General features: G+C 45.6%; 5 protein-coding genes across 12 annotated transcripts; 4 read left to right on the top strand and 1 right to left on the bottom strand.

Moving 5' to 3' along the window:
• The first annotated feature begins 2,547 nt into the window (after positions 1–2,547).
• Positions 2,548–14,758, top strand: PHB1 (prohibitin 1). Of its 2 annotated transcripts, none has more exons than XM_083583539.1 (7): positions 2,548–2,671; positions 3,646–3,779; positions 6,244–6,405; positions 8,353–8,495; positions 9,694–9,810; positions 12,291–12,386; positions 13,722–14,758. In XM_083583539.1, exons 2-7 carry the CDS (start codon positions 3,692–3,694, stop codon positions 13,932–13,934), a joined length of 819 nt encoding a protein of 272 aa, XP_083439665.1. In that variant the 5' UTR covers positions 2,548–2,671; positions 3,646–3,691; the 3' UTR covers positions 13,935–14,758. The 2 variants fall into 2 exon arrangements, with proteins under 2 accessions (XP_083439665.1, XP_083439666.1); XM_083583540.1 differs by having other exon boundaries at positions 2,662–2,849.
• Positions 14,759–20,172: 5,414 nt separating this feature from the next.
• On the top strand, positions 20,173–52,535 carry ZNF652 (zinc finger protein 652). Of its 2 annotated transcripts, XM_083583020.1 has the most exons (6): positions 20,173–20,604; positions 36,147–37,269; positions 43,841–43,988; positions 46,044–46,159; positions 47,129–47,273; positions 49,733–52,535. In XM_083583020.1, exons 2-6 carry the CDS (start codon positions 36,367–36,369, stop codon positions 50,251–50,253), a joined length of 1,833 nt encoding a protein of 610 aa, XP_083439146.1. In that variant the 5' UTR covers positions 20,173–20,604; positions 36,147–36,366; the 3' UTR covers positions 50,254–52,535. The 2 variants fall into 2 exon arrangements, with proteins under 2 accessions (XP_083439146.1, XP_083439147.1); XM_083583021.1 differs by lacking the exon at positions 20,173–20,604 and having other exon boundaries at positions 34,494–37,269.
• An 8,691-nt stretch (positions 52,536–61,226) lies between these two features.
• Positions 61,227–83,356, top strand: PHOSPHO1 (phosphoethanolamine/phosphocholine phosphatase 1). Of its 4 annotated transcripts, none has more exons than XM_083583544.1 (3): positions 61,227–61,369; positions 78,334–78,471; positions 80,288–83,356. In XM_083583544.1, exons 2-3 carry the CDS (start codon positions 78,427–78,429, stop codon positions 81,047–81,049), a joined length of 807 nt encoding a protein of 268 aa, XP_083439670.1. In that variant the 5' UTR covers positions 61,227–61,369; positions 78,334–78,426; the 3' UTR covers positions 81,050–83,356. The 4 variants fall into 4 exon arrangements, with proteins under 4 accessions (XP_083439670.1, XP_083439672.1, XP_083439669.1 ...); XM_083583543.1 differs by lacking the exon at positions 61,227–61,369 and adding an exon at positions 62,361–62,692; XM_083583545.1 differs by lacking the exon at positions 61,227–61,369 and adding an exon at positions 78,776–78,871.
• A 3,834-nt stretch (positions 83,357–87,190) lies between these two features.
• Positions 87,191–108,582, bottom strand: ABI3 (ABI family member 3). Of its 2 annotated transcripts, XM_083583491.1 has the most exons (8): positions 108,178–108,582; positions 103,884–104,051; positions 97,744–97,920; positions 92,398–92,483; positions 91,434–91,523; positions 89,833–90,005; positions 88,958–89,086; positions 87,191–87,431 (listed from the first exon to the last, which is right to left on the bottom strand). In XM_083583491.1, the coding sequence occupies exons 1-8, from the start codon at positions 108,292–108,294 to the stop codon at positions 87,268–87,270; spliced, it is 1,104 nt and encodes a 367-aa protein (XP_083439617.1). In that variant the 5' UTR covers positions 108,295–108,582; the 3' UTR covers positions 87,191–87,267. The 2 variants fall into 2 exon arrangements, with proteins under 2 accessions (XP_083439617.1, XP_083439616.1); XM_083583490.1 differs by lacking the exon at positions 97,744–97,920 and having other exon boundaries at positions 108,178–108,425.
• On the top strand, positions 105,832–126,239 carry GNGT2 (G protein subunit gamma transducin 2). 2 transcript variants are annotated; one of them, XM_083583717.1, is made up of 4 exons: positions 105,832–105,867; positions 113,630–113,792; positions 124,027–124,116; positions 125,815–126,239. In XM_083583717.1, exons 1-4 carry the CDS (start codon positions 105,845–105,847, stop codon positions 125,938–125,940), a joined length of 402 nt encoding a protein of 133 aa, XP_083439843.1. In that variant the 5' UTR covers positions 105,832–105,844; the 3' UTR covers positions 125,941–126,239. The 2 variants fall into 2 exon arrangements, with proteins under 2 accessions (XP_083439843.1, XP_083439844.1); XM_083583718.1 differs by lacking the exons at positions 105,832–105,867; positions 113,630–113,792 and adding an exon at positions 122,731–123,048.
• Positions 126,240–141,724: the final 15,485 nt, after the last annotated feature.

Genomic DNA, 141,724 nt, shown 5'->3' with positions numbered 1-141,724 from the left:
GAGCTCCTTTTGTGCTTGATCACTGCAAGAAATTTTCCACTGCTGACTTTGAAAACCAAATCTGGGATTCAGGCCTGTCTTAAAGGAAGCCCTTTTCACCTGCAACACATCACCTGCGTCAGAGCGTTTTCTTTTGCCATGAACACCTCTGTGTTCTTGGACCGTACCCAAACTTGTGCCCTCCAGATGTTTCAGATGACAACTCCCATCATCCCTGACTATTGGCCGTGCTGGCTGGCTAGGGCTGGTGGGAGTTGGGCTCCCAAACATCTGTAGGGCACCAGGTTCTGGAAAGCTACCCTAAGCATATTGCTAAGAATTCAGGTTGTGTTATTCTAACCTGATGGATACAAGAGACGCTGTTACTAAGTTATGGGAAACAGCGCCACCTACTGTTGGAACAACAGCATTACAGTTAAGATTCTGCATTGCATCACCTCCTTGGCAGTACAGTGGTACCTCGGGTTACATACGCTTCAGATTACATACGCTTCAGGTTGCAGACTCCGCTAACCCAGAAATGGTACCTCGGGTTAAGAACTTTGCTTCAGGATGAGAACAGAAATCGTGCTCTGGCGGCACGGCAGCAGCAGGAGGCCCCATTAGCTAAAGTGGTGCTTCAGATTAAGGACAGTTTCAGGTTAAGAACAGACCTCCGGAACGAATTAAGTTCTTAACCTGAGGTACCACTGTAATAGGGGGCCTCTGCGAAGCAAAGGGAAGGGAGGTCCCTTTCCCACATCAGTGATGGTGGCAACATCAGAGATGGCGGGAGGCTGCCAGTAGCTTTAATGGTTGACAATGACATGGGTGTGTTTGGTTGCTCTCCTCTAATAGCAGAAAAGTACTACAATGGCTCCACGTCATTGGGTGCATCGGCCTGGGTTTGTAGGTTGCCCATCTGTTAACCCCAGTTCAAGTCCACGCCGGCTGGCTACAGACCCCTGGAGACCCCCACACATAGCTGTCAATGCTTCCCTTTTTTTAAGGGAAATTCCCTTATTCCGAATAGGATTCCTTGCAAGAAAAGGGAAAAGTTGACAGCTATGCCCCCACAGGGCAGCCCCCACCATTTCCTCGCTAGGGGAGGGGAGAGACCAGCAGTCTTCCTATCCACTAAAAGGCTGCTGTAGAGGCAACATTGGGCAGAGGCAACAGATCTTTCGTAGTTATCGGATCTGTTCTGTTCTTGTTTTTAGTATGTATTTTGTGTTCTCCTTTTGTATTGTTATGCTACGAACCGCCCTGTGATCTTCAGGTGAAGGGGGTCACGAAGAGTCGGACTAAACGACTAAACAACAACATAATGATGGTAGTTGCGTGTGGGTTTTTTCTGAAGAATGGAAGTCCTTTTCGGACTATTTAAGAAAATATTATATAGTTTGATGTACCGTATTTTTCGCTCTATTGGACGCAGTTTTTCCCCTTCAGAAATTGAGGGGAAATGTGTGTGCATCCTATGGAGCGAATGCAGGCTTGTTCCATATGGCTTCTTTAGCCCTGCGCAGCCTCTCCCGGCAAGGAGAGGTTGCGCAGGGCTAAAGAGGAAGCCCAAGCAGCCAGTGGGATCCATCCCGCTGGCTGCCTTGGCTTGTTCCACAGCCGTGCGCAACCCCTCCGACAGGGAGAGGCTGCACAGGGCTATGGCTTCTTTAGCTCCACGCAGCCTCTCCTGGCAGGGAGAGATTGCGCGGGGCTAAAGAGGAAGCCAAAGCAGCGAGCAGGATCCATCCATCCAGCAGGGAGAGGTTGTGCGCAGCCTGTATGCTGCTGGAGATTTTTTTATTGATTTCCCCGTCTAAAAACTAGGTGCGCCCTATGGTCCGGTGCGCCCTATGGTGCGAAAAATACGGTACTTGCGAGCAGGATTTGAATTTTGAATTTTGAATTATGAAGGAATTAGAGTGTTGGTATAAGAAATGGAATGCAATGAGCAGGAGAGGAAAACAGTGGAAAATGGGGCAGGAAGTTGAGCAAGTACATAAGTGTGTGATAAGTGTGATAAGTGAAAAGAAAAGAACGATATTGATATCGCCGGTAACAATATCGTCTTTAACGGTATCGGTATCGCCCGTAACGATAACAGTAATGATATCGTCAGTACCGATAACGATATCCATATGAGAGACCGCCAGTAACGATAACGATATCTTTATCGTTATCGGCGATAACGATATTGATATCGTCGGTAACGATATCGTTATCATCAATATCGATAACGTAATGACGTTATCTCATATGAGTATATGAGAATGACAGGTGTCCAGCAATGGGTGGGGTGGGGTGAAGAAGCTCCAAGGGGGCGCTTGTTTCCCCCTCCCTTCCCGCACTGGCACCGCTGCCTCCTGCCCTTGGTGCTTACAGGTGGGAACGAGCACCAAATACGGCGGACAACAAGTCCCAGGATCCCCTTGCGCTGCCCCAAAGGCGAAAGAAGGAGGCGGTGGTGCCGCGGTGCCCTTCGGGATCTGTAGTTCTCACGCCTTCCAAGGGCGAACAGCGCAGCGGGTGGGCTGGGGAACTACCGATCCCGTCGGGCGTCGCGGCCCTTTTAGGCGGGAGCCAATCGCTGGACGCTCCGCGGTCGCGCGGATTGCGCGTCATGCCTCGAGCGACAAGGACCAGGTGGCTCGGCTGGGCATTCACGCGGAGGTCAGCGCTGCGCTGCGAGGTGAGAGTGGAGCGCGGGAGGCGAAGGGCCTTGGCTGCTGCGCCCTTCGCGCCCCGGGAGGCTTGGCAAACGGTGCTTGGCACGCCAGCGGCTGCAGAAAAGGAAGAGAAAGGGAGGGGAAGATAGGGAAACGGAGGTGGGAGAGCGTGGAGGTTAATTAGTGGCAGAAAGTAACGAGGTAAAGTAGGAAAGGGAGAAAGGTGCTGAGGATATTATTATTATTATTATTATTTTATATCTATACCGCCCTTCACCCGAAGATCACAGGGCGGTTTACAATAGGAAAACACGAAAATATATAGCATAATTTTAATAATTCACACACACCCTCCCCAAACACACACAGTTAAAAAGGCCCTAGGTTGTTTAATTAGGCCTGGGAGAAGAGGAATGCTTTTGCCTAGAGTTAAGTGGAAGGCGGCGATTCCCCTGCCCTCCATCTTTTTGGGGTTTTGAGCAGGAAAAGGAAGTGCAGTATCTGTCATAGAATTGTAGAGCTTCATTCAGTCCAACCCCTGCAGTGCAGGAATCTTTTGCTTAACGTGGGTCCTGAACCCCCAACCCTGAGATTAAGGAGTCTCGTGCTGCAGCAGCAGAGCTCTCAAAATTGGTAAAATTAAAAAGTAAGCAGCGGTAGAATATAGTGATGGTGAGAGAGGGTGGGGATTGGGGGGAGAAGGAGGCGGGTAATGCAAGGCTGGGAAAGGCAGTGGTCCCTAAGAAGGGGGAAATATGGGGTTGAGGTGAGAGACGAGTGTAGAAAAAGCACAGGAAGCTTCTGTTCAAACTGTGTTCCAGATGCCTTGGAGTGCATTGCAAGCTGGGGGGGGCTGGGGGGCTTAGAATCCTAGGATTGGAGAGATGGAAGGTACCCTGGTGGTGAAGTCCAACCCCCTGCAATGGTATCTTTTGGGAAGCTGTTTCGCTGACTGAGTTGTCTAATGCTGCTGCATCTTTCCTTTATGTTTGAGTAGGTGTGACTTTTTCGGCAACGCAGGAGACTGATTTGAGCTGACACCGATGGCTACCAAGATCTTTGAGACAATCGGTAAACTTGGCCTGGGGCTGGCAGTTGCCGGCGGAGTCGTCAACTCTGCTCTTTATAACGGTGAGGAGGCCTTTCCTTCCATAACACTGAGCTGTTGCATGACTATTTTTGTTTATCTGGAATTCTTCAGCCCAAAACAAACCACACCCTCTCATGATTTTCCTGTGGAATAAGATGGGAGTCTACAGGATCCTATCCTTTCCCACAGGCTATGTAGCAGTGATTTTTATAGAAAATACAAGGGTCTGGATCCTCACCTGCAGTCGGAAAATAAAAACAAGGCACAGCAGTGAATATACAGATACGGTATTTCTCCTGAATATCGTCTACAGCTGTGGTAGCTAAAATGGCGCCCTCCAGTTATTGTTGGATTCTGGCTCCCGTCAGCCCCAGCCGACAGAGGGAATGGCGAGGGCTGATGGAGTTGTAGTCCAGAAAGATCTAGAAAGGAACCACCACATTGGCTACCCCTGGTTTACTGGTGCGATAGGAGACAATCCCAAATGCTTTGGCTGCAACAAGCCTAATTCCCTATCTTTCTTGTGGATCACTTGCGCTTTGGTAGCCGTTGAGTTCATCCAACTTAGGGCAGTGCTGTTTGCTTCACCTGGTTCTGTAATTTTGTAGTGGGGAGAAGGAGGAATGTGCTTATTTAGTCTTATTTACTAATGGCAAACTCATTCTCTGAGCACCAGCCCTTATCTTGCCAAAGTGGCACGTTCCGCACACAAGGGTGGCTTGGAGAAACGCCAAGGCCTGCAGAAGTACAAAAATATATTTGGGGACTGAGCGTGCTCAGTGTGCATAGAACATTGATGGCTTGGTGAATGGAATGACATACCTTGGAAGGGGGCATGACTGGTGGAACTCTAAATCAGGGTGGATAAAAATTTTTCTTTTTAAAAAAAAATTAAAATTTGATTTTTAAAAATTTAAATAAGATTTTTTTTATTTAAATAAGATTTTTAAAATAAAATGCTTTTGGAGGAAAAATCTTTCTAAAAATAGTTTTCTATTTAAGTTACATTACAGTCCTAAGGCTATTCATGAGGAAATAAGGATTCCTTTTAAGTTTTTCATGTGTGCTAAAACTCAGCCTAAGGTTGTTGTTTTTTAAAAAACCACATCAGTTAACAAACATGGATACATATGCTACAATGTTATTGTTTTAGTTAAATAAATTGTTACTAATGATTATTTTTCTCCTTCCAATAAAGTACAGCAGAAAATTTGTCCATATATAGTTAACATTAAACCTCACAATAATTTCATAATTATCTGTCTATGTATTTCTAATAGTATAACTAGGTCAGTAATTTTTGATATACCGTATTTTTCGCTCTATAAGACGCACCAGACCATAAGACGCACCTAGGTTTTGGAAGAGGAAAACAAGAAAAAAAATATTCTGAATTTCAGATGCCAGAACAACAAGAGGGATCGCTGCGTAGTGAAAGCAGCGATCCGTCTTGCTGTTCTGGCTTCTGGGATAGCTGCGCAGCCTGCATTCGCTCCATAGGACGCACACACATTTCACCTTACTTTTTAGGAGGGAAAAAGTGAGTCTTATAGAGCAAAAAATACGGTAACTGTAAAGACTACTCTGAAAATTTATTACTCCAAAAATGAAACCTTCATCTGGTTGTAAATATTAAGATTATACCAGCAAGAATGAGTCTTTCTGTTAAAAAATAATAATGATTTAAATCAAGTCTTACTGACTAGTGATTTAAATCGTGATTTACATCGATTTGATTTAAATCAAATCCCTGCTCTAAATCAAGCACTCCACAAAACAACTTGTTACAGGACCTGTTTGGCCCATTTGTAATGTTTGTGTGTGTATTTTTATTAAATTTCTGAAATTTTACACATAAAATTCCAATACCTTTAAAAAAGAAATTTCTTTTCTATTTTTGCCTTCCCAACCCGTTTTCCATGATGTTTTCCTTTTCACCCCCTTTGCTGCACCCTCTCCGCACTCTTTTTATCATATTCCTCCTAGCACAATAGTTTCTAATCCTTTCTTTTGCTCATAACTCAAAACCTGTTTGCGGATTCTTCATGTTGTAAAATTTCTTCAAATAATCCGAAAAGGGCTTCCATTCTTCAGGCCCATTTGTATTCTTTAATACAGTGTCCCTTTAAGAATGCAGCGGTGAGGTGGAAGAAAAAGAAAGGCCAGACCACGAAGGGAGTAGGACAAATGGGGGATAGTGGGGATGTATTGGTAAGTGTTCAGGGATTTGAACATGTGCTGTTCAACTGATTTTTCTTAATGGTTTTTAAAAATGGTTTTTCAGGAGTGTGGATGGCGCAAATGTAAAATTTACATTTCTTGATCTTTTGCCTCTGGCCCCACTCACCTTTGTCATGTGGCCCCCTCCCCCAAAAAAAGTTGTCCGGAAGAACATGTAAATGATCCAGGTTTACCTAGAATCTGGGCGTAGGAATCGTCACATAATCATTCAATAGATCTTCTTTGTGTTTTGAGTGCAATGTTGCTGAGCTGTTTCTTCTCTAGTTGACGCAGGCCACAGGGCTGTCATCTTTGACCGATTCCGAGGCGTCCAGGACATAGTGGTGGGAGAAGGGACCCATTTTCTCATTCCCTGGGTGCAGAAGCCGATCATCTTTGACTGCCGCTCACGCCCACGTAACGTTCCTGTAATCACTGGCAGCAAAGGTGAGCAGTGGGTGGGTGCAGTTTTTTATCCTCTGGACTCGGGAGTCGGAAGTTGGGTCTGGGTAACGGGAAACTAAACACCAAGGCGAGCCGTCCTAACTACATACCAGCTTCTGACCCCAAATGCATCATTTTTTTAGCAGCAGCTATAAAGGCTGCTTTAAAATTGAGAAAGAAGCACATCCATTTGAACGTGTCCTTTTTCATAATGTTGCATGTAGTCATAGCAAGGGGTGTGTGGGGTGTTAGAGGAGGGGTAATACCTCTGGTGGGACGCGGTTGGTGCTGTGGTCTAAACGACTGAGCCTAGGGCTTGCTGATCGGAAGATTGGCAGTTCGAATCCCCACAACAGGGTGAGTTCCCGTTGCTCGGTCCAAGCTTCTGCCAACCTAGCAGTTTGAAAGCACGTCAAAGTGCAAGTAGATAAATAGGTATCGCTCTGGCGGGAAGGTAAACAGCATTTCCATGCACTGCTCTGGTTCGCCAGAAGCGGCTTAGTCATGCTGGCCACATGAACCGGAAGCTGTACGCTGGCTCCCTCGGCCAATAAAGCGAGATGAGCACCGCAACCCCAGAGTTGGCCACGACTAGACCTAATGGTCAGGAGTCCCTTTACCTTTACCTAATACCTCTGGTAGAGGACATGTCATATTCCTCCTGGGGTGGTTTGTCCACCTTTGGTCCCCACCTTGCACCCAGCTCTCACCCAGGACTCCTAGAAGATCCCAACATGCAATAGCAGCCACACCCCGAGAATGGCTTTGACTGGCTAGCTGAACCAGGTGAGGGTGGTCGGTGGGTCTCAAACCCTTGGGTAGCTAAGCACTTCCCCTGCATGCGAAGACAAGCTCCGGCAGATTGAGTGAACAAAACCAATACAGTGGTACCTCGGGTTAAGTACTTAATTCGTTCCGGAGGTCTGTTCTTAACCTGAAACTGTTCTTAACCTGAAGCACCACTTTAGCTAATGGGGCCTCCTGCTGCTGCCGCGCCGGCGAAGCACAATTTCTGTTCTCATCCTGAAGCAAAGTTCTTAACCTGAAGCACTATTTCCGGGTTAGCGGAGTCTGTAACCTGAAGCGTATGTAACCTGAGGTACCACTGTAGTGGATCCAACAATCAAGAAGGCAGTTCCTGCACATGCTGTAGAAGGAAGTGAGGGACAGATGGGGCATATCAACCTGGGTGGGCAGCCCATCTAGGAAAAGGAAAACTTTGATCTTAAACCACCGCTGCCTTTGAGGGACATCTTCAGGAGAAGAAAAGCCTAAGGAGCAAACCCTATACAAATTTGGAGTCCCTAAGATGGTTGAATGGCACCTTGTACTGCTCCTTCCGGCAGCAACTGCAGCCAAGCTGGTGCCAAACATATTGTTCTGCTTTCCTTTGGACCACATCAGCGGGGCGTCTGGGCAGCCCAGGAACTCTGTACGCAGTGCCCTGGCTTGTACACCAGGGAGCTCACTTTGGTGCTGCTGACACAGCTGTTCGACTTTACCCACCAGAGGCGTGCTCCATTGTCTCTCAAGACAGACGGATGCCGACAACAACAGTCACAGCCATCTCAGTGCTGCTGCTTATGTATCCAAAGTGGGGGTGGCATTAGCAAGTTTGTGGGAAGCCCCAAGGTTTGCAGACGTACATAAAACCTTTAGAATCCTCTCTTCCCAAGAGCTCACTGAGCAGTGAGTGTTCTGAGCAGGATATTGGACTCTGACCAGCTGTTGCTTTGGGGAGGGGGCAGGAACTGAGAACTGGGAGTGGGGGACGGAGTTTGGAATCCTCGATGCCAGCAACATTTTGTTGCGGGTCCCACCTGCAAACCCCTAAAGTAGTAGTGGTGGAATTTGTGTCGCCGCCGCCAATCCAACTTAACATTTTGACCTTTAGCACTTGCTGAGACTTCTTCCTGCTCTGACCCTCTCCCTGCTTCCCTCCCCCGGTAGATCTACAGAACGTGAACATCACACTAAGGATCTTGTTCAGGCCGGTGACCATGCAGCTTCCCCGGATTTTCACCACGATCGGCGAGGATTACGATGAGCGAGTGCTGCCTTCCATCACAACTGAGATCCTCAAATCCGTGGTGGTAAGGGCCAAGGAACAGCTGGTGATATTCCTCTTTTCATTGGAAGCCATTAATACTGGAGCCCTAAATGGCAGGGGTGGGGAACCTTGGACTGCAGCTCCCATCATCCTTGACTGTTGATTATGCTGGCAGGGGCTTATGGGAGTTGGAGTCCCACAACAGCTGGAGGGCTTCAGCTGCCCCTCCCCTATCTTTGGGCCTTGCGTTCCTCTTTTCTCATCCTCTTAAGGAAGGAAAAGGGGAGCAGTTGTAGTACAAAGCCAAAGGAGAGATCTTAAGGGGTACATGGAGACCAGCAGCACACCTTGGGTCACAGAGTTTTCTATTAGGATTGATCCTTTTGAATACTAACCAAGGGCCAAGCTAGATGTGAGAGGGTTAAACTACCCAGGTATAGGGCGGTATATAAATTCTAATAATAATAATTAAAATAATAAATGGTAGGTGTGGCTGGCCTGATCCAGACCCTGATGTGGGCAGAGGGGCTTTTACCCTGTGCCACTGCTGCAGTTCTGATCTAGATCACCTCTTCCCACTGCTTTTCTTTTTAATAATTTTCAATAGCATAAACAGTGTCATGTCTAGCTCAGTGCTAACTAAAGTGGTAAAGGGATGCGGGTGGCGCTGCGGTCTAAACCGCTGAGTCTCTTGGGCTTGCCTATCGGAAGGTCAGTGGTTCAAATCCCTGTGGCAGAGTGAGAGCCCATTGTGCTGTCCCAGCTCCTGCCCACCTAGCAGTTTGATAGCACACCAGTGCAAGTAGATAAACAGGTACCACTGCAGCGGGAAGGTAAACGGCATTTCCATGCACTCTGGCTTCCTTCAGGGTGTCCCGTTGAGCCAGAAGTTGTTTAGTCATGCTGGCCACATGACCCAGAAAGCTGTCTGTGGACAAACGCCGGCTCCCTAGGCCTGAAAGCGAGATGAGTGCTGCAACACCGTAGTCTATACTTAACCATCCAGGGGTCCTTTACCCCCCCCTTTTTTTTTTACCTTAACTAAAGTGGTATTGAATAATGTCTCAGAGTAATGGAGGGAAAGAGCAGGGAAGGTGGGATCAGAGGATGCTGACTTGGCAATCCACATCCAGCAGCGTCCCTTGCAAGCTCCTTAGGGTTATGTTGTAACAAGGGCTCGCAGCTTTAACGAAAGCTCTTTGGTTTACTTCTGCATTTATCATTGCTTGTCTCCTTTTTAGGCTCGCTTTGATGCTGGCGAGTTGATCACGCAGAGAGAACTCGTTTCCAGGCAAGTGAGCGAAGACCTCACAGAAAGAGCAGCAACTTTTGGCCTCATCCTAGATGACGTTTCCTTGGTAAGAGCTACCTTCTAGTTTGGTTTACAGCAGGGAAAGGAAGCTTGTGGCCCTCTAGACCTCGCTGAATTCCAGCTCCTATCATCCCCAGCCAGCATGGCCAGTAGTCCCTGGTTGTACTCCAGCAAATTCTGGAGCAGGCATAGGCAAACTCGGCCCTCTAGATGTTTTGGGACTACAACTCCCATCATCCCTAGCTAACAGGACCAGTGGCCAGGGATGATGGGAGTTGTAGTCCCAAAACATCTGGAGGGCCGAGTTTGCCTATGCCTGTTCTGGAGGATCACAGGTTTCCCACTCTTTAGGGACTGGACCCTTCAAATTCCATTCTCTGCACCACAAAATCTGCAGCGATAAAACGTTCAGGGTAGAGCAAGCAGAAGATTTGGATCGGGGGAATATTTACTGCTGAAAAAAATATGTGTTTATTCAGAAGCTGTTAGGTTTGTGTCTTATTTTCTCCAGAGTTAAATAGGTTAGTGATTTTGTTTTTCACCTGCCGGACATGCAAACCTTAAGGCCATGGTTAGCTCTTCCAATACCGCAAACCAATAGTAAGGTCTCGATTGCGAATTTGGTCAGCTACTGCAGCCGGTTTGCATAATTCAGGCTGAGGTTGTGTTTTGATCCTTAAAGTGGGCCTATGGGCCTTCAGATGTTGTTGGACTGCAATTCCCATCATACCCAACCATTTGCAGTGCTGCTAGCGGCTGATGGGAGTAGGAGTCTTAACTATCTGACAGGTCACGGGTTCCCCATCAAAGGGATGCTCAAAGTACAATTGGGAGAAGTAAGCAAGCTTGGGGGCTCCCTCTGCTGGATGCAGTGAGAGGTTTGGGAGGCTATCGAGGTTCCAACAAAAGCAACACAAACTTCTCAAGCCCCTCGGTGGCGTCTCTGTCAAAACTCCAAAGCTGTTACCACCAAATGCTTAGGAACCTTGACAATTGAGAGCCAGGAGATAGATAGATAGATAGATAGATAGATAGATAGATAGATAGATAGATATGTGTGTGTGTGTGTGTGTGTGTGTGTGTGTGTGTGTGTGTGTGTTTTCCATCTCTGCTTCCAGCAATGTGGAGGAAGGCCAACATTTCACCAGTAGTTCTTAGAAGTCTAGATTCTAGAACAGAGCTTTCATAACTGTGTCGCAACACGTTGGTGTGTCAGCTGCGGTGTGTAGGTGTGTCACGCGAACGCACCCCATACTCCTCCCGGGGCTGGAAAGGGGTTAGTTTAACCTCCTGTTTGCTAGTAAAACTGAATTACTGTGTCATGAAACGATGCATGTCTAAAAAGTGTGCCACCAACATGAAAAGTTTGGAAAGCTCTGTTCTAGAATATGGTATACTCTATTTCTCTGGCTTTGCAGTGCTGTTTGCCTGTAAGAATGCAAGAACCCAGCCAGCCACCAACAACAGAGATGCGGTAGTCCTATGATTCCAAGAAAAGGAGAAGAGGGGAAAGTTGTGAATAATGTACTCAAGAGCTTTTCAATAAATTTTTATTTTATTTGTATGCCACTTTCCCACTAAAATATAATGCTCAAAACCACTTACAACAAAGAAACAGGTGTGCATTTCTAACAAATGCAGTTTTTTGCAAAGCAAAAAAAAGAAGTAACAAATTTCATAATAGCACAGCAAAACAAAAATATAACAACATACAAACCCCCACCCCCGTATTTCAATACTATAAATTTAACAAGATTGCTTAAACAACATGCAACATCCTATAGCAAGTAGAGCAGGGAGAAACACACACAGAATCCAACAGGAAAAAATGCTCGATTGAACTGAATTTTGAGTTTTGGCTTTGCATCGCAGTCATTGATAAGGCTGATGAAGTTGATGGGTCCAGCAACACCTAGATTGCCCATTCCTACTTTGGAACAGCCTCCTAATCCCAGTACCCTCATATAGCTAACTGAAAGTGCATAGAACTGAAATAATCACATATTCTTCCCCTAATTTACTTCCCTACCCCCTTCATCACCCCACCTTCCTCTGTTGTTTTCCTTATGTTGTTTGCCTCTGTGTTTTTTTCATTCTTTTCTAGACTGTAAGTCCTTTGGGGCAGCAGAGACCTGTCAAACCTGTTTGTAAAGTATCAAGTCTGTAGATGTTGCTAACCTAATCAATTAAAAAAACCAGCAGCCAATGCAGTACACATGTTAAGCCAGTGGTGCTTAAATGAAACCTACATATAAGCTGTGGACCTTACCTCCTTTTGGGACTGATCATGTTTCTCCAGATTTGGTGCCTACTTTACCATCTTTTCAGCACCGGGTTAAGGCATATTTTTATTTACCCAGTCATTTTTAATTTCTATAATCCCTTGGCCGTCTTTGTAATTACTTTGTGTTATATTATGTTTCAATTAAGCCTCTGTCCTCTTGTACATCTCCTGCCCTGGGAATCTGGAAGTAAGACAATAAAGAAATGTTTTTTTGAGCACGTGCGTTTATTCTTCCCTCTTAGACACACCTGACATTCGGAAAGGAGTTCACGGAGGCAGTAGAAATGAAGCAAGTCGCACAGCAAGAAGCAGAGCGAGCCAGATTCATCGTGGAAAAGGTGAGGACGTTGAGCTTGCCAGCTGGCCTCAACATCTGTCGTTGTTTCTTGCCAATGCAACAACCGAGGTGGGGTTTTTTCACCTCAGTGTTCCACTTGCTTCATGTTCTGCAGAACCCATCCCTTCCAATGCACTGTTTCTTGTGCTGCAAATGCTTTAGAGCAGCTTTGAGGAATCTGTGGCCCTCCAGATGTTGTTGGACTACAAATGCCATCAAGCCTGGCCATTGTCTAGAGCTAAGTTGGGAGTGAAAAGGATTTGGAGGGCTGCAGGTTCCCCAACGCTACATAAGAGACATCAGAATCCTCTGGGATCAGACCAGAGGCATCCTATTTTCTGCAGTACCAGCCAGATGTTCTCTCGGAAACCTACAAGCAGGAGAAGAAAGCAGCCGCCATATCCTGTTTTTGCTCCTCAGCGAGTGGAACTGCCTCTTGAAATCTTGAGGTTGCTTGACCCATAGTCACTGTAACAGACTTAAGAGTACGATCCTAAGCATGTTTACTCAAAACTAAGTCCTACTGAACTCAATTGAGCTTGGATTGAAGCCTTGGAAGACTCCATGAATTTGTCTTAACTCATTTTTTGAAGCCACCTAAACTGGCCCTTTTCATTTATCTCGTTGACAGGGACGCGGGTGGCGCTGTGGGTTAAACCACAGAGCCTAAGACTTGCCGATCAGAAGGTCGGCGGTTCAAATCCCTGCGACGGGGTGAGCTCCCGTTGCTCAGTCCCAGCTCCTGCCAACCTAGCAGTTCAAAAGCACGTCAAAGTGCAAGTAGATAAATAGGTACCGCTCCGGCGGGAAGGTAAACAGTGTTTCCGTGCGCTGCTCTGGTTCGCCAGAAGTGGCTTAGTCATGCTGGCCACATGACCTGGAAGCTGTACGCCGGCTCCCTCGGCCAATAAAGCGAGATGAGCACCGCAACCCCAGAGTCGGCCACGACTGGACCTAATGGTCAGGGGTCCCCTTTACCTTTAAACTGGCCCTTTTCAGTTATCTCATTGACTGTCCTGTAAAATAGTCTGGGCTGTGAAAGATGGTGACTTGCTTGCCGCTGCCTAGCCTAGGTCAGCAATTGGAGCCTGGTCTTTCTGGCGCTCCTATGGCTACTGAGCATGCTGAGCCATCACTGAGTGTATCTGTGCATGCAAGTCTGCAGATAACTGCTGCTACTCTCATTTTCTCGGGTGCCTGTTTTTGGTTGCAGTTCTGTCGGCATGCACCACCTGAGTTCATTATTATTGGGGGCACATGACCTGTTTATCAGCACTACCTTTGACCAAAGTTCACTGTCTGTATCTGCTCTCCGCCCCCCCCATCCCCTTCACAGGCAGAGCAGCAAAAGAAAGCCGCTATAATCTCAGCTGAGGGGGATTCGAAGGCAGCTGAGCTCATCGCCACGTCACTGTCTTCAGTGGGCGACGGCCTCATTGAGCTGCGCAAACTTGAGGCAGCCGAAGACATCGCTTACCAGCTCTCGCGCTCCCGCAACATCACCTACCTGCCCTCAGGACAGTCAGTGTTGCTCCAGCTACCACAATGAGTGTCCTGATTCTCCCCATCCCCATGTTATTTTTCTACTATTCCCTTGAAACTTAACAGATGAGTCAAAAGTATATAATCACTGAGATTTCCCCATCTGGGGGTTGACAGATAGCAGGAAATCAAATGGATTTAAAATCCCTCGATCTAATTAAGGCAATCTTCCTTTCCCACTCTAGAATATAATTTTTAGCAGATCAGTGCTTGGAATAAAAGCTGTAAAGGAGTGGGGGGGGGGTGTTTGTTTTTGTCCACTGGGAAAGCCTTTTGTTTTGGTAAGACCTTGCCATAGCAGCCTGCGGTCTGTGTAATCAGAACTAGGCCAACTTTGATTTGCTGCTGTTTATGGAAAAGAGGTGTGGTTTTTTTCTTGCCCCACCTTTTTTCCTGCCTGATCTGGTGTAATACAGGTAGCATATCAGCTCCTCTTCCTGGTTATCTTCTAACATATGTTCAATGTCTGGTTCTGCAGTAATGCTTCAGACTGCAACAGCGCAGATCTAAAACACCTGATATAGTTTCAGTTCTGTATAGATCTGAGATTATAATGTTCCCATATTTGGAATTACAGTTCCTGGGGACAGCTCTCTCTCTTCTCTGTAGCTTGTATCTGACCTTGTGCAGAAAAAGGCTGACTTTTTAGGCAGCAAGCATCTATTCCACATGTCTCAAGGCCCAGCTTTAAGAGGGGTACTTATTCCACTGATAGGCTGCATTCATGAGTGTGTTATTGGAGCTCTTTTAATTGAAAGATGTTCACTTTAACAGTGAAACTGCAAAATATGAAATTGTACTAACGAACCTTCAATAAATGAACAAATAAAATGACGCTTCTTAACTGTGTGGTTTGTATTTAGCATGTTGACAGTGTTACCAAAATTTATGGTTTTGTTTGCTTTTCACAATTTGCATTTTCCATCAGAGGTGGGGAGGAAAATCTAGTGAAAAAATGTTGTGTGTGGATGGCAGATTGGGACTACAACTCCCATTAACCCTCAGCCAGGATGGTCAGTGATTCGGGATGGTGGCAGTTGTAGTCCAACAACATTTGGAAGGTACCGTGTTGACTGTTTTGCACTCAAGTAGTCCCAGGAAAGCGTCTAAAATCTTACAGCTGGTTCTGCCAGTGTTTAAGGTGAGCAAAAAACCAGGATTGCTACCCCACCCCACCCCCCGCTGCCCAGTTACTGAATTTAGTGTTCATTTGAATGTTAAAGGGCAGGACCTGCATTTGAATTGTGTGATTGACACATGCCTGGGACATAGCGAATCAGATTCTGGGAAAGATGCCTATCAAATTAATGCTTGGTTTCTAAATGTGTTTCGTTCATGGGCCTCATATTTCCACAGAAGCAGGTTTCTTTAAATTATATCCAACTGCGTTCTCAGAGTAAACCCCTTGAAATATTTGGGCCTATGTTAGTCCTCTTCATTTCAGTGAGTCTACTCTGAGGAGAACTAACATTGGATGCATATGTTAAGACCACTGGAAGAAAAAGATGTCCTGCCCAATGTTTTTTGAGACATGGCTAGGCAATAAATTGAGAAGCATGTATAGTATTAAGAACAAGGGCAGTAAGGTAATTGAAGCTAGGTGCTGTTCACCGGCAGAGTCAACAGATGATTCCTGCCACAGGCCAATGTTACATACTGGGCTGGCACTCAGAGCAGCATGTAGCAGCTGGGTCTAGCCACTCTAAATTTCCCACAATGCCCTGGGCCTAGCATTGCTCTGGGGCATTGTGGGAAATTAATGTGATGGCTAGAGTTAGCTGTCCAGCCCTGCTTTGCCACCGCAGCCAGGGCTCACTGACGGAAGAGATGACTCACCAAAACACATTTTGCCTAAGGCCCCCCTCAAATCTGCCTTGTAAGTTGAAACGTATGTTCAAAGTGTTGCATGGTCAATTTTGCAGTGCTTGTTTTCACAAGGCTGCTTTTGGCTGCCTACAGTGCCCCCACCTTTGATCTCAATTTTCACATGAAAGGACATGTCACCTGGGCAGAGAAAGAAAGGGAAACTGCATAACAAACCCACACCTGTTCGCATACTGCAGCCATTTGCCAACACACAGAGCGACACACCTGCCCCTCAGCTGCAGATCTTAATCGGGACCGTGATTTCCCTGTTGGCACTGGAGGCTGAAGATGCCTAATCTGCTTTCCACATAGATGCTCCCTAGCCTTCGGAATATTTCTCATGGCATTTTTCTCCCCAGGCATCCTGGCTGCAGTCCCAACAGATAATCTACCTTCCATATCCTCCCTGCGGTTTCACTTGGCAGCCGCTCCAAGCTTCAGTTCTTGCCGTACGTTGCCACATATACTTGTCTTCCAAGAAACAACGATCCCACTCTCATGCCAATGCGCAGGTGGTGTGAGAGTGTTTCTTCACCTGCAAATGTAGAAGCTGCGAGGCAGTTTGGAATGTGCTTTTGGATGCAGCGGGTGGAGAACGTCTGCGTGCCAACCTCACCATGATCTGCTCTCTGGGGAACACAGAAAGCAGTCGTATACCAGGTCAGATATTCTTTTACCATCTAGTCCAGGGTTGTCCAGGCATAGCTGACATGGTGCTCTCCAGGGGTATTGGATTATAACTCCCGCCAGTCCCATCCAGAATTGCCTATGGCAGGCATGTCCAAAGTCCGCTTCGGGGGCCTAATCCGGCCCGCTGGTCGGTTTAATCCAGCCCCTGTGGCAGTTTATTTCCTGGGGTAAAATCCTAAAAAAACCTCAACAGCTTCAATCCTAAAAGAAGCTCAAAGAAGCTCAACAACTCCACCCCTAAAAAACCTTTAAAAAGCTCAGCAATTTCAATCCTAAAAAAAGCCCAACAACTTTGGGGTAAAATCATAGAAACAGCGCAACAACTTCAATCCTTAAAAAAGGTCAACAACTTTGGTTGGTCCTTTGGTCAGCTCCCACGGCCCTTCACTTCATCAAATCTGGCCCTCTTTGAAAAAAGTTTGGACACCACTGGCCTATGGTCAGAGAAGATGGGAGTCATCTTTCAACAAAATCCCCAGGGCTACCCCGATCTACTCTGTATAGCACTGGCTCTCCAGGGTTTGTGGCAGGTATCCCAAGTAAGAATACAAAAAGATAGTACTTAATTATTGTTGACAGTATTCAATACCAATATGGGGGCCAGGAGAGAGCAAAAGGGATTATATGAGAGGTAAACATTTCCAAAATATTTTTGCTGTATTGTTTATATTCCACTTTTCCTCCAAGGAGCTCAAGGTGGTATATGTGGTTCTCCCCTCTCCTAACAACCAGTTCTATTTTTCTAGAAAAAAGGTGCCAGAACTCTCTTATAATGGCAACAGCATCTACCTGGAAGGTGCCGGAACTGAGTTCTGGCAAGTTCTGGCTGAAAAAAAGCCGTGAGATAATTCAGTCGACGGTGATTGGCTCAAAGTTACCCAAAGAGCTTCATAAATGAAAGGGGATTTGTACACCAATCTCTTAAATCCTAATCTGACACACTAACCACGACACCATACTGACTATGAATACATCCATCAATGCTCGGGAAGGGACAGCACAACCCCTTTTCCCACAGCCTGCCCTGACCCATTTGTCTTTTTTATATTTGTGTTATTAGTCATTGAAGTTTGTTCACTAAAAAGATGAAGCTGGCGATGATAATGATTATATAAAACCTTGCTTAAATATCAAACAAGTATATACAAATATCTTTGTTATGCCATATGTAGGTCAACACCAAGTCTACTCAGTCAAAAGGTTTCCACATATGGAATTCAGCCAGCAAGGGCTGTGCACATGCATAATCTGCCACTGAAGATATCTTAAATCAAAGCTGTAATGATGGTTCCTGATGGAGCAGTTTTTGTCTATTGTTGGATGCCCCTGTACCTGTTTGTTCCTGAGGATGTTTTGGTCTACATTTGAGGACTTGGCCTTTTAAAAGAAATGCACTGATTTGGGTAACACCTTGGCATGATAGTTCTTGAGACACACCCAGTCACTGTTCGTGGAAAGAATAATAAAAAGGGGGAGAATAAAAGACAGACTAGAAAAACATCAACCACCACCCAACTACCTTCAATAAAGCATCGTTCGTATGCTGCATACATTTCTACCTTCTAATTTTCAAAGCTGCTTTCCCCTTGGTTTCTTGGTCCGCCAACCCTAACAATCCTGGTATTTATGTTGGGATAGACTAAAACAGGCATAGGCAAACTCGGCCCTCCAGATGTTTTGGGACTACAACTCCCATCATCCCTGACCACTGGTCCTGTTAGTAGGGATGATGGGAGTTGTAGTCCCAAAACATCTGGAGGGCCGAGTTTGCCTATGCCTGGACTAAAATGAATGACAAGAATGCCCACTAGAAACAACGGCAGCTTTTTCTTATGGGAGCTTAGGATGCTGCCTTGCACTGAGTAGAAGATAGTGGTCTATCTAGCTAACAGTCATCTATGCTCACCAGCAGTGATTATTAAGAATTGCAGACAGGATTATTTCCCTAGTTACCCGGCAGTGCTGGAGACTGAACCTGAGTTTTTTTTCTGCACACAAACCAAGCGCTCTACTTCCGTGGAGCAGTCATATAAAAAAGGTCATTTGGAGAGCTCATTATTTCCTAAGGGCCTTCGGATAGCTCCCATTGTTTCCAGTGGCAATGGGCATTCTCGTCATTAATTTCCAAAGTGTAAATTGGATTTGTTTTCCCCTCATGGATAGCAACCACTGCTGCTTTTCTGGCTTCATTGTGATATAAGTAAAAAAAAACTGGTCCTTTTCCCTTATGGGGTACCCAAGAGCCCATATAGAGTCTTTTTGTAGGTTCTCTATCGGTATGAGAAAATAAGAGAGACCAACCAGAGAATATTGAGAAGCAAAGCAGCTAGTAAGCCTGATCTTTATTGACTGTTGCAACAGGGTGCTCCCCCACATGTAGGAGAGAGGAGGAGGACCTTGAACAATGGCACACTAGCCATTTTGAAATTCCCTGCCCTGGAGCTCAAGACCACCCCTCCATACATCATACCTACATCACAGAAAAGGCGGTCTACAACAGAAATTTGAATGTTGTTGTTTTTCCTGTCTGCCAGGTTATCTGATAATGCCTTATCTGATTGCCTTTTCTGGTAGTCTGGCCATGTCTTTGAGATAAAAAGGTAAAGGGACCCCTAACCATTAGGTCCAGTCGTGGCCAACTCTGGGGTTGCGGAGCTCATCTCGCTTTATTGGCCGAGGGAGCTGGCGGACAGTTTCCGGGTCATGTGGCCAGCATGACTAAGCCGCTTCTGGTGAACCAGAGCAGCACATGGAAACGCCGTATACCTTCCCGCCAGAGTGGTACCTATTTATCTACTTGCACTTTGATGTGCTTTTGAACTGCTAGGTTGGCAGGAGCAGGGACCAACCTTGGCTCTGTGGTTTAACCCACAGCACCACCCGCGTCTCATTCTTTTAGATGGTAATTACTTAATTCCTGAGACAATGGGAAGGTTATTTCACCTCCTCCCTCCTTGCACCCACCCTCACAAAGATTAACTGAAGAGCGTGCATTCTCAGTGCCGGACTCCGTGCCTTCCCACACTTTCCAACCACCATCAGCAGCTGTAGTATTTATTAAAACCTTCCACAGAAATACTGGGTTTTTTAATTCTTTTAATAAAAAATTAATAAAAATAAAAAACCCCGATCGGTCTTAATGCACACAAACAAACAGACAGACAGACAGACAGACAGAGAGAGAGAGACGAAGGATAAACATGGAAATGGCGGGATATTATAATTGCTATTAACATATATATTTCAGTGAAACTAGCAGAAATTCGTAGCTGCCGCTGGTCACGCATGCGCGGATGGCTCCCTCCTTCCCTCCCGCACCGTTTTGTTGTGTTGGCCCTCGGCCCCGCCCCTTCCTCCCGTCTCACCTGAGGCGGTGAGAGCAGAGCGCGCGAGCGCGGAGACGTTGATTCCTACCACGCACGCGCCGCCGTCCGAGCCAGCCAGCCAGCCAGCGTTCGAGGGTGGAGGGAAAGGAACAGAACGGCCGCGCTTCAGAGAAAGTGGCGCTCGCGCCTATTGCGCGCGCAGGTTACGAGCTGGGCGGGGCGGCGAACGGAGTAAAGGGGGAGGGGGAGGAAGAGGGAAGCCGCCGCGCGTTCTCGCGCGAAGTCCTCCTCAGGCGACGACAGCGACGACGCAAGCGCAGTCGCTGTCTTCCTTTACGACGAGCCAGCCAGCCAGTCAAGCCAGCCAGCGACGCTGAAGGAAAAGCGAAGAGAGAGAGAGAGCGCGCGCGGGGCGGAGGAGGAGGAGGGGGGGGGGGTGTTGCGAGTGGAGCGGGCGGTGCAGTCGCGAGGCTGAGTGTCTGACTGACTTTGGTTGGCTACGGCGGCGGCCACGTAGCGCTGCGGCGGCGGCGGCCGCCGAGGGGAGGGCGAGCGACAGGGAGAGCGTCAGTGGGAGCAGCCGCTGGAGCGGCGGGGCCTAGGCCTGGTCCTGAGGCGGCGGCGGACGAGGAGGGGGCTCGAGCCCGGGGGGAGGGCAGGAAGGAAAGAGGGCCCTGGCCGCCCCTACCTTCCCCCCTCCCCTGCCTAGGCATGGACCGCGGCGGCGGCGGAGGAGGAGGCGGAGCGGCGACGGAGGAGCAGCGCCGGTGGCAGCCCCGGAGAGTCCCGGCCTGGGTGAGTCCGTGCAGGAAAAGCGGCCCTCCGGCTGGGGAAAGGGCAGGCCGAGCTCCTCCTGCTCAGCTCCACAGCCTCCTTCTTTTTTGCTTAATTGTTGGTAACGTGCCTCCCGCTTCGAAGTGCCAACGAGGCCCGGCTGGGGAGCGTCAGGGAGGGGCGAGCGTGCACCTGAGCATGTGCAGAGTGCTCTTGCTTGCTTGGGATCTGGACAGTTGAGATAGTGTCATGGGGGGTTGGGGTCGGAGGGTTTGGCTGCCGGGAGCGTTTCTTCCTTAAAACTGGCAATCTTTTTGGACCACGGAGGATAAATGGGGAGAGATCTCGTGGGCCGAGTTTTTTTTTTGGGGGGGGGGGAGCTCAGTTGGTCGAAGGGTTGAAAGTTGAAGGCTGTGTGTGGGTTTTGGAAAGTTGAGGTGGAAGGTGCTTCTTCAGCAGAGAAGTTGGCATAGAGGGGAACATTTAGTTTGGCATCACTTTAAAGGTTTGGCGTGGTTGGAGGAGGAAGTTGTGCCGTCTCCTGAGACAACTCTGATGCTGGGAATATCTCCGTTTAATGCGGATCTTGGGAATTGGGGGAAGGGAAGCAGTGTTAAGAGACTCCTTGCACCCTCGGGTGACATTAGGTCCGCGAAATAGTAGAAAAGTTAAAAAAAGAAAAAGTTCCACTACTGAAGTAGAAATGTTATCATTTCCCAACACACAGTTTTCCTTCTCTTCCAAACCACTGCTATTTGAAGTTTGATATTTGATATGATTAAAATCAGGGCTGTAAAAATCCCAGATTTCCGATGACCAACCTCCTCATCTGCAAATAAGCTACAGGTGTCTAATGTTTGTAAATTGACTTAACTTCAACCTGTGCATGGTTGGAGCAGGCAGATCAATGTGTTATGTCACACTATTTTCATAAAAGCTTACCTTGGAGTATATGTTTGGATGGTGTACCTCTATGCAACCTGAATCTAACTCCTAGAAAGTCTGGAAATTAATTAGTTAAGTCCTATTTAAAATCTCATTTTGTAGAAAAAGAAAGTTACACATTTGTTTCAAACATCATTGTTTAAATACTCCCTACTCTTAAAATGCTCCTCTGGTGATAGATTGGAGAACTGTTAGGCTGCTATACAGCAGACTTTTGGAGAGTGTTACTATTGCTCTTTCTCACAAGGATACCAGTGGGAGAACTCAGGTGATTTGTGGTGGAGAGCACCATGATGGATCCTGGAGTAAAGCAGGAGAGACAAATGGAATAGTTTTGTTCAGGTGAAATAGGATTCATAAGAAAATAGATGCAAATCTACTCTCCTTCAAATTGTGCCTGATGTGAGAATTAGGTATGTTCATGTAAGCTAGTCTCTGGGTGTCAGTAGGGGTTGCTGAACTGGGGTGGTGGAGTTATTCTGTACTCCAGATAGAAGTTTGTGCAGCTAGGAAAACAATTGGAGCTATTTGCATGATGGATGGGGTTTACAGCTTTTGGCATGATGAAGATGGAGAAAGGATCTACTCAAAACCTTCTGGAGTGATGCAGTTAAATGTATGCCCTGCAGAGATTGTTGCACCAACTGAAACTAGGAAGAGATGTGATCAAAATCTGAACCCCTTCTTCTTGTGCCCCCTCCACATGGCTCCCTGTTTGTGGAATGCTGTCACCGGGGAGGCTCGCCTGGGGTCTTTATTACATATCTTTAGGTGCCAGGCAAAAGTATTTCTTTATAATCAGGTTTTTGGCTGATTGAACATTCTATGTAGCCTTTTAAATTGGTTTGTGTTAGTGTTTGTTCTGTATTTTATGTTATCATTTTGTATTTGTATGTTGTGAAGCACCCTGTGATCTTCAGATGAAGGGAAGTATACAAATAATAATAATAATAATAATAATAATAATAATAATAATAATAATGGTGGTGATGATGATGATGATGATGATGATGTTGCTCCTAAACAAGTTGTGGGCCGTATCATAGAACTGAATCATAGAATTGTAGTGTTGGAAGGGACCTAGTACAACTCCCTGCAATGTAGGAATATTCAGCTTCCTTGTGTGGGGATCGAACCTGCAACCTTGTCATTTTCAGCACCACACTATTCAGGCTAGATATATATTGGGAAGCCTTAGCATCAAGTTTGTTTTGCTAGGTGTAACTGGCTAATGGTAGCAGCTGGCAACAAGGGTTAATGAGGGAAAGAGGAGGGTGGAGAGTTATGTATGTGCATACAGGGTTGCATGACAACCCAACTCATGTGGGCATGCTCTTACTGCCCTTTACCCCCTACTCTTTATGCAGTATATGGTCACCTAGCAAATAGAATCTATTATGCTATCCCAGTTCAGATCCTTCAGCTAAATATCCATTTTACAGCACTTTAAATGTATGGAAAAAATCAGTACAACTTAACTGGAAGGTGCAGGGATCACTGGATCTTGACTGTTTTCACACCCGAATACTGCATCCTGTAGAATTCTATCAGTTATATTTTTTCTGCACAATCAGAATTAATTTCAAAAACAAAATGCTTTTTCTGTGCAGCCTAAGCAGAAGCAGTTAGCAATGTTATAGTTAATAGTTGCCGCTTGTATTCACTTACCCCTGTCCACTCCCGTGCTCACAGTTGTGATTAATATTCTTCCGTTATGAATGGTCTCTGTCACCATTAAGGAAAAAAGGTAGGAAGAGTCCAGCATATATGTAGACTGTCCCTGGATCAAGGGACTTTTCTTATTTAAGTTCTCAAAGCTTTTAACCTTGCTCAAGGTTGTCATCTGAACTAGCCAGATGCTTAACTGAGAATCAATCGCAGTCAGTCCATCCTTTGAAAATTAAGACTTTAGAGTTATCTTGCCCCCAGACGGCAAGTAGACATTCAGTTTTGGTGATTGTAACCTTGGTTTAAAGAGTCATTTGGAACCTAGCTTATATATGAGAGTTTCTAACACTGGTAGGTAGTGTGCTGCCTTGGGAGAAATGGAAGTACAGTGGTACCTCTGGTTACAAACACTTCAAGTTACAGACTCCGCTAATCCGAAAGAAAGGCTGCACTTGCTGTAATACCTTGTGATCTAAAATAATCCTACGAAAGTTTGAGTGTACATTGGTTCTTTGAGGGTGACTTGTATTTACTGAAATGCCTTCTGTAAAGGTGTGCGGGGTTTAAAAATAATAATAGCCTAATTTGCCTAGGAAATTTTTGCAAATTTGTATTGCAAATAGAATTTGCTATTTTAGCCTTTTTTATTAAAAAAAACCAGCACTTTGAGGAACCAAAGCTAAATCTTTGAAACAGCCACGCTTGCCTAATATTGTATTTGCAGTTGACATCCATTCACTGATACTAATTAACTTATGAAATGGAAACTTTTCCACCAAAAAATAAAGTGCTGGGAAGATTTCCTTTCCACATCACTGCTGCCTTAGCAGAAGCATGCATGAGCTGGGGTGAAATAGGATTGTACTTGGTAGATGTGGCTACTTCAATCAGGACAGGTAGGGATGGGATGAAAAACTGTTTTTTCTAGTGTTTAGATCTGGAATATGGTGGGATTTCTTGATGGTGCAAGTGCTTGGGAGGCTGTATATGTGCTTGTGTTATTAGGCATGCTGATAACACTCAGACACTCCTAGGGTAACAAATAGTACAGTGTGCATGCCCGGGGTTGTTTTCAACAGGACTGTGTTCAACTTTGGGTCCTGGGGAAGTTTTGGCGGTGTCCATATTCAGACTGTAGTGATTTGAGATAATGTTTTCCATTAATTCTGTTATAGTGTTGTATTTGCGCTTCATTTTAGTTTCTGTTGAGGTACATGGATTGCATAAAACAGAGGTTTAAAATGAGATACAGGGGATGGTTCTGTGTATTAAATTTCTGTGATATGCTGAGTGTCATTCCTCTTGTCTTCTCTTCTCTTCTCTCCTCCCTCCCTAGGGTGTCCTTAATTGTTCCAGGACTGGCTGTGGTGTATATGTGATTATTGCAAGAATTGAATAGCAGCTTGTGTTGATTTGTGACTGGCCTGTCATTTGACGTGTCCTCTGCATTCACTCTGGCGATACTATTTACAGCCAACATTATGCTAGCGTTTGTTGACTCCTGTGCAAAATTAATGTGCACTACATTATGATGAGTTCATCTTGATAGCATGGGACGGAATTGTAGAAGTCAAAGTAGCTTATAAAAGCAATGGATACGCTGCAGCATGCAGTTATACGCATGCAGATTTTTTTGACTTTAACTGTGCATTGTTTTGCATCTCATGTCTCTAACCTAGAGAAACATGGGATCAGCAGAAGGCACAGAATAGTTACTATTCTTATTTATTTATTTATTTATTTAGAATATCTATATCCCACCTTTCCAGCTGAATATTGCTGAAGGTGCCTAACATTCAAAATAAAAATGATGATAGCTACAATTCTGTGATTCTGTGTTGCTGTTGAGTTAATCCGTCCCTTGTCTTCTTTTCTGCAGCAGACCCAAGGTTTACATGATTAGTAAAAGAGACAAGGATCTTGTGAACTGGCTCAAAATCATGCTAGCACCTTGAGGAATCTCATTCTCTATTCCATTAGTCCTTCCTTTCATTATTTACTGGTGCCAGTTAAGACGGTCCTTTTTAACTTACAGGTAGGGTGATAATGATACTTCACAAACTTTTTTTAAACTCCAGTTGTCACAGGGCTGAAGCTTATCAATTATTTTACTGTGCAATCACTTCTAGATGTTTTATGGAAAGTGATTCATAAACAGAATCAAAATGTGGTTTATTTGCAGCTGACATAAATACTATAAATTATTGATAGTGTATATTTTTTTAGTTTGGAGATTAAACAATTAGGGACTGGCAAAAACTTTTCTTGCCTTTGCATCATCTCCTCCCACTTCCCCTCTTTCTAGTGTGCTCAACAACGGCAATTCTTAAAAAACCTCAACAACTTTGATCGGCCCTCATGCACGTTCACTTCATCAAATCTGGCCCTCGTTGAAAAAAGTTTGGGCACTCCTGTCCTATGCGATCCACACATTCATAAGCTTATATCAGGATGGATTAAAAATAGATTTTTGTTAATAATAATAATAATAATAATAATAATAATAATAATATCAATGGTAGTTTTGTAACTATCAAATAGTGGCAAGTTAAAATGAAATCTGAACTGTTTACAAGCAGATGCTTAAGTCTATAGTTTATATTTTATTTATTTAATCATGACTGTTAACAGATTAAATGAAACCAGTTTTCTGTGCATAAAAAGAACTCTGGGGAAGGAGATCTCATTTATGAGGTAGATCATTATATATAGCACCCTAAATAATATGTTACCTGTTATTGTTGTATTTGTGTTGGGTCCAAGTTATTGCAAAGCGTTAGGGTCCATGAGGTGCCATGGTATAAGCTACCTGGTTCGCCTTCAAAGCCCATATGGGCAGTCTGGGTACTCCTGTAATATTTCAATGGTTGTAATCCTTGTATGACCACACTTAAAATACTGTGAATAGTTTGGGTTCCCAGTCTTCATGAGGATATTGTAGAGCTGGAAAGGGTTCAAGAAAGGGAAATCAAAATTATCAATGGGCTGGAACATTTTCTCGATGAAGGAAGGATGCAACTGCAGGGCATGAAAAGAGGTTTATAAAATTTTGTGTAATCTGAAGAAAAGTTTGTAACTGTCTCATTACCAGAACTTGGATGGTCATGATATTCAAGGAAATTAATTGACGGCTTTATGGAATTTCTTAAGTTTAGGATACTTTACTACAGAGCTTTCCAAACTTTTCATGTTGGTGACACACTTTTTAGACATGCATCATTTCACGACACAGTAATTCAGTTTTACTAGCAAACCAGAGGTTAAACTAACCACTTTCTAGCCCTGGGAGGAGCGCAGGGAGCGTTCGCGCAACATACCTCCACACTGCAGCCAACACATTAACGTGTCATGACACACAGTTTGGAAAGCTCTGCTTTACTAGATGGTTTGATCGTATGATCTTGTAAAGGCTCTTACATGCGATCAGGGCTTCTCATTGTGTAAGGTCCTGTTGAATTTTAGGCTGTCTTTTAGCTGGTATAGTATCAGTTGTTGGCATCCATGCTGGTTTGGAAAATCTGTGCATTTGAAAATGAGAAACATGCTCTTGATGATTTAAACAACCTATCATTTGTCGTGCACTCAAGCACATTCACCTTTCTTTTCAACCCCTATCAGACTTCCAGTTTTGCCTGGCATCTCCACCCTGTTCTTCTACTGCCCACTTTAGATAAAGGTAAAGGGACCCCTGACCATTAGGTCCAGTCGTGACTGACTCTGGGGTTGCGGTGCTCATCTCGCTTTGTTAGCCAAGGGAGCCGGCATACAGCTTCCGGTTCATGTGGCCAGCATGACTAAACCGCTTCTGGCGAACCAGAGCCGCACACGGAAACGCTGTTTACCTTCCCACCAGAGCGATACCTATTTATCTACTTGCACTTTGACGTGCTTTCAAACTGCTAGGTTGGCAGGAGCAGGGACCGAGCAACGGGAGCTCACCTTGTCACGGGGATTCAAACAGCTGACCTTCTGATTGGCAAGTCCTAGGCTCTGTGGTTTAACCCACAGCACCACCCGCGTCCCTTTACATGTATGGTTATGACCCTATTCTTTTCCAGGTGTTCCTTTGTATGCTTTTTCTCACTGCATTTGTGTGCATGTAGCAATTCATGTTATACTTAGATGGGGCAGAAGAATCAATTCATTTCTCAGTTGGGGTGAAAACAAATAGTCATCCTAGCAGATGTCAGTTAAGTGTTGAACTAATTGTTGAAGTGCTGACACTTATTTTTGAAACACACACAACATATTTTCAACACAGAAAATAACTTCTCCTCTTCCCAATTTACAAATAGACTGTAAGTAGAAATTTGTGGTTCCTTGGGAAAATCACCTGAAAAAATAATAACTTTGAAATTGCTTGATTTGTCTGGTATTGTGTTACAAATTTTTATCAAGCAATGCATTTTTAGAAATGGGGAAAAAAATCAATAGAATATTATATGACATTAGGAAAAAGCTGGACTTTGCAGCCTGTTCAAATTATACATACACAGCAATTATTATTTTCCATAATTTTCTTTCTGTTAGCCATGGAGAGGTAAAAAGGTGAAACCGCACATCCAGCCACTAGAAACCTCATTCAGCCATCCTTCTGGCTTCTACAATGTCAGCCATATTTCAAGCATATTTATGCAACCCCAAGGGCTCAGAACTTGTTTTTTTCATGAAAAATGAGATTCTCAAGAAACTGAACTCTTATGCCTGGAAAGATGGTTCATGGAAACATGATAACAGCTTAGTAAAATGTTCTGTGTGCTAACAATTCTTTTAAGGTTCAGACTGAAGCCTCTCTCAGGCTTTCCTGCTCAGTATGGGAAGGTTAGGAGTGGAGCAGGCAATAATGGATTGGAGGTGAGCTTGCCACTCCCCCTACACATGTCATCCCTGTACATGTTCGTTTCAATGCACGAATAGGATTTCAGGTTTCTGTGTTACTTTGGTCTATTGATTCATCACTGTAGATGGATTTTGCATCTTTTTGAACTTTAGTTCAAAACTGACTTACTGAAATTTGTCATGTCTTCAGTACATTCAGATTCATATACTACCTTTTTCATCTATTATTCCAATGTGGCATTCCATGCTTTTATAGTGAGGAACACAGTGCTATTAGGGTAGAAGATTGAAAGCTTTCACTTTTGGTTTTGAATAAATCAGTTTCCTGATACACAAGCTTTCATTTTTCTTCCTTCATGTGTGGAAAAGGGAGAGAGAGAGCACATGTGGCAGATCAACACAGCTCATTCTTATAACGCTGAACGATTAATTAATGAACAGTGACTGAGATTTGTTTCCTTTAATTTCCTTTAATGTTTACTTGGGCTGTGTACACACCATACATTTGAAGCACAGTCAGAGCACATTCCCACCCCCACCCCCCATGCTAAAAAAATATCCTGGAAGTTTGGTCTTCACGGAGCTACAGTTCCTCAGCACCTGCAAAACTACAGTTCCCATGGTTCTTTGAGTGAGTGTGTATGCAGCCTTGGTCAGGAATGTCAGTCTTTGTCTTAAGGTGTTTTGTTAATTAAAAAAAAAGTTTATAATAAAAAGCGTAACTATAGTCAGTAGGAATTGTTTCTTCGCAACCTGTTTTCTGTCCCTGTTCTACTCTAATCTTTTGTATAAAGCATTTGCTGAGGTCTGGTTTAAATGTTTTATCACCCACCTGATAGATTTTTATTAGGATATTGTGGGTCCTTCATGGAACAGTATATAAGACTTGTTTTAAATATTCCTTTTCTATACAGTTGCTTTAATATGACTGTCATTGCACCCTCCGTTTTAGCAGGAAAATCACGGGCCTGCTCTGCTTGGCACAGCTGTAGAACTTTCAAATGCATTAGGGGGAATATATTAAAACCAGTTTTTTAAATGATTGTATCACTTTGAGCTATTTCATGTGTTAGATCTGTAATTCGTTCTTTAAAAATATTTTGATGCGTGACTGGAAATGAATTTGTAAAATAGTGGAACTGGGTTTGGTTTGGTGTGACATGAACTTAGCTTACATAGATTCTTCATCTTAGATTTTTCATGAGGTATACACAACTTGATTGCAATAAGAATGGGAAGGAGACCATACAGATGAGCAGTACCTGGGTGATGACTTGGTCCCATCTCCCATCTCATCCAGTTTTGCCTCATCTTCTATTTTCTTTGTTGCCTGCATCCTGCCTTTCACTGTTCCTTGTTCTCTATTCTCTTATCTTAAGTGTCTGACTCTTTCTGCTTTTCTCTTCAGTCGACTTCTGCTATTACTTTCTTCAAGGAACAGGGGGAGTGGTATTCTTGTGACAGTGACTGCTATTGTACCAATTCTTACCATTGTCTGAGACCTCAGTGCCCCTTTATTTGCATACATTGTTTGCTAGGCATGCAAGGAGTGGATAGCTGGGAACTGGTGCAATGGCTGACAGTTGTTACAATCATTTTCCCTTTTCTTCAAAAGCAGAGTACTGTACTGTTTTATTCCTTTCTGCAGTTCTCAGAGTGAAGGGTACTTGGGGAGCTTCCAAATGAAAGGGTGATGGTTCCCCAAACACCTTTTATTACCTTCCCTGCCACTTAACTTCAACTTGGATTTGCTCCTGCCCATCAAATGGCAGGGAATGTGTATGGAAATGTGTCTAAATATGTGGCAGAAGCAGCTATTTGGGGGTAAGTGAGAGCCTCTGCTAACTTTCACAGCTGACTTTCCTAGAGAATTATTTCTGGCTTCTATCCCCTGCTTTCTTTCCCTCTCGTCTGTTAGGCACCTCCTCTATACCTTTACATCAGGCCCTTGCCTTCTTTCTGTTTTACCCTATTCAGGTGTAACTGTTCCTTGTAGCTACATTAGCAATGCATCCTTGAAATGTGCATTGAAATACAGTGGTACCTTGGTTCTCAAATTTAATCTGTTCCAGGAGTCCATTCCAAAACATTCCAAAACCAAAACATTCCAAAACCAAGGTATGCTTTCCCATAGAAAGTAATGCAAAATGGATTAATCTGTTCCAGGATGTTGAAAAACTACCCCTAAAACACTTCTCCCCACCGCCTCAATCAGCACAATCTTTCAATCTCCCTCTCTCGATCTCTCTCTCGTCAAAGCAGCTAGGCTGTGGAGCGCTGCCAGGACACTTCTTCCCACTGCCCCAGTCAGCGCGATCTTTCGATCTATCTCTTGTCAAAGCGACTGGGCTGCTGGGATGCTTCTCCTCACCTACCCAATCAGTGCGATCTCTCTAGAAACAGAAGTGCAACACTATAAACAGAAGCTCAGGACACATTCGACTTCCCAAAAAAATTTGAGAACCGGAGCGCTCACTTCCAGGTTTGCGACGTTTGGGTTCTAACTTGTTCGTGAACTAGGCTGTTCGAGAACCAAGGTACCACTGTATATCTGAGAGAGACTGCATCTGTGTGAGTGAATGTTGGTCTCAGCTTCCTTTCCCTTTGCTTCAACTTCTTTTAAGTCTCTCCTTCCTACAGGTTTATTACTTTTTTTCTGAAATATATCCTAGGTCAGAAGTGGGGAACCTCCAGTCTGCAGATCAAAAGTTGCCTTTCAGGTCTCTCTGTCTAGCCCTTGGGACTCCACTTAGGCCTAGCCATACTCTGCACCATCCATGAGTGCTTCTGGTCCATTCCACCACTAGCATGTAGTCTCATAAGATTGCTCACAATGTGATGTAATCTGCACCCAGTCCTAGGCATTTCAAGCATTAACACCCCCCGCAATGGTTCTAATTGCAACTTTTAGTTGTTGAAGCTTCAGGGTTTTGGATAAGCAAACAAAGCATGTTCTGTTGACTAGTGGCGTCACAGCCTCCCTTCTTTTTGCCTTAAAAGATAGTTTCTTACTTGTATTCTGCAGGAAGTATTTGGAGTTCAGCAGACATTCACCCAAGCACAAACAGGTTCTCCAAATGCTGTAGTGCAGACAACAGAAAAATAATTACAGAAGATGCTGCACTGTTTAATGTGTCATCTGCTTTATGCTTATCTTCACAACAGTCATGTGAAATAAACCGTTGTTCAAGTTTTTCTTGTGAGAAATTGTGGACCAAAGTATGAACAGTGTTAAATTCATGTTCACAGTTAATGTATCTGTATTTTTTGTTAAATAGTAGTGATGTGTGTATATTCAGGGTCAGCTGCTATTGCACATCAGAAACCTGGGAGAGGCAATTTTCATTGGGAACTTAATGTGAAGGGAAAGTTGTATCCTGCAGTCCTGATCTCTCCCTCCTTAGTCCTCTCCCTACAGCTCCTTGTGTGGCTCTTATTAAACCCTAAAACAACCCAGATATGTTAAATGTGATCAGAGGATGTTCTTGGTGGTCATATGCTAGTTGTGGAGTACTTTCCCCAGAGAAATTTGTCTGGCACCTATATTATTGTTCACTGGGCACCAGGCTAAGACTTTTGTTTATTTTCCCAAGCCTTTTAGTTTCATTTTTAATCCTCCTTTACTGTTTTATGCTACTTTTATGATTTCGTGACTTTTTGCTTATTGTACAGTGTTAGAAACTGAGATATGAAAGTTAGGAGCTACATGGCACCTTAAACCTAGGTTATGGGTGCCACAACGGAATGTTGAGGCACACTTTTTAATAATAATAATACAAAGTTGAAAATGAATGAACTGCCCCTAAAATCTTATGTTCATTTTTCACATGGTCTAGTCCTCATCTGAAGACTGCAAAAAATAAAGCCATGCTTTCCCTGCCCTCCCCTCAAAACACTGCCTTTCTGTGAGGCCAGCTTCGAGGCAGAACCTATCTGCTTGCCTTATGCTGCAGTGATTTCTTGGAAGTCGAGCAAGCAGGAATTTCTCCTCCCATGCCGTCAGCAGCGGCAGTTTTAATCTGAAATCTTAGTCACAGTACTGTGCCCAGAGCTCAGAAGTTGCTCGAGTTAATGAAATTCCCAGTGGCAAAATGCACCTAGAACAATGGGAGCATCGAACGCTGTTACTTTATGTTTGTATTTCCCTTTTCAGTTGTTTTGTTCTTTTCTGTAAGCCATCCTGGAATATAATTGAAAGGTGGTATAAAAATGTTTTATTTTTATATGGTTGGAACAGGGTAAAGAGAATGTTGAAAACGTAACAGTTGACTTCAGGAATTTGTTTGCTGTTAGATCCATTCAGCAGTCCTCTCTCCCCCTCCCCCTACCCAGTCTAGTGCTGCAGTTTTAGGGCAACAGGCAGTTGCTTGGTTGTCTTGCTAAACCAGTTTCTTTAGGGGGGAAAATCACAAATGGAAACTACTGGTAGAACATAGTTTCTAGACCATGGGTAGGCAAACTAAGGCCCCGGGGGCCAAATCTGGCCCAATCACCTTCTAAATCCGGCCCACGGACGGTCCGGGAATCAGAGTGTTTTTACATGAGTAGAATGTGTCCTTTTATTTAAAATGCATCTCTGGGTTATTTGTGGGGCATAGGAATTCATTCAGTTCCCCCCCCAATATAGACCGGCCCCCCACAAAGACTGAGCAACAGTTGACTGGCACCCTGCTGAAAAAGTTTGCTGACCCCAGAAATAATGTATGCCTATGCTATTTGCATAATTAATCTATGGGTTTTTATTTGGACACACAAAGTACATGCAACTGTGAAGCTGTATAGAAACTGACCTGGAAGGGAGCAATTGATCACAGTGTATTGTAGTACGGTTTGCTGTCAAAAGGCAAAAACCTAAGCTGTTTGTGCATTTACATGCTGTCAAGAAAGTTACTTGGTATGTAAGAGTCTTTTTAATGTTTCAGCTTTTGAAGGGAAGGCATGGCAGTAGCAAACTGGAGCTGTTTTTTTTTTTTTTGGTGCACGCTGGCCAGAACACCCCCCCCCCCCCACTGGCAGGTGGACAATTCATTTTTATTGGTTCTGCCATTTGAGTTCTTGCTTTGCTGTGCTTCTCTGCAGCATGGAAAAAGTGACTGCACCTAAAAGACACTGTAGGAGGCATGTCCTTAGGGACTATATGTATTCTGAAAACTACTGTATTTTTTGCTCTATAAGACTCACTTTTTCCTTCCTAAAAAGTAAGGGGAAATGTGTGTGCGTCTTATGGAGTGAATGCAGGCTGCGCAGCTATCCCAGAAGCCAGAACAGCAAGAGGGATTGCTGCTTTCACTGCGCAGCGATCCCTCTTGCTGTTCTGGCTTCTGAGATTCAGAATATTTTTTTCTTGTTTTCCTCCTCCAAAAACTTGGTGCGTCTTATAGAGCGAAAAATACAGTATGTAGCAAGTGTGCATCTTCAACCTTTGAAATAGTTATGTAACTGCTGAAAGCAGATCATTCGAACATGTGTCTGGTATATATGCCTTATTCCACACTTATAAATCCATTGTCTTAGACACCTTGCTACACAAAAAAAACTACTACTTTTCATCAAACCCAGGCAAGACACCCTAGTTCTAGAATACATGTGTGTGACCAGTAGTGGATTAAATACAGATGGAAGAATTTAAACTAAATTCAGATAAGATAGCTGATGATAACTCAGTAGACTGGTTGAAGAAATGCCTTTTTTGAATAGGGTCAACTTTGCTGTAAAGACCAAGTTTGTAACTTACGTTTGTTGCTGGACTCAGTGTTGCTCCTTAATTCCTAGCTGATGGCTACGACCTGGAGTGCCTTTTATCGGCTTTGGCTGATATACTGACTATGGCTGTTGCTGGAAAATAGAAACCTGACCATGGTTATCCATAACATTGGTTGCCTCCAAGAATATTGTGTTCTACATGGAGCTGCCTTTGACAATGACTTGAAAACATCTAGTGCAGAATGCAGAAGCCTCTATGTGTGGTCTGATATTGACCCGTTTTGAAGTATCCATTCATTCCAGGTTCAGTTCAGAAGAGCTTATTCTTGCTGTTAGAGCCCTAAACAGATTGGTCCTAACAATCTTAGGAAATGTGTTCCAGCATGAGCTGACTCCGCAGCAGGGTTTCTTCCATAGCAGCCTTGATGCTGTGCAGCTCACTCCCAAGAGATGTTTGTACAATTACCTCCCTGTTGGCTTTTCAAAGACAGGCAAAACTGTTGGCCTTTGAAAACTGACTGCTCCCCGCCCCCGCCCCCGCCCCCGCCCCACTGGTTGTTTCTGAGTTTTTGATTGTTTGATTTTATAGTGTTTGGTTGTGGTTTTAAGAAAAACAAAACAGGGGAAAAAACCCTATAAGCAACATTGTTGATTTTTATAAGTGGCAGTCTTAGTTGTTTTGGAGGAACTTTGGAAAGGTAGCATAAAACCTTTTAAATAGGAAAATCAAAATATTGAAACCTGAATAAATTGTGTAAATCAAGGAAGTGTGTGTACATAGCAGAATAGGAAAGGAACTATATAGAGCACATGACAGCCCAGACACTGAGGTCCAGCTCCAAGGGTCTTCTGGCAGTTCCCTCACTGTGAGAAGTGAAGCTACAGGCAACCAGGCAGAGGGCCCTGTGAAACGCCCTCCCATCAGATGTCAAGGAAATAAGCAACTATCTGACTTTTAGAAGACATCTGAAGGCAGCCCTGTTTTAGGGAAGTTTTTAATGTTCAATGTTTTATCGCTCTTTTATTATCATTAATATTCTGTTGGGAGCCGCACAGAGTGGCTGGGGAAACCCAGCTAGATGGGCGGGGTATAAATGATGATGATGAAATACCCCACCCCTAAAATTCCTATCCTCTCTGGCTTCTGAGTTAGACTGTACCTCAGTGGTTGAGCACATGTTCTGCGTGCAAAAGGCCCCAGGTTCATTTCCTGGCATCTCTAGTAAAGAGGATTGAGTGGAGAAGACCTGTGTCCAAGACTGCTCGGAGCTGCTTCTAGTCAGAGTAGACAGTATTGTGCTATAGACAGGTAACCAGTCCTGATGTGAACTAGGAACATGAGAAGCTTTTTCACTAGGCACTACCCATGAGTTTTTAATATGGATGTCACAGCTGTTGGGTCTAGAACAGGGGTTGGCAAAGTTCTTGTGCCTCGGGCCGGTTCACAGTCCCGCAGATGCCACGGTGGGCCAGAGTGTGCACGCACGAATGCGCAAACGCTATTTCCGGCGCGGAGGAGGCGTGCGCAGCTTCCCATTGGCTGCAGGAGCTTCCAGCAGCCAATGGGAAGCTGCCCAGCTTTGCAGAAGGCAGTCCCCGCTCCCCTCCGTGCCGGTTTAGAGCAGTGCACGGGAGCTGACCGAGTGGGTGGTGGGGGTCCATGGGCTGGTTAAGCAACCCCCATGGGCCGCTTATGGCCCATGGACCTTAGGTTGCCAACCCTTGGTCTAGAATCATCTAAAAAAATAAAAGCCAAGGACAGGGAATGCCAAGTTCTATGCTACATTACAATCTATGTCTTTTGAATGTGTACTTGCAGACACATAGGAACCATACAACGTAGTTGGATACCTGGGGGGCTCATAATTTGTTTCTGGCAAAACTGATGGGTGGGCGGACTAGTGTGTGCAAGAGGTTTCAATTATGTGTGAATAAATGTGTGTTTATTATTATTTTTAATTAAATCTGAGAAGTATTTTACTGTACCAATTCAATGAAGTTTAATTGTGCAGCACATTAATTCTGTTGTAGTGTTGAACTAAGAATAGGGAAGTATGTTAATAATGATGTTAAATGGACGAATGCCAGTTCTGGTGACTGACCTTGGATAAACTATTTTTTGTTATGTGCCATCTTTCAATTAGATGAGGCTATTTATTTGGAACTGTGTTTCAGGACCTTCCTCTGCTCTGAGGATCAGATGAAAGCCGCATATTTTCCAGCAGTAGAATTAATTCCCTGCCCCAACCCCCAGCAATAAGATGAATAAGCCATTATTAATAAGAATGTTTAACAACTTGTGCGGCAAATCCTGTACTCTGTTTAGGTTAGGCAGCCATTGATTTCACAGGGATAAGTTCTTTTAGTTATGTTTAAGCCACTGACTTAATTTTCTCCTTCTTTTCTAGACAAGATGTTCAGCTGTTGAGCGGCAGCTTTCTTCCTGTGAACTGCTGCCGATTTTCTCGTGCTGTAAAGCCAGAGTTCCATGACCTGCACAGGGTGCTTTGGTGCTCTGCTTCCCCAAGGCAGTCATGTGTTAGTTCTCTCCGACAATTCATCTTGCTCCAGAGGAGTTACTTCCTTGGTATTCTGGAATACAAGGTGCTCAATGAATCGGGAGCCCCCATGAATGAAACAGCCAGCTCTTGCCAGCAGATGGCTAAAAACTGCAGCACACATGTAGCAGGGATGGCGCAAGAGGACAGAGCTCAAGTGCCACCCACTTTCTACCATGGTGCCAGCCAGGAACTTGATTTGTCCACCAAAGTCTACAAAAGGGAGTCTGGGAGTCCTTACTCCGTATTGGTGGACCCAAAAGCAAGTAAACCACATCTCCATGAAAGAGAGGAACAGCCATATTTCAAGGAGGACAGAACAGTAGGAGAGGTCCGAGCCGTGAAAGAAGACAGGGAGAACTCTGACGACTTGCAGGAGGACGAGGAGGAAGATGAAGTGACTTACAAAAGGGAGCAGATAATAGTAGAGGTAAACCTTAACAACCAAACATTAAATGTTTCAAAAGGGGAGAAGGGGGTCCCCTCCCAATCCAAAGAAACTGCTGTTCTTAAGACCAGCAGTGAGGAAGAGGAGGGTGACAGTGGGGAGGAAGAGGCCACTGAAGACAGTAATGATGAGGAGGAGAATGAGAGGCAGAAGAAAAAAGAGCAAAGAGAGGAGAAAGATAGTGTTGCACAAAGGAGGACAAGGAGAGCTGCATCTGCTGCAGCCGCCACAACTTCCCCTACTTCCAGAACTACAAGGGGCCGTAGAAAGAGCGTTGAGCCCCCCAAGCGTAAGAAGAAAGCTGCAAAGGAGCCCAAGGCACCTGTGCAGAAATCAAAGTGTGAAGAAAAGGAGACTTTGACCTGTGAGAAGTGCCCCAGGGTGTTTAACACACGCTGGTATCTGGAGAAGCACATGAACGTCACTCACAGGCGCATGCAGATCTGCGACAAGTGTGGGAAGAAATTTGTTCTAGAAAGTGAGCTCTCCCTCCACCAGCAAACAGACTGTGAAAAAAACATTCAGGTAGGTTCTCTTGCCTGCTTGCAAGATTTCCCTGCCTTCTGCTGTCCCCTGGACACTTCGAAAGGGGGGAAATCCTTTGAGGAGAACAAGGTCCCAAGCCTTTCTGCTTCTGTCGGCATTTCCTGTTGCGCACCTAAGGAAACTTACCTGTATGAATGTGGGGTGGGAAAGGGAGGGAGTAAGAAGTGGCTCTTAGGGTTTTTCTACGCAACATTACAGGTGAGGTGAAATATAAGGTGCTTCAAAATAGAGCTTAATGCACTCTGTGCTGGTTAGTATGAGCAGAAGTTTATTTCCAACAATCATGAACATGAAGCTGAGCTTGCTGTGTTCTAGGCAATTCAGGTTCTAAGGACAGGCTGAATTTAAAACTTGTATTTATTTTAGTAATTCTGCTTGTAGAATGTGTGGGGTGACATGCTTTGATAAGGAAGGAGGGAAAACTTGAATTGATGGGCAGGCAAATACAAGGATGGATCCAGATGCTGTTTCATGCAAGACTATTTTCCTACCTCGAAAGTATTTCCATGTAGGAAAGCTGTAAACACTAAAGTGTAACAAATGGACAGGAGTCTGAGTATACTAGATGGCTTATTGCAACTTATTTCTTATGTCTGCTTGTGAAATAGACATTTGTACACACATTAAAGAACTATGTATGGAATGATCTTGTGTGAAACTGTTCTAGGTGCCACAAGGGGGAGAGAGACCGCTGCTACCACAAAGAGATGAAGTAGGGATTGTAAAGCTGTAGGTTTTATGAAGTGTCCTATAGAAACTGCATACAATCACCACAAATCCTGTTCTGGGTTCTCTCCTCATCACAAACTTTATTTATTCAGAGTCCTTGCATTTTATTTTATTTAGAAAATCCTATAGACTGCTTAATCAAAAATAAATCCTACACGGTGTACATAATAAAACAATTATCAACAAAACAAATAAAAGCAACAAAACTTTTATAAAACATTACCTAATTAAATTATATGTCTGGGTAGACCTACTAAATTAAAAATAGTTCCCAGGCATCTAAAGTAATACAGCATTGGTGTCTGCTATATTTACTTCAATGGAAGTAAAACTGCATTGACATCCAGATTCTGTGTAGCACAAGTACTTATGAAGAAACCCTCAAAGCACACCGTCTTAGGATGCTTGCTGACATTCTCAGCCTTGAATTTTCTCCATCTCTGAAAACCAGGGCCATCAAATTCTTAAAGGGCGGATACAGATAAATTGGTTGCTTTGCTAGGATGAGAACAAAAGCAGGGACAAACATGTGAATCGTTGGATCATGCTAGTGGGATGACTTGGTTACATTAGATAATGTTAAAGAGCATGTTAAAGGGGGTATTAAAAATACAAAAGCAACCCTGCTACATCAGACCAAATGATCCTGTTTATATTGAATCTCCTTCTAGTAAGTTTCATTGGATGCCCTTGAATTTTAGTACTATATGAGAGAGAGAGAGAGACTGACTGAGTGACATACTTTTCTGTCTGTTTTTCTCTACACTCTGCATAATTTTATAAACTTTTCTGAAACTGCCCCTTATTCACCTTTTTTACTTAACAAATAAGTCTCACGTGTAGCTACGGCGGGACAAAGCCTCCTTTCTCACCTTACATAATTTGTGTCCGTTGGTGAAGGTGGGGAAGAGAATATCAGGGACTTCCAAGTGAAGAGGGAAAGTGCTTTGCTTTCAGATAAAGACTTTCCTGCTTACATAAAATGGGGACAATTTTAGTGTTTCCTTGAGTACTTTTAAAAAACCAAGTTGCAGCTCAAAGCTTTGTTGATAATCAGCGTTACAGCTTTGAAAAATGAACTGTATGGCAAAGAAGTGAGAAGGGAACCATAAAGCTGATCTCTCAGCCCAGACACAACAGCAGCATAATTTTTTAAGTATATAAAAGGAAAAACTACTTCAGGCATCTCATAGCCAGAAGCAGTGAATTCCTTCTCTCCCCCCCCCCCAACAAAAAAAAAAAAGTGTCACCCAAAATATTTGCCCTCCAAACTCGCTCATTCTCCTAAGGTGCCCCACAACCCTCCATAAAGATGCCAAAAACATGGTAGTGAATCTGTTCCCATGGCCTGGTTTGCATTCTTAAACTATTATTTAAATTTGTCAGTGCATGTTGCTGAAATTGTGGTTGCAGTGTTTTTGCTTTTGGCTTAGCTTTTGGCTTAGCATTATGTCATGTGTATGGTTGTCTGGAACTGCACCAGCCGTTTGACTTCACCCCCAAAGGCACACTCCTTCATTGTCTCCCAAGGCAGACAATGCCAACCATCAGTCCTGTTGGTCTGTGATGCTCTTTGCAATCCCTTCGTGGTGCATTATTCATTCATTCATTCATTCATTCATTCATACATACATACATACCCTGCACATCTGGCTGGGTTTCCGCAGCCACTCTGGGTGGCTTCCAACAAAATATTAAAATACAATACAGCGGTACCTCGGGTTAAGTACTTAATCCGTTCCGGAGGTCTGTTCTTAACCTGAAACTGTTCTTAACCTAAAGCACCACTTTAGCTAATGGGGCCTCCTGCTGCCACCATGCCACCAGAGCACGATTTCTGTTCTCATCCTGAAGCAAAGTTCTTAACCCAAGGTACTATTTCTGGGTTAGCGGAGTCTGTAACCTGAAGCGTATGTAACCCGAGGTACCACTGTAGTGTGTCAAACATTAAAAGCTTCCCTAAACAGGGCTGCCTTCAGATGTCTTCTAAAAGTTTGGTAGTTGTTTTTCTCTTTGACATCTGGTGGGAGGGTGTTCCACAGGGCGGGTGCCACTACCGACAAGGCCCACTGCCTGGTTCCCTGTAACTTGGCTTCTCACAGCAAGGGAACCGCCAGAAGGCCCTCGGCACTGGACCTCAGTGTCCGGGTAGAACGATGGGGGTGGAGACGCTCCTTCAGGTATACTGGGCCGAGGCCGTTAGGGCTTTAAACGTCCGCACCAATACTTTGAATTGTGCCCGGAAACATACTGGGAGCCAATGTAGGTCTTTCAAGACCGATGTTATGTGGTCTCAGCAGCCAGTCCTGGTTACCAATCTAGCAGCCGCATTCTGCATTAGTTGTAGTTTCCGGGTCACCTTCAAAGGTAGCCCCACGTAGAGTGCATTTCAGTAGTCCAAGCAAGAGATAACTAGAGCATGTACCACTCTGGCGAGACAGTCCTCAGGCAGATAGGGTCTCAGCCTGCGTTCCAGATGGAGCTGATAAACAGCTGCCCTGGACACAGAATTGACCTGTTCCTCCATGGACAGCTGCGAGTCCAAAATGACTCCCAGGCTGCATTGAACTCCTGGTGACCATCACCTGATGGCACTGTGATGTTGTGCAAACAGCCCTGCCCACTCATCAACTTTGGCCCACAAGGATGTAGGAGCGATAAGGATTTGACCCATGTTCCCCACCCCTGGTTTTGAAGTGACATGTGGATCAGGCCCCAGACAGACATAAGCTGCCTCATTCTGAGTCAAATGATTGATTTGTCTAACCCAGTATTGTGTTGGGAGTGGCTCTCCATTATTTCAGACAAGAATCTCCCATGCCTATTGGAGATGCCAGATATTAAACGTGGGACCTTTTCAATGCAAAGCATGTGCCCTCATATTGCTGTTTAAATCTGAAGGTAAATTGTCACAAAGAAGACAGTCGAACAACTGTCATTGCCCATTTGACAAAAGTTTTCATTACCATTTATCCTTATTACATTGGCTTGCTAAGGTGGAGCAATTAAACCAGCAATCCTGATGGTTAAGTCCTGTTGAATTTGGGCTTATGAGTAAATCTGAATCAAATAGGTCTGTAAATGTAGTCGTTAACTATTTGAAGTTACTCGTAAACTCATCAACATGTTTTAGGCTTAGGCTTCTAGAATGGGCTTGCCAATCTTTTTCAACCAGTGCAAGTATTTCAAATTTTGAGAGAGTGCTAAGGGCACCAATCGCAAAATGGCTGTCATGGGGACATGTTGCATAACACAAAATGGATGTCACTAGGCTTGGCATAATACAAAATAGCTGCCATGGGGAATGGCGTAACATAAAATTAGCCAACCATACACATACATTCAAATGTTGTTGCTGTTTTAAGAACAGTACCAGGAAAAATATACAAGATGGCCACATCACGCTCACTCGTTTCACAGAAATCACTTAGAAGATTCCTGCACATTTTACCCCATAACCTTCTTTCTAGGAGAGCTAGTGACTTGCTTTAAAACCGGGGGGGACACTCGGAATCTGGGGCACTAGTCCAGGGTGAACCCTGTGCTAGATCTTGAAGTGATTGTATAAATCTAAAACCTTCTGGATAAAAGCATTCAGTATATTGATGCGTATTTTGAATTTGCTTAAGCTGTTTAATTTTATTTTAATGGGATAAATGTACAAAGGGTATCAGTGTCTCTTAATCTGTTGCCTGTGTAAATAGTCATTGCATCAGGTGTTGCATTGCTGGAATACTATATCAGATCAGTATAGGTTGTTTCCAAGAGCTAGGCAGAGTTTTTGGGCAGTCTTATCTGCAGCAGAGCAGATTGAACTCTGACAAGAAACTTCTGGGGTTGCAGGGCCTGTAAATGGTGGGGTTGATGTCAGAGACTATTACCCTAAGCAGTCCAGGAATGAATATGAAAATGGGATCCTTGTGGGAGCAAATGTTTGATGAATGAGTTGGCAGAACTTTGCGCTAGCAACTGCTAGCTCCCTTCCTTAGGGTTCCTGTACTCAGAAGCCAGGTATTCTGATTGTGTTAACATTTATCATCTGTAGCAAAGGACTAAGGGAACTAATAGGCAAACCTTCCGAAGCTCCTACTATGGGCCGCCTTTTAAGCTATTGCCTGTTTGGGTGGTGACATACCTGCATCTGGTGGCTAAGAAGTGGAAAACTTGCAGAGCTGTCATTCCTCAGACACTGGAGCTAAGCACCATGGCTAAAGAAGTGGACCTTGCTTTGGATCAGGGAAACCTCATGTGTTCAATAGATTTGCAATTGCTGTATTCCAAGTGCTTGATATTATTGCTGGGATCCGGTTGTTTTCATTCATCCCTCCAAGAAGTCCTCTGCTATTCCAGGTTCCAGTGTTTTGTACCTGGGTATGATTTTGGTACACGGAAGCACAGAAGCTGCTGCTGCTTCACTTCACTAGTTCCAACTCCTCATTCTGCTACCACTGTCTCAGCTAGGACAATCCTCCTGCCATGTTCATTTGGAACTCGAATCCAGTTAACTTCTGTCTCCATATCTCCCTGAATCCTAGAAGAGTCACAACCTGAAGCCCCTAAGGTGGACTGTGGAGTGGGCTAAGTAGTTCGAAGGATGCCAGGGGTTGAGTTCGAAACCTTCAAAGTTCTTTAAAGTGTTAGGAGAAAGTATTAAGTATTTCTGTTTAAAATGCTGCTTAACTTTTATCAACTGCCTTTGTTGATACATTTAGCATAATTTATACAGGGGGGTCAAAATCCAGCTTTTCTTGGTATAGAATTTCAGTTTTTAAGCTCACAGTTCACACAGCCATGTGCATAACTGGGTCATTGGGGGTTGTGTTAAGGTTTGTGCCGATATACATTCCTAGCTCATAATCATGTTGTCTAGTACTTGATGTAAATTGTGTTACAGGGTGTTTTATATGCTGTGTTGATCCAATTTTTACTTTTCTAAGCCATTTTGGAGCTGTGTTTGGAGAAAATGGAGACATTAGTTGTTAAAACAACAAAAATTATTTTGACTACTAATTGATAAATTCAAATTTGTCTCCCTTTGCAAACAAGGGTCATTACTTCCAACTTACATTAACTTGTTTAGATGTGATGAATTTGTCATAAATCCCTGGTAGAAGGAAAACATTTGGATGTTATGTTCTACTCCTTCCTTCCAGTCTCAGTTACTGTCCAAACTCTCGCGATTCCTAGAATCTGGATAAGAAAGGCAAATATGCTTCACTTTAGATTTACTCTGTTTGCGTAATATAGGGCTTTCTAGACTTCACAAGTTCCAGTCACTGTGTACAAATGAAAACCTGCTATTTGTCTGAGTTAGAATATCACTGTCTTTAAACCAGCTAAAATAAATGAAAAAATTGTCCAGTAGCACCTTAGAGACCAACTAAGTTTGTTCTGGGTATAAGCTTTCATGTGCATGCATACTTCTAAACCAGCTAGTACAAGTTATATATTAGCCTCTGAATAGGGTTTGTAATAGTGTAATCCTAATCTTTCTTTCCCATCCACACCAATCTTGGATTGGTTTTACTCCCATCACAGCCACCAGGTTTTTAATCTAGATGTAGCTGCTGTTCTGAAGCAGCAGGTGGCGATGTAAGTCCAAGAACAACCCACTCATTCTTTAATCGGACATTTAGCTTTTGAGCTCTGTCGGCGCAGCAGAATTACAGTGAAGTGGGTGGCATTTCAGCAGTTGCCACAAAATAATGTATCTAGGGTTGTGGTTTCCTTCCCTATTTCACTGCATTTCGGTTACAGCTGGCTTGTCCCATCTGAAATGAGCTCTGTGTGAATTGCACTTCTTTGTCCCGTCCATCCTCAGTGTGTTTCCTGTAATAAATCGTTCAAGAAGCTATGGTCCCTCCATGAGCATATCAAGATTGTCCATGGGTATGCAGAGAAAAAGTTCTCCTGTGAGATATGCGAGAAGAAGTTCTACACAATGGCTCACGTGCGAAAGCACATGGTTGGTGAGTTTTTGCTGCCCATATTGTGGTTCCTTATCTCTTTGCTGCTTGTTTCCGAGAACGTTCAAAGTACTTTCCTTATACTGTTGCCAGTGCCTCCTGGGTTATAAATAGACAAATGATCTGTCTATGTCTCCTCTCCAAGTACTATAACCTTATTCATTCTCATCAGCCGTTGCCATCTCTATTTGCAGCTGAGGCCAAAATGTGGAGGGAAATGCCCTTAACAACAGAATGTTCACATGGGGAAAAACATTGTAGAGTTCGAAGGAACCCTGAGGGTCATCTAGTCCAACCCCCAGCAATGCAGGAATATGCAGCTTTCCCTTATGGGGATTGAACCAGCAAGCTTGGCATTGCTAGCACCATGCTGTAACCAGCTGAGCTATTGGTGAGATCAGTGCTGTTACCTGCACCAGCAAAGCTACCTTTTCTCTGAAATTCAAATTCTGTTCTTCTATTTTGCAAAATTTATATACCATTCGATGGTGAAAAGAACAGAGCTGTCAACAGAACAAAAACCCAAACATTCAGATTCTCGATTAAAAGAAACAAAAACAATTTCAAGCATAATTACTAAAATCATAACAAAGAGATACAACTCAACTTCTACATGGTCTGCATCGGTTTTGCCTAAACAAAAATGTTTTAAGAAGGGAGTTCTGAAGTGTGGGTCCTGTGGTTAAAGTTAACGCCTTGAACTTGGCCCGGTAGATCTCTGAGCAGAGGTGTTCCATGCAGACAGGGCCTGTCAGCAACCAGGCTGCAGCATTCTGCACTAACTGCAGCTTCTGCATGAAACACAAGGGAAGTCCCAACGGGAGTGCATTGCAGTAATCCAGCCTTGAAGTCACCAGTGCCTGAACTGTGGCCAGGCTCTCCCAGTCCAGGCACGGCTGTCCCAGTTGCAAATCAAATCCATGCACAAGAGTGCAAACACATCTGCACATGGGCCTCACAACAACCCTATAAGGTAGGAGAGAGGGAGACAGACTGGCTCTCTCAGTGAGTTTCATACCCTCGGGGGAATCTGAACTCAAGTCTTATCAGGTCTGAAGTCTGACACTATTTCCTTCCAACCAGGTTCTTTCTTAGTAAACATTTTCTTTGACAAAGCTGAGTTACAGCAGAATCTGCCCAAGACACAAAGGTTACAACAGCATCCTGCTAAGAACTCTGGCTCAGTAATGAATAACTTGTTTAACCAACAACCTAGAAGATCATACCAGATCTTATATTCCAACTTGACATTTCTAAAGCCAGGCTACCTTATTATTCAGTTGTTTTGTTAAATCTGCGCAGTGCAGGAGCACCAAGTGCTGACTTTGATGTGTGTTATTTTACCCAATAATATACCTGGGAAGTTTAAGATTACTAGTGTGATGTTGAGCAGGGTAGGCATGATAGTAAAAGGCCGCTTTCTTTCTTGATATTAAGTCTTATGTAGGTAGTTTTTTTACTTTTATCCCCGGGGTCTTATAAAGATTTTCAGCAGAAGAAAGTTTTTCTCATAGTCTGATTATTAACCTTTTTCTCAATTAGTAATGGCTCTATGGACATATCTGATGTGTTCTTTCGGTCCCTCCTCCTCTGGGGCTGTTGTGCGCAGCAATGGGCTTTTTATGGTTCAAATTTCACATGCCATTTTAAATTGCTGGTTCTTATTGTGACTAGAGATGGGAAGGCCTGGAAAAAAAACCCAGAAAAATGGGGGTGGGGCTGATTTTTTTTCCGGGGGAGAAACGGATTTGGAAAATCTAATTATGATATTGTTTTATTTTGTTTATATTGTAATTATTTTCTTATAAACCATCCTGGAAGCATTCTGGCTGAAGGGCATTATAGAAATAAAATAAACATCAGTTATGGATATTAGTACGTTGGTTTGAAGAGTCCTTTGTCAGTATATGAGATTCGACTCAGTGGCTTTTTGACCCTTTCCAACCTCTTTTTTTCCCCCCATCACAGCAGAGTGGAATTCTGGATAGAACTAAGCATTGTTTTCACCACTTACTGATTCTCCTCTCTAAATACTTGTTCCCTAATTTGTCTTTTCAGCACACACTAAGGACATGCCATTTACATGTGAAACCTGTGGAAAATCCTTCAAACGCAGTATGTCACTCAAAGTTCATTCCCTGCAGCATTCGGGAGAGAAGCCTTTCCGGTGTGAGGTATGCACTCTTGCTAATTCAGGGTGCAGTTAGAGTTGGGAATTACTTTGAATTTGAAAAACGTGCACAATGGAGAACAAACATCTAGACCGGATATTGGCGACTGTTTGTTGCTTGTCTGCTGCCCGACTGTGAGATTAATTGTGCCATATCATCACAGTGTGAAGTAGCAGGGACACTGTAAAATACACTTCACTATATGGTAAGGCACTACAGCTGACTGGCTGACCATGCTCTTGCCATCATACAGCAAATTCTGACTATTTTATCTTAGCGTAGGCAGCAGAAGAATAAAACTGAGTATGAGTGTAGATTTAGAGATGCGGAAAATGGGATTGTCAAAGGTGAAAGCGAGAAAGAAATAGTCTTATAGAAAAGCAAATTGAAGCTTTTGCCTTCCCCCCAAAATGTTATCTGCAAAAATTGGGTAGGGGAAGAAGAAGTTCCATTGTGCAGGCAGATGTTCTTGCGTGAATGGAATGACTTTGTTGGACACAATCCAGTATGTGCATCAGTATTGCGACTTACTTTGATTCTTACCTTTCGAAAGCTTGATTCTTGGGTGTTTCGACTTGGGAATGAAATAGAACAAAGTTTTCCCTTTTCATTTCCTGCTCTCTACATATACCACTACAAATTTTCCACCTTGCCCTTAAGTCCATAAATATGAAAGAATATTTTTGTTTCCTTTCTCCCAGCACAATAAACTGATCAAGTCTTTACAGTGTAATTTTTTGAAATAGTATGCAAACTATCCTGGGAACTTATTAGCACAACAGGATTTTATTGCAATTATTTTTATGATAGCCTTAGCAGCCTTGAAACTGTGTGTGGTAAGGCAGAATGAAAGCTAAATCAGAATGAGAGCCTTTTTGGTCTCTTCACAATGGGATACATTGCTGCTGTATTATAGCTTATTTTACCCTGATTCTTGCAAATGAAAGACTTGTACCCTCTTGTTTATTGTAGAACTGTGATGAAAGGTTTCAGTACAAGTACCAGCTCCGTTCCCACATGAGCATCCACATTGGACACAAGCAGTTTATGTGTCAGTGGTGTGGTAAAGACTTCAACATGAAGCAGTACTTCGATGAGCACATGAAAACCCACACTGGTAAAGATGTACTTTTTTTATTCTATAATGTGAAAGTACACTGGGCAGGGTTTCCCAAACTTGGGTTTCCAGCTGTTTTAGGACTACAGTTCCCACCATCCTGTGACGACTGGTCCTTCTAGCTAGGGATGATGGGAGTTGTAGTCCAAAAACAGCTGGAGACCCAAGTTTGGGAACCACTGCACTAGACCAAAAAAGGTCATACGCCGTCCACAAAAAAGAGATTCACTAGCATGTACCCCTCGGTTTTATTCATAACAATAATGCAGAACATGAAAAGAAAAAGACGGGTTCTTGCCCAATCTAAAAATTTTGAAGTACAGTGGTGCCTCGCAAGACGAAATTAATTCGTTCGCAAGTTTTTTCTTCTTGCGAGTTTATCGTCTTGCGAAGCACGGTTTCCCATAGGAATGCATTGAAAATCAATTAATGCGTTCCTATGGAGACCGCCTTCAGACCAGGTCTGGGGACAGTCTGTCCCCGGACCTCTTCTGAAGGCTGGCGGGGGGAGAAGGACTTTTCTCCCCACCGCCAGCCTTCAGAACAGCCTTCTGAAGGCTGGCGGTGGGAAGAAAAGCCCTTCTCCCGCCGCCAGCCTTCAGAAGAGTTCCCGCAGGGCTGCCTAGGCTGCGGATAGCAGCCTGCTGCCTGGCGCGAGGGGCGCTCTGAAGCAGAGCACCCCTTGCGCGGGGCAGACATCTGCAGCTTGGGGAGCCCTGCAGGAGTTCCCCGCAGGGCTCTCCAAGCTGCGGATAGCAGCCTGCTGCCCCACACGGGGGGCGCTCTTAAGCAGAGGGGCGCTCTTAAGCTGCGGATAGGGGTAGCAGGCTGCTATCCGCAAGCTGCGGATAGGGGCAGCAGGCTGCTATCCGCAGCTTGGAGAGCCCTGCGGGGAACTCCTGCAGGGCTCCCCAAGCTGCGGAAATTTGCCCGGTGTGAGGGGCGCTCTGAAGCTATCCGCAGCCTAGGCAGCCCTGCGGGAACTCTTCTGAAGGCTGGCGGGGGAGAAGGGCTTTCCTCCCCACCGCCAAGATTCAGAATGCTGTTCTGAATGTTGGCGGTGGGGAGGAAAAACCCTCCTCCCACCGCAAGCCCCGGGAACAGAGGAGAAGCGCTGCGCGCCTTCTCCTCTGTTCACGGACCTCCCACCGCAAGCCTTCAGGACAGGTCCGGGAACAGAGGAGAAGGCGCGCTGCGCTTCCCTGCTGTCCCCGGAGATTTCCCTATGGGCTTTCGTCTTGCGAAGCAAGCCCATAGGGAAATTCGTCTTGCGAAGCCGCTAAAAATCGGAAAACCCTTTCGTCTGGCGGGTTTTTCGTTTAGCGAGGCATTCGTCTTGCGGGGCACCACTGTACAGTGGAGGAAAGTCAAGGGTAAACAACAACCAAACATAAGGAAACAGAATTGCACGTGGGGAAAATGCAAAGGGTTAATATCCAGGTTTCCCAGAAAATACGGGTTTAGAGGAGACTTTGTGTGCTCTGGGAGAAGTTATGGCCTTAAAGAGCAGCATACAGTATGGAAAGTTATGGGAACTGGAGAGCTTTAAGCATGTGTTTGTGCTGGAAACAGAAGGGGATGGGGAAAGAACGTAGGGATTTGGGACGATGTGTTGCATCGTCTGAATGATAGAGGTGAATGAGTTGTTAGCTAAACAGGAAAGAACTGAGGTTAGTAAATGGGAGGCCGAAGTGAAAGTTGCAGTGACACATGGACGCTTTCAGGGGGAAAGACGGGCTCTGGAACCTTGGAGGGCTGCTGCCAGCCAGAGTGCTGGTCCAGATGGTCTGCCCACTTATAAAGCAGGTTACATTGAGTGCAGAAAGCAGGAGCCACTTGTGGTAGGTTGAGAGAAGAGATGGATAAGACAGCAAGAATAGAGTCCGTATTCCGGGAATTTGGAGGAAAGATCTAAAAGAAAAAATGTGACCATAGATAAAAGGGTGGAATAGGTCAAAAGAGGACTTTTTGTCTTGCTGATTCATTTGAACACAATACAGAAGGAGCGGGAGAATAGGCTGATTATATTCTGCTGAAAAGGAAGAATAATTGGGGAGATGGCAAACTGAAATTGGAAGGGATAGGATCCCGGGGCACACGGTCGTCTCTGCAAGCAAGACTGCGGAGGAGAAGGTTTAGGGCTGTGTTGAAGGATGAGGGGTGGAAAGAGTGTTTGGACAGCTCCCATTTTATATTGAGAGTCAAGGAACTGGAGAAGTGCAGCCTCTGGGCATGAAAAGTAGAGAAGCATCAAAGATGTAAACCAAGTTGGCATCATAAGCATTGCTTAGCTAAGATCATTTTTGTGTGATTTTAAGTCTTGAGTCCTTTAACATAGCACCTAATATATTCCTCAGCCTTTGACAAGTTTTTGATTGTAGATCTGTTTTTTCCTACGGTTAATGAATATCTGATTGAGGTAGGTGGAGAATGAATTTCCACCTTCAATTTTCCAACAGGAGAGAAGCCTTTTATCTGTGAAATCTGTGGCAAAAGCTTCACCAGCCGCCCCAACATGAAGAGACACCGCAGAACTCACACAGGGGAGAAGCCATATCCATGCGACGTGTGCGGCCAGCGGTTCCGCTTTTCCAACATGCTCAAGGCACACAAGGAGAAGTGCTTCCGTGTTACCAGTCCTGTTAACGTGCCACCAGCTGCCCAGATCACACTAGCCACAAGCTCTCCTGCCACCACTGTACCTTCCATTGCGAACACACAGAACGTCCCTGCTCCTACTCCACCAATCAATATGAACCCAGTGAGCACGCTTCCACCCCGCCCCATTGCCCACCCATATTCTCACCTGCACCTCCACCCCCACCATCCACATCACCTCCCTGTACCTGTGCCCCCCGTCCCTCATTTACCCCCACCTCCTGCTCTGTTTAAGAGTGAGCCTTTAAATCATAGGGGCCAAGGCGAAGACAGTTTTCTACGACACCTAGCGGAGAAAAACAGTTCAGTACAGCACCACTAACTGCTTTTGTCTTCTGCCTGCCGTTCAGTTGGTCTTGAGAACCTGGAAGTGTGCTCCCTTCTCAAGAAATCTCGCGGTGGCTTCTGCCAGCCCCAAGGGAAAGAACTTCACATGCATCTTGACTGTTCTGCAAAGTGGTCATCAAGCCCAGGGGAACCGATAGGACAGAAGCCCAACTCGGCTTGCACGTTTTACTGTTGACTTTTTTAGATTTCAAAATGACTGAGACTTGTGAAATTTTTTATAATTTCATATCAGCTGATGAGGTATGCTTGCTTTTATATCCCGGACTTTCTCCTCAAAGAGGGGATGAGCCTGGTTTCCTTTGTACTAATCAGAGACTGTGAGACTAAATCCCAGAGCATTAATTATCACTGTGTATTTGTTAATTTCTTTTCAGCTTTTTTTTTTTGGTGTGTGTGCGTGTGTGGTTGTGTGTGTGTGTGTGGTTGTGTGTGTGTGTGCTGGTTATGGAGTGAGCCAGCCACATGATCGCAGAATATCAAGCATTATAGGAAAAAGACGGTAAACAAAACTTAATCCCATTTGAGTAGTTCTCCTAACACACTCTTTATTTTAATACGGAAAAATTATTTTAGAGTTTTTGTATAGACCTATTTAGTAGCCTGTTTCTAAAATGAAATGTATTTCAAATAAGCGGTGTAATTTTTTTCAGTGTAGCTGGACCTATGTTGTTACAATAGATAATTTTTTATAATCATTCAAATGTGATTCTTTAAGAAAAAAAAGATGCAAATAGCTTATAATAGGGAAAAAAATATTCTTACATCTGTACTACTCTTAAAAAGGTGCTTTGAAAGGGAGAGGAAGGAACCCAATAAGTCTCTGGTAAGGCTGCCTCAGAAGTGGAGATGATTTCAGAACTTTATATAACTTATTTGTAGGGTGTTGTTTTTTTTCTAAACGTGACGGTTACCTTCTTTCAATGTCACTCAAGGGTTGCTAGACAAGAACATTAAACTACTGTATTCCCACAAACATTTTTCACTTGCCTCTGCTGGACTGAAGTGTGGAACGTTTCAGAAAGGATAGACTCTCTCATTGGGGGGGAAATTGGGGGTATGAAGATGCAAGGAAGAACTCAACCAGAAGTGACACATTTGGAATTGGTATGCTGTTGTTTCTTTAGCATACATTAGGACCTAGTTCATTTTATAGATATGTGTTTAAGCTATGACTTAATCTGGGAATCATACTTGATGCTGCTTTTGTTTCCCCCCCCCCCTCCTCGAAAGATTGAAGAGTTCGTTAGGATACAAGTGGGGAACCACAAATAAGGTGCTGTTTGGTTTGGTTTGTAAAAACAACAACCTTGAATTAGCAGGAACGCAGTTGTTATGTTGCCTGAAATGTTTACCCACAGAGTATGTGCACGCAGTGAAGCAGTGTCTGGTATAGAAAAGAGGTGCATATTATATAGGATAGCTTCTTTCAGATTTGACTTCAGGTTTCACAGGTATGTGGCAAAGAAATGTTTGAATGTTAAGCAAGTTGCTAGTTGTGTTTTCTCAAAATCTCCAGTGGCACTAAATTGTGGCAAACTAGTTTGAATGCAGAGAGTCATGGTTCTTATTCAGATTACGGAATTTGAAATACAGCACCGTTCTAAGCAGCTGAAATAGCTGTTGGCTCCTTGAGGAGAAGGCACAGTGATACACTCATGATTAAAAGAGGTGAAATTTCCTTAAGCTTCATTTCACGCCCGCCCCCCCCAAGACTGATCCCTAGCATGCCATTCTCTTTTTAAAAATGGCTTTTAAATCTTAGGTGAGGGATTACATCTGATCAAACAGAAAGCCCTCTCTATTGCACCTCAAGGTTGCTAATTGTGTTTTTACCATCTCTATTAACTTTGATTTTTGCATAAAAAAATAGTGTTAGGCCTTTTGCATACCTATTCATATTTGAATAAAAACCTCTAAATCTCCTTTTTTCTGGAAAAGTATTTTTTAAAAAAATGTGATAACATCTGTTCCTTCTCTTTTGTAGGTAGTAAAGCTAGCTATAAAAGTGAATAATTGATACATAACAGTTTGTCATCTTCAACTACCCTGAATGGTTTTATACATTCCATGTCATGTTTGCAAACCTACAGTTCTGTGTAGATATGCCACAGGTCAACAAACTGGCTTGTTAAATCTACTTTTATAGGAAGAAAGAAAGAAAAAAACCATTGTGGTTAAATCAGTTGTAATCCACTTTTGCAAAAAAATGGTTTTCTCAATAAATTTACAGTATTTGGCTGCTATTTATGAATCCTACTACTTGAGACGGGTGTGTTATTTTCCCCCAAACAGCAGCTGAGCTGGCTCTTTGAATGTGCGGCTGATTCTACACACTTCAGAGTTGTATTAATATATATATATGTGGGTAAACCTGGCAAGTGGCAAGATGGGGGCAGCTGCAGTTCTACTCACATTATCTATCTGCCTTCCTACCTATGGATGGATTTGCAGCCGCTGTGTTGCAGTAGCCAAGCCAAGTTCCTGATTGTGGAGAGGTTCTAAGTGTGGTCGGAAGAACACATGAAGAGCCTCCATCAACACAAAAAGGTCAGGGGGTGGAATTGAAAGGCATGAGGATATTGCGGACAACTGACAAATGCAGCCCCTTGCCCATTTATTTCTCCACGTGTCCTTTGGAAGCCGGAATTAAACTAAACCTGTTCATGGATATACTAAGGTAAAGGTAAAGGGACCCCTGACCATTAGGTCCAGTTGTGACTGACTCTGGGGTTGCAGCGCTCATCTCGCTTTATTGTCAGGGAAGCCGGCGTACAGCTTCCGGGTCATGTGGCCAGCATGACTAAGCCGCTTCTGGCGAACCAGAGCAGCACACGGAAACGCCATTTACCTTCCCGCCAGAGTGGTACCTATTTATCTACTTGCACTTTGACGTGCTTTCGAACTGCTAGGTTGGCAGGAGCAGGTACCGAGCTACGGGAGCTCGCCCCGTCGCGGGGATTCGAACCGCCGACCTTCTGATCGGCAAGCCCTAGGCTCTGTGGTTTAACCCACAGCGCCACCCGCGTACTCATGGATGTACTACTAATTTCAACATTTTTGTCCTAAAAGCAAATGGTTTCAGAACATGCAGCTCTGTGGGAGGGGGTCTAACTTGTTCTCAGTCTTGGGGATATTGATGTGTCCGTGCTGATCTCTTCCTGAACCTGGGAAAAGTGGGGCAGGCACTGGTTACATGGATTTTGTGTGCGTCCCTCAGGCCATAAGACTTTGCATATTGCACCTTCTCATTTCCTAGTAGTGGCATTTACACTTGGATTTTAGTACTTTAGCTTGGGAAACCTTGGAGTCCATTTCCTTCAAAGATACCCGAGATGCTGCAGAAAGCATGATTGTCCTGACCCTTGCAAATCAGAATGTTGTAAGAATCCAATTTGTTGCATCTCATTCCAAATATGTTCAGGTGGCAATGCAACCCAAGTTTGCTTAAACGGAATATTTAATTTCTTCTTTGTGCTCCTAACTAGTGCAGTACTGGCTCTGATGTCAGAAAGGACAGTCTATCCCTTTGAGTTACGAGTAGCTTCAAACTTTAAAAGAGGCACTAACAATTTGCCACCACAGTATGTCTGCATAATTAAGACTGATCTTTGCATCAATGTATTCTTCCAAGCTGAACTTCTTACAGAATCAGTGATTCTGACATATTGAAAGTTAGGAAGCATCCATGGCTAAGGTGAGGGGACTGAAATGGCAGATTGCCATTTTCAAAGGTCTGCCAGTTTTGCTGGCTGGTTTGAGAGCGAGGAGGGATTTTACCTTTGTCCTCTTTATTTATTTTTGCCCAGGCAATTCTCTGTTCTATTTTTTTAAAATCCACCCATTGAAACCAAGAGGGAAGGGAGGAATTAGCTCTGCCAGCTTCAAATTCATCCTAGAGCTTCTCGGAGGAATCAAAGACTTTGGATCCAGCAGATCCAGAATCACTTCCAACTCGCCCCTTGAATACCCCATTTCAGAGCCTCTCACTGATGAAACCACCAGCAGCCTAGATCTATGACCATAGAGATTTTTGCAGATGTGGGAGGGGCCTCTGTAGCAGACTCTTGGCAGCAAATCACCTGTGCCCCATCATAACATCTTCTCATCTGGGTTTTAGGATCACTCTTCCTTCTGAAATTCCCAGAACTGATTAAAACTCAATACAGCGGTACCTCAGGTTACATACGCTTCAGGTTACAGACTCCGCTAACCCAGAAATATTACCTCGGGTTAAGAACTTTGTTTCAGGATGAGAACAGAAATCGTGCTCTGGTGAGGGGGCAGCAGCAGGAGGCCCCATTAGCTAAAGTGGTGCTTCAGGTTAAGAACGGACCTCCAGAACGAATTAAGTACTTAACCCGAGGTACCACTGTACATTTTCCCCCCAGCACAAGTGCTTGAGCAGTGGGTATGGCAAACTACTTGGGATTTGTTTTGCCAAGGTTGCTGAACAGCAGGGTGCAGTTCCTTGCCACCAAAATTACTCCATGTAGACTTAAGAACTAGCTTATCTTGGTTTTACTGAATTGAAAGTTGAGTTACTTTCCTCATTTAAAAATCACTGGGTTCCAATTGTCGAGAGTACTGGAGTGGAGCAAACAAGTTTTAAAAAGCCTACAGAAAGTGGGTGTTTTGGAAGACTAGTTGGATATTACTAACGCCATCACACACAGAAAAAGAGAGTCTATAATATTGATTTGGCATCTGTATCTCTTGTTTCAATTGCAAAGGCTTTTTGAATAAGCTTCTGCGTTTTAAGTCTATTCCTGCAGTTTGGCTTTCTGGATTACAGCAGCTGGCACCGTAGTAAGATTGGATAATAGATGGAACGCGAAAGTTGACAATAGCATATTATACTTCTGTCAGCATGTTGCAGTAAAAATAAGTTGCGTGTTGCAAACCAGAAATATGCTACCCTCAATTTATTTATTGCATTATGTGCAGACATGGATGCAGTTTGGAATAAATGCTGGAGCTATGGTGCATTAGCTGGCACTCGAAGCAAACTTGCAAAATTAGGAGCTTGTGGAAGTTGCTGCTTATAGAAGAGACTCCATGTTCCCTTTTCTAACAAGCAACCTCTTGGCAGGTCCGCTGTGGACTGTGAATAAAAACACTGTCCATTCCTGTCACCCATTTTTATATACTTACATAATTTTTTTTAAAATTAAATTAAATCTTAGACACTGAGAACAGAAAACCTTCCTTGTGGCATTGTTGCAAAATGACTTTTCTGTCGTGCTCTGTAGCATGTCTTATTAACAACCTTATCTCCCATCTGTACTCACTTTTCAACAGGGAAAGAAATGTTATATAAAGAAACTGTTCTTGAGAAAAAGGGACACCCTCGAGGTAATGAGTAGTTGGGTATTGGCAGCTAGGGCAACATTTTAAAATCTCCATGATTAAATACTTCTACAGTCATCTCCCTAAAACATACTTTTAAATATAATTCAATGTTAATGGCATTTGTATTAAACTGTCAGAGCAGCAGGCTGTTGGCATTTCTTTGCTTAAGGTTTTGCTTTTCATTTTAATTGGTTTTCTGATGATTGGGGCATAATTTTGCTTTGCTATACTGGTGCTCAGTGCTGCTACGTACCAGGCTACCAGTCTGCCAACCAACTGCATTAAAAAGAGAACTGCCTTCAGGTTGCTCTGAAGGGAACTGATGGTGTGGAGCGACCTGCTTTTGGACTCAGGGCTGCAGTGCTTGAACACGGTTGCCCATTTTTGTTCTTGTGCTTGAGTTTATTCTCCTTAACCTAACATCACGGTTAATTTGTGTTAAGCTTTGCTCTGGTCCTACCATTGGGCGTGTGGGACATGTGTGTTGGGTGCCCACCAATTCCCAGAGCGTTTGTGGAGGCAGTGCATGCCCTTCAGGCAACCCAGTGTACTGTGTCCATGTGGAGTGGTCCTCTGCCACATCGCAGGTGCTGCTAAATCCTTAAGCAAAATGAGCAACGTTCTGTCCCTCTTAAGTCAAGACTGCATCGCTTCTGCACAGCATCTGTTTCCACTAATTTCTATGCAAATTAAAATGCTAAATTGCATTGTTTATCAGTAGTAACTGAGGGTGCATAATTATAACGCAACAGTAGAAGGAAAATGAGGAAACTCTGTGTATCCCCTGTGCGTATGTGAGCTTGAAACGAACATGGAATTTTGGATAATGCTGTCCTAGGACAAAGGGTGTGTCGCTTCTGTGTTGCATAATTGCTACTGACCGCCCACTTATTCCAAGGTTCCTCTTAACGTTTTCTCCCAGTCTGCCTCCTTCCCTGCCCTTCTAACGCCAGTGTTCTTGCAAAAATACAGTATTGCAAATGCTACAGAAGCCCAAGCGTTGGGCTTGGAAGTATTTATGCAAAATTACATGAATCGTACTCATTTTGTTATCATGTGAGGAACCTCTAGCACAATTCACAATTGGGATGTGGGTGTTCTTTAAGCAACAGCTAGGACACTTCTTACAGAACCTGTCCAGATAATTGCTGAGAATCTTGCTGCATAAAGAGGTTGCAGATATGTGCAATTTTTAATCTTTCGGTCAGTTTGAAAAGCCGCAAGTCTGTTTTCTCCAGCATACTTGAAAGGATGGCAGTGGTGATGTCAGGACCTGTCATTGTTGTGTCTGTCATAACTGAAGCAAAGTTCCTTTCCATTTAAAACAGACGGTCCAACATTTCTTGATGGTTATTGAATTGCTGCTGACAACAAATGTTGCAAGTTGATGTAACGTTTCCTGTGCTGTGCTTGGAGCAGCTGACTTTCTGTACAAAGGCTCCTTTTTGTTTTCTTGTGAAACTTTACAGGAGCAAGCTGGGCTGAAGCAAGCCAGTCTGCTATCTGCATATCCGACTGCAAGGAAATTCAAGGTTGGAGCTGTAGCAAGCACTTGAGAAAGAGATAAGCTCGCTATTTATTGTATTGTTCCTTTCAACCACTGTCCTTTCGCTAGTTTTATGCAAATTAAAACGCTAAATTGCATTACAGTCTGCCCTCTTCCCTTGTTGTCCAAAGTGTGGTCAGTTTTGATAGATAAAAATATGTAATTGCAACTCTTAAATTCCTGTATTTATTTATTTTTAAGATAGCACTGCATGGCACGTCTTGGTATAGTTCCTTGGTACCATAAATGTTTATCGGGGAGGAGTGCATCAGTAGGAATTGTTTTATGATTGGCTTTGTGTAATTGTGGACACAAATAACCTTGTTTATCTCTGTGGAATGAAATAGGATGAGTAGCTGAGGGATGGGGCACTCTAGCTTCTTTCTGCCTTTGCTCTCTCTGTAGCACGCTGGAATATGCATTGTTGTTTGCGGGGGGTTGTCTCGGAAATATATCCCAAGCCACAGCTGGACACTCTTATCCAGGCAACCTAAGGCCCAGGGGCCGGATACGGCCCAATCGCCTTCTAAATCCGGCCCACTGACAGTCTGGGAATCAGTGTGTTTGTACATGAGTAGAATGTTTCCTTTTATTTAAAATGCATCTCTGGGTTATTTGTGGGGCATAGGAATTTGTTCATTATTTTTTTTTCAAAATATAGTCCAGCCCACCACACGGTCTGAGGGACGGTAGACTGGCCCACTGCTGAAAAAGGTTGCTGCCCCCTGCTCTTATCTTTAGGCATTTAACCTGCATTGTCTTGCGGTGATCAAATGCAGCTTGAGAAAAGGGATAAATCAATTGTGTCTGAAACTTCAGTGTATAGTATTCACCAGAGTGACTGGTGAGGGAAGCTGCACTTATCAAGGCACTCATACCGTCATGAATGATTACAAACCCATCACTGTACATAAGCCCTCAAAAAGTTATGAAGTGTTATAAGTAGCTAACCCTATGCATTTCTGTGCTACCTGCAGAAGAAGCTAAGGCCCACCCCCTACTTACTGAGCAAGACTGAAATGCAGGTTGCTAGATGATGGACAGAATAGTAAAAAATAGGGAGGGAGATTCTGGCATAGAAGGGACAGAATGTCCTGTCTCTCCACCAGAGCTTGGCTTTCGTGCTGGTTGCAGAAGAAGGGACAGAGGACCAATCCCTCTCACACCAGCCTGCTTGCCTGAATGGAATGCTTGGTCCCAAGTTGTGAAACAAAAATTTATGTTTTAATGATGATGATATATTATAATCCACCTTGTGAGGAAATCCTTCACAAAGCGCTTACAGTATTTTAAATTACAGGTTCATTTAATATAACCTTTTTAAAGTACATAGTGAGCAACAATAACACTAAAACTACCAGCATAAAACAGTAACCTAGCCCACACCCCAGTTAACTGCCTTCATCCATGCACCCCATCAAAAACTTACGGAAGCATTTTAAAGCCACCTTTAAATGCAGGAGGTGGGACCTGCTTAATGTCTAACTTTTAATATGGAGTTGTGGAGCCACAACCAAGAAGGCCCGGTTATGCATTCTCATCTGTGTCTCCAAAAATTTTTACACATCTTTTACACAATTTTTACACATTTTTACACATTTAGTTGGGAAGACAGGTGAACTAATTCCCCCACTGGAAAGACGTGTGGATCCAGAATTGGCCTCCACAGTCACTTACGGACTCAACTGTTAAGACTGTGTTTATGGAAGACAATCTTACTTGGCTACAAGTGATCGCCAAAGAAGAAGAATTATATCTGTAAACACTTGTGTGTTTCGCACTGGCCCCTTGATTTTGTGTTGCTTTTGTGACTCCCTTGGTCAAGGCAATTGCAGTTAACAGTTTGCAAACATGGCCAAAAGGTGTTGTTTCCTATTTTCCCCTCCCCCCAAAAAATCACCCTAGGTAATTTAAGTGAAAAAGAAAAATAATTAAACACAACTTGTAAGAACACGGGGATGAGAACTCTTTGATTGAGTTTGAAAAATGATAGGGGTTCAGGTGTGTCACAGTTGCGTGAGTGATCAGTTTAATAATGAGTTGCATTTCCTACTGGCCTGCCCTGGTATGGGTATAATTGGTGCCATTATGCCAGTGTGGAGACTTCTTAAATATAGGGAGACCTCAGGCATTCTTTGGTAGTTGGTAGAGACAACATCTGCAGCTTTCTGGTAGGCTAAAATAGTCCTTGCAAGGACCGCACCCTGTGCTTTAATGACCCGTTTCCCTTATCTCTCTCAAACATGTGGTCTCGAATTAGAAGGTTCTGCAAAACCAAAGATGCTTTAGGTGAGCTGTCCACAGTATTTTAGGGTGGTGGTAGGGTTGTTTAACATGCCACCCATTGCTTAGAACCCTGTAATCTAATGTTCTCTGTGGCACAGTTTGAAATCTATAGTTAGCCAGGAGCAGGGTGAGGTTTTCCAGCCGTGGCAGCTTTATTTTTAAACATGTCTATTTTTGTTTCTTTCATTTCCAAGTCTTTTGCTGAGTGGTGAACCGGGAGCTGGCTATATGGTACAGGTGCTGAATCTAGCTTTTCAAAATCACATTTGTTTGAGGGGTGTGTGAGGACATTGGGGAACTCTCTAGTTTGCCAGCCTCTTAATGGGAAATTGAATAATAGGGCACAAATGTTATGAACTAAACTCTTCCAGAGTGAAAGGGTGAAAAACCTTAACACTTGTTGGTGATACATGTGCCCTTGGCTGCTTGGTTAATGATGATTTTATTTTTTATAATTTCAATAATTTTAGTTTTAATGTTTAAACATTCATAAGGATAGGAGTTACTAGGGTCATGGAATATAATTGCCTTCTCTTTAACATAAGGGAAATCGTAGCCCCCCCCCCCCCCCCAATCTAGAGTGTAAAAAGTGGGCAGAAATATGTTGGAAAAATCAGAGAACTTGCTCAGGAAAGGGTGACTTTTAAAATGACCCAGTTAATTAATGCTCGTAATGATAAGTCCTCATCAGATCCCTTCTCAATTTAAGTGGTATGTTTCATTTGCTTGACCAAATCGTTTTTCATAAACTGAAATCTACAGGCTGGCCTGACTTCTGCCAAAACACTGATCTGCATCCAACTTCTGATCTGACTCAGATCAGGCCCATTGAGGTTGATGTAGTGAAGTCAGCTGTGCCCATTCATTTCAGTGGGTCTTCTCTTGAGTATGACGAGCATTGCACGCAGCCCTCTGTCTCTAGCAAACGCTGCCTTTGCCACTTTTGCAGGTCGCCTCTGGCTTTTATGAAACAGGTGCAAATTTTATGGACTGAGAACGGGGGCGGGGATGATTTGGGGAGGGGAGGGATGCCAACTCAGGAGTGAACTTAGGAATGCAGTTCTCAGGGTTCTCTGGAAGGAGAAGGTGGTTTCTTAAACCAATGTCTGTCTTGTAGTTTTGATATGCCCTCCGATCACAAAAGGAGCACAGCAAATCCATATCAGATTTAGGCCAGTGACCTGAAGAAACCTAGGGAAGTTTTTTACCGTGTGGTTTTTGCACTGTGATCTGAATAGCAGAAGTTGGGCTGTGGTGGGTGAGTTGGTCACATTGCAGCATAAGGCTTGACTTGATGTTCTTTCTCTGCCTTTTCAGTGTCATCTAGGGGTGCACAATTACGTAATTCTACTGCATGTACCACAGTGGTAGAGAGTTTTCATTTTTGAATACTTTCTAGCTTTGCCTACTGGGACATTTTTTTCATATTTGAATACTTTCTAGCTTTGTTTAATGGGACAGGGGGTGTGCATGACACCAGAGCCTTGTTCTGCACCAGTGTGGCGCTTCAGCTTCCGATTCCACAGGGCTTATGTCTTCACACGCTTTCAAGTGTGCTGTTGTAAGCATGAGTTCTAGAAACTTGTTTGGAAAGCCGGATGCTGTGGCTTTTTCCTTGTTCCGAGGCAGAATCCCAGCAGTTGTTCTGCGGGGAAGGGTTGTTTTGCATTTCACCTGACCAGATAGCGAGGCGGCGCCCTAATAATGCGGAAGGAGATAATTATCAGAAACATCTTCCTTCGCCCTGGGGGTGATTTCTGCTGGGAATGCGTGGCGTCGCCTTGTGCAGGTACTGCTGAGAATACAGGGCTGGCTCAGGGCAGGTGACGATGACTCGATTAGAGCACTTTTTGCACTCTGGTCCTACCCATTGCATGTGGCTTTTACCCTCAGGATGGCACAGGTACAGGTAGGTCTTCTTCTGCTTCCCTCTTCCCCCTTTAAAACACGTTTGCCGGCACTTTCCTTTGGGAGGCATTAGGCTCCAAGCGCCATCTCGGCCTCTTGAACCGGTTGTGGCGCTTAAGTTAAAAAGCGTGATTGCAAAAAAAAAAGGAAAAAAAAAAGCGTGGGGTGGGGGCAGCTGCCCCACACTTAAATGAAGCAAATACATAAAAATACTTAGCTAAAAGTAGAGATTGTAGAACGGTTTTGACAGATTTTTCTGAGCACTTGGGGTCAAAAGAAATGAATTTTAAGCAACTGTTGTTGAGACATTTCATTCTGAATCTGCTAGACCAGTAGTTCCCAAAGTAGTTACTGCCTCCCGGGTGTGTGTGTGTGGGTGTGTGGATTACCTAGGAGGCACTAGGCACCGGGGGGTGCCGCTGGGGGTCGTGTAAATGACTATCAGGCTTTGAAAAGCTGGCATCAGTGGATCAAGTTTTGTTGACTCAAAATAGTTTTTACTGGATTTTGAATGAATGCGCTATGAATCGTTGCCGTTTCGAGTTTTCTTGTGCTATCATTAGCTTCCTCGGTGGGTCATGCGAACTGCCGTTCCGAATGCTTTCTATGGGCCACAGGGGATGAGTTTATGGAACCAAGGGGGCAGTGGGCTGAGAAAAGTTTGGGGACCAGTGGATAGAGGATGGTGACAGGTGGGTGCCCTGCCAGCCCCCATCTCCTCCCCTTGCCAACATAAATCCTGGCTACGCCTATGAAAGGGGGACCAGGGCGCAAACTTTACGGGGATACCCCCCCCCCCGTCTCTGCTTGCCCCGAAGTGTCTCCCCTCGGCGTGGAGGAAGGCGCGCGCGCTCCGGGATGCACTTTCTCCGTTGCGGCGTCTCCTCTTTTGATCTCTGCCCAGGAGCCGCTGCTATTGGCTGCCTCTCTTGTGACGTGCGGGGACTGCGGTTGTCCTATGTAGCAAGCGCCGGGCTTAGTTTCCGTCTCTTTCCAGAGACCCGGGATTCTCTGCTGGGTTGGTGCGGGGGGGAGGGGGGAGGGAGAAGCAAAAGGAGGAACCCGGGGGCCGCTTTCTCCCCCCAACCCCTCCACCCCAACCCTCCTTAAAAAAAAAAAATAGGAGGGGAGGGGTGGAAGGATCAGCTCTCCGCCGGCCCTCGGCGTTCAAAAGGAAGCTGGCCAGGGGGAGAGAGAAGGGGGAAGCTGTTTTTTTCCCCATGCAGAGCGATGCAGGGAGCAAAGTTGGAAGTGTGAAGCGAAACTAGGGATCTCCCGCTCCCCCGCTGCCGCTTGACGGCTGGGATCCGGTCCAAGAGCGCACGTGAGTCTGCCGCACTTGGGGTGTTACGGGGAGAGGAAGAGAGAGCAGAGTTGAGCTGAGATCTGGCCAAGGGCAAAAGGGACACAAGAGAAACGGGATGGGGCCCGGGACCCTGGGGTGGGGGGCAGGAGGGTGCTGATGGGGAGGCAGAATCCGAGTAGCGTTGAGTGGCAGAGGAGATCTTGGAAGCAGTAGACTTGGGGCGAGGGGGGCAGCAGCTTTGCAGAAGTTTTGGGATGGGTAGGGGGAAGGCTTATAGATGATGTGTAGCGACAAAGTACCATGCTGTGAGATGTCATGTGGATAAGTAAGTGATGAAGAGTTAATTTGTTGGGGGGTGGCGTTGATCCCAGCTCTTTGAGGGGATCAGAGGAAGGAGAGGTTGTATATAACTTTAGCCATTAAAGATCTGTGGTCCATTTATGTTGTTCTGCCTTATAAAACAGCAGCCCATTGCACTTAGGAAGAATTTCCCCCTCCAGATGCTGATTACTGGAGTGTTAGACGAAAGGAGGGTTGTGGGAAGAGAGGTGGCGATGATCCAGGGAGGTCATTTAAGGATGTAAAGGTGTGCATTGTGCCCAAGGCAAGGGCACAGGTATGCCTAGAAAAGTTGCCTTCCCTTTACACCGTCCTATTCCAAAAACCACCTGCCACCCATGCACCCACCACTTGTTTTGGTGGGGAGGAAGTGACTTTTCCTTGTAGTAGGTTTTTGATTTACAGTGGTACCTCAGGTTAAGTACTTAATTCGTTCTGGAGGTCTGTTCTTAACCTGAAACTGTTCTTAACCTGAAGCACCACTTCAGCTAATGGGGCCTCCTGCTGCTGCCGCACCGCCAGAGCACGATTTCTGTTCTCATCCTGAAGCAAAGTTCTTAACCTGAGGTACTATTTCTGGGTTAGCGGAGTCTGTAACCTGAAGCATATGTAACCCGAGGTACCACTGTATTTATTTTTTAATGCTGTTCTTGTTTTGCATTCTGTGAGTACATGAAAGCTGCCGCCTCTTTGATTCCACTGTCCCATTTGGGGTGGGGCGAGCGCATTTTGCAGGATCTCAGAGATGGAGAAGGACTAGGCAAGTTGTCTTACCTAATAGGGGCAGCATAGGAGCGAACTCCTAAAATATTTGAGCGGGCTGCCACCGCCGCTGCCCCAAGTTGATGGGCATTGCCATTCAAATTGTGTCTGTGCATCACGTCATGTGATCGATGGCGGAGCTTACCTCCCCCCCCGATATTTTATTCCAGGGCAGGAAAGGTCCCTGCGACTGCCAGCATTAGAATGGGAGGCCAGAAGTTGCTTATCGCCCCAGGACATCGTCTGGAGGCTCATGACACAGCAGCCTTGCCAAAGATCTGGCTTGTCTGTGTTTGGTTGGAAGGCTGCCTGGGGACCCAACCTGGGCATAGGCTGATTTTTTTCCCCTATAGGAACAAAGACAGGATGTAACTGCAACAAATACACAGAAGATAGAGTGGTGGCCATAGCACCTTCTGATCTAGGCACCAAGATCTTTGCTGGTTCCAAAGATGCAGGCTTTGGGGGGTTTTACTCCAAGAGAGCCAGGGTAGAAAGTTGTTTGAGGGGGGGCCAAGGAGACAACATTGCTGCCAGTGCCAGTTTGAAGTGCCAGTCCGCGGGCTGTACTAGGGCAAGCCGATCCAGGAAGCTTCATACTTAATCCAAGGGACTTGGATGGATCTGGGATTTGAAGGAGTCTTTGAGATACTGAGCTGGAGGTCTGGCTCTCGGAATGCTTTTAAGGAAGCAAGACAATGCCTTTTGATGTGACAGGCAGCTGAGGGTACTTTGCATGGATTGTACTGCGTTCAGTGGTTGAACATCTGTAGGCCAAAGTTTCAGCTTCATTCTCCAGGTAGGAGTGACTCGTGTCTGAAATACAGTGGTACTTAATTCATTCCGGAGGTCCATTCATAACCTGAAACTGTTCTTAACCTGAGGTACCACTTTAGCTAATGGGGCCTCCCGCTGCCACTGCGGCGCGATTTCTGTTCTCGTCCTGAAGCAAAGTTCTTACCCGAGGTACTATTTCTGGGTTATCAGAGTCTGTAACCTGAAGCGTATGTAACCTGAAGCGTCTGTAACCCGAGGTACCACTGTACTGGAGAATCCCTCGCAGTCAGAGCAGGCAAGTCATGCATTAGATGGATACAATGATCTAACGCTGTACAAGGCAGTGTAAAATGCTCCTGCAAGACTGATGGCTTGCATGCAGTTTACAATACAGCCCTACCTTGGTTCTCGAATGGAAGTCCATTCGACTTCCAAAAACCAAGGCGTGGCTTCCTGCACTCAACTGGAAGCCGCGTCAGACGTTCGGCTTCCAAAAAAAGTTTGCAAACCGGAATACTTGCTTCTGAGTTTGCGGCGTTCGGGAGCCAAAACATTCAAGTCACAAGGCGTTCAAGAACCAAGGTACGACTGTACGTTACAAGCCTTGCCCATCTCAAATATGTCCTACACAGGACTATTCTTCCCATTCTACAGAGGCAGAACTGAGGCAAAGAGAGGAGTGGCTTGAACCCAACACCCTCCCAGGGCCACGTTGATTCTTTTAGGGCCAGCAGCACTGGAGAGCAATTTTGTCGTGCCCCCGAGATTGTAAATGCAAGGCCTAACATTAGCAATTCTAAGGGGAAGGGGGACATCTTCAAGGTCATGATTGTCTCGTGGTAACTGCAAGTAGAAGCAGATTTCCAGCTTGGTCCTTGTGCCATGAGCAGGATTGTGTGTGCTCTGCCTTCTTCCCTCAGTATATGGTGGGGGTCCCCTCATGCAAATTATGCAATTGTGTACTCTAGTTTCTTGGACGCGGTGGTGCTGTGGGTTAAACCACAGAGCCAAGGGCTTGCCGATCAGAAGGTCGGCGGTTCGAATCCCCACGACGGGGTGAGCTCCCGTTGCTTGGTCCCTGCTCCTGCCAACCTAGCAGTTCGAAAGCACATCAAAGTGCAAGTAGATAAATAGGTACCGCTCCGGCGGGAAGGTAAACGGCGTTTCCATGCGCTGCTCTGGTTTGCCAGAAGCAACTTACTCATGCTGGCCACATGACCCGGAAGCTGTACGCCGGCTCCCTTGGCCAATAAAGCGAGATGAGCGCCGTAACCCCAGAGTCGGCCATGACTGGACCTAATGGTCAGGGGTCCCTTTACCTTTACCTTTTACTCTAGTTTACATTATTCTTTCTTGAGGCAGGATCTAAAGCCGATATGGGGAACCTGTGGCCCTCCAGGTAATGGCCAGGGATGATTAAAGCTGCAGTGCGGCAACATCTGGAGGGCCAGATGTTCCCCAGCCCTAAAGTTATACAAGGCACTGAAACCTAGGCTATTGGAAACCCTGCTCAGCACCCCCTGCCCTCCTTAAAAAATTCACCAATCATTGCCTCTGCATCTTCAGATCATTCCCATTTTGAAAGCTTAGAAACTTGGGTTCTCAAAAATCAAAGTAACTGCAAGCAGAGTTAAGGAGGTGAGATTATAGGCTGTTGCATCAAAAGAGTTGTACCTCTTGGCAAAAATCCCTGTCTTATCTTGAGCACTCTTCCTCATTCCCGAATGCACATGGACACAGCTGCTTTGCTCAAACCCTTTGCTGAAACGTTTATCCACATGTACGCACCCACGCCACCCTAAAATGCGGTGTGTTCCTCATACCTCTTGCCCCTGCATACCGATAAAAGATTGCACTCATCTTTCTGGTATCCCGGCTTTGACTTCCCCATTCGTCAGTTGCTCTTAAGCTTCTCGCCCAATTACCTTCCCCATTTTCCTGCCCTTCCCTTCTTCCTCCCCATGCAAAGTTCTCAACACCCACATTCTCTGAGCCTTCTGTTGCAAGGAGAGAGTAACTCCGAATGTAGGGCATGTTTGGAAATCGTGGTTTAGACGCATTCAAATATAGCATCCCGGAGATCCTCTCCAAACAAGCCGTGCTGTTTTATTTGCTGGATGTAGAGCCTTCCAATACAAATAAGAGGTTTCTCCATACAGAGTTTTATTTCATTCCCTATTAATTTTCCCTTTTTGTTTGTCCTTCTTGGCCTTCTCTCTTCCATTCCCCCCCCCCAAACCTCCTGGTCAGGTGTTTTTCCTTTCTGGGGGGACTCCTACAGACCAGCTGCCATTAGGCAAGCGATATGTTTATCCTGTCAGTGTGGAAAGGAAGGGATTTTAGAACAGACCAGCTTCTTCAAAGAAAAACAGAGAAGGCTAAATTTAGAATCTACCTAAATGCCTCTCCTCTAAATTAAAGGCATTATGTTTAAAATAAAGCCTCTCCAAAGCTCAGTGCAGTTCTCCTTAACATGGAGTAATGCCTGAAATTTTTTGTTGGAACTGGATGGACGTGGCAACCCCGGTTGCGGATTGCGGGTGACACGGTGCAGAAATGATTGCCTTTTTTGTCCTACCTCACAGGGTTGTTGAGAACGATAAGTTGGGCAACGATTGTAAGTTGCTTTATACACAGAAAGGGGCTGTGCAGAAAGAAAAGACATTTAGCTATCGGACCAGTTTTTGGTGTGTCATCACTCTGGTACAGCCAAGGGCAGTTTTCTGACCATTTCTGGCACAAATTGGATGGATACTCCGCCGTACACAAGTATTCCCTCCACAAAGGAAGCTAGCACGGCAGAGAGGAAGTCTGGGAGTCCTGAAATGCTCGTTTTCTGCACGGAGGGAATGTTTTTATATTGGGGGACAGCCATTCATACAAACCCCCTTGTTCAGGGATGCCATGTCACCGAGTAACAGTTGCTGAGGATAAACATTGTGTCTCGTCTCTGTGCAGGTCATAGAGTTGGAAGGGTCCCTGTGGATTATCTGGTCCTATCTGACCTAACAGCCATCCTTGTAGTACTTCAGCTCTCCTGCTCACATATTTTGGTAGCAGAGCTATCGTCATGCGGGGGGGGAGGGGGAGGTGCGGACATCATGAATGGCTTGAAAGAAAACAAGGAAGACTTATTAAGCTCTGACCGGTTTTTGGAAGAGAGATGACAATCACTTAAGATTGCCAAATTTGCTTTTCGTCTTATTTCGCAGCTGAGCACAGAGGTTCCTGATATAGCCATGATTGATTACTTTATTTCATATATAAAAATATGTATATTCCGCGTTCAGACAAATACTGTTTCCCAAATTCAGGTAGGTAGCTGTGTTGGTCTGACGCAGTCGAAATAAATAAAAAATTGTCCAGTAGCACCTTAGAGACCAACTAAGTTTGTTCCGGGTACAGTGGTACCTCGGGTTAAGTACTTAATCCGTTCCGGAGGTCTGTTCTTAACCTGAAACTGTTCTTAACCTGAAGCACCACTTTAGCTAATGGGGCCTCCTGTTGCCGCCACACCGCCGGAGCACAATTTCTGTTCTCAACCTGAAGCAAAGTTCTTAACCTGAAGCACTATTTCTGGGTGAGCGGAGTCTGTAACCTAAAGCGTATGTAACCTGAAGCATATGTAACCCGAGGTACCACTGTATAAGCTTTCGAAAGCTTATACCCAAAACAAATTTAGTTGGTCTCTAAGGTGCTACTGGACAATTTTTTATTTATTTCGACTGTTTCCCAAAGTTTACTTAATATATTGCGTTTATATCTTGCCTCTCCTCCAAGGAGCTTGAGGTGGCATACGTATTCCTCCTCCTCCCCATTTTGTCCTCACAACAACAACAACCTTTCAAGGTAGATTTAGGCAGAAAGTGAGTGACTGGCCCCAATATAAACCCAGTTGAGCTTCGTCGCCGAGTGGGGATTTGAACCCTGCTCTTCCCCAGACCCTGCTCCAACTCTGTGTAACCACTAGGCCACACTGCTCACATCAGTCACAGTAATAATAATAAAGTGAGAAGCAGGCCTCTGCCCTGAGATCTACAAACTTAAATAGATGAGCGATAAAGGGAAGAGGAGAAGTGGAGGCCAAAGGTGGAGGGAGATCAGTCTGACAATGTCAAGAGCAAAGGTCCGAGCTGTAAAACAGACGGTTGGCACCTGGTTGGAGCCAGGCTGCTCTTAAATTCCCCGGACGTTTTGCTTGGGTGGAAGCGACCCAGCAGCCTTGGCTCTTTCTAATCCAGGGGTGGGGAAGCATTGTTTTCTGACCACAGGCTGCTTTCCCTGCTGGGCCACTGGAAAAAATGGGCAGACCAATAAAAGTACATGTACATCACGGCTGGTTTCCACACCCTCGCTGTGCCCTCTTTATCCTCCACCCACGCCAGAGGCATCATTATCCTCCTTCGAGGACGCGTACAAGGCAAACAAAAAAGGGCTTGGCTTCGGGAGCAGGGCTGGTGAGGGGTGAGACCTTGGGAGAGTTCTGAGGGCCACACAGAGGCCTGGGGGGAGCCCCACATTTGGCCTGGGGTTCCCCACCTCTGCTCTGATTGGCAAAGGCCAGCACCTGCTTCCCTCTACCGGCTCTGCGGTCCCCAAGGACAGGGATGGAGATGTTGTTGAGCTGCCAACCCTTGGCCATACCGGCTGGGGCTGATGGGAACTGGAGTCGGCAGACCCTCCAAGCGTCCCTGTTTTCCAGGGACAGTCCTGGGTTTACAGGAGCCGTCTCATTAATATTCTGAATATATATTCTGTAAGCCACCCAGAATGGCTGGGGAAACCTAGCCAGATGGGCAGGGTATAAATAAAAAAATTGTATTGTTGTTGTTGACTTGACCCCGGAATGTCCTGCTTTTCCTTAGGACGTCCCTGTTTTCACTGGGGAATTGCTGGAGGGTATGGTAGAACGTTAAGTCCCTATTTTCATTGGAGGATATGGAGTTAAGCGACACACACACACCCGAGCCAAGGTGATAAGTGACTATAGAACCTTTAGAAGACATCTGAAGGCAGCCCTGCATGGGGGAGTTTTTAAATGTTTTCTTGTGTTCGTATATATGTTGGAAGCCGACCAGAGTGCCGGGGGGCAACCCAGTCAGATGGGTGGGCTAATAAAGAAGGAATAAAAAGGAAAAGGACCCCTGACAGTTAAGTCCAGTTGCAAATGATTCTGGGGTTGCAGCGCTCAACTCGCTTTACTGGCCGAGGGAGCCAACTTTTGTCCACAGACAGTTTTTCCAGGTCATGTGGCCAGCATGACTAAGCCGCTTCTGGCGAAATCAGAGCAGCACACGGAAAAGCCATTTACCTTCCCGCCAGAGCGGTACCATTTTATCTACTTGCACTTTGAGGTGCTTTCGAACTGCTAGGTTGGCAGGAGCTGGGACCGAGCAACGGGAGCTCACCCCATCGCAGGGATTCGAACTGCCGACCTAGGCAAGCCCTAGGCTCAGTGGTTTAGACCACAGCACCACCCATGTCCCTAAATAAGGAATAGGGCACCCCTATTTTCATCAGATTAATGTTGAAGGGTATGAGTCGGCAGGGGCAGAGGTTCCCCATTGCTGCCCCAGGATAGCTGGCAATTGGAGCAGAGTATTTGTCCTGGCTCATACTTAGATATCCCTCCTTTCCTTCACTTCCCCTGCCCAGGGAACCATTGATTCATTCTCTGGAAAACTCTGTTGTGATCTCTTATCTCCCTTCCCCCAGCCCCAGTACTGCTGCTGCTGGATGTGCCAAATATTAGCATGACTCAGCTGTGCTCCAGAGAACAGTTCTCCGATGTTTAGGCTGTGCTTGGAGTTTCTCAGCAGGGAGGTTAAGCAGGGACGCAAACATTGTATTCCTCTCCAGCCTTTCGCCAGCTACAGAGGTAGGGCGGCCGCAAATGCCTCTTTGGAGAGGAAGTTATTTTGAAATGTTCTGAGTGCTTTTGGCGGCATTGCCCAAGGAGAGGCACTCTTGTGTTATTTGCACACCGAATGGCCTTTTCCTTCTGCAAATCAATAAGACCTCGGTGCAGAGGCGTGTGGAGGAATCCCAAGGAAGGAAGGCTGCTTTAGGGAAGAGGCTGTCCCTGAGCTGCCTTTGCCCTGGCTGGAAAGTTCAGATTTCACCCTTGCAAGTCCAAAAGAAGACAGAGCAATTGCAGCTTTGGGTCTGGGTCATGGGAGACCTGTGTTCAAGTGCCGCCTCCACCGTAGCCTTTGCTCTAAGACCGTGGGAGCATCGCACACCCTCTGCCCAAACTTCCTGCATCTACAGAGTTGGGAGGGTGTTTGATTTTACTTCCCTTTTGGGTGTGTTGGCAGGGAACATAGTGTGCCATACACTTGGCCTACTTTTGTTGCAACCCTCACTACACCAGCTAGTGAACCTGTGGTCTTCTGGATCAGGGCTGTCCAACCTCTTAGACCAAGTAAGCCGCAAGAATGCTTTGACGCAGAACCCTGGGGCCACACAGCGTAATGACCCAGAATGCAACCTCTGTGCAAATGGGGAGTTGCCTGTATTTGGTTTTTAATGTGTTGTAAACCGCTGTGAGGTGTTTTTCTTCAAAATACAAAGCGGTACAGAAATGAAAATAAAGAAATAATTAAATTAAATAAATAAATAATAATCTGATCCCAAAAAGGGCACCTAGACATTCCGTTGCAGTGACCGTAACTTAGGCTTAAGATGCCACTTCACAATTAACCAAATACAGTGGTACCTCGGGTTATGTACGCTTCAGGTTACATACGCTTTAGGTTACAGACTCCGCTAACCCAGCAATAGTACTTCGGGTTAAGAACTTTGCTTCAGAATGAGAACAGAAATTCCGCAGCGGCGGCGCAGCGGCAGCAGGAGGTCCCATTAGCTAAAGTGGTGCTTCAGGTTAAGAACAGTTTCAGGTTAAAAACGGACCTCCAGAACAAATTAAGTACTTAACCCGAGGTACCACTGTACATTTTCCCCCCAGCACAAGTGCTTGAGCAGTGGGTATGGCAAACTACTTGGGATTTGTTTTGCCAAGGTTGCTGAACAGCAGGGTGCAGTTCCTTGCCACCAAAATTACTCCATGTAGACTTAAGAACTAGCTTATCTTGGTTTTACTGAATTGAAAGTTGAGTTTCAGGTTAAGAACGGACCTCCGGAACGAATTAAGTACTTAACCCGAGGTACCACTGTGTGAGTTTCCAACACTGGTTGCATCGTGAAATGAGGCCTTTCACAAATGCCCGATGCACATCCATAAAACGAAATGCATGCAAGTTAGAAATGAAATATTGGGCAGTGGCATGAAATTAGAAGCTGTCTCAAATCTGCATCCCCAGAAATCTGCAAACCAAACAGAGAGAGGCCCCGGCTCTCTAATCATTTGCAGGACAAGGATTCCTGTAGTTGCTAGGCTCCTTTATCTCTTTACCTTGACCAACCAGATTCAGACTTGCTGGAATAGGCAAAGGGAGCAAGCTGACCTGCCTTAGCAAGGCTGCGGCGTGCTTGCCTGCTTTTTAACTCTGCACTTTTGATGCTCCGAGAACGTGACTGGTCCTCTTTTGTCGTATGACTAGCCTTGTGGGTGCAGGAATGGGAAAAGGTCGCTGCAGGCAGAGCGTCAGAGTGGTGGTGCAGCTTTGATGGTGCTGGGTTTGCCTGTGAGAAGCTGTGTCCAACCCTCACCTTCATTTTTATTTTTATTTTAATAAATTTTTATTAAATTTTCCACCGTAATAACACAAACCACAAAGCAAAATGTTACAAAAAACAGAAAAGGAAAAAAAGAAGAAAAGAAAAAAAGGAAAGGGGGGAAAGAAGGGGAACAATAAACAAATAGACAATAATAACAAACTTAATTCTTCACAAATCCAACATTTTAAACATCTTAATTGACTTCCTCAAATCCCTCCCTTCTGAGTCTCCTTGTAATTTAAAAGTAACAGCTTTCCAATATCATTATTAAACTAAAACAATTTCCAATTATAATCATCTTATTCACTTTTCTTAAAATTCTGAATCCCATTTATTTTATTTTATTAATATAACTTAATTTGTCCTAGGCCTATTTGTTTCTTTCAAGTAATTTCTAATTTTTTATATTGCAATATTTGTTCAAATAGTCCTTGAATTTCCTCCAGTCCTCTTGAAACTCCTCCTCTTTCTGGTCGCGGATTCCCAACCCTCGCCTTCAGTGGAACTAAAATGTTCAGGTATCTGAGGGGAAGCCCCGTTTTTGTTTTACCTCTCAATCACCTGCTTCTCTTCCCCCATGACTCCCCTTTATTCTATTAGTCAGGGAGAGGATTGTGTTTCCTGGGCAGTGGTGGTTTCTGAGATTTCCCCTGCGCTGGTCTCATTCATCGGAGGCTTGTGGTTGTGTGCCCTTTCAGCCTTTTGGAGAGGGATGGGGTAGGTGCTTCTTTAATGACAAGGTGGATCGTAGGTAAAGGTAAAGGGACCCCTAACCATTAGGTCCAGTCATGACTGACTCTGGGGCTGTGGTGCTCATCTCGCTTTATTGGCCAAGGGAGCCGGCGTACAGCTTCCGGGTCATGTGGCCAGCATGACTAAGCCACTTCTGGAGAACCAGAGCAGCACACGGAAACACTGTTTACCTTCCCACCGGAGCGGTACCTATTTATCTACTTACACTTTTGACGTGTGGATCGTACCGTGACTTAAATTTAGTGGCTTTAATTTCCCAGGCACACTAGCTTGCGGGATCTATAGTGGTACCTTGGGTTACAGACGCTTCAGGTTATAGACTCCGCTAACCCAGAAATAGTACCTCGGCTTAAGAACTTTGCTTCAGAATGAGAACAGAAATTGCGCAGCAACGGCGTGGCAGCAGCGGGAGGCCCCATTAGCTAAAGTGGTACCTCAGGTTAAGAACAGTTTCAGGTTAAGAACGGACCTCCGGAACGAATTAAGTTCTTAACCCGAGGTACCACTGTACTTTGGGTGTGACTAGTACCCAGAGATCTACCCAGTTGCAAAAGGTGTACACTTCTAGAATGAAAGAATAGTTCTGAGCATCTGCTGAACACAGGGATTTGTTTTGAGTGTGGCAACTGTGACCTGAGTTTACCCAAATCTGTTCCTAGAAACCGTCAGCTGCCTCCTCTCCCACGCCCCCATTACGATCGTTTGATGGAGGGGGGAAGAGTAATGTTGTCATAGCTATGGCTGAACAACAAGGAGTCAGAAATCCCCATCAATCAACTGCAAACTGCGCAGAAATCTGCTAGTAGATCCTGGTTGTTCTGCTCATTCCTCCACAGAGGTGCCCCAGTGCAGTGCATGAGGGATGTTATAGAACAGGCTTCCTCAACCTCGCCCCTCTAGATATTTTTGGCCTACAACTCCCATGATCCCTAGCTAGCAGGACCAGTGGTCAGGGATGATGGGAATTGTAGTCTCAGAACATCTGGAAGGCCGAGGTTGAGGAAGCCTGTTATAGAATCATAGAATTGTGGAGTCCTGAGGATCATCGAGCCCAACTCTGTGCAATGCAGGAATATGCAGCTGTTCCATATGGGAATCGGACCTGCAGCCTTGCTGTTACCAGCACCATGCTTTAACCAACAGGGCTTTGGGTCGGGTTGGATAATCGTGCAATGTTATCCTCAAATGCACCCCTTTAAATTTTTATTTCATACAGTGGTACCTCGGGTTAAGTACTTAATTCGTTCCGGAAGTCCGTTCTTAACCTGAAACTGTTCTTAACCTGAAGCACCACTTTAGCTAATGGGGCCTCCCTCCTGCTGCTGCTGCTGCGCCGCCGGAGCCCGATTTCTGTTCTTATCCTGAAGCAAAGTTCTTAACCTGAAGCACTATTTCTGGGTTAACAGAGTCTGTAACCTGAAGCATATGTAACCCAAGGTACCACTGTATAAGCAAATGACTGCTATTCAGAAGCACAGCACTTGGAGGTAGGCGAGAACAGCATTAACACTGGTCCACCTTCACTTACTGCAGGGGTGCCCAAACTTTTTTCGAAGAGGGCCAGATTTGATGAAGTGAGGGCCGACCAAAGTTGTTGGGCTTTTTTTTAGGATTGAAGTTGTTGGGCTTTTTTACAATTTTACCCCAGGACATATACTGCCATCTAGCTCAGTAAAGGTACTCCTGACCATTAGGTCCAGTCGCGGATGACTCTGGGGTTGCGCGCTCATCTCGCTCTATAGGCCGAGGGAGCCGGCTTTTGTCCTCAGACAGCTTCCGGGTCATGTGGCCAGCATGACTAAGCCGCTTCTGGCGAATCAGAGCAGCACACGGAAACGCCGTTTACCTTCCCGCTAGAGCGGTACCTATTTCTCTACTTGCACTGGCGTGTTTTCAAACTGCTAGGTTGGCAGGAGCTGGGACCGAGCAACGGGAGCTCACCCCGTCACAGGGATTCAAACCGCTGACCTTCTGATCAGCAAGCCCAAGAGGCTCAGTGGTTTAGACCACAGCGCCACCCGCATCCCTTTTAGGATTGAAGTTTACCCCAAAGTTCTTGAGCTTTTTTAAGGATTGAAGTGGTTGAGCTTTTTAACAATTTTACCCCAGGACATATACTGCCACGGATTGGGTCCCCGAAATGTACTTTTGGACATGCCTGCCTTACTGGCATCCTATGGGGCTGTGCAATATGGGCACCCACACCCAAAGATGTCCCGCATCGGGCCATTTGCTAGTTCTCTGAATTCTGCCTTCTCTTTGCAGCAAGGTATAAATGGATCTGCACACAGACAACTGCCTGCCTGTGGCATAGCCCAGTCCCAAGAATCTGACCAGCTTAGGTTGCCCCCAAAAATAAATTTTAAAAACAAAACACAAATCATGAACCATTGCTTGAGAGGTGCCACGTCTCGCTGTGCTTAATTGGTAGCATGTGGCACTGCTGACTTGGCACATCCCACATGTTCCGCACCGCGCTTGCCAAGCCGGGGGCAGCCTAGGACAGGGAACATCCTGTGAAAAGGAAAGTGCTCTCCGGCCCAGAGCAGTGCTAGGACTTTGCCATCTGCTGGAGCAGAGATTCGCCGTCTGTGTGTCCCAGCAGTGGGATTTAAGCTAGCAATTTTTCAGAAGCTTCTGTGTGTTTGGGGTTTTGAACCGTAGCTTTGAGGGATGTGGCAGAAAAGCAGGGGACTGGGGACAAATGGATCCCATTCATTCATTCATTCATTCATTCATTCATTCATTCATTCATTCATAGAATTCAGCCCTCCTCACTCCAAACAGGCATTGCTTCTTAGACTGTGCCAGAGCATAAGTTTACATTGCAGTGACGAGCAAAGCCTTTAACCTCTCCGGACTACCTGTTGCAAGTCTTTACCTGAAGAAGCGTCTCCTCCCCCATCGTTCAGCCAGGATGCTGAGGTCCAGCTCCAGCTCCAAGGTCCTCAGTGTCCCTCAGACACCGAGAATTGAGGTTACAGGGAACCAGGCAGAGGGCCTTCTTGGTAGTGGCACCCACCCTGTAGTACACCCTCCCATCAGATGTCAAGGAAATAAACAACTATCTGACTTTCAGAAGACATCTGAAGGCAGCCCTGTTTAGAGAACTTTTTAATGTTTGATGTTTTATCATGTTTTTAATATTCTTTTGTGAGCTGCCCAAAATATTATTACTAACTATTTATTTATTTATTTATTTATTTATTTATTTATTTATTTCAGATGAGAGCAGAGTCAGTTTCAGGTCTGCTCCAGACTACAAATTGGGCACAACATATCTGTTAATCTGCTTGATGAGTTAATAGCATATGAATTTGAGGATTAAAAAATTAATCATCCACTTCAGTTTTTCCTGCACAAATCTGGCGTCCTCAGTATGTTTATTTTGTTTATTAAATTAGCATTCTGCCCTTTCCAAGGAGCCCCCAAAGCATCTGTGATTAAAAAAAATACAATGAAGAGAAAACACGGCCTAATGGCATTTCCGTGTGCTGCTCTGGTTTGCCAGAAGCAGCTTAGTCATGCTGGCCACATGACCCGGAAGCTGTACGCCGGCTCCCTCGGCCAATAAAGCGAGATGAGCGCCGCAACCCCAGAGTCGGTCACGACTGGACCTAATGGTCAGGGGTCCCTTTACCTACCTAGGGCTTTTTTTAAAAAAAGAACACAATGAAAACAGGCAGGCAGCTTTGCAGGGGACAGACTGACAACAACCAGCATTAAAACTGTTGTTCTGTACGTCTGCCTCCCTGCTATTTTTATAAGTATGCTTGAGTGCTCTCAGTGGATCAAACCGCCGGTTACGTTCCATGAGTTATCAAGCATTTTCTTAGAATTTCGCTCTTTTACCTTTTCTGGCCACATGATGGCAGCGGAGCGAAAGAAGATGACGCTTTTCTCTTCTGCCAATTGCGCCCATCTCTTAAGAAAGAGTTCATGGCTGAAACAAACCAGCAGCCCATGCAGGTTTATATAGAATCTTAGCTGCCCAATGTGATTGTGAGGCAATATATTATGGGAGGCTGCTCTGGAGGGTAGGACTCGAACCCAATGCCTTCAATGTGCAAGAAAGGAGACTCCGATTTCCGACTGAACCTCGGGAAGAACTTCCTGACGGTAAGAGCTGCTCGGCAGCGGAGGTTTCTTAAGCAGAAGTTGGATGGCCATCTGTCATGGATGCTTTAGCTGGGATTCCTGAATTGCAGGGGGTTGGACTAGATGACCACTGGTGCCCCTTCCAACTCTACGATTCTATGATTCCAGGCCTTATTCCATGTCCTCCCTGAGTGCCATTGCCTAGCCGGGATGTATCCTATGATGATACCGTGATTGACGGGTGTAGAGAGGTGTGAATGACTATTATTTTGAATATGAATATTATTGATTTGTGTAGCCAAAGCCAGTACAGTGGTACCTCGGGTTACAGACTCCCCTAACCCAGAAATAGTACCTCGGGTTAAGAACCTTACCTCAGGATGAGAACAGAAATTGCGTGGCAGCAGCGGGAGGCCCCATTAGCTAAAGTGGTACCTCAGGTTAAGAACAGTTTCAGGTTAAGAACGGACGTCCAGAACGAATTAAGTTCTTAACCTGAGGTACCACTGTAATAGGGTTGGGTGGGTGTAGAGACCCCTCTGGCTTCTGCATGTTTTTAATGTATCCTAGTACAGAGAGCTGGCAACTTCATCGATTGCTTCACCCCGTATCCCAAAGGTAGCCCACCCGTGACGGAAGTGCGGTCCTGGGACTGCAAAATAAAAATAAAAAATGCCCTTGCAGTAGTCTCTGCTGGCTACCAGGAACCAGTATGGAGTGGAAAGTGTTTTGCATTGTGGGAGAAAGAGCTGAGGGTGGACCACTTCTTCCTTACCTTGAAAGAAGTCACTTCCTCTCTTCCAAAATGGCTTTGCCAGGCGCAAGGGCGCCACTTTTCTAAAGAGATCCACAGAAGGCAGACTTTCTCCAGGATCTCTCAGTGATGGAGAAGCCAAATCTTCTCTGCATCCTGAGCTCCCATGTGTTTCAATTTGCACCAGATTTATGGCACATACATGTCGTAGATTGAAGGCACATGACTCCCCCACCAAGAATCCTGGGAACCGCGGTTTGTTAAAGGTGCTGTATCTGGGGGGAAACTACAGTTCCCAGAATTATTCCGAGGAAGCCATGTGCTTTCCATGTGTGATGTGCATGGAGCCTTATTGATTGATTGGACTGAAACAGAGATGTCGAAAGCAAGGCTGTCTTTTAAAGAAATAACTGGAGCTTATTCGCGAGAAATAACGGGACAGGTGTGTTTCAGTGTGGGCCCTCGCAAAAATGGCAGTGTGTGGTTTCTCTGGCAGCAAAGAGACCTTTCTGTGGAGAGAGAGAGAGAAAGAGGCAGAGAGAGAGATAACCCCGGTTGATGCAGCGTGTTGGCTACTAAGGAACTGAAGATGAGAAGGTGCTTCGAAAGTGTCGGGCTGCAATGCTTTCTTAAGGTGAGCACGAATCTCCGGAAATGGGCTGCATCTGCTGCAGGGAACCAGGATCTCAAAAGCCTGGATTGCTCGGAGGGCCGCAACCCAAACTGTGCCTCCGTCGCTGGAAAGCAGGGCGAAACGAGCTCCTTTCTCCAGGGTTGGCCCTGGTAGCAGCAGGGCCTGTGGAGATGTGTGTGTGTTTGTGTGTGTGGAGGGGGGGTAGCTTGGACTTCAGCGGCGAAAACGCCTTGGTCCGACTCTGGCTGAAGATGCCGCTGTCTGTTAGCTTAACCACTTTGCCTCTACCGCCCGCAACCTCTAGGCCACGCCTCCGTCTCTTCATTGGCTGGCATTCCTCATTTCTGATTGGCGGGCAGGATCTATATAAAGTAGTGCGATGGCAGAGCAAAGCGCGCAGGTAAGTCGATGAGGTAGGAGAAGCGAGGCTGGAGAGATGGTGTGGGAGCGGGGCAGTCAGTCAGGTGGGGCTCAGAGGCTTCACCACCTTGACATCAGAAAAGATTTGCTCTGTGGGGTTTCAAAGCTCTGCGGGGACTAAAAACCTACCATCATCATTTATTTGATTTTCACTGAGTTCTAAAAACTCAGTGAAAATCCAGATGGTGATAACTCCTCCTGAATTCCAGGAAATCCAGTATCGAGCTGCCTTACACAGATCCTCACCCAACACAAAGATCCCCACACAGATTGAAGCCATCTTTCCACCCACCTCAAGTGTATTCATTCTCCAGTTTCCCAGCCTCACATCGGTTGTCCTTTTGGGGCACTGGCATGCAGGTTTCAAGGGCAAGTAATCGTCTTGCTGGCTAAGGAGCGCGGCCTGGATTAAGATGGATGCAAACCTCTGATCCCCTTTACTTGCAGGCTAAGCCTCTTAACGGTCAGAGTTGAAGATAACATGAGGGAAAAGATTATGGCTGGGAAGATATGCTCCAAGAGGCAACCGGGCTGTAGTGATTTTGTCTAAGTAGCTGACTCGGCAGGCCTGTGGGCCCCGTGTTCTTCCCCACTCAAATTTTTAGGCTTTTTCCATACCGGAGTTTCCATTGGGAAATGAAAGGCGAGCTGGTAGTCAGAGACATTGAATGTACAAGGCAGGGGGTCGATTTTAAAAACCCTGCCCATGGCTAGGGGTTGCCGCTGGGTACTTAAGACTCAGTGGAACCAGTGTTCGAAATTAGCTAGGAGCCAGGCGCATTTTGCACCTGGCTTTTGAGCACTTGTGACCAAGTGAAGGCGCCCGGGCACCAGGATAGCACCTGACATCTCCACCCTCTGGGGATCATTGGTTCTAGACTGTTTTCACACACTTAATACCCCATCCCATAGAATGCAATCAGTTATATCACACAATCAGCATGAATTTCAGGAACCAAAATGCTTTTTCTGTGCAGCCTGAGCAAAAGCAGTCGCCATTAAGGAAAATAGGTCAATCTATGTTTTAGACTGCTTGTTAAGTTCTCCAAGTTCTTAACCTAGCTCAAGGTTGTCATCTGAATTAGCCAGAGGTTTAACTGATAATTAGTCACAGTCGGCCCATCCTTTGAAAAATAAAGACTTTAGAGCCATATTGCCCCAAAATGGCAATCGGACTTTCTGCTTTGGCGACTGCAACCTTGGTTTAAGGAGCCATTTGGCACCTTGATTACATATCTGAGTTTCTAACATTGAGTGGAACACACCCCCTCAGGTGGTGGATTCTCCTTTCATGGAGGTGCTTTGAACGTACTACTGTGTCCGTTTGCTGTAACAAATGAAAGCCACACCCAGACAGGACTCCGCGTAATGGATCTCGCCTCTGTTCTTGCTGCAGGATAGGGCTATGGCCGTAACGCAGGGCCAGAAATACCTCCTCATCTTTGACTTCGACGAGACCATCGTGAACGAAAACAGCGACGAGTCCATCCTCCAGGCCGCTCCAGGGAAGCAGCTCCCAGAGTCGATCCGCAGCACATACCGCGAGGGTTTCTACAACGAGTACATGCAGCGGGTCCTGCAGTACATGTGCGACCAAGGGGTCAAGATGGCCGACTTCAAAGCAGCCTACGAAAGGATCCCACTCTCCCCCGGTATGGCCGACCTCTTCCAGCTCCTCTCCAAGCAACAGGACCACTTTGAGATCATCCTCATCTCCGACGCCAACATGTTTGGCATCGAGTGCGCCTTGAAGGCGGCCGGGGCCTACCCCCTCTTCCGTAAGATCTTCAGCAACCCCTCGAGCTTTGACAAGAGAGGCTATTTCACCTTGGGCCCTTACCACTCGCACAACTGCAAGCGTTGCCCGGCCAACATGTGTAAGCACAAGATCCTGACAGAGTACCTGGCAGAGAGGGCGCAGGAAGGGGCCAGGTTCGACCGCGTCTTCTACGTAGGGGACGGAGCCAATGACTTCTGCCCTTCCACCGCGCTGAAGTCGAGCGACGTCGCCTTCCCTAGGAAAGGCTACCCCATGCACCAGCTCATCCAGGAGACTGGGAAAAGCCAGCCTGGGACTTACCAGGCCACGGTTGTCCCCTGGGACTCTGCCGTAGAGATTTCTCGTCACCTTCAAGAAGTTCTCAAGAAGAAATGTTGAGGGCGGGGGAGACATTTGGCGGGAGGAAACAGCTGCTCTCGTTTGGAATGATCTGAACGATTATAGCATCACGGCTTTCTCACGCTTGGCTTAAGGCTCTCTCTCTCGCTCTCTCTGGGCTTTCTCCACCTCAAAATCTCTTGTCTCTGGGTCTCCCCTTCCTTCAGCCTAGAGATAAGGGCTCACTATGCAGTTAGGAAATCCATTGAAGGAAGGGTGGGTGGATGACAGGACACTTTAAATACTTTTGATTGCCTTTTTGGAAAGCAAAAGCAAAATACTTTTGCATTTGCTAAACCCACGCATCTCGTTTTGCTCGGGCTAGTTCTCAGTAGCGCTCTTAGCACATGGGGAAATTCTGTCGCTACCAAAGCATTTTGACTGCTCACGGGTGTTGAATATAGCTCTTCTCCCCTTCCCTTAACAAACACCCTTTTAAAAAAAATTACATTTCCAGATCCTACTCCATCTAACAGGATGTCAGAATTGTCTTTAATTGTTTATCTAAATTGGGGGGCTGGGGCTGTGGTCCAACAACAACCGAAGGACTATAGCTCCATCCCCACTCCCTGACTTTGGCCGAGCACGTCGGGAACAAAAAGGGAAAGCACTTTTGCTGCAGCAGCCCATGAATGGTGTTTTCTACTCTCCCCTTCCTTGCCTGGCAAGACAGCCTTTTCAAGGTGTATAGTATTCCTGCTGCTCAGAAAAGGCTGGTGTCTAAAATGAAGGGGGAACGAACAGGATCGGAAGGCCTGCAGGTTGCAATGAATAGCAAAACAAGCAAAGGGTCCAGAACTGAATGGGTTGGAAGAAGAAGCCAGTCAGGGACGGTGTGCACCTGAGTTACAGAGTGGGCGAATGAGAACAAGCAGATATATTTGAGGCGCCATTTTTCTCTAAGGGTGCATCATCCTGGTAAAGCACCCAAGTTGTGCTCCCGTTGCACGCTTTGGCTCTTGCTGGCCTGGGTTTCACCTTTGGGCATTTCCCCATTCCTGCACAGCTCTTTTCCTTACAGATTCAGGCTGGGTTTTTCTATTCCCCATATGCTGAATTTGTCAGTTTGCAGCAGCCACATCCTCCCAAACAAATGGCGGATTGGGGTCAGGCTTGCGGAGTAGAAACGGATTGTTTGGCAAGGTGGGAAATGCACGTGGAGTTGGGTCTCGTGCTACAAATGCATCGTTTTAAAGAAAAAGGTGGCCCTTTCTGCTACATCCATATGATGTTTTTTGTACCCACTTACCCACTAATGCGCCGGCTCCCTCGGCCAATAAGCGAGATGAGCGCCACAACCCCAGAGTCGGCCACGACTGGACCTAATGGTCAGGGGTCCCTTTACTTTTTTACCCACTAATGACTTCCTCCAAAGAACCCTGGGCATGGTAATTTGATAAGGGTGTTGAGCATTCTCTCTTCGATATCCATGGATGCCTTTGCAGAACTGCAGTCCCCTAGGAACATGAGCATTTATGGAGAGTGGGGCATGGTCCTCCCACAGATGAACCATAATCTCCCATTCTCCAGCCTTCATTTTTTTAAAAAGAGCAAGTATTTAGCATTTGTAGAACCTGAGATACGGGGCAAAAATGTACAGCTACTATTCTTACTTTTTTTGGTGAGAACCGAGCCTGCTTCTACCCCTGGAAAAATTGCTTGAGAACCCCATGCCTGGGAAGAAATCACATCCATTCAATCAATAGCTACAAAGACTTTAGCAATGGGGGAAACAGGTACTGGACAAAGTTTGGAAAAAGGGACCGTGCAAAACATTTAATCTGAACAAAGCCTGTATCTTTCTAAGTGAGATACATGCTGCTGCCGCAGAAATCCCAAGGGTGTGCTTAACGTAAACAATAAGTGATGATCCATGAGATCATACGTGGGTCATATGGTCCTATGTGGATTGTGTGTCCTGCCCTTGTGTGCAATGATCATCAACAGATTGCTTCGAGAGACGCTTCTGAGTGCAACCCAAGACCTGCCAGAGTCTTCTCTATTTATGATATTTCTATTGCAGCCTTAAATTTCCCTCTCCCATGCTGCTTTCTCTGAAAACAGCAAGATGTTCCTGTCCCTACGCTTGCCGCCTGCTCATCCACCGCATATTGCACAACCAACCCATTTGTCAGTCTGTCTTGCTTCGCCTTCGCCTGCTCCTTAATTCTGTTTCCTCTGCAAACCTGCTTTGTTGTCAACAACTCCCTCCCTTTCCTCCACTGGTCTGTCAATGCTTGTTGGAACTTAAAAGCCATGGAAACTCTTTTTGTAAGCGTGCAAAAAAAGAAACAATTAGCAAACAAATTTCGATTTATTTTGTCTTGCGTACACTACAACAATAACTGCATGCTCTGTGACTACATTTCCAAGTATCCAAAATGCCCTGTAGACTGTTAATTTTGTTTTTTGTTTTCTCCTGCAATGTTGAGTGTATGAACCTCTCTACTTGAGACCCTGGCAAGCATGTTGGGGAGGGGGATATCCTTCCCTCCTGGGGAGTTGCCCTTTCTGTCCTAAACCAACCTCCCTATACAGTGGAACCTTGGTTCTCAAATGGCTTAGTTGATGAACAAATTGGCTCCTGAACGCCGAAACCCTGGAAGTAAGTGTTCCGTTTTTTTTAACGTTATTCAGAAGCCGAAAGTCTGACGCAGCTTCCAGTTGAGTGCAGGAAGCTCCTGCAGCCATCTTTTCAACTGAGCACCTCCCTCTTAATGTGCTTCCCTCCCTTCTCCAAGAAGAAAAGAAGAACTGAAGACCAGGGAAAATGGAACCATTCTCAGGCAGCCGCCAACCATCTTTGCCAGGACAGCAACTCCCAACAGTCCTCACCATCTTGGCTGCGTTGCCTGAAGCTGATGAGACCTGGAGCCCAACATCACCTGTCTTAGCCCGGCACACGTTACTGTTTACTCTGGCTCCAGTGTGCTCCCACTGCTAGTGTACACATGCTGTTAGCCACACAAGTCACCTGTATCCTGTAGTTTCTTGAGAAATACTGCTGTGTGGTGGCATTTCCCCTCAAACCGGTTCACATTCCATTTGAAAACATAAGCCGCATCCACTTCACTGTGAAGCTGAGGTGTGTACATTTGGGACTGCCATCGCACATGCTCAGACGTCAAGATTCATGGGAGTTGTTGGGGGGTTGCATGGGGGGAACAAACAGGTAACGTGCAGCTAGTGAAGACCATTGACACACACACCCCTGGCTGTGTACAGTGGTACCTCGGGTTAAGTACTTAATTCATTCTGGAGGTCCGTTCTTAACCTGAAACTGTTCTTAACCTGAAGCACCACTTTAGCTAATGGGGCCTCCTGCTGCTGCCGCGCCGCCAGAGCACGATTTCTGTTCTCATCCTGAAGCAAAGTTCTTAACCTGAAGCACTATTTCTGGGTTAGCGGAGTCTGTAAACCTGAAGCATATGTAACCTGAGGTACCACTGTACACACAATGTGCAAATATAGCTTGAGATGGGGAGGAGGAGGAAGAAACAACCTCACTGTGTTTGAAGCCACTGATGCGCACATAACCTTAACCAGCATCTTAAGCCACTTCTATATTTCCAGCCCTTCAGTTCCTCTCTTCATTCTCAGGCCCACAGCTTCCTTTTAATGGCATCGGTGGTTAAGTCATACATATTTTTGTCTCGTCACGTCGACAGATATTCATCCCTGTCCACAACGCCTTTTTAACCACAGCGCATGTGAAAAGCACATTTGCTAGGCCCTTCACAGCCCAGACCCTTAGAACCAGCTCCCCCTCCTGTGAAGGCCTAGGACTACACAACATGGTACCCTTCAGATGTTGCTCAACTGCATCTCCCAGCATCCTTGCCCCAGAACCTGGCCTACCCACGAGGCAAGCTGAAGCAGCTGCCTCAGGCAGCGGAAGCCTCAAAGGCAGTACCTGCACTGCGTCCACCACACAACCCAGGTAAGGGAGGCTGAGGTGAGGCCGGACTGCACTTTCTCATTTTGGCGAAAGGGGACAAACGCCTTCTGCCTTGCTCCCGCTGACTCTGGGGCTGATGGGAGTTGGAGTTCCAACATCTGCAGTGCCCTTAGTTTTCTGTCTCTGCATTAATGGGTGTCAAGAGTGATGGGCAAACCGCTCTGATGATCCATGAGATGCAGTCAACATGGACTCTGTCAGGGAGCTGACAGGCAGAGCAGGTCATTTGCAGGTCTCAGAGAGAGAGAGAGAGAGACGCTTGGTGAACGTGCAGTTAGTTTCTTCATTAAAGAAAGGAAAGCACAGAGATTTCAAAAGGTTGCTGCTGTATTAATGAAGCAGTTGTTCGGATGGGCTTGTAGCCCCTCCTTCACTCCCTAGCCCACTGTCAGGCCCCTCTCGCTATGATCTTTGGCTACGGCGAGCTCCAATGGACTCCCTCTGTGTCTGCCTGGCTCGCCGCTTGCTTGGCAACGTGCAATAAACCAGGCATAGGCAAACTTGGCCCTCCAGATGTTTTGGGACTACAACTCCCATGATCCCTAGCTAACAGGACCAGTGGTCAGGGATGATGGGAATTGTAGTCCCCAAACATCTGGAGGGCCGAATTTGCCTATGCCTGCAATAAACATCTCGTTCTAGGGTGGGGTCGGGGTTGAAAGCTTTCAGCAAATAAGCTGTCAGAGTGGCCCCAAGAGAGACCTGCAAGGCCCGCCTCCCCTCTGTCATCGCTGTTGGTGCCTACATCCAAACTGGAAAACTCCTCGCCCTTTCCGGTCTCTTCGCTGTCCCTCAAGCACCCTGTTTCTAGCACTTCCCAGCTCGTCCCCTCCTCAGAGGTATGTCCCATGTCCCACCACCAGGCCCAGGTTCAAAATCCAGATTCCGCCATTCTTCCTCATCCAGCCTGTCCCTGACAGACATTTTTGTGCAGAAAAGCCACCCAACACCTCAAATGGGAATGACAGAAATCCCATGTTTACTAATGGAAGAGAATGTTTCTTTTGTGAGTGCCTAGTCAAGTAGCTTCCACTTTCCCTCTAGAGCAGCCTTTCTCAGCCTGTGGGTCCCCAGATGTTGTTGGACTACAACTCCCATCATCCCTGAGCTCTGGCCTTGCTAGCTAGGGGTGATGGGAGTTGTAGTTCAACATCTGGGGACCCACAGGTTGAGAAAGGCTGCTCTAGAGTCTAGACCAGGGGTCAGCAACCTAAGGTCCATGGGCCACAAGCGGCCCATGGGGGTCGTTTAACCGGCCCACAAGCCGCCCACTCAGTGAGTCCCCGCGCACTGCGCTAAACCAGCACAGCACGGTGCAGGGACTTGCTTTCGTGGCTCCAGAAATCGCATTTGCGTAGACACAGACACCGGAAATCGCGCAATCCAGCCCACCGAGGGATCTCCGCTGGAGTGAACCAGCCCAGGCAAGGTAAACCTTGCCGACCCCAGTCTAGACCATGAAATCCAAAGAGCGCCACCAGCTGGCAGGAGCAGGGCAGCGCAACATACCTAGCCTCCTCCAAAGCACTTTGCAGATGCTTTTCTCAATGTAGGGAGCTAAGCTTTCATTCATTTATGCTGTATCCCCCCCCCTGCCCAACCTTTCCATTGCACATATATTACAGAACTGGCTTTAAAATCAATTAAAATAACAGCAGTATAACAATGATGCTATGGAAATGTAAGAGTATCCACACACGGGATACTCAGGGCAGGCAGAGCGCATGCATCACTGTGTTGCACTAAAACTGAGACGGTGTTAAGTGATGGTGTTGATGACGATGAGGCAATCGTTGCTTCGGAAACAGCTGCTGCGGGTTGCAATCCTGTACGTGCCAAATCGGAACTCGGGCCCTTGGCGTTCAACAGGACAATCTCCCGCCTACGTGTGTATAGGATTGCACGCACTTAGACATGCACAGCTGTTGCACAGACTTTGTAGAGGAGGAGAAGAGAGAGGAACCACAGCAGATATTCAACCCTACATCTCTGCATTCCAATCAATTGAGGTGATGGGGATGTTCTGATATTCTTAAATGCCCCCCTCCTAGCTATTACTTCAGCCTGGCTAGCACAAAGTGGGGTGGGAGGGAACTATGGCTGTTGATATGCCAACACACCAACTTCCACCCAAGTTTCCTTCTACGAGGGCAAGAACAGAGTAGTCCGTCTTCTGTACACAGTTCACCAGATCTCACATTTTAAGTATCTGCATTTTTTAAAAAAAAAACAAAAATCTCCAGCATCCGTTCTGCTTCCTTCATGGCAAAGGCTCCGCATAGTTCCCTGGGAACAATCCCTTTGCATCACTTGTCACCCCCTCACACCAGCCATCTGAGTATCTTCGTGTCACGTAAATAACAGTCCCCTCTGCGAATGAGAGTTCTTGTTCCTCTTGCTGAGTATAAGGGTAGAGGGTCACCACTGAAGGGGAAGAGAAGGGGGAAAGGAGGTCAGCAATGAGAAGAAAAAAAGAAATCACCAGTCCCAAAACGCATTTACGGAAGGAAGGGAACCTGGGAATGGCAATTTGGGGATCATCCGGTCAATAGGATACATGTCACCCATGGCATTCACTGAATGGCATAAACAGGAGAGGCTTGGTGCTGTTGAGGATGGCGGTAGGAAAGTAGAAGGCCAGTTCACTGGGAAGTTCTGCCATGGCCTTGTGCAAATTAATAGGAGCTCCACGAGAAAACTATTCCGATAGATGGATAGGTGTTTCTCAATGGGGCTCATGCATTAGAGCTTCCCAGCAGACCTGTTAGTACAGTCGTACCTCGGAAGTCAAACGGAATCCATTCCAGAAGTCTGTTCAACTTTCAAAACATTCAGAAACCAAAGCACGGCTTCTGATTGGCTGCAGAAAGCTCCTGCAGCCAATTGGAAGCCGTGGAAGCCCTGTCAGATGTTCGGCTTCCAAAAGAATGTTCGAAAACCGGAACACTGACTTCTGCTTTACCATCATTCAGGAGCCAGAATGTTAGACCCCCAAGGCGTTTGGGAGCCGAGGTACGAGTGTATATACAAGTTGGATTTTAAATCTCAGAGACTCAAATGTCTTTGTACAGCCCCAATATAAAGGTAAAGGTAAAGGACCCCTGACAGTTAAGTCCAGTCGTGAACGACTCTGAGGTTGCAGCACTCATCTCGCTTTATTGTCTGTTTACCTTCCCGCTGGAGTGGTACCTATTTATCTACTTGCACTTTGACGTGCTTTGAAACTGCTAGATTGGCAGGAGCTGGGACAGAGCAATGGGAGCTCACCCTGTCGCAGGGATTCGAACTGCCAACCTTCCAATCAGCAAGCCCTAGGCTCAGTGGCTTAGACCACAGAGCCACCTGCGTCCCTATTTAGAAAGCCCCAATATAGGGCTTTCTCAACAGAAATGCAGATTGAAAAGGCACAGGAGAAACCCACTGTAGTGGTAAGCAAAGAAGCACAACATTTGTGCAGAGCAGAGAAAATGCAGGCAAATAAAGAACCCTGCAGAATTGCATAGACCTCATTGCGGAACAGGGCTGGGTGATATATCAACACATGGTCCAAAACCGGTTTGAAGTCCATATTATGATATCAGTTTCATAGTTTTAGACCTGGCAATATATTACGAATCATGATGTCTGTGCTATGCAAAAAAAATCACAGTGCAGGAAAAACCATGATGCCAGCCAATGCCTCTACACAGTTCCATCCTTTTTTCAGACATTGTGATATATCAGTATATCACAATGTTTAGCTGGCAATAATGTGGAAAACCAGATATTGCCCAGCCCTACTGCTGAATAGGTCAAAGGCCAGTCAAACACCTGGGATTATAGGTAAGCGTGTGCACAGCAGATGGTTTCAGGTGGTTTAGACCCCCAAGTATATCAGTGCTCATTGTTAGAATGCGAACCGATTGCCCTGGTAGCCGACTCCAGGAGTTTTCTTCTCTTTAGCAAGGTACCTTTTTCCAGATAGGTGTCGGGGGCCCATGGCAATTTCTCTGGGGGTGGCGGAGGGGGAAGGAGCGGAGGCACCAGCTGCTCCAAATTAGAGGCGTCCAGCGGTGGAGGGGTCATTGGAAAATCAAGGTCTGCAAGCAAACACACACACACACTACTGACGCTTTCACAAGCAAAGGAAATAAAAAATGTGTTCCTGTGCGCTTGGCCTTCCATGCCTGCTTGCCATAATGGGGAGAGAAGTGCATTGGAACAGCATCACACTCACTCAGATGAATATGCTTAGTGAAGTGAAGTGTAGGTGGGTTCCCACGAGGCAAGACATAGCGATAACGGCAAGAACCTTTTATTGAACTACATAGCTGGGAAACAGGGACAAAGCAACTGCTTATACACATTCCTGAAAGCCTGGGCCACTCCCACTCCCAACGCGATTGGCTATCTAAACTTCCAAGCTGCAAATCACAACTCAAGAGTTCAAGGGCCAATGGCAGAGGCCCAAATCCTGAAATGTTCTTTGATTGGACATCATGTATCGAATCAGGAGCTCAGAATCCTTAGTCCAGGCTCAAGCTCAGGCAAACATAGACCACTGAATACATAACATTTAGCATTTCAGGTCACACTGTGACCAACCAAAGGACTCTGGGAAGCAGAACAGGGATGCAGTCGGACTCCCCTATTCATTTCCCCCGGCAACTACTGCCTCTGCCTGAACTCAGGGTGTCCTTGAAAGTGTACTCAGGTAGGTGGGTTCTGAAGCCAATTCCACAGTCCTGCACTTGTGGGGTACATAAAGCCAGACATGCAATTACCTCAGCTAATTTTGAGTTCAGTTTTGTTCTGGCTTTGAAAAAGGAGGAGGAGGTAGCCTTACCTGGGGTGACATCGCTGACTGCAAAAGGCGGTGGCGGTGGCAATAGATCTTCTGGAAGAGGAGGAGGAAGAACATCACTTGCCTCTGCCAGTGGAGGAAAAGGCAAGAGCGCAGGCGGTGGAGGTGGTTCAGTAGATGCGATCATACCAGTCTTCTCCATAGCTTCTGTGGGGCTGAAGTGACATTCAAAGGAGGAAGATTTAGGTAAATGCAAGGTACACTGCCCCTGGGCAGGGATGGGGAACCTGCTGGCCTTGTGGATGTTGTCGGACTACAGCTCCCATCATCACTGATCATTGCCCATGCTGGCTGGGGCTGATGGGAGTTGTAGTCCAACAACATCTGGAAGCCCCGGGTCCTTTCCTAGTGGAGGGTCAGCACAGAAGAAGCCTGAGCTGATGATACAAGAAGGAAAGACCATTTCTTGACGCTAGAGAGGGGAGGCTGAGCTAGATGCTTTCACCCTGCTGGGCTCAGGTGGATTTTTACTTTTGTTGCTGCACTGTAGATGTTGCAAAGGGGAATGTTTCAGAATGGCACCCCCATCCCAGCAGTCTCAGACGGTTCAGCTGCAGGCTTCCATTGCCTTATGTTGGGGAGCAGGATTAAGAGCGTCATTTTGTGGAGCCCAAACAAAGCTAAGAAGGTCTGAGATGCAAGTCATTTCACCATCTGTTGTCTGGAGCCGTGGCTGAGTGGTAGAGCATCGTGCTTTGCACACCAAAGGTCCATGGTTCAATTCCCAGGCAGGACTCCCAGTTTAAAAACCTAGAAAGCTGCAACCAGGCAGTGTAGACAAATACTAAGCTCGGTGGGCCAGTGGTGCAGCTAGGTATAAGACAGCTTGCTTGCCTTGGAAGGAAACGAATTGGTGAGAAGCCCAAATCTGCAGCTGCCCTCCCCTGAGCAGAGAGGAGCAGGTTGGAATAGGAGCTAGGTTCCAGGTTCCCAGCTCTGAACTTCACAGAACCTGTAGAGATGGAAGGGGCACCCAGGGTCATCTAGTCTAACCCCCTGAAATGCAGGAATCCTGTGCACATCCATCCCTTTGTGGGCTCAAACCACCAACCTTCTAGTTCACAGCCACACACTGACCAGGGTTAGGGTGCTCACTTGGGCATCACCCAAAAAACAGAGAGAGCATAACATTTGCTAATTTATATGCTTTTAGAGAAACAGTTCGTTTAAAATACAGTGGTACCTCGGGTTAAGTACTTAATTCGTTCCGGAGGTCCGTTCTTAACCTGAAATTGTTCTTAACCTGAAGCACCACTTTAGCTAATGGGGCCTCCTGCTGCTGCTGCTGCTGCGCCGCCGCCGCCGGAGCCCGATTTCTGTTCTTATCCTGAAGCAAAGTTCTTAACCTGAAGCACTATTTCTGGGTTACCGGAGTGTGTAACCTGAAGCATCTGTAACCTGAAGCGTATGTAACCCGAGGTACCACTGTAGAAAGGCAACAGATCTCGCCGAAGACCCCTTGGAACAGGAACTTATTTTCATTTTCCATAGAAAAGTAGCCACCAGTTTTCTCCCTGAGTTTGGCTTTGCCACCCACACCCTGTCTCCTTTTGTGCCATGCTGGGAAATCCCACAAATGGTACCTCAGCGATGACAAAGATGAAGCAGATGAGGAGGGTTTGCCATCTGGGACAACTGGTGGCCGTATCGGCTCTGGAATCCGTTGACTTCTCCTAAAAAAACCAAAAAAAGTTTGAGTTGAATGTTTATCTTCATCTTCCTCTCTTACCTACTTTGCTTTTGCTTATGAAGCATGTTGTCCAATCAGTGGACCTCCTTCTCTGCCAGCAAACAGGTTAGGATTGCAGACAAAACCAGCCTTTCCTAGCCTGGCACACTTTAGATCAGGCTTCCTCAACCTCGGCCCTCCAGATGTTTTGAGACTACAGTTCCCATTATCCTTGACCACTGGTCCTGCTAGTTAGGGGTCATGGGAGTTGTAGGCCAAAAACATCAAGAGGGCCGAGGTTGAGGAAACCTGCTTTAGATGTTTTGGACTACAAGTCCCATTAGCCCCAACTGGCTGATTGGGGCTGATGGGAGTTGTAGTCCAAAAGAGCTGGGCTGCAAAACACCTAATGGAAAGAGTGTCAGTTTCAGTTGTGTTGGGAAGGGGAGGAAGGCGATAGCGAAGGTGTGATGTACTAAGCTTGGATCCTAGAATAATAAGCAAGTAGGATCCTAGAATGCAACATCTAATAGGCTTGCAGGAAAAGACCAATCAGGCTCCAGGAGGAAGTTAATCAGCCTATTAGGCTGGTAGGATTGTAGAATGCAACAACTGATTGGCCTGCAGGTAAAGACCAATCAGGCTCCAGGAGGGAAGCAGAATCAGCCAATCAGACGGGACTCATTGTGTAAATAATGTATATAAAAGCCTGAGGTTTTGGGGGGCAATTCAATCACTGTTTACAAGCTGCAATAAAGAGCATGAAATCACTAAAGGACTCTTGAGTATATTTCAGAAAGCCAATCTTATAGAAGAAATCTTGACTGCGCTAGATAAGGCAAACTAGGACTTCATGCCTCTACTTGATGCAATCTCACCTAAGGCTCCCAGATGACTGCCCTGATGATGTCGCATTTCCTCGCCGGCAGAGAGTCCCTGTTTTGGCCAACTGTGTGCCATGATCCTGAGAGAGAGAGAGATCAGAAGGGAAAGAAGTATGTGAAAGAGAGAAAACCCATACTAGTATTCTTCAAGGCAGTGCTGCTTTTTCAGCAGAGGATTAACCTGTTGTCAGTTACCTTCTCCTCTGGCCACTGACTTTGGCGGTAGCTGCAGCTTCTGTACCACTTGCAAGGACAGTTCCACATAAGGCATGTTAACAGTACTGTAGTCAAGGCCGCTTTAGGTTACCAACGCATGCAAAGGCATAACAATTTGGCAGCGGATGCTCGAGCGCTGCTGCAACGTTCTAATCAACAGAGCTAAAGATTTATGTCCCTTTTAAAAGCGTCTCTCCACTGAATTCGAAAAGTGCTCTCGCTGTAGCAAAAGTTCCTCAGGTATGGAAGCAGCCTCAGTTCACTGCCTGTGTGTGAACTTTGCTCTTTTGATGTACATAGGAAGTTGAATTATACTTAGTCAAACCGTTGATCCATCTAGCTCAGTAAAGGACCCCTGGACAGTTAAGTCCAGTGAAAGGCGACTATGAGGTTGCAGCGCTCATCTCGCTTTCAGGCCGAGAGAGCCGGCGTTTGTCCACAGACAGCTTTCTGGGTCATGTGGCCAGCATGACTAAACTGCTTCTGGCTCAACGGGACACCGTGACGGAAACCAGAGCGCATGGAAACACTGTTTACCTTCCTGCCGCAGCGGTACCTATTTATCTACTTGCACTGGTTATAAATCTACTGCTGGTTATAAATCGTGGATAGAAACTATCCCAAGCCATTGTCTTGCTTCACATCTTGCTACCTGCCATAAAGGTAAATGAAAACGACACGTGGACAGTTAGGTCCAGTCAAAGGCAACTATGGGGTTGCGGCGCTCATCTCATTTTCAGGCCGAGGGAGCCGGAGTTTCTCCACAGACAGCTTTTTGGGTCATGTGGCCAGCATGGTTAAACCACTTCTGACACAATGGGACACCGTGACGGAAACCAGAGTGCACAGAAATGCTGTTTACCTTCCCACCGCAGCGGTACCTATTGATCTACTTGCACTGGCGTGCTTTCGAACTGCTAGGTTGGCAGGAGCTGGGACTAAGCAACGGGAGCTCACCCTGTCATGGGGATCCGAACCGCCAACCTTCTGATCGGCAAGCCCAAGAGGCTCAGTGGCTTAGACCACAGCACCACCTGCTCCTCAGTATTGTGCACTGACTGCCAGCAGTCGCTCTCCAGGTTGTCCGACAGGGATGCTCCCACCCATACCTGGGGATGCTGGGGATTGAACCTGAGACCTTCTGCCTGGGAAGCAGAGTCTCTCCCCCTGAGCTACAGCCCTCGCTTGCCCCATCCTGCAACCGAAGCTCATGCTCCAGGCCTACTTAGGCCTCCCGCTGTCATCTGACATGTGAAATAAAAATGTTAAGGTCTTATATTTTAATAAATGTTCATAAAATGTACCAACCAAGCACGTGCATAGATATGTGGACCACATGTCTGGAGCAGCACAGGAAGACCGCCCTGGAACCATTTTGACTCCCAAGCTGACCAAATGTTTTCTCTGCAAGGAGGGAGGGGGTGAGGGAACCTTCCCATTGTCTCAGGAACTGGGTAATCACCATCTCAAAGAAATGGCCAGACTACCAGGAAAGGCAATTCAGATAAGGCATTATCAGATAACCTGGCAAACAGGAAAAACAATAACATTCAAATTTCTGTTGTAGACCGCCTTTTCTGTGATGTATGTATGATGTATGGAGGGGTGGTCTTGAGCTCCAGTGCAGGGAATTTAAAATGTCTATATAAGGGCAGGCACACCTGGGTTCTGGGTCCTCCACCTTTTCTGCATGTGAGGGGAGCACCCTGTTGCAACATTTCAATAAAGATCAAGCTTACTAGCTGCTTTGCTTCTCAATATTCTCTGGTTGGCCTCTGTTATTTTCTCCTACCAATGGAGGACCTACAACAGACTCTATAAGGGCTCTTGTGTCCCCCATAAGGGAATAAGGGCAGGTTTTGTTTATTACACATGTTTCTGCTGGGCTTCTGCACCTGTTTTGAAAGAGAGAGGGGGCTTTTCCTTTCCAGTCTTCCGGACTTAGCATCAAAAGGCCAAGCTCCCTTCCACAGGAGCGCACCTTTTCGTGAAACTGGGTCATGCGTCTTGGGGGGCAGCAGCCAATGTGGCGCAAGGCCCCTGCTGTGACAGCAGCCCCAGCTGCAGAGAGAACGCCGCTGGGGAAGCAGACGCCAGTGTGGGAACCGAGAGCCCGGAAAATCTTTGCCTCATCAGTTTCAGGCCCTTGTGGTTGAGATCGGTCTCGATGGCTGGCCGCAGCTGACAGTACAATTCTCCTTTTTCTCTTCACGGGAGAGCGCCCAGCGGGGAAGGAAGAGAGAAGCGCTTAAATTTAACTCGCAGGCGTCCTGATGTAGCTGCGACTTCTCCGTTTGCTGCAGGCTGAATTCAGAATGGTATTATTGCTGCGGGGTGGTGTGGAGAGAAGTGTTTGAGGCACGTGAAAGTGTGTGGGTGCTTTCTCATCCCCTTTCTTAAATTAAAGAAAGGTCCTTTATTTGGCAATACGGCATCTGGGTCATATCCCCACACCATACGGTTAAAGCAGTAGCGTACCACTTGAAACCGTCATGGCTTCCCCCAAAGGATTCTGGGAAAGACAGTTCATTAAGGATGCTGGGAGTTTTTAGGAGACCCTCCACAATTCCCAGCATTCTTTTAGGGAAACTTTTAACGTTTGACGCACCATCGTATTTTAATATTTTGTTGGAAGCCGCCCAGATAGGCAGGGTATAAATAATAAATTATTATTATTATTATTATTATTATTATTATTATTATTATGGAGAAGCCATAGCTCTTCAAGTAGCATAAGAGTACGTTGAATATGTGCTGTGGATGTGACCTGTATTCCTCTATAAAAAAGGGGATCCCTTCCTTAAAATAAATAGCAGATGATAAGTCCAGATGGAAACTCCATTCTAAGACTCAGTTTCTCCTCCTTCAGAAGTTGCCATCTGCATATATATTTTTTCTTTTTAAAAATTTTATTTTGAGCTTAAAAGTCACATTTTGTCATTCAGCAGTTATATCCAATTCTACCACATTTTTCAATATTTTCTCAGCCATCGTGAGGGTTAGAAACTTGTGTTCAGGAAGTCGACGTCATGCAGATCTCACATGAGCCGTGAGTACAGTTACATTAATTAAGTCTCACTGAAAGTGATACTAGTTACTTGCGACTATTCTATCTGCCATTAATTTCGATATAACCTTTTGTGATTAAATTTCTTTGGATTTGGGACGTTGCTTTGTTTTGTTTTGTTTTTTGACTACTAAAGATATTGCTGTCTGAGTGCTCTCTAATCTTTTTTTCTTTTTCTTTTTAAAGGAAGAAAGCAATTGCTCGGTGGTTCATCAAAAGACGTACATTTTCCACAGAGGAAGTGCTTGGAGACTCACTGTCTGTTACTGAGTTTCGGTCTCTAGATAAGTCATCAAATCTTCTGGGTTAGGCCACATCACCTCTCGTTTTGAGTCCGAAGCAAACCACACATTCTGCAGCAAGTATTACCACAGCCAGACTTATGAATAAAACTAATGATATATTAATTTGCTTGTTTGCTTCCTTCTGCCACTGATGCTGCTCAGTAATTCTAGTGGCGATGTGATCTCCCAGGATGCCCATCTCTGTTGCTCAGGAATTCCCTGGCTCTGTGATAAGTCCAGAAAACGACAGCATTTTTTTCCTTTTAGTTTTAGGGTTTTTTGCATCAACAGGAGTGATGGCACATATATTTTTTCCACATTTTGCCTCAGGATAGACCAGTTGGCTTATATGGCTGGTATGCGGACACGAATGGCACTGTGGTCTAAACCACTGAGCCTCTCTTGAGCTTGCCAATCAGGAGGTCGGCGGTACGAATCCCCACAACAGAGTGAGCTCCTGTTGCTCAGTCCCAGCTCCTGCCAACCTAGCAGTTCGAAAGCACACCAGTGCAAGTAGATAAATAGGTACCGCTACAGCGGGAAGGTAAACGGCGTTTCTGTGCGCTCTGTCTTCTGTCATGGTGTCCTGTTGCGCCAGAAGTGGTTTAGTCATGCTAGCCACACGACCCGAAAAGCTGACTGCAGACAAACGCCGGCTCCCTCGGCCTGAAAGCGAGATGAGTGCCACAACCCCATAGTCACCTTTGACTGGACTTAACTGTCTAGGGGTCCTTTACCTTTATGGCAGGCAGCAAGACATTGGCTTGGGATAGTTTCTATCCACAATTTAGAACCAGTGCTAGATTTTGGTAGTTTGCTATTTTAATTCTCAAGGTATTTATATACTCTGGTGATTAGTTATTCTAAATGCACACACATACGGTGTGAAAGCCAGTGTGGTATGGTAGCTTGTGTGCTGGTCTGGGACCTGGGAAACCCAGGGTCCAATCCCCACCGACTGGGAGAGCCAGTCACTGCCTCTCAGGCTAGCCCACCTCACAGGGTTGTTGTGAGAATAAAATAATGACCGGGTGGAACCACATACACCACCTTGAGCTCCCTGGAATAAAGGCAGGATAGAAGTGTAATAACAATACAGCAACAACTGTATTTATCTGATGTATGATCTGAAGTCTGCAAAAGGATTTGGTTGTTTGTTGAATTTATATCCTGCCCTTCCTCTCATAGGAGCCATTTATATTCTCTCTGTCAAGATAGGATCTAGCCTGCCAGTGCTCCTATGATAACAGGCAGAAATACAATAGGTGTGGCTCTCCCCCCCCCCCACAAATTCCATAGCAGTACAAAATCCAGCACTATTTCCCCAGAAGATTCAACAGCATGTGCTCCTTTTCTTCTCTGGATAAGGACCCTTTGGGTGGCGCTGTGGGTTAAACCACAGAGCCTAGGACTTGCCGATCAGAAGGTCGGAGGTTCGAATCCCCGCCACGGGGTGAGCTCCCGTTCCTCGGTCCCTGCTCCTGCCAACCTGGCAGTTCGAAAGCACGTCAAAGTACAAAGTACCACTCTGGCGGCAAGGTAAACGGCATTTCTGTGCGCTGCTCTGGTTTGCCAGAAGCGGCTTAGTCATGCTGGCCACATGACCCGGAAGCTGCACACCGGCTCCCTCGGCCAATAAAGCGAGATGAGCGCCGCAACCCCAGAGTCGGCCACGACTGGACCCAATGGTCAGGGGTCCCTTTACCTTATGGCTTGTCAGCATGGAAGATGACTACAGTTAGGGGAGCAAAGGAGGCCATGCCCAGCTCTTACCTTTATCCCATGCCCAATATCGTCCAAACTGTTGAAGTTCAGCGGTTTCCTGTAATACGCCTCCAGGGGCTCCACGTGGCTTGGGGGGATGATTTTCTGTTGGTGCGGAAATCTCTTGCAAACAGAAAGGGCCCCGATCTCTCGGCGGGACACTTTCTCCATGTGCATCTCCACCACCTGAGGCAGAAAGACACGGTGAGGGAAGGAGGCCATAGCAGGGACATTTGCAGGAGCTGGTTTAATTGTATTTCTAGTCAACACACAAACTGGCAGACCCTACTATTTTGCGGGGGACAGGTGGCAAAGCCCACTCCCCAGGGAAGCCATTTTTGGCTCCTCCTCTCTCACAATTGACTCCTCATTGGCCCTCTCTGCTGCTCACAGTATCCTGTATGTTCGTGGTGTACACAGTTCTGTCGGATCCCTGCCCTTCAATATCTGTCGCCTGAGGCAGCCGCCTCACTCTGTTGAATAGTCCAGCCGGCTTCAGTCATCTGGGTTTTCTACCCTCAAGCACCTAAATATGGGCTTGGAGTGTGGGGTTTGCAGGTATATTCCCCAACATGGCACTGAGGCAGAAGTAATGCATTGTGGTGGATTTATAATGATGCAACCAAAAAAACCAACACAACCCTGAATATTTGTGATATAAAAAATTACAGGATTACTGCAGGAAGTCAGAGGGCATGCACCAAATGGATACAAAGCAGTATATCCACACACCCCCAAACCTTTGCAGGTGCAGGCCATATTGAAAGCAGGATCGTGTATGACCACCCCAATGGCTTCAGGAGCACAAGTCTTCACGGATGCATAAGAAAAAGGACACTTGAAGACTGTTTGCTGGTAAGGCCGCACTGGAAGTACGGCACTGAATTCTGTGCATGATGGCCCCAAGAAGATATGGGGAAAGATTCAGAAGAGGAAGCCAAAGCCATAATGAGGGGAACACTGAACGAGGGACTTGTCCTGGCCAGAGCTTTGTAAATACTGCGGTTGCATGACTGCACAGCTGTGTACATGGCCATATACTTAAAGCGAGGGAGGAGACTGAGAGGGGGATGTGACAGCCATCTTCAAATATCTCAAGGGCTCTCACACGGAAGATGGAGCAACCTTGTTTTCTCCTGCTCCGGAGGGTAGGATTCGAACCAATGGATTCAATTTTGCAAGAAATTATTGTTCAGTTATTATTATTTGTTAATTTGGATCCCTTCCAGTCGGGATTCAGGCCCCATCACGGGACTGAAACTGCCTTGGTCGCACTGGTTGATGATCTCCGGCGGGCTAGGGACAAAGGTGAGAGCTGTTTCCTAGTTCTGCTGGATCTCTCAGCGGCGTTTGATACCATCGACCATAACATCCTTCTGGACCGTCTTGAGGGGCTGGGAGCTGGGGGCACTGTCATACAGTGGTTCCGCTCCTTCCTCCTGGGCCGTGTTCAGAAAGTGGGGGGGATGAGTGTTCAGACCCCTGGGCTCTCACTTGTGGGGTGCCTCAGGGTTCTGTCCTCTCCCCCATGCTTTCCAACATCTACATGCAGCCGCTGGGAGAGATCATCAGGAGGTTTGGGCTGGGTGTTCATCAGTATGCGGATGATACCCAGCTCTACCTCTCTTTCAAATCAGAACCAGTGAAGGCAGTTACGGTCCTGTGTGAGTGTCTGGAGGCGGTTGGAGGATGGATGGCGGCTAACAGATTGAGATTGAATCCTGACAAGACAGAAGTACTGTTTCTGGGGGACAGGAGGCGGGCAGGTGTGGAGGATTCCCTGATCCTGAATGGGGTAACTGTGCCCCTGAAGGACCAGGTGCGCAGCCTGGGAGTCATTTTGGACTCACAGGTGTCCATGGAGACACAGGTTAAATCCGTGTCCAGGGCAGCTGTGTACTAGCTCCATCTGGTACGCAGGCTGAGACCCTATCTGCCTGCGGACTGCCTCGCCAGAGTGGTGCATGCTCTGGTTATCTCCCGCTTGGACTACTGCAATGCGCTCTACGTGGGGCTACCTTTGAAGGTGACCTGGAAACTACAACTAATCCAGAATACAGCAGCCAGACTGGTGACTGGGAGCGGCCGCCAAGACCATATAACACCGGTCTTGAAAGACCTACATTGGCTCCCAGTACGTTTCCAAGCACAATTCAAAGTGTTGGTGCTGACCTTTAAAGCCCTAAACGGCCTTGGTCCAGTATACCTGAAGGAGTGTCTCCACCCCCATCGCTCTACCCGGACACTGAGGTCCAGCACCGAGGGCCTCCTGGCGGTTCCCTCACTGCGAGAAGCCAAGTTACAGGGAACCAGGCAGAGGGCCTTTTCGGTAGTGGCGCCCTCCTTGTGGAACGCCCTCCCACCAGATGTCAAAGAGAACAACAACTACCAGACTTTTAGAAGACATCTGAAGGCAGCTCTCTTTAGGGAAGCTTTTAATGTTTGATGTATCACAGTATTTTAATATTCTTTTGGAAGCCGCCCAGAGTGGCTGGGGAAGCCCAGCCAGATGGGCGGGGTATAAATATTATTATTATTATTATTATTATTATTATTATTAGTTTGAATACCGCCATATACCCGAAGGTCTCAGGGCGTTTCACAGATTCTGACTAAACATCAGCCTTCCATGGAGGTTTATAAGCTGGGGGGACTTAAGGTGAGGCTTCAAACTAGTTCAGGGGCTTTTGCTGAGATTCCTGCATTGCAGGGGGTCGGGTTATATGACCCTTCAAACTCTACAGTTCTATTATTCTACTCTCCCCGCCCAAAGAATCCTGGGAATCCTGTAGTTTACACAGTTACCAAGATTCTTAGGGGGTAGTCACAGCGCTGTGAGTTAAACCACAGAGCCTAGGGCTTGCCGATCAGAAGATCAGTGGTTCGAATCCCCGCAACGGGGTGAGCTCCCCTTGCTCGGTCCCTGCTCCTGCCAAACTAGCAGTTCGAAAACACAAAGTGCAAGTAGATAAATAGGTAACACTCCAGCGTTCACGACTGGACCTAATGGTCAGGGGTCCCTTTGCCTTTACCTTATTTCCCACCCCAAAGAATGCTGGGAACTGTAGTTTACACCAAACTACAGTTCCCAAGATTCTTAGGGGGTAGTCGTGCACTTTAACTGTGTGGGGTGTATGTCTGCAGCATAACACCGGGGCTGGTGGTGGTAGGGAAGTACCCCCACCTCAATGGCACATTTATTCATTCATAAAGAGTGGCAAGTCAATTCAGTTTGCATCTCCCAGCCCTTGGTCAGGTTCAGTTGGAAGTTCATTCCCATTGAGTTTGATTAGAGTTGTTAGCTTGCGACTACGGGTGCGAGCTGTAAACAAGGGCGCTTCCACTTCAAACCGGACATAAACTCATAAACTCTCTTGCTGTCTTGGCCTCCGTTCTTCCCAAAACAGCGTATGGCACTTGGCCACGAGAAGATGGACAGCGTGCCTTGCTGTGAAGAAATGCACCAGGCAAGGCAAGCAGATGGAGATGTTGTTTAACAGGCAATTCCCAAGGTGTTTGCATCAAAATATACTGCACAAGGGGAAGCCGCAATGAAACTACACAGCAGTTATAAGTGGGCACAGCATTGCATTCCTTCCTAAAAGCCCCTTTTGCAGAACGGCTGTGTCTCCATGCTTAATTTCCAGCGACATTTCAGGGGACTTAAGGTGAGGCTTCAAACTAGTTCAGGGGCTGAGCCTTGGTTCAGATTAACCTTTTGCCCTAGTGAAGCAGGACATCCGATCTAAAGCAAGGGTGGCTGTTGCCCGTTAATCTCTTCTTGGCATAAAGCGATGAGGAAAGACTCAGTAACCTCTTACAACAACATCCAGAGAACTAGTCATGAGTCTGTTGCAGAAGACAACAGCAGACAGGGCTCTGGCAGAAGACCTGTTTATCGAGCACCTGTCCTTATTTGCAGGGAAATCTGACGACATTGGCTATTCGATGAGCCTTCATTCCGATTTGTTTGCGGGAAGTTTGGATGATCATGAAGTCAAAGTGAGGCTTGTGCCAAACTTTCCACTGCATTTCACTATCCCTATCCTTATTGCCGGGATGCAGGTGGCGCTGTGGGTTAAACCACAGAGCCTAGTACTTGCTGATCAGAAGGTCGGCGGTTCGAATCCCCGCGATGGGGTGAGCTCCTGTTGCTCAGTCCCTGCTCCTGCCAACCTAGCAGTTCGAAAGCACATGAAAGTGCAAGTAGATAAACAGGTACCACTCCGGCGGGAAGGTAAACGGCGTATCCGTGCGCTGCTGTGGTTCACTATGCTGGCCACATGACCCGGAAGCTGTACGCCGGCTCCCTCGGCCAATAAAGCGAGATGAGCGCTGCAACCCCAGAGTCGGTCAAGACTGGACCTAATGATCAGGGGTCCCTTTACCTTTACCTTTCCTTATTGCCAGAAGTCAGATATTTGGGGAAAGCAGGTTTGTTGTGGTCAATTGCACAACATGCAATTTGTTGGTATGTGATTGAATCCCATCTGAAAACAGCAACAAGCTGGAAGCACCCAGAGGCCTTTAAGGCAGGTGAGGGGCAGGATGCAGATTGGAATCTACTGGTAGATCTCTGGATTATCTTTGGTAGATCAGCAAGGGTTATTCAACAAGAAGGTTACTTTCCCCACCTTAATTAGGCAACTGAAATGAAGAAAGCTATCTAGCAGTAGACTTTTGAATGAAAGGCTTGTGAGCCCAGTTGAGTTCGGGTGCTAAAAACAGTCTCCTAGCCTCACACACTTCCAAGGCACCTTGGACACTGGAAGCTGCCATAAATTGACTCAGTGACTCATCCGTCCCAGACAGGGTTTTCTCCCATCCCTGCCAGGGATTGAACCCGAGATCTTCCTCATACCAAGCAGATGATCTACCACTGAGCTACAGCCCTTCCCTCATTATATCTGCTATCAGGGCCGGCCCACTCATAAGGCAAGGTGAGGCAAGTGCCTCAGGTGACAGGATTCACAGGGAACGATTCCATTGAAGAAGATAACCATGGTTACCCAGACCTAGTTGCTGGTAGCAATGGACCCCCCACCCTATAATGGTTCAAGCTTCAAGAACCCAAAAATGTAGGTCCACCACTGGTCTAAGTCATCTTCTTATGTTCCTCTGTCAACGATGAGATTTGAACCAGGGTTAACCAGCTCACAGCTCACTCTCTTATTCTCTGTGCTCTGCCAGCACACTCTGCCTCTCAAAAAGCCCGCCCTCCCTTTCCTTGCATTGTTACACGGTATTTGGGGAGCCTATGCCCCTCTTGTTCATCAGCACATAATGGTGCATATGTTCAGAAGAAGCTCCCCCTCTGGACGAGAGAGACCTGCAGGTGCAGAGGTGGTAAATGCACGATTTTGGCAAAGTGTGTTCTAGGATCCAACAGCAGGAAGCGCCGATTATTAAGCAGAAGGCAAACAGTTATTCCTTACCATTCCCCTCCACACCTCCCTCTTGCGCTGAGCTAAAAGTGGATTTCATAAAAGTGTTTGGAGATACCAAACTGGTGACATGACAGAGGTGATTAATCCATTCCACGGATGTTTCCTGATCCATTATGTTTTTATTCTCTGGGAAACAGGAAAGCCGTCAAGCAACAGGAAGAGGAATCCGATGTCCAGGAACATTGTGTATGCCTCCCTATATTCCAGTATGAAGGGAAAGCACAGAGAGAGGGAATCTCTTTCGGCTGGTTTGTAGTCAGGGCTCAGGGGACAAGGCGGGTCTGTTTGCTTTGGAGCTTTTAAACAGTGACACTGCAAAGGAACACACCCAAAAGGCTGGGAAGCACAGAGCAACTCTGCATGGTCAAGAGGCTGGAGCAACTCCCCTGTGAAGACAGGTTACAAAAGATTCCCACATTGCAGAGGGTTGGACTGGATGACCCTCGTGGTCCCTTCCAGTTCTTCAATTCTATGGTGGAAAGAATTTGTTTCGAATGTGCTTTAGTGGAGCACCGTGTGTATGGTCCCCCAAATAAAACTGATTTAAACAAAAAATGCATCCCATCCCCTAGGAAGCAGTTTAAGCAGCCAAAACAAAGCAGCCAGGGTCCCGATTCCAATCACAGAGGGCTACCAACTAGAAAAGCAGGTTCTGGGGCAAATAAAGCCCTCCCGCCGCACCTCTTCATGTTGTCTTCTCACCTGCGCAATGGAGCAGACTTTGGCTTCCACCTGCCGGACTTCAGCCAGCTGCAAGTCCATCGTTTTGAGGATGTCGCTCGCCAGGTTGCTGATTTGGTAAGCCACGCTGGCTAATGACTGGGTTGCAAAAGCCATGGTTTCCTCGAGGGCTTTCCGTTTGTCCTTTGCCTAAGAGGTTTATGAAAACGGAGGGGGAAGAAGTGAGAACTCTGCCATAAATCAGAACAACCGAATCGAGTGGTTTTTTCATATTTTTTGTTCTGTGTATACTGCAATGTTCTTTTGATGCTATGGCCGTTGGCTGGCACAAATAAAGTTTCGTTCATTCAACATTCAACTGTATCGTGGTATAAGTGGCTACGATAGCTCTACCTGCTACACCCAGTATCACATCCTGCACGGTCACAGCCACACTGTGTGCATAAAGTGTGTTTAAAGCTCTTCCAAAGAATCCTGAGAACGATCGTTTGTTAAGGGCGCTGGGAACTGTAGCTCTGGGAGAAGTAAACTGCAGTTCCCAGCAGCGTGGAAGTGCTGTTGTATATCTACGAACACAGGAAGCTGCCAAGACAGAGTCTCCTGGTCCATCGAGCTCATAGCTCTGTTGGTTAGAGCGTGGTGCTGATGACGCCAAGGTTGCAGGTTCAATCCCCGTATGGGACAGCGGCATATTCCTGCATTGCAGGGGGCTGGACTAGATGATCCTCAGGGTCCCTTCTAAGTCTATGATCCTATTACTATAATATGGACTTCATATATTGAACTGACAGCAGCTCTCCAGGGTTTCAGCCAAGGTTCTTTCCCACCCCTACCCTACCAGATGCCAGGAATTGAAGCTGGGAAGAAAGAAGAGGAATTCAGGGATGGTTATAAGTTGTGTGTCCTTGCTTCTCAATTTGATCCTTTAATGCATTGTGACTTGCTGTTATTTTTTATTATTATTATAGTTTATTACATGGGTAGGCAAACTAAGGCCTGGGGGTCGGATCCAGCCCAATCAACTCCTAAATCCGGCCCGCGGATTGTTCAGGAATCAGCATGTTTTTGCATGAGTAGAATGTGTCCTTTTATTTAAAATGCATTCTGGGTTATTTGTGGGGCATAGGAATTCGTCATTTCCTCCTCCCCCCAAAAAAATATAGTCCGGCCCCCCACAAGGTCTGAGGGACAGTGGACCGGCCCCCTGCTGAAAAGGTTTGCTGACCCCTGGTTTAGTAATTCTTTATTGCAATTGAAATGTGTAAACTGTTTAAATTATTATTTGCTGATATTTAATTTTACTGTTTACTATTTATATTCTAAGGGATTATTGAATGTTGCTTTATTTGATATAAGTTGTTTATTTTAAAGTTATTGTGACTTTTTTGTATTGGATCAGATTATTATGCGTGTGTGTTTTTTCAGCTTGCAAACTGCCTTGTGCAAGGTTGCGGTTTTCTGAAAAGCACAAAAGAAGACACTTTTCAAAGCAAATACCGTATTGGCCCGAATATAAGCCGCACCCGTATATAAGCTGCACTTCATTTGGGGGGAGAGACAATACATGAATATAAGGCGCTCCCTTAAAATTCCACAGGCACTCACACCCGTTCTGTTTTATCGTATGTCTGTTTCAGCAGCGATATCACAAAAGCCAATTTTTGTAAGGTCGCGAATTTAAGCCACACTTTAACTTTTCACGGTCAGAATTGGTGGGGGGGGGGAGTGAAGCTCTGTATTCAGGCCAATACGGTAAATGCAATTTGTCCCCAATTTCACCCCCGAAAAGGAGGACGCGTCCTGGAAAAAGAGGACACATGACAACCCCTTGTGTTTAGCAATATAGAAAGGCAATATGCAAATCAAAAGTGAACTGAAAGTGGAAAATGAGTTGCAAGGAACCCCCACCCCAGTAATAAGAATAATATGGACCTATTTTCAATGCCATCACATTACTGCTTTCTGTACGGACAGTGGTCTGAATGTCATGGGGGAACGAATCCAAGTGAGTAGGCCTTGCTGTTTAAGAAGCTGTCTGGATATACCTAATAATCTTCTGGCCAGAGCCGGATTTAGGTTTGATGAGGCCCCTAAGCTACTGAAGGTAATGGGGCCCTTTATATGTCCAGCTGTCCTTTGTCAACAACAAATTGTCGCTGTTTTTTGTGTTGAACATATGCTATATGGTAATTTACGGACCTAATAGGTATCTAAAGCCATTTGTGCATAACAAAATATGTATTTTATCAAAATAATTGTTGAACTGAAATACAAATAAGAAGACGTATATTAATAGTGAAATACAATGTTTTAGGGGTTGTTTTTAAAAGTCTGGAACAGATTAATCCGTTTTGCATTACTTTCTATGGGAAAGCACACCTTGGTTTTGGAACGCTTTGGTTTTGGAACGGACTTCCGGAACGGATTAAGTTTGAGAACCAAGGTACCACTGTATATAGAAATGAGCAAACCAGTGATATTTTAGGGAGCAGGCTAGCAGGCGGGGCCCATTACTTACATCACAGGAGCCTACACAACACAAAAAATTGTTGCTGTATGTAGGTTTTATTTGTTTTTTATCTTAGATTTTGGAAATGTACATCCAGGTTTGTTTTTTCCTTTAAATTTTTTTGGGGGGCCCAAGAGTGTAGGGCCCTAAGCTATAGCTTGTGTAGCTTATATGTAAATCCGGCACTGCTTCTGGCTAACTCCAGCGAGGCTAGGTCAACATTCATTGCCTCCAAAGGCAGAGCAGGATAGTGGCATCTCTGCGTAAACTCAAGAGTTCTACGAGCTGAATGGTCTCTCTCAGGGATAAGGTGCTCCTACCTCGCAGGAGGTAGACAGCATTTAAGATGTCTCTTAAAAAGTAGAGACATCACCTTGCCAACAAAGGTCCGTATAGTAAAAGCTATGGTTTTCCCAGTAGTGATATATGGAAGTGAAAGCTGGACCGTAAAGAAGGCTGATCGCCGAAGAATTGATGCTTTTGAATTATGGTGCTGGAGGAGACTCTTGAGAGTCCCATGGACTGCAAGAAGATCAAACCTATCCACTCTGAAGGAAATCAGCCCTGAGTGCTCACTGGAAGGACAGATCCTGAAGCTGAGGCTCCAATACTTTGGCCACCTCATGAGAAGAGAAGACTCCCTGGACAAGACCCTGATGTTGGGAAAGATGGAGGGCACAAGGAGAAGGGGACGCCAGAGGACGAAATGGTTGGATAGTGTTCTCAAAGCTACCAGCATGAGTTTGACCAAACTGCGGGAAGCAGTGGAAGACAGGAGTGCTCTGGTCCATGGGGTCACGAAGAGTCGGACACAACTAAACGACTAAACAACAACAACAACCTCACAGGATCTTCACAGAGACTTCTGAGAGGGCAGGGCAGTGTGAGAGAACCCCGATTCTTCCAGCAGCCAGCCCCCCACCCAAAGAATGCTCCTCAACATCCATCCTCTGCAACATTGCCAGGAACTCCAGTGACCACACTGTGCGTAGCTCTTAACACTGCAGTGCCAGCATGCCGGGGAACTCCTGAAACTTTGCTGCCCTGGGCAGCTTGCCAATAATAATAATTTTTTGGAACTAATAATAATAATAATAGTAATAATAGTAATAATAATAATAATAATAATAATAATAATAATAAATTTATACCTCGCCCTTCCCAGTTCAAAAACCGGGCTCAGGGTGGCTAACAACAAATTTAAAACACTTAATTATAAAAGCAGCATAAAATACAGTATAAAAACATGAACAACAGTAAAATTCAAAAATCAATTTAGGGGAAATAAGCATTAGATAATCCCTAGGGCTAGCTGGCCCTACTTGGGCTGGCGAGGAGGCCAGGGGAGAATTAGCTGTGGGGTCCAAGAGCGGGTGATCTTCATAAAAGGGGAGGGGGAGGGAAGGGAAGGGAAATAAAAGATCAGGCTGAATTCAAATGAAAGGCCAGGTGGAATAGCTCTGTCTTACAAGCCTGACGGAAGGAGGTTAAATCCTGAAGGGCCCTAGTCTCATGGGACGGAGCATTCCACCAGGTCGGAGCCATCACTGAAAAGGCCCTGGTGGAGGATAGTCTGACTTCCTTAGGGCCCGGGACCTCTAAACTAAGATTATTCATGGACCTTAAGGTCCTCTGCGGGGCATACCAGGAGAGGTGGTCCCGTAGATACGAGGTCCCTAAGCCACAAAGGGCTTTAAAGGTCAAAACCAGCACCTTGAACCTGACCCTATACTCCACCGGGAGCCAGTGCCAAGTCTGCCCGCCTGGCAGGGCCAGCCCCTGATGCAATGCCCTCTTGCCACTCACCTCCTCATAGTTGCTCTCGCAGTAATCTGCCACTTTGAGAAGGTTGCTGTAGTTGTCCTTCAGGGTTCCCCTGGCGCTGGGGATGGCGTTCTGCATCAGCTGCTGCAACTCAGACATATTGCGGCTCCCCACTTCCTTCTCTGAGCACACAGTCTGAGCTGCAGACAGGTTTTGAACCTCGCAGCTGGGTTGGTGGACTCTTTTTGTACTTGAGTTGCCTCCTGTGGGCAGAGCTGATCCCTCCCCCTCAGCCTTCTGTCCCAGACGTCGTCTTGCTGACACCCTGAAATTTATTGCTGCCCTCGCCCAGAAAGCGTGCGTGCGGATTCCTGTACGACACCCTCTCTGGCCTCCGCCTCTGTAAGCGCAGACACCTCCATTCCGCACAGGAGTCTTGAAAAACCGCTCGCTTGCCCAGAACAAGGGTCATGAGAATTAACAGAGGAAATTAACAGAGGCGGAGGACCTGTGAAGAGAGGAAACCATTATTTTTAGAACCATTTTGCTTGGCTGATTGCAGAGATCTTGGGAGCAGAGTGTTGGCTTTTATTACTAATCAAGCTGTGGTGAAATGCCCTGGAATCTACTGAGGGTTGAATTAAATATTAATAATAATGATAATAAGAAGAAGAAGAACAACAACAACAGTGGTACCTTGGTTCTCAAACTTAATCCATTCCGGAAGTCCGTTCCAAAACCAAAGCGTTCCAAAACCAAGGCACGTTTTCCCATAGAAAGTAATGCAAAACGGATTAATCGGTTCCACACTTTTAAAAACAGCAATTTAGCATGAACTTTACTATCTAACGAGACCATTGATCCATAAAATGAAAGCAATACTATAAAATAAATAAGACAGTATTGTAGATAATTATTTTTTTATTTTTTTAAAATTCTTACCTGCACTGACGATAGTCATTTTTTGGATGGGGGGCTTTTATCCATTTCCATAGTCACGCAATCAATCAATCAGTAACTGAACTGGGTTCCACACAGTCACAAAAACAAATTAACCGAAAAAGTCTCAAAAACACAAAATAAGTAGCAAAAACAAAAGCGCCCAAGTTAATCCGTTCCGGAAGTCCGTTTGACTTCAGAAATGTTTGAAAACCAAGGCGCAACTTTTGATTGGTGCAGGCGCCCCGGAAACAATCGCCGACAGCTGCATCGGGTGTTCAGCTTCTGAAAAATGTTTGAAAACCAGAATACTTACTTCTGGGTTTTTGGCGTTTGAGAACCAAGGCATTTGAGTACCAAGGCATTTGAGAACCAAGGTACCACTGTAGTAGTAGTAGTAGTAGTAGTAATATAATAAGGCTTTTTTCCAGCTAGAACTCGCTGGAACTGTTTTGCCACCTCTCAGGTGGGTGCCATTACCATTCTAAGAGAACGAAGGAGGTGTTCATGATGGGTTCAGGCATATCTTTTTCTAGAAAAATAGCACTAATAATAATAATAATAATAATGTCTAGATTAGCTTTGGCAGGGACTGAGCTTCTGTTTTTGTTAAGTTGTGGGTGAACATATCAGACGACACAATGATTCTTCAGACAGCTCTTGTTTATTCACAGGCCAGAACAGAACTGAACTGAAGGGTTCAGCCAGCCTGCTTATATAGAGCTCCACTACAATGCAACTGTAACCACTTTCTGTAACTATCCAATCACTGAACATCACTTTCAATCCCTTATTTGCATATGTGGACCTGAGTGAAAACTACCTACAGTATCCCCCTGCTGGCCCAGGGTGAGAACTTCAGTACATAACAGTTTTCATGGTACCTAAGATATTGCCTCTTCCCAAGTCACTTAAGAGCACATGTTTCTACAGTGGTACCTCGGGTTACATATGCTTCAGGTTACATACGCTTCAGGTTACAGACTCCGCTAACCCAGAAATAGTGCTTCAGGTTAAGAGCTTTGCTTCAGGTTAAGAACAGAAATCGGGGTCCGGCGGCGCGGCGGCAGCAGGAGGCCCCATTAGCTAAAGTGGTGCTTCAGGTTAAGAACAGTTTCAGGTTAAGAACGGACCTCCGGAATGAATTAAGTACTTAACCCAGGGTACCACTGTAATCCTTATGAACATATATCAAGCCCAGTGCTAGTAAAGGGAGTCAGAGGGCTTGGGTGAAGGAAAGAGGGAGTGGGGTAAATGATTAGTCCTTCAGGACTCTGGGTTGAGAAGACCTCTGTATTCACACATTTGATTTGGTACTACAATGAATCAGATCCACATCTGAGGACCACTTCTCTTTCAACAACCACCAGGGCCTTTTCTATAGTAAGTAAAGGTAAAGGTACCCCTGCCCGTACGGGCCAGTTTGCCAGACTCTAGGGTTGTGCGCTCATCTCACTCTAGAGGCCGGGAGCCAGCGCTGTCCGCAGACACTTCCGGGTCACGTGGCCAGCGTGACAAGCTGCATCTGGCGAGCCAGCGCAGCACACGGAACGCCGTTTGCCTTCCCGCTGGTAAGCGGTCCCTATTTATCTACTTGCACCCGGGGGTGCTTTTGAACTGCTAGGTTGGCAGGCGCTGGGACCGAACGACGGGAGCGCACCCCGCCGCGGGGATTCAAACCGCCGACCATGCGATCGGCAAGTCCTAGGCGCTGAGGCTTTTACCCACAGCGCCACCCGCGTCCCTTTTTCTGTAGTAGTGCCAAAATTATGAAACGTCCACCCAGGGTAGATCTGCTAGGTTCTTGTTTGATTTTCACTGGGAACTTCTAAGCAACCCCTAGTGCAGCCTTCCCTGGCATGGTACCCTTCAGATGTTTCTGGATTCCAAGTCCCATCATTCCTGATCATTGACTATGCTGGCTGGGGCGGATGGGAGTTGGAGTCCAAACCATTTGGAGAGCCCCAGGTTGTGGCTTGGCTGTCTTGGTGCCTCCCTTTCCCATGTACGGTGGTCTGGATGAAAATAAGCAGAGCTGGCCCCTAGTAAATAATAATAATAATAATAATAATAATAATAATAATAATAATAATAATCCTGTCTGTTTGCTGACCACACAGTGAAAACAACAGGTAGCTGGACCCTGAGGTCCAGGCAGAACCTATTGCCCTGAGATTTGTACACTTACAGTTTCCACTGAGTAAGAAATCAATACTCAAGTAGAATTTATGTTCCGAGGGGGAGGGGAGCTGAGATATTCCGGATGTTAAATCCCTAATCAGTAGACCAAATGAAACAGAAGATTGCTGCAGCTGGGCCAGGGCAGAGAGAGAGAGAGAGAGAGAGAGAGAGAGAAAGAGAGAGAGAGAGAGAGAGAGAGAGAGAGAGAGAGAGAGAGAGAGAGAGCACTGCCCTCTTGACATCTATCCAGCTCTGCTTCCGTTAAGCCTCTAAGTAACTCTGGAGGATAACTCATACAGGGATGCTGTGCCCACAAAAACAACTTGAATTTGACCTTGGGTGTTCATGAGCCAGTCTCTGAAGTTAATTTCTCCCCACCCAAAAGAGAAAGAGAGAGGTCTGGGGCTGATCCCTACCTGAAAGCTATTCCTCTGCACCTGCAGGCGCTACAGACAGAAGTACCGTTTTGGGGGGACAGGGGACGGGCAGGTGTGGGGGACTCCCTGGTCCTGAATGGGATAACTGTGCCCCTGAAGGACCAGGTGTGCAGCCTGGGAGTCATTTTGGACTCATAGTTGTCCATGTCCTCTGTGTCCAGGGCAGCTGTCTACCAGCTCCATCTGGTACGCAGGCTGAGACCCTACCTGCCCGCGGACTGTCTTGCCAGAGTGGTGCATGCTCTAGTTATCTCCCGCTTGGACTACTGCAATTCGCTCTACGTGGGGCTACCTTTGAAGGTGACCTGGAAACTACAACTAATCCAGAATGTAGCAGCTAGACTGGTGACTGGGAGTGGCCGCCGAGACCACATAACACCGGTCCTGAAAGACCTACATTGGATCCCAGTATAATTCAAAGTGCTGGTGCTGACCTTTCAAGCCCTAAACGGCCTCGGCCCAGTATACCTGAAGGCGCGTCTCCACCCCCATCATTCAGCCCAGACACTGAGGTCCAGCTCTGAGGGCCTTCTGGTGGTTCCCTCCCTGCGAGAAGTGAGGTTACAGGGAACCAGACAGAGGGCCTTCTCGGTAGTGGCGCCCACCCTCCCACCAGATGTCAAGGAAATAAACAACTATCTGACTTCTAGAAGACATCTGAAGGCAGCCCTATTTAGGTAAAGGTAAAGGGACCCCTGACTGTTAGGTCCAGTCGTGGACGACTTTGGGGTTGTGGCACTCATCTCACTTTACTGGCCGAGGGAGCCGGCATTTGTCTGCAGACAGCTTCCGGGTCATGTGGCCGACATGACTAAGCCGCTTCTGGCAAACCAGAGCTGTGCACGGAAATGCCATTTACCTTCCCGCCACAGTGGTACCTATTTATCTACTTGCACTTTGACTTGCTTTCAAACTGCTAGGTTGGCAGGAGCGGGGACCGAGCAATGGGAGCTCACCCCGTCGCGGGGATTCGAACCGCCAACCTTATGATTGGCAAGTCCTAGGGTCTGTGGTTTAGATTTAGGGAAGCTTTTAATGTCTGATGTTTTATTGTATTTTTAATATTTTGTTGGTAGCCGGCCAGAGTGGTTGGGAAACGCAGCCAGATGGGCGGGGTATGGCGATGTGCCGTAGTTATTTATTGGTGATGGGCAGGCATGGGCAAACTCGGCCCTCCAGATGTTTTGGGACTACAACTCCCATCATCCCTAGCTAACAGGGCCAGTGGTCAGGGATGATGGGAATTGTAGTCTCAAAACATCTGGAGAGCCAAGTTTGCCTATGCCTGGTGATGGGCATGCAGTCTCGTTTTGCTCCAAGGCCACCTGTCCTCCATCATTATGTAATGCAGGCTTAGCCCTTCAGAAGTTTTGGACAACTCTCCTCCCATCTAGCCAGCACAGTTGTTCTGGCTGGGGCTGATGAGTGTTCGTGTTCAAAACATCTGGAAGACACAAGGTTGGTGAAGGCTGGCTTAGTCTCTCCCAGGTGGAGTCGGTCCTGGCAATGGAAACAGGTTTGGGCACTGAGTCAACAATGCTGTCGCACCTCTGACTCTCTAGAGCAGGGTTTCCCAAACTTGAGTCTCCAGCTGCTTCTTGACTACAGCTCCCATCATCCCTAGCTAGCAGGACCAGTGGTCAGGGATGGTGGGAATTGTAGTCCAAAAAAACAGGTGGAATCCAGGTTTGGGAAACTCTGGGTGGGCAAAACATGGTGGTCCATGAATAGAGACCTTGGGGATTCAGAGTTAGGGATTCCCAAGGTCTGATTTTGCAATATTTTAATGTTTGTCTGCAGATAGATCTATTGATCTGCTTTCCCCCCCTAATGTGCCATCTGTTGTCTTCTCCCCCTCCCCCCTCTTCTCCCTTACCCCGAGTTTGAGGTTAAGTCAAAACACCTGACCAGTTTTAACTTGCTGAGTCTATTATCAGATTAAGGACAGGAGACAATCAGTTCCAAAGCAAGTCACCACCTAATACCGAAGACGTCTTCGAGCCGACAAGTGGACACAGCAGAGGACATCATCTCACCAGCGCAGGCAAATGTATCTCTAAAACACAGTGGAGCTTTGGAGGGGGGAACACATCAAAAGAGGTAGGTGTTCTCTCCTTGAACAGACCAGGATTGTCTTGTGATGGGAAAACAAAATTGCTGTAGATCACCTTACCCAGTGCTTTTTGTCCTGGGGGAACGCAGGGGGGGACGCATACCCCTAAACATTTTGTGAATCTTTGTCCATTTGTCCATTTACTGTATTTATTTTTCCTGATTTGAACTATAAAATGGTGATTTTCTTGAGTCAAAACGAGAGTACCCCTAAGCATTTTTTTTAAAGAAAAAAAGCACTGACCTTACCTATGCACATTTTACTGGGGTGGGTTGGGGAGGAGTTTAAAGGAGTTTGCATTAAGGGTATTTTGAGGTAGCAGTTTTATACGTCAAATCCACCTGCTGCAACCTGCATGCAGATACAGGTTCCTACAGTCTGATTTTGGATGTGGAGAAAGACAATGGCTCGATGGTTTTATAGAGAAATGGAAGTGGTGTGACAGAAAGATTAGCGCCACTGGTATGCATGCCCACAGACGCACATGCACACACGCATTGATGGGAGGAGTGCCTATTAAAAAAGCCACAATGCCCCGATGATGATGATGATGATGATGATAATTTCATTATTTATATGCTGCCTACCTGACTTTTTTTTGTAAAGTAAAAAGCCTTCCCAACATTGCACAGAACATATAATATGCATTGCATTCAGTAACGTACGTCAGCACTGTAGATGGGGTTGAAACTGAGTTATTTCCGTTTTATTTATTTATGTACTTATTGCCCTGGAATATAGATTCCCCAGGCAACAAATAACAGCTTGATTTCTTAAAAAGAAAAACCCCTGTAAAATATTTAACAGTGATACCAAGGCACACCAGAAACCAAGGCAACACAAAATACCAGTAATAAACGACGCCAAATTCAACCACTTAAGTCATACTTCAGAGAAGCTTCGTAAACTGTTTGAAAAGTTAGAAAACAAGCAGCCGCTAAAATGGCAGGGGCAAGACTAAAAAATGATGGTAGGTGATATCTAGAAAGAGTAGTTATTTTAAAACTAAGCAAAAAAACCGCACAAATCTTTGTCATGTAGAAAAGACATTAATGTGGCAACAGGCAAGCCTATGAAATCTCGTGTTCCACATCTTTGCCATAGCTGGGCATATGAAGGCCTTGTGGGGTGGTGGTGGGGAAATTGGAGGTTTTTTCCTGTTCCCCCCGCATCTTATTTGTTACCAAAAAAAATTGGCCAGGGACCTGTGTTTCTCCTCCCTAAATTTCTGAAGTTTTTCCAGGCCTTCACTTCTCTAGCCATAGCTATGTTTCGGGATTAGGGGTGGCTGAGTGAGGCAGAGAGCCGATTTGACAGAAATGTTTCCACAAGCCCCTGTAAATTCATGGAAGTATAAAATGTGCCTGGGGTTGGAAGTTCAGCCCTTGCCCTCATCCCCACCATGCTGCAAAATGCAGGGCTGGTGTGATTCCAGCCGTCCTACCATCTTAATATTCTCAGAGGCATTTTATATGTTTATGCACATTCCTGTGCTGGGATTGTGCCCTGAGACCTTTAAGTACCTAACAAGGTCCTGATGAAGAGTTGAACACGACTAAATGATATATATGTGTGTGTGTGTGTGTGTGTGTGTGTGTGTGTGTGTGTATCATCATCAATCTTTATTACAGTCCAGAGACCCAACAAATCATTACAAAACAATACACAATTCATACAGCCTACTTCCAGGTTAAACAAGCATTTTGCTTAGAATATAGGGCTCCTATATATAGGAACGCTTTCCTTCAGGCACTTCTTTTTGGGGCAAATCTACACCATACATTTAAAGCAGTACTTCAGCAGTCATGCCTTCCTGCAAAGGATTCTGGGAACTGTCACTTATTAAGGGTGCTGAAAGTTCTTAGGAGACCCTGCTCACAGGGTGACGATTCCCAATGTCCTTAGCCAACTACAGCTTCCAGGATTCTCTGGGCGAAGCCATGACTGCTAATGCAGTAAACGATTGCTTTAAATTTATTGTGTGGATGTCACTCCCAGGGTCAGGCTAAAAACGCTCTGCACTAGGCAGCATAAGAAGTTCTCCTGTCAATAGGTCCAGCTGCATACCCTCCAACATTTCTCCAATGAAAATAGGGGTGTCCTATTCAGCAACAACAACAATTTTATTTTTTATAACTCACCCATCTGACTGGGTGGCTTCTAATATATATAAAAACATCATAAAACATTCTAAAGACTTCCCTATACAGGGCTATCTTTAGATGTCTTCTAAAGGTTGTCTAGTCACTTATCTCCCTGGCTCAGGGCGGGTTGCATAACTCTTACCCTCCAACATTTCTCCGAAAATAGGGAAAGCAGGACATTCCGGGATCAAATCAGAAACTGGGAGAGTGTCTGTAAATCTGCAACTGTCCCTGGAAAATAGGGACACTTGGAGGGTCTGGCTGTGCAATTTTAGACTCTGGACTTGGCGGTCTTGCTGGGGCCTCTCTTTAGATAGCACGTTTTTTGCTTCGTTTACAGCACAATTTTGGTCCTTCCTGCACATTCTGCTGACTGGGGCCTTGTATTATAGCTCTGTAGTTCTGCCCTGATGCTGTCAGTGGCTGGGTTCAGGACAAAACTCTAGTTGAGCGAAGGGGAAAGAGAAAATGAGGAATTGTTTTGACCTCGAAATGCTTTTAGGGTGGGGCGCTGTTTCACTTGCGGTCAACAAACACCCCAAACGCCATACAATTTAGGAAATCATGTTCTGCAAACTGGTTTTGAACAGCTTTGGAAAGACATTGGACCGACGTGTCAAGTACGATTAATATGATCTTTCCAAATCAGTTCCATCTAATGCATTAGATGGGAACTGCGTTGGCATTGGCACAAGCAGTGCTGGTTTATCTGAACAGAGCTGTGCAGATTGGATTAAGTATTTTGGCCCATTGGCAAAACAGTACAAGAGTAGAGGAAAGGAGGCATGGTGCCCATGACAAATTGTAGGGAAAGGGGAAAGCCTATGGGGCTGGAGAGGTGGGATTGGTTCTTACAATGTCTACAGAAGAAGACAACTAAAAAGATTCCTTTCTGCAGCTTTTAACCAATGGATGGACGTTCCTCCACCCATTCATCCCTGCTGGTTGTCTTAAAATATAATACTGTGTCAACTATAAAAATGAATGCATTACCAAAAATGTTACTTTTGTTTCAAACAATTCCGGTGATCAGCAAGACAGATTGTTTCAATGTATGGCAAAAAGATATTTCTAAATATATCTGGCAAGGAAAAAAACACCCCAAGAATAAAATATAAAATACTGCTAGATGCAAAAGAGAGAGGAGGTTTCTCCCTGCCGGATATGAGATTATATTATGAAGCATCTTGTCTCTGTTGGTTGAAGGAATGGATGACATTGGAGAATCCACATATCTTAGATCTAGAAGGTCATGATAATATTTTTGTTTGGCACGCTTATTTGTAGTATGAAAAGGTGAAAGTACATAAAGGATTTACAAATCATATAATTAGGAAAAATTTGTATAGAGTATGGGAGAAATGCAAAAAATTATTGGAGACGAAAACATCACTTTGGCTCTCACCGTTGAAAGCAATAGCAGTAAAGAAAAAGAACATGATAGAAGGTTGAACACCTTATAGAACTTTATTAAAACAAGAGGGAGGAGAGTATAAATTAAAAGAATTTAAAGATTTATCAGGAAAGCTAACAATAGGGATACAATATCATCACTTGAATGAAGTATTTAAGAAAGATAGGATACGAGGGTTTGGAGAACAAATATCACAATTGGAGAGAGATCTGTTGGAATGTAAAGTGCTGTCTAAAATGTATAAGATATTATTGGAATGGGAGACAAAGGATGAGCAAGTAAAATCTTCAATAATACATTGGACAATAGATATTGGTTATAATATAGCTATGGAAGCATGGGAACGACTGGATATAAAATTTACAGCATAATATGGTTTAAAAGAAAACTACATGGAAATGTTATATAGATGGTATCTAATACCGAGTAAATTGGCAAAAATGTATAAATCAAAATCAAATGTGTTGGAAATGCAAAGAGAAAAAGTATTTTTTATCATATGTGGTGGTCTTGTAGTAAGATTACAGCTTACTGGGAAATGATATATAATAAATGGAAAAAGATGTTTAAAACAACATTTGTTTTAAAAAAACAAAAAAACCTAGAAGCTTTCCTTTGGGGAATTATAGGGATAGAACTACCTAAGCAGTATAGAAATTTACACATCTTTGTGACTACAGCGGCAAAAATGTTATTTGCCTAAAAATGGAAGGAAGAAGAAGGTCCCAACTGTATCCAAAAGAACGGATATAAAAACTTGTGGAATATGCAGAAATGGCGAATCTTACCAGAAAACTAAGAAATCAAGATAATAAACTTTTAATAAAAGAATGGAAACGGTTTATTGAATATTTACAAACAAACTGTAAGGTCATTGACAGGCTTATTGTAATAACCTGCAGTTTCATAAGAGCATATATTTAAAGTAGATGAATAAAAGAATAAGTTAATTTAGAATACACAGGAAATGTAAAAAATAATAATGTAAGGAACCACAGAAAGAGGAGGAAGTCGAGTTCTGAAATGTTAGAATGATTCTAAAACTATTGAAATGTATATAACTAAAAATCATAATTTTTTTTTTTTTTTAAAAAGAGTATAATTCAAATGCTGAGGAAGTAGACTTTGTCAGCCATTACTGATCTTCAAATCAGAAAGCCATATTAGGCAGGGGTTAGAAGGGCAAGTTCAAAGATCGGTGGGGAGCCCTGTTAAACTTCTGAGAAACTCAAGAGTTTACTGTAACACAGCTTGAAAGTCAGTGTTCTGAGCTTGTCTTCTAATGTAAATGCTCTAGTGTAAATTTAACTTAACTAAGATCCCATCTGCATTGCACAATTAAAGCAGTATCATGCCACTTTAAAGAGCTTTCCCCCATAGAATCCTGGGAACTGTAGTTTGTTAAGGATCCTGAGAGTTGCTAGGAGTCTCCTATTCCTCTCACAGAGCTACAATTTCCCGAGTCCTCTGGGAAGAGGGATTGGTTGTTAAACCACTTTGAGAATAAGGCAACGCCTTATTCTTTCCTCTGAGATTGTATCGCAAGCATTTGGTTCATTCACCAATACAATGGTTTGCCTTAAAGAGGAGACAAGCTCATTTCAACAATCTTCCTTCACATCCTCGCTGAACACACCCTCGTATGAAATCTGATGGTTTTTTTGGCAAAACCATCAAATGCTATTGAAGGGCAAAAAAATTTAAAGGTAAAGGGACTCCTGACCATTAGGTCCAGTCGTGGCCGACTCCGGGGTTGCGGCGCTCATCTCGCTTTATTGGCCGAGGGAGCCGGCGTACAGCTTCTGGGTCATGTGGCCAGCATGACTAAGCCGCTTCTGGCAAACCAGAGCAGCGCACGGAAATGCCGTTTACCTTCCCGCCGGAGCGGTACCTATTTATCTACTTGCACTTTGACGTGCTTTCGAACTGCTAGGTTGGCAGGAGCGGGTACCGAGCAACAGGAGCTCACCCCATCACGGGGATTCGAACCGCCGACCTTCTGATCAGCAAGTCCTAGGCTCTGTGGTATAACCCACAGCGCCACCCGCGTCCAGTAAAATTTACTGAATCCCTAATTCAGTCATGAAATATACAACCAGCCTATGCAGTGATTCAGGATTCATTCAATCATTCAGGCGGGAACACACGTTTACTAGAAGCAGGCCCCACTGAATGCTGTAGGACTGATCTCTGAGTAAACGGGCAAAGGACAGTGCTGAAATTCATTTAAAACATTTATATCATCATCATTTTATTGGTATGCCTTCTTTCCATAACTACGCTCAAAGCGGCTTACAACATAAAAAGATTTACACAATTACCAACATAACAAAAGTAGTCCTAAATAATAAATAAAACACATCAAAAAGTACACAACCAAAGATACACAAAATAATATCAACAGCAGCAACAAAATTCTCTGAGCAATACCGCAACCAAAGAGCCTGGAAGTTCGAAAGGACTGACAGAAAAAGAAACATGAACACAATTAGAAATATTTTAAATGTGAAATGCAATAGAAACAGTAAAATCATCATGGAAAAAAAGCAGCAACAGTAAAACCAACCAAAGAGAACAGAAAAATGAAGGCCTTCCTTTAAAAAATAGTATGATCTTTACAGTGCAGCAGAAGACAACCAAGGACGGGGTGAGGTAGACTCATTTGGGTAGGGAATTTTCGATGATCTTAGTACTAGGGCAAATTCATATGGGAGCAGATGGACCATCACATATCTTGGTTCCAAACTGTACAGAAGAAGAGGAGTTTGGATTTGATATCCCGCTTTATCACTACCCAAAGGAGTCTCAAAGCGGCTAACATTCTCCTTTCCCTTCCTCCCCCACAACAAACACTCTGTGAGGTGAGTGGGGCTGAGAGACGTCAGAGAAGTGTGACTAGCCCAAAGTCACCCAACAGCTGCATGTGGAACCCGGTTCACCAGATTACGAGTCTACTGCTCTTAACCACTACACCACACTGGCTTTAAACTCCATAACCAGCACCATGAGTTGGGCCCAGAAAGAAAACTGAGAGCCAGTGCTGTCTGGCAGTAGCAAAACATGCCCCCAACATCTAGGACGACTTAAGGTGACAACATCTGGAGGGCACCAAATTGGAGAAGGCTATACATGTGGATCAGGTGGCGATCTTAAGAGTATCGCTGCATAGTGTCATGAGCTAGGAGCTCCTCTATCTCTACCGCCTAAATTATCCTCATTGTGTTGATCGAGTACACTTGTGCCAGTCTGGTGAGCAGAAGAGGCCCGAGATTCAAAAGTGTGGTCCAAAGTCAGTGAATCACAGGCGCATCAGAGGGTGCACCATGAGTGAAGCACCATGTGCATAAACATAAGAAACATGGGGCTCTCCTATCAACCTTTGCATGTGTACCTCATAACCAATTGTTCTGCAGCTCCCCTCCTTCTGCTGCAGAACACTTAGTACGGGAGACCCTTCTCCAGAAACTTGCTTCTGAGTGCAGAATGGAGGTGGCAGTGGACTGGATTCTGGCAAGACAGAGGTGCCTGGATCAGTAGAACAGCCAATCTGGAAACTCGGATTCAAGTTGTTCTGGATGGAGTAGTATATTCTTACATCTATACATGTGTTTTGGGAGTGCTTCTGAACCTGGCCTTGACCATTCCATTTCTAGGGAGCCCTCCCCAAACCATAGTTTGGGTTGCAGCACAGAGAGCAAGCCAAGTCTCTGTGTCTTCACAGCTCCATATGAGACTATCCTAGATTCCCCGTGATCTATTCTCCCACACCTAGCATGAAGTAGTGTCCAGCCAGGTGAGTGGGGAAAGGCCTAACTCCTCCACTAGCTAGTTGTTTCTATGGCAACACATCTCTATTTGATCAATTTGATCTTTAGACAAGTAAAAAGGATCCTGAATGGCCAGGACCATTAACAGAACAGAGAGACTGTTTAGACCTCTACAATAGGTTCTCATCCTGCAAATACAAAACCACAGGTTTGGAGGTTATGTAAATATATCATCCAAACTGACACACCCCTCAACAAAAATCCTATAACAATATATTCTTGGCACTGATTTCAGCCTAGTTCCAACTTTCGCTGTTCCACAAAATCTGAATCCAGCATTATGTATTATTTTTTATCCATCACTTATTCACATATGCAGCCCGGAAGGGGCCAAAGCAGACCAGAACTATCATCAAAGGCTGGTGTTTTTCTGCAGCTGGTATGATGGGAGAAATTTGGGGGCAAACAGGTCCCAAAATTTTGACCTGTTTTTGTTTCATGACCTTGGAGAAGCCACAATAACAATCCGCTTGCCAGGCTGTGGGTCTCTAAAATACAGATCAGGCTTGTCTTCCTCGCTGTGGGTTGGAGAGGCTTATTTCATTAGCGATAATAAAGCGCTTTGGGGCTTATGGGTGGAAAAAAGAAAACTCTAGCAAAGGGCAACTTCTTAACTTTTGCATGGAAATAGCAGCAAGGTCAGCAAAATGTTGTTTTGCTCCATTTAGAAGAAGCGGGTCAGTCATTTCAACTCTGAAAGTTAGGATACAGGACTGGCAATTATTTCACTACCTAACCCCAACCCCTAACATTACCAACAACAACAACAACAACTTTGCAGTGCTTCTTTAATTAGGACAGGGTGATTCAAACCGTTTAAACAGCCCTTAGCAGAGAAATGGGATTCTTGGCCTGCTTGGGTCTGTCTGTCCTAATGGAGGCCACAGCAAGATACTTTCTGGCTGAAATTTTTCTGGAGAGTTGAGAAAGGAATTGACCTCTTGTGCTCAGAAGCTTGGAGCTGGCTGGACGCTGCACTGATTCTGCCTTAAAGACGAATACTTGCCTCTGCCTGATACTGAAGCCTTTATTGGTCTACCTTAATTTGGAATTTCAAACAGGCATCTACAATAGTTTTTGCTACTTACTGCTCCCTTACTATGTTAACAACAGCGTGGGGAATTTTCACCAATATAAATTATTTTCGTCATCATTATACTGCTTAATGCCAAAACAAGCTTCTGAGCTGTCTACAAAATATTTTTAAAAACCATTTGCACAACAGTAATATAATTATACAATAATAAAAAATACACTCTAATTAAAACACAATAAAACAATCCCTTGGAGGTTTCTAAGCAGAGGCTGTATGACCATCTGTCATGGATGCATAATTTAGCTGCGATTCCTGAATGGCAGGGAGTTGGACAAGATGACCCTCAGGTTTCCTTCCAACTCTACAATTCTATGATCCTATTAAAAATGGGATTTTGCCAATGCAGTGTAGCAGTTACAGCGACTAGGGAGATCACAGAACTCAACTGCTCACTCAGCTCTACCTGTACAAGCAATGGATCAGCTGAACTGTTCCTGGCTTGTACCATCCTGGCCCGTACCATCCAGACTACAGAGGGAGAGTCACACATTTCAGAGATGGGGAACTAGCAACCCTTCTGTTTGTGTTGGACTGTCAACTTCCATCATCAGTCTACTGTCGCAGAGGCGCTAAATATTGACAGGCATCTTCATGGTTTTTTGCTATCTCTTTTGTGGAGTTCACTTCTCGTCCCAGACTTGGACCAAGCAGATTCTTCAAAGCAGAAGAATCTCCTCTTGAGAACATCCCAACAAAGGGATGTTCTGAGCATCTTGGCACAGCCAAGACAACGCGTGGAGACATCGTCCAGATTTCAGTGAGGTTGTCCATAATTTCCCCTTATTTTTTTCTGCTTCCCAGATGCATACCTTCTTCTTGTTGTTGTTGTTTAGTCGTTTAGTCGTGTCCGACTCTTCGTGACCCCACGGACCACAGCACACCAGGCACTTCTGTCTTCCACTGCCTCCTGCAGTTTGGTCAAACTCATGCTGGTAGCTTCGAGAACACTGTCTAACCATCTCGTCCTCTGTCGTCCCCTTCTCCTTGTGCCCTCCATCTTTTCCAGCATCAGGGTCTTTTCCAGGGAGTCTCTTCTCTTCTCACGAGGTGGCCAAAGTATTGGAGCCTCAGCTTCACGATCTGTCCTTCCAGTGAGCACTCAGGGCTGATTTCCTTCAGAATGGAGAGGTTTGATCTTCTTGCAGTCCATGGGACTCTCAAGAGTCTCCTCCAGCACCATAATTCAAAAGCATCAATTCTTTGGCGATCAGCCTTCTTTATGGTCCAGCTTTCACTTCCATACATCACTACTGGGAAAACCATAGCTTTAACTATACAGACCTTTTTTGGCAGCATACCTTCTTAGTGCCTTGTTTAAGTCACCCAACTTTTGCAGCGAACAAAGTGAACGGCATATGGTGGCTGGTTGAATAAGCTGCTTAACTAATTGATTAAGGTTCTTTGTGAATCTTCATTGCCATGACTTCATGTAGGGAGCAAGCAATATCTAAGGCATAAGTAGACACACCAAACATAGTGGTAAATCCTACAATCTATTGATGGGCACAGTTTTTAAAGTTTTAAATAGATACCACAGGAGGAGGGAAACTGAGCTGCAGGAGGAAGAGTTTAACCCTCCCCGCTGCTAAGGACCCAGCGAAAATCACCCCCCGCCACAAGTTGTCAGTTGCCCCAGAATGGAGCTTTCGCTGTTGTCACTACCTGAAAATGAGTGCTTATTTGTCTCCGCCAGAGGGGCTACGTGAGATTGGCTAATATGGATTTGTCTTTGGATTTCAGGGCAAGATGGCCCAGGATATGACTGAGAAAGAGCTCCTAAAGATGGAAATAGACCAGCTGAAAAAGGAAGTGAAGCTTGAAAGACAAATGGTAATGATTCCCAAAAGCTCTGAGACAAAATATTTATGCTGGCCGGCCAATTGGTGCCAGGCTGCACAGACAACATGCATTTAAATACAAAGAATTGTGGGAAATGCAGTTTAAAGGGGCTGGGAATTGTAACTCCTTAGGAGGGGGGCGGAACTACCATTCCCAGGGTTCTTTGGAGGATGTCGTGTGTTTTAAAGGTATGGTGTATATACAGCCCTATCGTGCGCAAGTTCTTTTAAGTTACACAGCACAAATTGTCAGGTGGAAAGAGGAGGTTGCTCAGTTCTGGCTATGATCAAATAAAGCAAGCATAAGCCACTGAGAAGTTCTCCTGCACAAGGCCCACTGAAATAAATGGGAGCTATGCGAGGATAGCGGGTGGCGCTGTGGGTTAAACCACAGAGCCTAGGACTTGCTGATCAGAAGGTTGGCGGTTCGAATCCCCATGACGGGGTGAGCTCCCGTTGCTCAGTCCCTGCTCCTGCCAACCTAGCAGTTGGAAAGCACGTCAAAGGGCAAGTAGATAAATAGGTACCGCTCCGGCGGGAAGGTAAACACCGTTTCTGTGCGCTGCTCTGGTTTGCCAGAAGTGGCTTAGTCATGCTGGCCACATGACCCGGAAGCCGTACGCCGGCTCCCTCAGCCAATAAAGCGAGATGAGCGCCGCAACCCCAGTCAGTCACAACTGGACCTAATGGTCAGGGGTCCCTTTACCTTTACTTTATGCGAGGATACAACAGTATTGCACAGCTCCCAAACATTGAATGTGTCTTGTGCAGCAGAAGTTCCTGTTGAACAGAGCCCTGTATTATGTAATAGTGCAAAGACTATGGGTTGTTTCAACCAGACAGCTACTTGAGTATTTCAAACATTCAAGTAGCAAGACACATGGGGTGGTATTCAATTAATTCTTACTCAGAATAGGCCTATTGAAACTCACAAACCTAAGTTGGTTGTGTCCATTAACTTGAATGGGTCTCCTCTGAGTAGGCCTTGCATTGAATACCACCCATGAAGACAACATCAGTGAGGATTTTGCTTCCAGCCAGGGGGATTTGCTGAATATTTGTACACACACACACACACACATTAGTACTTGGCTATACAAAAATCCCTGAAAGAGTTTGAAACTGAGATTTCTGACTTTCTCCAGTGGGATGAGTCTGTTAGTTATTACTTTATTGTGTTGGCCCAGGACATTTTGCTGCCAAAATTAGGAGGAGCAGAAAGAGGCGTCACCCCCTTCCTAGAGTCTAGGTACAGAGCACCAAACCGTGGTCACATTATTTTGGGCATCTCAGGCAGAAAATCCCACAAGTGCCCCTCTTCCCTCTGCAGCAGTTAAAAAAAGCAAAAGCAAAATAGTAAATAACTAACCATTCACCACCTCACTCTGTCCAATGGTAGAGCCAGCCCCCACCAATTTGCATGCTTTCACATGACAGCTTTATTCAGAAATTGGTCCCATTGAGGGGTGGTAGTCAACAAAGTAGATCCACTGGTGCAAAGACTTTTGGCTGCACAGTAGCACTCTCCCCCCACCCCACGTTCCCCTAAATCTGTTATGGGTAGAGCTGCATTTGTCCAGGTTTTCCCACACGTCTAGGAATCACTCCAGGAGAGATCAGGTACCAAAAAGTTTTAGGCCGGTCCACAGAACCACAATGATGATGCTAATTTTTTCCCCTCCTCACACAGGTCTCGAAGACAGCAAAAGAACTCAAGGATTATATAGAATCCATGGCTGGAGAAGACCCTCTCTTAAAAGGTGTTCCAGAAGACAAAAACCCATTCAAGGAGAAGGGAGGCTGTATAATAAGCTGACCCCGGCCCCGCCGAAAGAAGATCATTGTTGTGTCCTTGTACGAGAAATACCAGGACTGTAAGAATCTGTCTAGTGTAACTGAGTGTAAATGATCTTCTGCCGGGGGGCGGGGGTAGGACTCCTTTGCTGGAGTTTCACATAGAACAAAAGAATTGGAAAGTGGTCTCCTCCAAAAGAAAAAAGGAAGACGACAATCTCTCTTTTAGGACCTCACGTTCAATTCCTTGGGTTGCTTCGAGAGGAAGGATGGGATATAAATTGAATAAATAAAATAAATTCCCATTTTGTAAATACGTCACCAGTTTCCCAAAGAAAGCCTGGTTTTAATTGCTGGTTTAGTTTTTTGAGTTCGATTGGCATATTATTTTGTATGTGTTTGGTTGTTGTTTTTTTAACTAGCTTCCCAAGAGAAAAATGGTAGGCAAAGGAAAGTATTCTTTGTGTAGGATGCTTCTTCTTAAGAAGCGAGTGTCTTTTACAGCTGGGATGGGAGAATCTGAAGCCCTTGGCCTAATTTCATGTAACTTGCAGAGATGGGATAGCAGAGAGAGACAGAGAGCGCAATGAAATCCTGTAGAGCTTCAAACTCCGCCCACTTCTGGCCATGACTCCACCCAGTTGGAGCTGCAGTTGGCTGCACCCCCCCCCCCACTGACTTTTTTCTATGGGTCAATTGCCCTTTCTGGGGGGGGGGTGGAGGAAGGGTTCTCCACACATTTACAGATTTTATAACCCACATTTGTGACGTAAGGGGCTCTGTGCACACCGTACATTTAAGGCACTTTTAAAGCCCAAAGAAGAGTTTCAGCAGTTGTGTGCTTAATCCTTCCCCCTCCGAATATTTTTCTGTGTCAAGTCATACACACAACTCCTTTTTTCTCTTCATGAGTTTCTTGAGTTTCACAGTCTTTATGACATCTGCACAGTACGAGGAGGGGGCAATTTGGAAAAGAAAAATGCTCCAAGGTGTGTTTGCCTAATCCTTTCCCCTCCGGCCATTTCTTTCTTCCAAACCACCCCATAGAAGCTTTTCCCGTTCATGAGTTTTCAGAGCCTCCCGGCTATAGAGCTTTTATAACAGCTGTAGGAGTCTAACGCTGAACAGTTTGCCAGCTTTTATTCTTGCTTTCATTCCCATTGCTTCAGGTGGGATGTCATATATATATATATATACATGGAGACAAGTGAATATTAACACTGAGCACATTAACAAAGAGATGAAACAACACAGACCCCGCCTATTATCCATAATTATCGTCAAAGATTAATAATTGCCATCGCTTTTTCTAAAAGTAATGAGGCTTATTCTTTACACAGCATCACCACATATAATTGTCTTGTAAAATAATGATAGCGTTAAAGTCAGATTTTGAATTGTCAGTTGTACTGTGGAGTGCAAAATACAATAACCTAATTGTTTGTAATTAAAAACGCAGATCTTTGTGTGCAGCATTGGATGTGGCCTGCTTTGAATTTCTTGATTCGTTTATTTATTTTGAAGCTCAAATCAAGCATTTATTGGAGAAACATATCTAAGGCATGAAAGGTGGAGGGCGGTGAGGAGAAATTCCAAGGGGACAAATGTGGGTTCTGTGGGGGGGGGGGAATTGTCACCGTCAAATACACTTATTTCACCTCAGAAATGTGCATACACATTGTACATTTAAAGCATATTTCCCCCTCAAAGAAACTTGGGAACTGTTAAGGGTGCTGGGAATTGTACACACAATTCTATAAGGGGCAAACTACAATTCCCATAATTCTTTGCAGGGGGAACGTGGCTTAAATGTTGTTTTAAATGTATGGTGTGTAGTGTGTAGTGTGTGTGTGTGTGTGTGTGTGTGTGTGTAAGAAAAAGGCTCTCACCATTTAACAATCTATGCCCTGATCCACTGAATGCAATTTAGGCCTGTTCCCATTGCTGCTGGTGCCCCAACATAAATACCTCAGGAGTACCTTAGGCAATGCTTCCAGGTTGTTCTATTTTTGGGTGGAATTCAAGCACATCCCAACAAATTCAGGTTGTGTTGGTTCAAGGAAAAAACGATACAGAAAGGAAGATTTCCTGGATCCCATGTTTGGGGCAAGTACTATTTGGTGACAGAACCCCCGCAGAGATTTAAAGTCATAAAAGATGCAGCGTGGTAAAGCAAAGCATGGAAATATAGGCTGTTATACCTTTAAAATATACCCTTCGAAGTTCTTCCCAAAGTTCTCCTCTTCTCCTAGCACAGAAAATGACTGCAGTGCATGTCTGGCAAGTTAAACATGGTTTACTTACAAATCCTCCAAAGGTCAGACTCACATGCTTTTCCATACAGCATTCAGAAAAAGTTGCACAGGATGTAAAACTTGGCTTGCTTACAATAGTGAAAATTCCTAATTTATTGGTACCGGAACGCAATAAAGGCTTGTTAAAGCCATGCGGTCTGAACTTGGAGCAACAAACTCAGACCTGTTTACACACTGAGCTTCTCTGGTAGGCTGGGAGAGAATAGGCCTGATTACCTAGTTCAGGCTTCCTCAACCTTGGCCCTCCAGATGTTTTGAGAGTACAATTTCCATCATCCCTGATCACTGGTCTTGCTAGCTAGGGATCATGGGAGTTGTAGGCCAAAAAACATCTGGAAGGCAAAGTTTGAGGAAGCTTGACCTAGTTCCTCCCATGATAAGCCTGGCAGGACAGCTTACTCTATGATAGGCTTCCTCAACCTCGGCCCTCCAGATGTTTTTGGCCTATAACTCCCATGATCCCTAGCTAGCAGGACCAGTGGTCAGGAATGGTGGGAATTGTAGCCTCAAAACATCTGGAGGGCCGAGGTTGAGGAAGCCTGCTCTATGATCTTAACCCCTTCATGCATTAAGAAAAACTTACACATGTTAGCTATGAGGCTGGTTATCCCAAAGGTTGACAATTACACTTGATTGGGAGGTGTTGTACAACAAGCTTCTCCCAAAGATCAGACTTCCTCCGATAAGGAAAGTGACAGGGAAATGCAGCAGAAAGTGCAGGGCAACCCTTGTTTTTGACTTAATGGTCATCTAACCTCCTCACAAACAAATCAGTATGAATGCCCATTAAATAGCCTACACTGTCTAATCTCCCTGAAAACTAAATCAGGATGAACGTTCAATAAAAAGGCCACCTGGAAGCACCCTCTGTCTCCACAGGCAGTGCAATATGTTGGCAATCTGTTTTGCCTGAGTCTCTAGATCAGTGATATGGTTTTCCATAAAATCTGAGTGTGTCCATCCATTGAGGAACGTTAATAAAAAAAATAATTGAAGGGTCAGATACACGTTGCGAGGTTGAGGGCTCTTCTCCTTCTGTAAAACAGGTGACCTACTTAAACCAAGCTATGTACTTTATAGCCTATTTCAGAATGACATAATCTCTTTTAAAGGGATTTGGGCTTCTAGGCCTTTCCTGTTTGCCTTTGGATTCTTCCCCGAAGATTTTCTGTAATGCAGGAAGCACCGAGGTCACAGTCAGAAGTCTGGGGCCTTCACGATTTGATTCCTTCTCCAGAACTTTGAGGGGGCTCACGGCTGGTGCGACCAAACTAGCAGGGAGGTGCGACCAAACTACCTGGTGCGACCAAACTAGCAGGGAGCCCAACAGACACCCCTTTCTTTGGCTGCCGAACCACAGACCTTCAGGTTAACCCAAGGGTCAAAAGAATCCATGATGCAGCGAGAACTAATTTGCTCTCAAAAATGCTCTCTTGCAAATGTTGATGTCCCACGTTTTTGAGATAATTTCCTGAATCCTCAAATATTTTTGCTGAATTGCCTTGTTGTTGTTGTTTAGTCGTTTAGTCATGTCTGACTCTTCATGACCCCATGGACTGCCATGCCAGGCACTCCTGTCTTCCACTGCCTCCCACAGTTTGGTCAAACTCATGTTGGTAGCTTCGAGAACACTGTCCAACCATCTCGTCCTCTGTCGTCCCCTTCTCCTTGTGCCCTCCATCTTTCCCAACATCAGGGTCTTTTCCAGGGAGTCTTCTCTTCTCATGAGGTGGCCAAAGTATTGGAGCCTCAGCTTCACGATCTGTTCTTCCAGTGAGCACTCAGGGCTCATTTCCTTCAGAATGTATAGGTTTGATCTTCTTGCAGTCCATGGGACTCTCAAGAGTCTCCTCCAGCACCAGAATTCAAAAGCATCAATTCTTCTGCGATCAGCCTTCTTTATGGTCCAGCTCTCACTTCCATACATCACTACTGGGAAAACCATAGGTTTAACAATACAGACCTTTGTCAGCAAGGTGATGTCTCTGCTTTTTAAGATGCTGTCTAGGTTTGTCATTGCGTTTCTCCCAAGAAGCAGGTGTCTTTTAATTTCGTGGCGGCTGTCACCATCTGCAGTGATCATGGAACACAAGAAAGTAAAATCTCTCACTGCCTCCATTTCTTTCCCTTCTATTTGCCAGGAGGTGATGGGACATCTAATACCTGATACTGTTATGAGTTTGGGGGAGGATGGAGGTCTGGACAGGCAAGTTTCTTTCAGGACAAAGGCCAGCTGGCTACTTTGAGTGCCCAGAGGAGCATTTCCAAGGAGTGAGATGGGTTGTAACAACTGCATCTACGTGAGAAACAACAAAAACAGCCAGCTGAGCTGGAGATTCGCTGTGTGAGCGATCTGGAAACTGGAAAGAAGGTCCTGCAAAAAAAGGAGTGTCAACTTTGCCCTACGACCGTGGGTGCCTGGGGCCATGGGTGCCATGCAGCGTGTACAGCCTTGGCACTGAAATTTGTGGGTGCCTAGCCCCTTCATGGGACACGGGTGGCGCTGTGGGTTAAACCACAGAGCCTAGGACTTACCAATCAGAAGGTCGGCGGTTCGAATCCCCGGGACGGGGTGAGCTCCCGTTGCTCGGTCCCTGCTCCTGCCAACCTAGCAGTTCGAAAGCACGTCAAAGTGCAAGTAGATCAATAGGTACCGCTCCGGCGGGAAGGTAAACGGAGTTTCCATGCGCTGCTGTTTCACCAGAAGTGGCTTAGTCATGCTGGCCACATGGAAGCTGTACGCCGGCTCCCTCAGCCAATAAAGCAAGATGAGCACCGCAACCCCAGAGTTGGTCACGACCGGACCAAATGGTCAGGGGTCCCTTTACCTAGCCCCTTCATGTTGAATGTTGTGGGTGCTCAGGCACCCAGTGAGTTGGCATCTATGCTGCAAGGGCTGGGGGAAGAGACAAACAATATTTTTGGGGGGGGCTTAATATGTGAGCACCTCCATCTTCTGCTCAGGTCTTATTTTGTAGTAACTCTTTGTCTAGTAATGAGATTTCATTTGTAAAGCCTCTTTTCTTATCTGCCTTGAACACTTCATTTAGTTGGCGAGGCTGAATCCACCCTCTTAAGTGATGCCTTATTTCCTTGTAGTCTTTTAATATCAGCTTACTGTATTCTGCCTTTTTGCAAATCTTTTTTTTTTTTTTTTTGTAGCCCAGTTTATTTCCAATTTTTTCTTTTTACCATTATGTCACTCTACAGTGGTGGCCAAACTTGGCCCTTCAGCTGTTTGGGGACTACAATTCCCATCATCCCTGACCACTAGTCCTGCAGCTAGGGATGATGGAAGTTGTAGTCCAAAAACAGCTGGAGGGCCAAGTTTGGCTCCCTCTGCGAGTCTATCTTATTCTCCTTCGGTGAACCTTTTAGCACAGAGAGGTGTGCCCCCATGTGGTCAGAGTCCATAATTAAAGGCCCTTCATTTGCAACCCTCCACAAAGTGTTGGCACACTCACAAACAGCTGTTTTTGAGCAACTTGCTCTTTATTTAAGGAGTAAAACCTATCATCCAGCAACGTAGAAAAACAACCCATTTTCAACACTATTTTGCCACACGTCACCTTCCTTAATGAATTACATAAAAGGTAAAGGTAAAGTGACCCCTGACCATTAGGTCCAGTCGTGACCGATTCTGGGGTTGCGGCGCTCATTTCGCTTTATTGGCCGAGGGAGCCGGAGTACAGCTTCCGGGTCATGTGGCCAGCATGACTAAGCTGCTTCTGGCGAACCAGAGCAGCTCATGGAAACGCCGTTTACCTTCCCGCTGGAGTGGTACCTATTGATCTACTTGCACTTTGAGGTGCTTTCGAACTGCTAGGTTGGCAGGAGCAGGGACCGAGCAACGGGAGCTCACCCCGTCCCGGGGATTCGAACAGCCGACCTTCTGATCAGCAAGTCCTAGGCTCTGTGGTTTAACCCACAGCGCCACCCGCGTCCCTAATGAATTACATAGTTTAATATAAAACAAGACAACAGAAGAACAGTGCTGGATCAGGCCAGTGGCTCGTGTGGTCAAGCATCCTGTTCTCAAAGTGGCGAACAGCATGCCTGTGGGAAAACATCAAGCAGGATCCGAACCTGTGGTTTCATGATATTCAGAAGCATGCAAGCTGTGGCAAACTCTCCACACAGCTACAATTCTCAGCACCCTTTAACAAACTACAGATTCGCTTCAAATGTGTGCCGAATGTGTTTTTAAGTGTCTGGTGTGGATTTGCCCTTCCCTTCTGTTAACTTCATGGCACTGTGATGGACACATGTAAGCTCCTCCTCGGGATGGCTTTGCTTACTCAGGAGTAATAAACCTTAGCTTAGAGAGAGAATCCTTAGTTCTGTCAGCCACCAGCCATAGCAATAAAGTAAAATGTACTGAAGATCAAGGTAAAAACTTAATAATAGGAAATACATTTGGGGGGTTGACATCAATACGGTGGTACCTCGGATTGAGAACTTAATTCGTTCCGGAGGTCTGTTCTTAACCTGAAACTGTTCTTAACCTGAGGTACCACTTTAGCTAATGGGGCCTCCCGCCGCCGCATGATTTCTGTTCTCATCCTGAAAGCAAGGTTCTTAACCTGAAGCACTATTTCTGGGTTAGTATAGTCTGTAACCTGAAGCGTCTGTAACCTGAGGTACCACTGTAGTCAAATAACAGATCTTATTCCAATTGCCCCCGCTAAACACCTTGCAGTTTTTGCTGTCACCTTGATCTGCTAAAACACGGGTGTCAAACACAAGGTCCGCGGGCCGAATCCGGCCCGCCAGACCTCGTCATGTGGCCTGTGTAGCCGCCGCCGGCCACCAGCCTTCACCTTTTATTCTCGCTTTTTTTTTTTTTGACACAAGAAAGCCGCCTCTTCAGCGCATTTGCGGCAGCCTACAAGCCAGAGAACGTCTGCCCTCTAGCGGCGCCGGCTGTTCTACACAGGAACCTCCACTTGTTTTTACAGATACAACCGGCCCTTTGAGGGTGGCCAAACTGCTGATGCGGCCCCCGATGAATTTGAGTTTGACACCCCTGTGCTAAAAGAAACAACACAGTAGCAATGGTTGAGCGACCTGGCATGGACAATAATAGAGGGGTAATAACCTCACTCCCCAAATCTTTATAAAGAGTGCAAGCCAGAAGCACATGAGGCACTGACTCAATACTGCCATCCCCACAGGGACCTAACCGTTTTCCCAGTGGAATTTTTTGAAATCGACCCTCGAGTACAGTATATTGTCTTGCGAAAGTGAAAGCACGTCTGTATTTTGGAAGTGTTAAATTTTGCAAACAGGGCGCCAAAGTGTCAAAATGACTAGATGTAAGATAATCATACCATGGACGAAATGAATAACCCTTATGTTTCTCCATTCTTTCCACCACCAAGTCTAATCAGACTAGTTCTGCACTTCTGATGCTACAAAGACCGAACTCCCAACAATTCGCACCCTCTCCCCGCCCGCAACGCTACTGGCATTCGGACCTCCCTCGTGGCCAGTAGCCATTGGCAGAGCCTTATATGCACGGATTCTGCCTTGCCCCCAAGCTATTGAAATCTCCCTTTTGCAACACCATGAACGCACGCTAAATTATGGAATGATGCTCCCGGGCAGTTGCATAATAAAGAGGGCGGGCGGGGGCGCAGGTCTCTATCCAGTGATCGAATTGCAAAAGCATTGCCCGCCTGCAAAAAGGCAGCGCAAAAACATTAGCAGGCGCGTGCACGAAGTAAGAGAGCGCTTGCTCGACGTGCATAGCATTGCCCATTTCCAGCCAACCTCTTTTGCCTTTCTTGGCTGCTAAGGGACCCTGGGAGCCGGGCGCTCCATTAAGGCGCCTCCAATGAAGCGCAGCGCCGGATCCGCTTCGCCTCCTCTCCTTCCAGCCTCCACTTTCTCCCGAGAGCCGCGCGCATGCGCACTGCTAACCAATGCCTGTTGCAAGCACAAAATACAGCCCCCTTTCTCTCCCCCCCCTCCTGGTTTGACGGAGCAACTCCTGGTCGCCCTAAGTAAGAGGTCCCCAAATTTCACTTAGGGCAAAAATGTCCCCCACGAGGTCCCACCGAGATTTGAACTCGGATCGCTGGATTCAAAGTCCAGAGTGCTAACCATTACACCATGGGACCTGCTGGCTCCTTAGTGGAGCAGGAGGCTTCCTCAGTTACAGCTGCCGCCGCCGCTGCTGTTACTCCCCCCACTGCTGCCTTGCAAATGGTACGAGCGGATTAGGCTGGCTGGAGGGGGGAAGAGGAGGAAAACAAAGCATAAAAATACGTCCGGCGAGGTGGGTGGGAAAGCAAGCATGAGCATGAGCTCAGCAGGAAATGGCATATTTATTAATTTTTCCCTTATGCAACATTAGACTGTAGAGCTTCGTTTGCACGGCACGGCTCTTTGCACCGTGGCGCTAGTTCCTGCTGCTGCAGCGTTGCAAGCCCAGGGCGGGAGCAAAAAGGACGTCTGGAGCCTTTGCTTGGAGCGCCAGCCAGCCAGGCCTGATGGTGACGCCGGAGAAGCACCTTGCCTAAGATATTTGAGTGCTTGGTGGAGTGGCGGGGGGGGGGGCACGGGGACACGCCAAGTGTGTCACGCACCTACTACTGCTGCTTCATTCCGTATACTGTACTAAGGGCAAGCGGGATGCGGATCGTGCTCTGAAAGGGACGGGAAACGGCCCCCCAGAGCGAAAATCTCCATGCGTAACTCTTTAGGAGTGAGCATCGCTTTTAGGCGCAGGGATCAGCTGCGGCTTCTGCGTAAAAACGCACGGGATCAGGCTGTTTTGCAAGGAGCAAGCAGCCCCGGTGCGCTTTGGAAGACTGACTTTCTCTCTCTGTCTGTCTCTCTCACCTGGCAGGTAGTGAGAAGAGCAATAGCCAGTATCATACTTGATTACCATCGTAGGCACGAGTTGGTTGTATGTTTAAAATCACCATAATTCCAAGGAGATCAAACCCTGGGCAAACGCCCGGAACCCTTGGAAAAGCACGCTGCTTAGAGATTGTGGATGGTGTGCAACAGAATTTAAAATTTATACTAAGGACCCAGATTTAGGGACCGTTTTGATCGATGTATGGATAATTCAGCGTGGGATCCTCCATTAGATATTAACCCATGCCGGTTCCAGGAATTAGAAGGGACTCGGACCTCATACAGCCTAACGCACACCAAACTCACGACAACACATTGCATTAAAACACAGCCTGGATAGCTCAGCTGGTTAGAGGGGGGTGTTGATAATGCCAAGACTGCAGGTTTGATCCCAGCTACATATTCTGACTAGATCATCCATCGATCCTTTCCAAATCTATGATTCTGTGATGCACTTCTTTGATTCTACGATGTACATTAAACTTACAACGTTAAGAGACAATTGGAGCTTAGCTCAGCAACACTCAGTGCTGATCTTGAGTCTTTAATCCGCAGCATCCCTTTTCTTTCACACCTCAGCCACTGGGTACAGGTTAACACCATCCCCAAAAACTATGGCTAAGGCAATAATGCGGCAACCTTTCTCAAAACAAATAGTGCCGGGAAAATAAATAAGAAAATATAGTTATGAAAGGGAATACCAGGGAAATTTACAAAATATTAGTAGAATCTCAGGATCAACAAGATCAACTAAAAGAATTGTGGGGAAAGGAGTTAACAGTTCCAATAAATAGTCAAAGCTGGGGGGGGGGGGAAATATGGGAGAAACACACTGTGAAAACAATGTCTATAAGGATAAAAGAAAATGACTAAGACTAAATCAAATAGACAAAAAACATTCGGTGTTATGTTGGAGGGGATGTCAGGAAACCGGGACTTACGCTCGTATGTGGTGGGGTTGTAAAACTTTTGGCAAAGGGTGTTTAATGAGCTAAGAGAAATAACAGGGTTAATGCTGAATGAAAGTCCAGAAATAGCATTGCTATCATTGTATGATAAAGTTAAATGTATGCAAGCTGTGAAGGACTTAATCACAAACTTGCTGACAGCGGCAAGAATGATCATAGCTGGGAAATGGGAAAAGCAAGGTGGATTTCAAATAGAGGAGTGGTATAAAGAAGTGTGGGATATAGCGATTAATGATCATAGAATCATAGAGTTGGAAGAGACCACAAGGGCCATCGAGTCCAACCCCCTGCCAAGCAGGAAACACCATCAGAGCACTCCTGACATATGGTTGTCAAGCCTCTGCTTAAAGACCTCCAAAGAAGGAGACTCCACCACACTCCTTGGCAGCAAATTCCACTGTCGAACAGCTCTTACTGTCAGGAAGTTCTTCCTAATGTTTAGGTGGAATCTTCTTTCTTGTAGTTTGGAACCATTGCTCCGTGTCCGCTTCTCTGGAGCAGCAGAAAACAACCTTTCTCCCTCCTCCATGTGACATCCTTTTATATATTTGAACATGGCTATCATATCACCCCTTAACCTCCTCTTCTCCAGGCTAAACATGCCCAGCTCCCTTAGCCGTTCCTCATAAGGCATCGTTTCCAGGCCTTTGACCATTTTGGTTGCCCTCCTCTGGACACGTTCCAGTTTGTCAGTGTCCTTCTTGAACTGTGGTGCCCAGAACTGGACACAGTACTCCAGGTGAGGTCTGACCAGAGCAGAATACAGTGGCACTATTACTTCCCTTGATCTAGATGCTATACTCCTATTGATGCAGCCCAGAATTGCATTGCTTTTTTAGCTGCCGCATCACACTGTTGGCTCATGTCAAGTTTGTGGTCAACCAAGACTCCTAGATCCTTTTCACATGTACTGCTCTCAAGCCAGGTGTCACCCATCTTGTATTTGTGCCTCTCATTTTTTTTTTTGCCCAAGTGCAATACTTTACATTTCTCCCTGTTAAAATTCATCTTGTTTGTTTTGGCCCAGTTCTCTAATCTGTCAAGGTCGTTTTGAAGTGTGATCCTGTCCTCTGGGGTGTTAGCCACCCCTCCCAGTTTGGTGTCATCTGCAAATTTGATCAGGATGCCCTTGAGTCCATCATCCAAGTCGTTGATAAAGATGTTGAATAAGACCGGGCCCAAGACAGAACCCTGTGGCACCCCACTAGTCACTCTTCTCCAGGATGAAGAGGAACCATTGATGAGCACCCTTTGGGTTCGGTCAGTCAGCCAGTTACAAATCCACTGAGTGGTAGCATAGTCAAGACCGCATTTTACCAGCTTCTTTACAAGAATATCATGGGGCACCTTGTCAAATGCCTTGCTGAAATCAAGGTAGGCTACATCCGCTGCGTTCCCTTCATCTACCAGGCTTGTAATTCTGTCAAAAAACGAGATCAGGTTAGTCTGACATGACTTATTTTTCAGAAATCCATGCTGACTATTGGTGATCACAGCATTCCTTTCTAGGTGCTCACAGACTGTTTGCTTAATGATCTGCTCCAGGATCTTCCCTGGTATTGATGTCAGACTGACTGGGCGGTAATTATTTGGGTCCTCTCTTTCCCCATTTTTGAAAATAGGGACATCATTTGCCCTCCTCCAGTCTGCCAGGACTTCGCCTGTTCTCCAGGAATTCTCAAAGATGACTGCCAGTGGTTCTGATAAATTAATGTTAAATTAACGTGTACTATCAAAGTAAGACAGGGAATATGAAAGAGAAATGACTGCGAAAATATGGAAGATATTTGTGGAATTTGTACTGTATTGTAAAAACAGAAAGGGGTCAAACCATCTCAAGAAGTGTCAAATTTTTGGAAAGTTCGATGATTATTATAAATAATGGTCTCGGGGGCAGGGTGCACAATTTTATATGTATTATTATTACTTTGTTTGAAAATACAGTGGTACCTCAGGTTACGTACCCTTCAGGTTACATACGCTTCGGGTTACAGACTCCGCTAACCCAGAAATAGTGCTTCAGGTTAAGAACTTTGCTTCAGGATGAGAACAGAAATTGTGCTCCGGTGGCGCATCAGCAGCAGGAGGCCCCATTAGCTAAAGTGGTGCTTCAGGTTAAGAACAGTTTCAGGTTACGTATGGACCTCCGGAACGAATTACGTACTTAACCCAAGGTACCACTGTAAATAAAAACAACAACAAATAGTGCTGCTGGATCCGTGTGCTGCTGCCCTCTACTGGTTATAGCTGGAACCTCTCAAGAAGACGGGAGAGGGCAGTAAGCAAAATTGCATCGTTACTGCTCCAAACAGAAAGTGATGGGGGGAATTAAACCGTTTGCACCTCAAGGAATGTCTGTGTCTAACGGGGGAAGCTAAGGAAAGCCAAATGCCCCCTTTCTCCATATTCTAAAAGACACATTAAATGAGAGACTTCATATCTGCTTAAACCAATGTACCATGGCTCAGAGCACAGCCAAATCACACACATAGTTTAGAGAAGCTGCGCTGAGCTTCTTGGTACAGTGGAACCTTGGTTTTTGAGTGTCTTGGAAGCTGAATGATTTGGAACCCGAACCCCCAAAACCTGGAAGTCAATGCTTCCATTTTCGAACGCGCCTCAGAGGTTGAAGGGCTTCTGAGGCACTTTTCTCCATTTTCTCAATGGAATTTGCCGGCCACCCATTGCACCTCGGTTGTCGAACATTTCAGAAGTCGAACGGTCTTCTGGAATGGATTACGTTGGACAATCGAGGTTTCACTATAACAAAATCCAGGCAGATTTGAGCAACACTGATTCACCCCATACACTGTTTTTCATAGGAACACAATTCAGTATACAAAAATTAAAATTCGTGCCTGCCCTATTGCAGGCTAAAAAAGTATGGCTGTATTGTTGGAACACGCTCAGAAGAAACAGAAATAAATGATTCAGGACCGTAAAGTGTGTTTTATATAACCAACTTTTTATTTCTGTTCTTTGTATATCACATTTTTGTTTTGTTGCTATGGCCGATGGCTGACGCAAATAAAGATTCGTTCATTCATTCAATAGAAATAAATGTGTGTGAGAAAGCGTGTTGTGGCCCACAACAGGGTCAAGAGGCCCTGCAAGTAGAGTGTTGATTTTATAAGTAAACCCAAGATAAGTACTGCTTTTAGTCCTCAAGTGGTACGATGAATACCTCTTATGACAGTTCATTTTCTTGGCCTATTATAATGCTGTGTTGAAACTTTTAACACCACCACAGAAAGCCACAAACCTTACATTTTAACACTGGAGAATTGTTCTCTGGTGGGTGGTGGCAGATCTAGGGGCAGCTAATCGCAACATCGCAAGAAAATTACTTCACCAGATCTTCCACCAGTGTTAGGGAAGAGTTCAGCTGAGGGTGATGCGAAGTTTGCTTCTCAAAATAATAAATAATATCTTATTTTGACACACCTATGTATTAGTAATGACATGACCCTGTTTCTGCCATTCATCAAACCCTCTACAGTGGTACCTCAGGTTACTACGCTTCAGGTTACATACACTTCAGGTTACAGACTCCGCTAACCCAGAAATAGTGCTTCAGGTTAAGAACTTTGCTTCAGGATGAGAACAGAAATCGTGCAGCGGCAGCGGGAAGCCCCATTAGCTAAAGTGGTGCTTCAGGTTAAGAACAGTTTCAGGTTAAGAACGGACCTCCGGAACGAATTAAGTACTTAACCCAAGGTACCACTGTATTAACAAAATGCAAGATCAGCTGTCCTGCTGTTAACTTGCCAAAATATACTTTAATGCGAATAAAGCTATTAAAAATGTTCATCATTCATTATATCTAGCACTGCTTCTGTCACCACATCTTTTCTGAATATTTATATATATAGCTTTGGAAGCAAAATCCTGTAATCAGATAGCTGGTATCCTTACATTACCATAAACAAAACTGTGAATAGCTTTGTAAGTATTATAACTCTTAATGTGGAATTTGTTGAATTAGTTACAAATTACAAGTATTTCAACAATCTCCACATTAAGAGGAGTCTTAAGTCAATCTTTTGCTTTGATTTCTCAAGTTACGGTTACGAAACAGGCAAGCTTGCAGTTGAACGGCACGGAGCCGAGGTCTGCTGAAGACCTAAGGATCAAAATTCATGTGACCATGGAACAGCGAGTCACTTGCCGCACCAAGTGAATTTCATAGAATCATAGCCACATAGAGTTGGAAGGGACCCCAAGGGTTATCCAGTCCAACCCCCTGTAATACAGGAATCTCAGCTAATGCATTTGGGTCGCCATTCCATAAAGGTAGGGGAGTACTTCTCTAGCCCATAGTAATAAGAGGTCCAAAATCAACCCTATAATGTTTTAATAATAATAATAATAACAATAATAATAATAATAATAATAATAATAATTTTTATTTATACCCCGCCCTCCCCAGCCAAGGCCGGGCTCAGAGCGGCTTACAAGCAATAATAAAAACAAGTTGAATGATTACAACTTAAAAACAAAATTAAAATACAACATTAAAATATTGAAACATTAAAATATTAAAATGTAGCCTCCTCGCAGGAGGAGAAGGAAAAGAAAAAAGAAAGAGAGGGAGGGAGGGAATCAAATTGGCTCCAAGCCAAAGGCCAGGCGGAACAACTCTGTCTTACAGGCCCTGCGGAAAGAAATCAGATCCTGCAGGGCCCTGGTCTCATGAGGCAGAGCGTTCCACCAGACCGGAGCCAGAGTTGAAAAGGCCCTGGCTCTGGTTGAAGCCAATCTAACTTCCTTAGGGCCCGGGACCACTAGGGTGTTGCTATTTATGGACCTTGAGGCTCTCCGTGGGACATAACGAGATAGGCGGTTTCGTAGGTACGAGGGTCCTAGGCCGTGAAGGGCTTTAAAGGTCAAAAGCAGCACCTTAAATCTGACCCTGTACTCCACCGGGAGCCAGTGCAGCTTGAAAAGCACTGGATGAATATGCTCCCATGGCAGAGACCCCGTGAGGAGCCTCGCTGCAGCATTATGCACCCACTGGAGTTTCTGGGACAGCTTCAAGGGCATTAAGAGAGAGGTTGCTTTTCAAAAAAAAAAAAAAAATGTAAGAGAAACTGCAGCCATGTCACTGAAAGTCACAGTTCTCTGTTGCATGACTAGTTATATTTTAAGTTGGGTTGGTTTGCACACAATAGAAGCCTTCACAGGATCAAAGGCAGCCCGCTGTCTTTTGAAACACTATTTGTTTTCCCCATGAACACATTTTGAAGGCTGAGATAAATGGCTTCAACATCAGATTATCGCACGAACAAAGAACCAGGAATGGTGACAAAATAGCCCAGCAATGCACAATGCTGTGAGGAATGGGGGAGAGGTCATAGTGGTGAAATAAGTGTCGGAGCGATCTTAACTCTGGCCAGGCAGCATGGCAGAACATCATAACTACTACTGCATCGACTGACCCCCTGCTCATGCTGGCTGGGGCAGAAGGCGAGGGATGGGCGGGCAAACCCTTGGCTTGCACTATATTAGCCCGGAAGAGTCAGGTCAAGTGCTGTCAAGTGACAGCAAAGGGGCTTAGCAGATCCTGGGCTAGTTCAGCCACTTTCCACAATGTTGTTGTTGTTTAGTCGTGTCCGACTCTTCGTGACCCCATGGACCAGAGCATGCCAGGTGCTCC

Source organism: Podarcis filfolensis (genome assembly GCF_964270895.1).
Source record: "Podarcis filfolensis genome assembly, chromosome: 13".
Classification (NCBI taxonomy): Eukaryota; Metazoa; Chordata; class Lepidosauria; order Squamata; family Lacertidae; genus Podarcis; species Podarcis filfolensis.
This window is presented reverse-complemented; position numbering and strand designations above follow the sequence as displayed.

What these genes read in the sequence shown, in the direction of transcription:
- PHB1 (XM_083583539.1), top strand. Translation starts at nt 3,692, where the DNA reads ATGGCTACCAAGATCTTTGAGACAATCGGTAAACTTGGCCTGGGGCTG. An exon ending in CAACTCTGCTCTTTATAACG is followed by an intron (nt 3,780 to 6,243) that starts GTGAGGAGGCCT and finishes TTTCTTCTCTAG; the next exon opens with TTGACGCAGGCCACAGGGCT. An exon ending in TCCTAGATGACGTTTCCTTG is followed by an intron (nt 9,811 to 12,290) that starts GTAAGAGCTACC and finishes CTTCCCTCTTAG; the next exon opens with ACACACCTGACATTCGGAAA.
- ZNF652 (XM_083583020.1), top strand. Translation starts at nt 36,367, where the DNA reads ATGAATGAAACAGCCAGCTCTTGCCAGCAGATGGCTAAAAACTGCAGC. An exon ending in AGAAGCCTTTCCGGTGTGAG is followed by an intron (nt 46,160 to 47,128) that starts GTATGCACTCTT and finishes TGTTTATTGTAG; the next exon opens with AACTGTGATGAAAGGTTTCA. An exon ending in GCACATGAAAACCCACACTG is followed by an intron (nt 47,274 to 49,732) that starts GTAAAGATGTAC and finishes ATTTTCCAACAG; the next exon opens with GAGAGAAGCCTTTTATCTGT.
- PHOSPHO1 (XM_083583544.1), top strand. Translation starts at nt 78,427, where the DNA reads ATGAGAAGGTGCTTCGAAAGTGTCGGGCTGCAATGCTTTCTTAAG. An exon ending in GGCTGCAATGCTTTCTTAAG is followed by an intron (nt 78,472 to 80,287) that starts GTGAGCACGAAT and finishes TTCTTGCTGCAG; the next exon opens with GATAGGGCTATGGCCGTAAC.
- GNGT2 (XM_083583717.1), top strand. Translation starts at nt 105,845, where the DNA reads ATGTCATGGGGGAACGAATCCAA. An exon ending in TCATGGGGGAACGAATCCAA is followed by an intron (nt 105,868 to 113,629) that starts GTGAGTAGGCCT and finishes GTCTATTATCAG; the next exon opens with ATTAAGGACAGGAGACAATC. An exon ending in TGAAGCTTGAAAGACAAATG is followed by an intron (nt 124,117 to 125,814) that starts GTAATGATTCCC and finishes CTCCTCACACAG; the next exon opens with GTCTCGAAGACAGCAAAAGA.
- ABI3 (XM_083583491.1), bottom strand. Translation starts at nt 108,294, where the DNA reads ATGTCTGAGTTGCAGCAGCTGATGCAGAACGCCATCCCCAGCGCCAGG. An exon ending in AAGTCTGCTCCATTGCGCAG is followed by an intron (nt 97,921 to 103,883) that starts GTGAGAAGACAA and finishes TTTCTGCCTCAG; the next exon opens with GTGGTGGAGATGCACATGGA. An exon ending in AGTCAGCGATGTCACCCCAG is followed by an intron (nt 89,087 to 89,832) that starts GTAAGGCTACCT and finishes GTTTGCTTGCAG; the next exon opens with ACCTTGATTTTCCAATGACC.